The following is a 144179-nucleotide window of genomic DNA, read 5'->3' as shown; positions in this document are numbered from 1 at the left end:
GTAGTGTATAAATACCTTGAGCTACATCCTTTACAGCATAGGTACTCCCAAACTTTCTCTCAGGGGCCAAATTTACAGTGTGGTTTGTGGCCGAGGCCCGCACTGGTGGGGGCGCGTTCAGTAGGGGAGGGGGGCGCATCTAGAGCCACAAAAAAACTGTGATCATGAGGTTGAACACAGGTCCCTGCAGCGGACGCCTTTGTCCACTGAGCCACCAGACCCGGCATACACACATATCTCTATCTCTCTCTCTCTCTCTCTCTCTCTCTCTCTCTCTCTCTCTCTCTCTCTCTCTCTCTCTCTCTCTCTCTGTCTCTCTCTCTCTCTCTCTGTCTCTCTGTCTCTTCCTGTCTCTCCCTGTCTCCCTCTGTCTCTCTCACTCTGACTGTCTCACTCCCTCTCTCTCTCTGTCTCCGTCTCTCTCTCTGTCTCCCTCCCTCTCTCTCACTCTGTCTCCCTCTCTCTCCTTCCCTCTCTCTCACTCTGTCCCCCTCACTCTGTCTCCCTCTGTCGGTCTGTCTCCCTCCCTCTGTCTCCCTCTATCTGTCTCCCTCCCTCTGTCTCCCTCCCTCTGTCGCCCTTCTCCGTCTGTCTCCCTTCCTCTGTCTGTCTCCCTCTGTCTCCTTCCCTCTGTCTCTGTCCCTCTGTCTCCGTCTCTCTGTCTCCCTCCCTCTGTCTCCCTCCCTCTGTCTCCCTCCCTCAGTCTCCCCCCTCTGTCTCACTCTCTCTGGCTCCCTCCTTCTGTTTCCCTCTGTCTGTCTCACTCTGTCTACCTCTCTCTGTCTCCCTCTCTGTCTCCCTCTCTCTGTCTCCCTCTCTGTCTCCCTCTCTGTCTCCCTCTCTCTGTCTCCACCTGACTCACTCTCTCTGTCTTCCTCTGTCTCCTCTCTCTGTCTTCTCCTGTCTTTCTGTTTCTGTCTCCCTCTCTCTTCCTCTGTCTCCCTCCCTTTTCCTCCCTCTGTTACCCTCTACCTCCCTCCCTCTGTCTCCCTCTCCCTCCTCCTTCTTCCTCCCACTCCCTCTGTTTCCCTCCCTCTGTCTCCATCTGTCTGTCTCTCTCCCTCTATCTCCCTCCCTCTGTCTCCCTCTCTCTGTCACACTCTGTCTCCCTTTGTCTCCTCCCCTCTGTCTCCCTCCCTCTATCTCCCTCCCCCTGTCACCCTCCTCCCTATGTCTGTCTTCCTCTATCTGTCTCCCTCTGTCTGTCTCCCTCCCTCTGTCTGTCACCCTCTGTCACCCTCGATCGGTCACCCTCTGTATCCCTCTCTCTGTCTCCTCCCTCTGTCTCCTGCCCTCTGTCTCCCTCCCTCTGTCTCCCTCTCCCTCCATTTCTCTGTCTCGCTCTCTGTCTACCTCCCTCTGTCTCCCTCTCCTTCTTTCTCCCTCCCTCTGTCTCCCTCTCTCTCTCTGCCTCCCTCCCTTTCCCTCCCTCTGTTACCCGCTCTCTAACTCCCTCTGTCTCCCTCTCCCTCCCTCCTCTTCCCTCCATCTCCCTTTTCCTTACCTCCTTCTACCTCCCTCTCCCTATGTCTCCCTCCCTCTGTTTCCCTCTGTGTGTCTATAACAACAAAAAGAGAGGTAGGGAGTATCAAGTAATACTCTTATTCCCCGGTTATGTTTAATAAGCAAAAAAAGAGTATCTTGTGGTATCAATGAAGTCACACAAAGGAGCAATAGAAAGGGAGACGGCCTAACTCAGGACGTTTTTAGAAAGCCCTCACTCACCACATGGTGATGACATGCTTCATCATCGGGCCCCACTAAAGAGGCCGAGTGCCTCTTTAGTGTGCTTCAACGCCAGATCTACTGTGGAGCAGGTTTTATTTGTGAGTTAACCCCTACGATGATCCCTCTGTCTGTCACCATGCCTCTCCCTCTGTCTCCCTCCCTCTGTCTCCCTCTCCCTCTCCCTCCGTCTCCCTCTCCCACCTTCCCTTTCCCTACCTCCCTTTCCCTCTGTCTCCCTCTCTCTACCTTCCTCTGTCATCTCACCCTACATGTGTGGCAGCCTGGGCTGAGACAGCTTCCCGGGCACACACACACAGCCGTACCCGAGCACTTCATAGGTCTTTAAAAGACCATTTACATGTTAATGAGGATTTGTTGTATTTCACCTCTTCTTAGGCCCCTGCAGCTCCACTCTGACTATCCCTGGAATCGCTGGCCCCCACAGAGCAGAGTCTCTCAGAGTCACGCTGGTGCAACCAGCAGTGTTTGGGAACACTCATTATTATTTTTTTTTAAAACACAGGTATGATGTCTACAAGGTCTGCGGGCCGCCACGGAAGGCTTGCTGGGCCGTACTATGAGTACCCGTGCTTTACAGGATGTAGCCCAAATCAGCCCAGTCATCTAGACTATGCCTGGTTTACCCAATGCCCCTGGGAGACAGCCCTCCCTTCGGTCAGCTGTCCCCCAAACACCTATTGGGTGAAATAGGGCACATTACATACCACTGACTCCTTGTAGGTGTGGAAAAGGCCGCTTTATTGAAACAGGTGTGTTTCACATAAACATCCCCAGCCGAAGGCCACACTGAACTAAAACCACACTATATATTAAACAACTTACCTTCCTTGTCCCCCTCCCCTAATCCCGACCCCTCTATATTTACCCCTAAAACTTTACCATCATAACCAATTGTACTTCTCTGATTAACTCACTTTAAACTTCCCCTTCTGCTAGGCGTTTAACAAATTAACCTGTGCTCAACTTTCTATGGCGTAACATTTTAGCTCCTTAACTCCTGCTCTGGGCTTGTTGAGACCCTCCCTTCGGCCTACTTAGTCTATGTTACCCAAAAAAAACGTAATTTAAGGTCTGCAAACTTGTGGGCCAACCACCACCAGAAAAAGGAACCAACCTGACATTTTCTGCCCCCCTCCAAAACAAGAAAACTCACTTCTGCCTCTTCAAGGTCCTGACCAGAAACTCTCTTAACTCCAACAAATATAATAACATCCTGTGCTCCAAAAGATGCACTCCATCGTCCCTGAAAAACTCTTCGTCATAATGCAATTCAATGTGCTATATGCAGCATAAACCTTCGTCCCTACCAAATTACGCATTTCCCTATTCACCTCCCTCCTGGTTGTTTTCTATGGCTGATGGCTTGGCTCTGCCTCTCCAACATCTTCTAGGTATAAACTCTCGCCACGCTAAGAAACACCCAGAAAATTGCAGTCTCATGTCCCTCAAGTCCAGTTTCATGGATTGTGATTGCGCCCAACCTTTCTCCACCACTATATTGTGGTCTCCTACGTCAATCATCGAAATATCCAGACAAGTATTCCTAGACATAATCGTGTTGAGTTTGGGCAACAACTCTCTGCATCTCAAACTACCATTTCCCACCTGCTCAACTGTCAATGAGCTGCTGTTAAAACCCAAGATCCTACCCCAAGCACTCCTCCCTGTACCCCGATATGCCAGTTTTATGAAAGAATGTCTGACACTCCACACCGACAAGCCAGCAGGCAACGGAGCTGGAACCTAATCTGCAAAAGAACACAGTGTAAACAGATCATCTTGCTAACAGTCACCCCCTCCCCTTGGCTGCCCCTAACATACCTCTGAATACATTCTGATCACCGCCTGCCTGGCCACATTTTCTACTTCCTAGACTACCTTCTCTTACCTGCCTCAGTCACTGCCCAATACAAAAAGAATGAGTGCAAAATTTGATGGGAACCAATCTCAGCTTCGTAACTGCCTTCCTCAGTACTTCTAAAAGTTGAACAGAAGTGATCCAATCCCCTTGATGGTGTTTATAAACAACCTCGTCCACACTCTCCTCTTGCTCCCTGAGCTTCATGCCTTTTTGCCACAGGGCAAACCCCTTCTTCCTGAAACTGCAAAAGTACTGTTCCCATCAACCGCTGGCCAGTCTTTTACCTAAACAAATGGATCTCAAAACCATCCTGCCAAAAGTTAATGTGTTCCCATTTCAAACCTTGTTCACCCAGCCTTCCAAAAGCTTTGATACCCTGAATGCCCCAAAACACATACAAGTCATTAGTGTGGAAAAGAGAACAACTTCTACCTGGCAAATACATACCTCAGCCAAAATAATAATAACCCTGCAAAACACTTGCCAAGAAAGAGGCCTTCTTCTTTTGACCCCCTCTTTCCTTGCTCCCTAGCCCAACCCTCTAGCATTTTCCTACCCAGTTCCCCCGATGATAGAGAAGAACCCTACAATGATCTTCCCATGAAAGAATGCCTGCCGACTTTCTTGCAGGTCTACCTAAGAACTCTCTGGCCCCACTGAAAGCCTGCCTCAACGCCGCCGCCAGACTCCTAACCGGTTCAAGGAAATTCAACCACATCTCCCCCCACCTGAAAGCCCTGAATTGGCTTCCTCTCGAGGCCAGAATCCAACTTAAGATGGTCTGCATTACTCACAAGGCTTTATACTCTAATTCCCCTGTTTTCCTTGCCCAGAAACTCGTGATATCCGGAGGGACCAGAAACTCATGGTCTGCCAGAGACTTTCTCCTCCAACCAGCTCGTTTCAGAATAAAGAAAACTTCCAACCGGGCCTTCTCTGGGGCCTCTCCAAGAATATGGAACTCTCTCCCGCCCACCATCAGAATACTGTCAGCTTTCGCACGCTTCAAAAAGGAGACCAACATTTTCCTTATGGGCAAATTCCTTGCCTAATGACCGCATTTCAATCGAGTCTACGACCTTGCACATCCCGCCATAACGGCTTTATCCTTGACTTTCCCGGATTATACCATTTAGATTACGGTAATGCCTTGCTTACAGCTTTAAATGATGATCTGCTGACCAAGCTCCAGATTCTTCAGAATACGGCTGCAAGGCTGGTCCTCAATCTCCCTCGGAGAGCTCCATCTGCCCCGAATCTTCAAACCCTCCATTGGCTTCCAATTTGACAAAGATGCCAATTTAAAATCTTAAATCTTGTTCACAAGACAATGTACAGTGCTGGCCCAAACTACCTGAAAAACAAACTTAAATGGTACTTACCTGGTAGAACTTTAAGGTCATGCTCCAAATCGTATCTTGTTCAGCCCCGCATTCGAACCTCACGCAATGGAGGTCGTGCTTTCTCATATCTTGCCCCCTTATTATGGAATAAATTACCCGAACACATTTCTTCCACAACTGATCACAAATGTTTCCGTAAGAAACTCAAAACCTGGCTTTTCCCTAAGTAGCCTACTAGTCTCGGATTGCTGTCTGACCAACCGTTTTCATTCGCTGCTAGCGCCATGAGACCTCACGGGTGAGTTGTGCGCTATACAAGAACGTTTGACATTTGACATACCTCCCGGCCCTCTGGGCTTCCCATCCGGGAGCTGAGACTACCTACTCTCTTGTATAATAACTCTATCGGTATAATAACACTACCTGTTTTTATCCCAAAATTTATCTCGAACTTGAGACTGCCTGTTTTTTTTCCTACAATATGTACATAACCCTTGTATCCCTTTGATATCCTCCCCTCCTATGCCTCTTGTATACCTGTAAAGCGATCTGATACCCTCACGGGTCTGGTTCGCACTCTATAAAACCTTAAAATAAATAAATAAATAGTTACTCCAGAAAGTCATTTATTGGTCAGTCGTAAAATTAACTGCACCACATCCTCAACTCTGGCCCATTTATTCCAGTGGCGATAAGCTCCTGAACTCAGAAACTCACCCCAAGCCTGATAATATGCCATACGCATGGACGCTGCCAGAGACCCAACTACCAGCTGACACATCCTCTGCCACCCTGTCCGGTTACATCTGAGGTCTGTCTCTGACCACCTCCATTGCCAGCCCATGGAACCTCTCCTACTGCGAATAAGACAAAGCATCCGTATTGTCATTATTCACACCTGGTACATGCCGGGCTTTAAATAGAATGTCTTGTCACAAACATTCAAGTACAAAAACCCTCTGCAACTTGAGGACATGTGTGCCTCTTAACAATTGTATTTTAACCACTTGAACAATAGCCATACTGTCTATTCTAAAGAGTACCTTTGTGCTGCAACCGGCTCTCCACAGTGTGACCGCTACCACCAGTGGAAACAATTCAAGAAAGGCTATGCTGCGTCCCCCTTTCTTCCAATCGTCCTGCCATTTATATTCACAGCAATGTTCCTGTCAATACAGTCTAAATCCTATGCCCCCAGACAGTCTTGCCTCTCTCCCACTGTGTGCCAGATCCTCAGATTCCTGCAAGCTACTTATCCTCGTTAGCAGAACTTTACCTCAAGCAGCGGCTTACAATGAGACTTCCCCTGCCCCAAAGGATCTTCTATGCTGCTTATCACCCAAGGCCTCTTCCGAGCACTGTCCCTTGCTCCTCGTAGTACTGGGGCTGCCCCTGGGGGACACTTGCGACCCCTTACACTCACTTGCGCAACAGACGGACCCCTCGTGGCGAGCACGCCAATGCGGCAGTTGCCACCCTACTAGTGCACTCCATATCAGATACGCCTGCTGAGTGGCCACATTTCCAGCCACCAGGAGATTCAAGCTCCTGGCTTCTTTCAAGAGTCAGATCACTTCTTGAACCCTTTCGTCCTGCGTGACTCACAGGGGATGGTAAGAGATGGCAAACACCCACCTAAAGACACTGGCTAACCTTGCCCTGAATAGACCATACACCAATATAATTTTAAAATGCCTGACTATCAGGGGCGGCCACCGTATGTACCTACCACACAAAATGGTGGGTGGCAGCCCCAAAATTGCAAATATAAAATTCCTCGGGCTACATTCTTTACCTGATGTAGCTCAAACCAGCCAGTCATCTAGACTGTGCTTGGTTCTCCCAATACCCCTGGGGGACAGACCTCTTTACGGTCGACTGTCCCCCAAAGCGCTCTTTACAAACGAAAAAAAACTCATAAAAAGGAATGTGTCCTTGTGTAATGTGACTGGCGGAAAGGTCAAGCTTTCCAGTACCTTCGGGTCGAGTGTGCTCTATATAAAAACTGAAAAAACCCTCTTGTTGCTTTTCACCTGGAAGTTGTTCTGCCAGTGTCAATTTTGTTCATGGCTTTATCAGTCAAGCTAGGCACTAACCAGCAAACAGCAGGACAACGGAGCGTAATTTTTCACTTGCTAAGAAAAGGACGAGCAAAGCTAGTGCTATGTTTGGCTTTCGAGGTGATTTTTACTTTCAAGTCAAAGCCTCTCGATACAGTAGGATTCTGAAATGCCTGGATTCCCAGAAAACAAATCATCAAATCCAATTTTATGAAAATTTCAGAATTAAACATTTTCATATCATATCATTATATGTGTATTACATTGTACTATTGTACTATTTTATGGTCTCTAAACTGATTTCGGTTCAGTTACATTCGTTTGGTTCTAATGAATATTTCACATTTTTATTTCCCCTTCATTCTTCCTTTGTTTTATCTGGAAACGATATCCCCCCATGTCCCGCTCCTCCCTTACAAAGTCTACTCGGCCCAGCCTTAGCTGTCCATTGTATCATGCTTTTTCCTCCAGAACCCTACTTTTCAAAATCTATTTATTGGATTAAATTCCTGTACCACACTGTCTTCTCCTTCAACGTATTTTCACCCTCCTTCCTTGCTCTTTCTTTGCCTAAACTTGGTGGCATAAGATTTCACCGGGTCTGTAATAGAGCGTTTACAACTCTATGGCAACTTGCATGTGTGTGTGCAGCTCACCGCCTTGTGGCAAGTGATCTGCATAAAGTCCATACAGTGAAAGAAAGTACTGAAAAGTCACTTAAAAAAGCTTTGTCCAAACAGTTTGAAGACACTATAAATTAATTCCAATTATCCGCTCAGTCCACCGTGGTTAGTAAATGCTGGCCTGCCAGCTCACATGGTGCTGCGTGTGAAATCACACGGCGGCCTGTGAGTGTGAAAGGCAACCATCACACGGTGGACTGGAAATTAGTGGTGTGGGGGGTTCGTGGAATTTGGCTTTATGTAATTAGGCAACATTTCTGAAAAAATAACGCAAAATTCTGTTAAAAGCGTATCTGGAATCTTGTTCAATTTTCAGCGCGAACTGCATTCTTGCTCATAAAACTTATTCAAGTACAGACTTCTCTAACTAAAAAATTCTAAAAACCACAAGTGCCACGAACAAGAGCCACTTGCGTCCTTTCTATTCGCACTGTTCCAGTGCTCCGACAATGGGATTTTTTTAACCCAACAAACCCCAATTACATGTAGGGTAAACGCGTCATACAACTGGATTGTGACTAACAAACCTAACCTAAAATGCCAGATATTGGGCAAATTATGCCGGCATAAATGAAATTTCACAGTATAGGTTTCCAGCTCAGATGTGCCTGCTCCACAGACCTGGGCTCCGATTACAACCTCCCCCCCCCCCCCCCCCACACACACACACACACACACATGGAGAGTAGCTCCAGATGACTTCTTTCTTACTGTGGGCGATGGGCGGGGAGAGGTGATGTGACCGTTTAGAGTTTAGACAGTAGAAGAGGCCGATTGACGGCACTTTTCAGTTCCCCGCCCTTTATCCCAGTATGATCACATTGGGAAGCTATTTTAAGACTAGTAGGCCTGTGAATGTTGTAGCTAACACATAAATACATTCTGAGTCTAAACGTATAGTCTGAATGACACAAAAGTGCTTCACAGACAGTTAAACTATCCAATTTTTCAGAGGAATAGGCTGTATTATGCTCAGGGACCCTCGTGCATTTAATTTCCCATTTGTACTTTAGCTTGCACAAACACAGTGCTTCTAAAAACAGATATGAATTTGTAATAAATGGTATTACATCATATATACAGTGCATGTGATGATCTGTAGCTAAGCAGAATATCAATAACAAAATGGCACCCTCCCAGGCAATTAAAAAGAAAGAAATCAAGATAGTAATAACTTGTGAATTAAGCAACAACTGTTTTTATTTCTCTTCCTGCCACAGGTTGTGCAATTTTGTATTTCTTTAGATAACAGGTGTTGATATTACCTCATATAATGCCACTCACGTTATAGACCTTGAAATGATAAACAACTGCGTCCTTACTACCAACCGTTTTTATCGGAGCACTGACGTGAAGCTGATTTCCCTGGCGATTCTCTGTGCCACGCTTCTCAGTCGGAGCTGGTGAGAAAAGGGACCTCTGCCAGCTTGAACAAAAATCTCACCATGTGAGGAGGGGTTGGGGCCTCGTGCCGAGAAGTACCTAGGAGGCCCTTTTGCCCCCACCATGCCCCCAAGCCCAGCCCCTTACTCCTCCACCAAAAAAAGCTTGCTGAGGCTGGTGCCGATGTCCTGATGTGTTTTCACACCCCTTAATGGATGTCGACAGTTCAAAGCCTGTGTACAGTGGTTTTCAGCTCGTTTTCCCTGGCACCATGTGATATTGGCTCCTCACTGTGCAGCCTTGTGATTGAAGTCAATATGTTGTATCACACTGTGGTACTGAGTGAGTGTGGGAGCGCAGATTTAATATACAGGCGAGGAGGCTGGATAAATTTACGAACAGGTAGAGTTTTATTTTCAACAAGCTTAGGTTCAGGTAAAACAGATGTCCGGGCGTCACAATAGTCCTCTTCAGGTGATTCTTCCTCTTTAAATAGTGGGGCAGAGGGCGATGGTTCAGGCTCCTCGTCTTCGGAGTCGAAGGGTGTTCCCCGGAGGCTCATAAAAGAGGAAAGAGAAGGAGCCGTCAGAACATCAGTTACCTAAATATCAGTGGGGTAACCCGTCACCGCACCTTGGATGTGTTCAGTATTAGGCACAATTAGGGCGTGGAATCAGTGCTTATGGAAGGAAAGGGACCAGTGAGGGGGGCAAGGAATCAAGTAGGGAGCCCACGTCTTTAAAGTAATACCTTTTAAACCACAATAAACCCTACTTTAGGTAGACTCGGGTCATCTCATTTATCTTGAGCACATGAAAACAGTAACCAAATTCAGGGTTCTTTCACGGGTCGCGATTACAGCAATAGGCAGTAGTATGACCAACAGTGTAATCTGCCACCTACATTACGCTCCTCCCGCCACCCTCCGCCACCTTCCCACCTCCCTTCAATCCTCGTGGTAATCCCACACTCACCGGCCCCTGCCGCAAACTCTCCTGAGTTCGCGGCCGCTCTTCAGCGTCCTCCGGTGGAATCCACCACTCTTCACACCAGGGCTCGTCTGTTTCTTCTCCCTCGATATCTCCTCTCCTGGGCTTCTCCGCGCTAGTCTCTCCGCAGGATGTCTCCTTCTTCGCTGCTCCTTCCGACGACGTCTACCGCTCTCCAGCTTTGTGTAAATGCCCGCCCTCTTCCTCGCAGACCGCCGATTTCAATGGTCTTCCGCGTTGCCTTCCGGGGTTGTTGCCGTCCTCTTCCGGGTCCTGACTCCCAGCTCTCTGTAGGGATACGAAAAGACGGCATTGATGCGGATCGGGAGTTCCTCGTTCCGGTCTTGAGCCTGATCATGGTGTATTCCGGCCCATGGGACCGCATCGGTGAGTAAATTCCTCACAGTGAGTTAACAGGTCTGGGACCATAAATTATACAGTAGGAGATTTACAAAGAGTGCCACCACTGTGCTCTGCAGTCTCAGAAAAATGCTTGTGCCTTCTTCTGGGTGACGTGGCAGGCATATTTGTTCCCCAGCTCCATCTTTTTAGGTCTCGCCTGAGCCAGCGCATGTGCTGTCTGGCGAGACATTTGGTAGCTGCTTTAAAAGTGCTACCATGCCAGCCACCAGCTTGCTATCACGCGCACAAGCGTGCGCGACGTGCACAGCACTTTTTCCCATCGCGTGTGCACCACTCGCGTTTTTTTAATTTAATTTTTGCTCGCATACAACTCCTGGTCGCAGCCAATGCTTGCACTTTTTCCCGCGTGCTGATCACAGAGCGCGTCATCGCGATCACTTTTGCTTTCACCGTGATCGCGATCACTTTCGAGGCCGCACGGCATTACTTTTACGGCCGCGCGGCCAATGCTTGTTTCGATCTTATTAGAAAGTCTTCTGATTCACCTTATTCCCCTTCTCGTATATGTCTTACCATTCAATGATTGCCTTTTTATTTAACATTTTTTAGACCTTATTAGAAAGTCTTCTGATATACCTAATTCCCTTTCTCACATGTATCTTACCATTCAATGATTGCCTTTTTCTTTGTATTATTGTTTTTACTGCATGGCTACATATAGGATTACGTTCTACTCTTCTCTGAATACACAACACTCCACGTGTACATCTCTCTATCAGATTAGGGGTGCAGCATTGCCGTTTTTTCAATCCACTTTGTCCATGTCGTCAGTGAGCTCTGATTTATTTCTTAATGCATATCTAATGGAGAATCAGCCCGCGCTTCCCCTCTCAGCTCCTCGCCAAGCAAGTACATATTTAATTTCCAAAAGGGATGGTTTAGTAGCTGTGCAGGGAAAGGCGAATTTGCATAAGTTCCCAGGAGGGTGCCAGAAACTCTTCACGCTTTAAACAACTGCCTTTATTATTCCGTAAGTGGATGTGTTGAATTTGTATGCCTTTGTTTCCAGTTGGGCCCTGATAGGAAAGAATGAAGTAGATTTTGCCACACCCCTGCTGCGTCCTGGGGGGAATTCAATGTGGCTCGTTTGTCTTAATTGGAGAGCTACCCTTAGCACCATCTTCTCCTATGAATACATTAACAGAGCAGAACGAAAAAAACAAAGAACCTACTCTGTGCTGTTATAGGAACAAGGCGCTGGGGGACAACAACATGTTCTTAATGTTTTGTTACTCGTTTTAGTCCGTGGCGGAAGGGAATTGTGGAATCATCGAGGGCCCTAACATAAAATATAGACATCAAAAAGTAGTTGCATTGTTCTGAGAACTGAACTGGTATGTGAAGGAGATCAGGTCAAAAACACAACTTCACGTGGTCGATATATGTAATTTGCTCATCAAAATGTGTTGGTAATAAAGCATGCTTTTTGCAGAAGTTAGAACTGTTTTATCGATGATAAGAGATTTCTTTCCGAGAAGTTGGCTTAGATTTTTTTTTTTGTAAAGAGGTTGCAGTGGGCGGTAACATTTATGTATCAGAAATGTGACCAAAGTTTCAAAACCCAATATTTTAGTTTCGGAACACAAATCGCTGCATTCTTTGTTGAGGCAAACATTCACATTACAGTTTTGTCAAAACGCTCTTTTCTTTTCAAATTGGTCTTCATTGGGCTTGGGTGACTCGTTAATAACGCGAAATGTTTTCCCACCAGCAACATTAAACACGCGTAATTTAACAACACCAATAAATAAGGACATTTTGATAGTGGCTGGATTAAGAACAGGATCTGTGATTTGTGGCCACAGATGCCCGTCAACAAGGTTTTTTGGTCCTGTGCCTAGTCTGTAAATTGATGTGTGAGCATCAGCTGGCACATGAAGCACATGTCTAATCTCATGGAGTATTGAAGTGTCACTCAGCCAGAGCCGCAGGGTCAGGGATGGTGAGTGAATTAGCCAACCACACAGTGGCGTAATGCAGAATGACGGGCCCGCCAGCAGAATATGATGAGGGGCCGCAGTGTCTCCTGTATTTCACTTCGACTGAATGGGGCACCCATTGAAGGGTTTGGGCCCCCTGAATGGTTGCTCCCCTGCTGCACCGCGGGACTTGCCTTGCATCCCTGAAAGGACATGACTGGGACACATTACACTTGTGTTTTTTAAACTGCCTGCATGTTTTTCACGGGCAGACTTGCAAATCTGTCTCTATGCATGTGTTTACCTGCTCTCCCCTCCAAATCCTTCTCTCTGACATGGGACCTCTAGTTTGATAAGCCAGTGCTTTGAATGCACACCTAAGGCCAGGCTACCAGTAGATGCACTTCTATTATCTTAAAGGGGGAGGGCGCCAGTGCTTCTCATCAATGGGAGAGCGCCGGTACCTCTCAGGAGAAACCAGGGACTTTGGCATAGTCAGGACCTGCACTTGCATTTTCCATTTCAAACGCGCTTGACAGTGTTTACCTCAAATTAAATCAGTACACGATGATCACATGCCTATGTCCAGCCGGTTGACCCTGAACCTGCAATTCATGGCTCAATTCAACCAACCTGTTACCATCTTTTTACCATCTTATAAGTGGTCTCAGCAAAGCCTCATTGGGGCCGTCATACGTGTGTACCTGGACCTATCCAACAGCCTGGCCATCTACCACACCTGGCCAATAGGTCTCGCCTTTGGGAACATAATTATAAGTGTTCAGCGATGCAACAGTTGATGTTGTTGCACCAAGGATATTGTGCTGCATAACTAAATACTTATAATGTCCCAAAAGCGAGAGCTATTGGCTATGCCAATGCTTGTTTTATTTGTGTATATGTTCGTTAGTGCTAGGTCCTGTTACAGATCACCTATACAAACACGAGAGCCATGTTAAATCCTTGTTGTCCCCTTATGTGTCCTTTTTTACCATTAATATTGTGTGCCCGAAGTTTTCTAATGCTTTTGAAGCCTAAAGTTATGTATCTGAAAAGAAGACATTCATCATTTCAACAGCTGTTATTTAACTGTTTACCAGTGACAAGTACCCGAATTTACACCTTCATGTATCCCTCCGCCATGCCAGTGCAAAGTGCATGAAAACACAAAAGAGTTCATTACAGGATCAATCTTACACCTTTGTCCTGCTGTCACCTGTGATAGGTTGGTCAGGTGGACGTGTGACAACTTTTTTGGAGATCTACAGGAAAGGCTTAACAACAGGGCTGAGAGGGCAATCCGGAGGTGTGGCTTGTTTGCTGCTGAGCATGCAGTCAGAATGAAAAACAAAAATTAAAGAAGAATATGATTGTACTTTTATGCCCCACTTCCATGCTCTGTGACTGCTGCACTCTTGTGGGCCCATTGTAGTCCGTGAGTAGGAAGCAGAGGTCTATTGCTCTTAAAGGGTTTACTACAGAATGCCTGCCAGAAACCACCATTCATTCAACCTGCACCATATAGCTCCACTCGGAGTTCATTAATGGGTGATCGGTGTTGTGCTCTAGTGGCCCTGAAGGTCACTCTGGCCACATCTCATATTTAGTTACGACTCGCAGGCTTTGGTAAAACCACAACTCAGCAGTCCCTTTTCTGCACCTGCCAGCAGTGCTTTTTTAGGGCAACGCCTATCAGACAGCACAGCAGTCTGGTTGTAAAGGAGTATTGGAGACATGCTGGAAGCAGACCTAGAAATGTATTCCGCCTATTGCTTACCATTGGCTTTGTCTTTTGCAACTCACTCTTTTTTCATTTTTGTGAAGCATTTCAAAAGAATGTATGCTTTAAAGTCTCTCCTTGCATGCTTCTCCCCCCCCCATCGCTCTCCTGATGGCTTCTTCTCTCCCCCCCCCCTCCCCCATCGCTCTCTTGATGGCTTCTGCAAGGTATTTTGTGGATTCTGCTGTCACTGTTCACAGAAGCTGTTTTTTTTTTTTGCCCCGGTTTTTAGGCAGACTTATATGCATGAACGTGTATGTTTTGTTTAGAGGCAGCTTTTCACAGGGTGTGCTTCACTAGCTGCTACACTATGCCTTGCACCAGGTGTCCAGAAGTTGACATTTTGGGGCATATGTACAACAGAATGACGGAGCATGACGTTAAAGAAAACTTGCTAACACCTCGCTCCGCCATTCTGAAAACGCAGGGATGGACTGTATTTACAAAGATGGGGTGCACCCCTGCGTTTCCCCTAGCACTGGTGCTAAATTAAGCTGTCTAGTGCCAATGCATTGGGGGAAATGGTTGCTTATGTGCAGGAAGTTGTCCCTCTCTGCACACAAACAATCACAAATGGTGATTTGTAAGTGTGCTGCGTGGTGAAGCACATGTGTAAGTTGCAAATTGTCATTTTTTAATGATTGTTTATGTGCAGGAGGGAACACCAATCATTCCTGGTGATTTGCTGCTTCTATGTGTGCTGCACAATGCTGAACACATAGAAACTGCGAAATCAAGGAGAAATAAAGCATTTCTCCTCGTTTCATCATGTTAAGACCAGGTTTTCCCAGGTCTTAATTTTGGTGCTGTTCTATATTTACGCCACCCTTGTAAATGTGGGTCAGCGTCAAAAACAATGGGTGTTGCAGCAGAAAGCCCGCAGCAGCACCCATTGCCCACCCTTTTCATGCTAAGTATAGTGTGAAAGGATGCCTTATTTACAAGGCTGCGTTAAGCAGTGTTAAGTGGCTTAACACTTCCTCGCAAATAAAGCGAAGCCCCTATTGCTACGGGAACTTCATAAAAAGTGATGCTCATCTGGCGAGAGAGGCTTATAAATATGCCACTTTGTTTTCACAGGATCTGTAGGTCAATTAGCAATGAAAAGAGCATAATGTTATCTTTATAGCACACCAGCAAACATCCCTAGCCTGTTTGCTGCTTGACCAGTGGCCGAAACAGACATAAAATATATAGATTGACCAAATATTTGCTGGTAATGATATTTCATGACCTGACATGAAAGACAATACCTAAGCACATATTTTTATTTCTTTGGGAAATCTACCAGCACTTTGCAGTGATTAACAGTTCAATTTAATTATCTACTGTGATGCCTTTCTGTTGGATACTTATGTACTGTGAGCAAGCTTTCACTATGTACAACACTTTAGCATAAGTTGGATAACTCAGTTGAACTGAATATTTGCTGAGTTTTGCCCTTCTGCATTTTATACAATAATTGTATCAATGCATATGTGTTGTTTTATTACTGTTGGCTGATTTCCTAATGCACACAATGTTGCACGTGTGCTTTTTTGTAAGAAAAACATAATACAAAAGGTATTTTTCCTAGTCGGCTTTGGAACCACCATGTAAGAGAGGCCATATACTGTTTTTGTGAACGCCCATGTTCTTCTTAATGAACCTACATGCATTGGATTATTAGGAACCTTATTTAAAAAGTACATGTTGTAGGCCGCTGGCGCCTGCAGTAAACAACAGCTCAATGTCCATATCTGCCTCATGTCTCTATGCACGTTTGTTAGGTTTATTTCATTTCTGGTATTGTTAAAGTGCTTCCTTTCATTTTGAAAAGAAGCACATTAACAATACCACAAAAGTTTGATTTTATAAAAAAGCACATTATCAATACCAGAAATAAAATAAATACAATAATAAAAAAGCGAAAGCATATACAAAAGACTGTGATGGATGTAGAGTGATATGCCTCAAGCAATAAAAAAAAGAACAATTTTGAACAGAACAATTTTGTAAATGTTAAATTTGAAAAAATCATTTCAAATCACCTTTGCACTTAAGCTCCCGGCCCCTTAAATTAGAGGTTCACACACCTTGAAAAACTGCACATTGTCACTTTAATTATTTCCAAAACTACATGTTCCAGCATGCAATGGGGCAAAATGGGAAATAAGTTGAGTAGTGGAAATAAATAATGACAGAGGTCAAATGTTGCACATCCTTGATCAAGGTACGAGGAGAGGACTAAAACGCGTTGGGCAATGTAACTGTTTTTTGTGCAATAAAGTAAATTGCAGCAGTATCCCTGTGAGTGCATTTCCAATTTATTCGGAGGAGGAAACATATATATATGTTTTTGTAAATCTCTCTCTCTCTCTCTGTCCCCCTCTCTCTCTCTCTCCATATATATATATATATATATATATATATATATATTCGCTGAAAAAACCATAGGTTTCAGGAGTTATATAGTTAGGAATTAGCTTTTAAAAAACCTTTGAAATTCACTCAAAAAACTATAAGTTTTAGTGGTGTTATAGTTAGCTGGACATTTTACTCATACAAAACCATTGAAATTGCTCCTATATAGTTAGTTGTACTAACTATATTTCGCGCACCCGCAATCCACTGCTGATGATGTCACATATTAGATCATTCATGACATGGTCAGTGACATCACTGATGACATCTCAAATGACATCACTGATGACATCATCCAGTGAATGTGGTTTGCTTCGTTATTTAAATATGCATTTTATATAGCGCAATTTGCATTGAAGAATAAGTGGATATATATAAATAAATATTTGGATGGAGGATTTAGTAGCACTGTAATTGACTGTTTACTTGACCAATTTATAATGTCTCACTAAATATAGTGGATAGTGACTAAACTGTGTGAATATCTGTATCACTTTGTCAGTTGTTGTGTAAACTGATTCTACAGTTGGTTTCTAGCTATGTGAAAGTCTATATTAGTTATTGATTTGTTAACTGAGTATTTGTATGGGAGTGTGAAAGTGTGTGTGGTTCGGTGGGGGGTGTGTGACTGTCCAAAGATGTGTGAATAGTTGATTCAGTAGATATATGAAGTTAAAACTACATGTTCTAACAGTTGTTTGGGTGAGTGAATATCTTTATGGGTGTGGTGATGAGCAAATATATTTCTCAATGGTACAGGTCCAACAAACTAGAAAAATAAAAGGCAGTGTATGTGTCAGTTGTTGTATATAAATAAGTATACATAAGACACAATGATTGTGTGAGTGACTGTATGGATAACTGTATACTTGTAATAATGATTTTATAATTCACTAAATATGACTTACTATCTAAATGAATAGAAGAAGTGGTGTTTGTATAAGTGTTTTGCTAAGTAAATATGTAAGTATGATCCATTGTTTGCATAAGTGAGTAGGATGACTTCATATGTGAATAGGATGTGTGCTGTTGTTTAATGTCGATATAGATGTATAAGTATTTTTTAGAGTGTTCTATTGTTCATTGACAGCATGTATGAGTGAATCCATAGGTAAGTGATTAGATGTGTGTATACATCTATGAATCACTGAGTGGATTTTTAGATACTTGTATTGCTGTGACAATGGATTTAAATATGATACTCTGTATTTCACAAAGAGTGATGAAAAATTGTAATAGTGTATGAAAAGGTGTATGTGATTATCACGTGGATGATGTCATCAGTGATGTCATCAGTGATGTCATTTGAGATGTCATCAGTGATGTCACTGACCATGTCATGAATGATCTAATATGTGACATCATCAGCAGTGGATTGCGGGTGCGCGAAATATAGTTAGTACAACTAACTATATAGGAGCAATTTCAATGGTTTTGTATGAGTAAAATGTCCAGCTAACTATAACACCACTAAAACTTATAGGTTTTTGAGTGAATTTCAAAGGTTTTTTAAAAGCTAATTCCTAACTATATAACTCCTGAAACCTATGGTTTTTTCAGTGAATTTCAAAGGTTTTTTAAATGCTAATTCCTAACTATATAAGGCCTGAAACCTATGGTTTTTTCAGTGAATTTGCAAGGTTTTTTTAAATGCTAATTCCTAACTATATAAGGCCTGAAACCTATGGTTTTTTCAGTAAATTTCAAAAGTTTTTTAAATGCTAATTCCTAACTATATAAGGCCTGAAACCTATGTTTTTTTCAGTGAATTTGCAAGGTTTTTTTAAATGCTAATCCCTAACTATATAAGGCCTGAAACCTATGGTTTTTTCAGTGAATTTCAAAGGTTTTTTAAATGCTAATTCCTAACTATATAAGGCCTGAAACCTATGGTTTTTTCAGTGAATTCGCAAGGTTTTTTAAATGCTAATTCCTAACTATATAAGGCCTGAAACCTATGGTTTTTTCATTGAATTCGCAAGGTTTTTTAAATGCTAATTCTATTAGCGGATAACGTTTTTATATATTAAAACGTTTTTAAAATCTCAAATGCCTGCTTTGCTAACAGAGTTTTTAAGCACAGGCTCTTTTGTCTCTGGTGGCTATCTTGGGAGACTGCGTATCAGAATTTTTTTAATGAAATATAAGAGGATTTGAGAAGTCACTCAAAATGTGCCCTAATTTTTCTTTCTTCAGCACTAATCATAATTTCTATGGCAAAATAAACCCCCTCATTTTGTTCCTTTGCAAATTAAATGTTTTAAGTGTTAACACTTTATTCCAATCAAGATGACTTCAGGTGTGCCATACTTTTGTCATGAGTAAGACTGTTAGCGCTCTAGTTGTTCTTTAGAACACTCTGGGACATTCTGTCATTGGGCTATAGTTGGGCTACATCTGGCTGATATTTGGGGTACATTTGTTTTTTTTTGTCTCTGGTGGCCATCTTTGGGCTACATTGGGCTACATTGGGCTACATTGGGCTACATTTGGGCTCTAACATATATATAGCCCAATGTAGCCCAATATATGATAATTTTCGTAAAAACCACTGGAGCACATATCTTGAGACATAGCAAAGGCACATCGGGCTACCAGTCCCTACAATTTTGCCAAGTTTGGTGGAAAACCATTCAGCCGTTCGGGCTAAAAGTGAGTCCAACCGCCCTATGGAAATTAACATGGGGAAAACACGTTTTGGGACCCCCCTTTTATCTCGGCCCCCGCTTGACGAATCCCCCCCAAACTTTATGGGAAGGACCGGAGCGCACGAGGCAAAGTTAAGGAAAATTTCAGGAAGATTCCTCAACCGGCGCCAAAGTTATTCCCAATAGAATGTTGCGATTTCCCTATGGAAAACAATCCTAACTATATATACCTACTGGCTATCGCCAGTAGGTAATATATATATATATATATATATATATATATATATATATATATATATATATATATATATATATACACTGAAAAAAACATAGGGCTGTCTGTCATAGTTAGGAAATAGAATTAAAAAAAATTAGATTGTCACTGAAAAAAACAAAGGTTACAGGGACGTTGTAGTTAGGCTGACATTTCACTCATACAAAACCAGAGAAATTCAGTGGCTGCATCAGATATTCTGGGGATGATGTCATCATTGACGTCATTTGAGATGTCATGAGTGATGTCATGAGTGATGTCACTGACCATGTCATGAGTGAGGTAATATGTGAAGTCATAAGCAATGGATTGTGGGGGTGTGAGTTATAGTTGGCTCATCTAACAATAACTGCTGAATTTCTCTGGTTTTGTACGATGGACTTAACCCCTCCCCTGCAGGTGTAATTCCCCCATTGCGCGAGGGCCGGTGGGGGGGGCGGCGTCAGGGTGCTCGTGACGAGCCCAGCTTGTCATGAGTCACAGTAGAGCTGTGCTCATGACGAGCTGGGCTTGTCACGACTCCGCCCACTGATTAATTCTCCTGCCCAGGCGGGGAATCAATCGCACGTGGGCGGACGGCAGCAGTTATGACGAGCCCAGCTCGTCATGTTATGTTATGTTATGTTATGTTATTTATTCTTTTGTATAGCGCAACGGTTACTCAAAAAGAGTGTCCCGGCGCTTTAGGTAAGGAGAATCAATTCAGAGTAACATAACACAGTTAAAAAGAGTAAAAGACAAACAGACAAAAAAAGAGGGACTGCTAGGGAACCTACTGGGTAAACAGCCAAGTTTTGAGACCTCTTCTAAAATCAAGGAGAGTAGTAGCCCCCCGAAGTGGGAGCGGAAGCGAGTTCCACATCTGTGGAGCCAACAGACTGAAAGAGCGGCCGCCCAGGCGAGCTCTCTTAACACGAGGGACAGCCACCAAAAGAAGAGATTCAGACCTCAGCGAACGAGCCGGGTGGTAAAAGGCCAGTCTCTTTTGGAGATGCTTTGCTCCCACGGCATGGAGCGCCTTGTAGGCCAAAGTCATAGCCTTAAAGGCGATCCGTTTGCGGATGGGTAGCCAGTGCAGCGTCACCAATAGCCCGGTGACGCTGGTGCGTCTATTTAAACCAAAAATGGCCCTGGCCGCCGCATTCTGCGCAACTTGAAGCCGCTGCAACAGGTACTCTGGTAGGCCCAGGTAAAGAATGTTGGCATAATCCAACCTGGAGCCTATCAGAGCCTGCACAGTCAGCCTCCTGTGCTCCTCTGACAAGAGAGGCAAAAACCTCCGCAACATTTTTAAAAGGCCGAAGCAGGTGCCGGTCACCCCCAGGATCTGGGCTTTCATCGTCAGCCCCTTGTCCATCTTAACCCCCAAGTTTTTAGCCATGGGGGAAGAACCGGACGGAGGGAACATGTCGATGGGCCACCAGGCCTGCCAGCTAGGCTCCGTATCGCACCCGAAGAAGAGTACCTCAGATTTATCGGAATTGCACTTGAGGCTGTTCAGTTGGAACCATGTGAACACCGCCCCAAGGCAATTCCGGATACTCTCCCCGTCAAAGTCAGCCCCTCTCTCACAAGAGAAGAGGAGCTGGGTGTCGTCGGCATACGACACGATCCGGGCACCAAATGACTCCGCCACCGCCGCCAAAGGGGTCATAAAGATGTTAAAAAGGGTCGGGCTCAATATAGAGCCCTGAGGGACCCCGACTCCCAAAGGCGGCATCACAGCGGTGTCAGGTGATGTCCAGACCGTTTGCCGGCGGCCGGCTAGAAAAGACGAAAACCATCTGAGCACCGTCCCCCGAAGACCAATCTCAAAGAGTCTTGCGAGCAGGCCATCATGGGGGACGGTGTCAAAAGCCGCCGACAAATCCAACAACACCAGCATGACTTTGCCCCCGGTATCCAGCACCCCTTTGATGGTTTCAGAAACCTCAAGGAGCGCGGTCTCGGTGCTACGATTTGAACGGAAGCCCGACTGGGAGTCATGTAAGATCTCATGGGACTCCAAAAAATTGGAGAGCACCGACTGAACGTGCTTCTCCAAGATTTTTACAAGAGCCGGCAGCAGCGAAATTGGCCTGTAATTAGCTGGAACCTTCGGGTCAAGCCCCGGCTTTTTAAGCAGCGGGATGACCATTGCCTGCTTCCACACTGGCGGAACCACTCCCTGACTCAACGAAAGGTTGAGAAGAGGGTGCGCCAGTGGATTGACCACCTCCGCCACCACAGCTCTACTGTGACTCATGACGAGCTGGGCTCGTCATGAGCGTGGATGAGGTTAGGAGTTGTGTTGGGTTTCTTGAAGATAAAAGGAGATTAGCTCCATTGTTTCCATAGATACCCATAAACCAGTGCTTTAAATGGGCCGGTACTGAGTACCGGCACTTCCGAAATTTTGGGTCCTCAGTCCCGGCACTTCTCTGTACCACAGGAAGAGTACCGGCCCTCATCGACGGCAGGCTCAGGCTAGGAATCTCCTCCAGGGCAGGGCAGGGCAGGGCTTCCGAGCAGCTTGCAAGTAAATGAGCCGTGAAGTAGCCGCCCTTTCGCAGAGTTGCTGCTGAAGATTAGAAGCGCCGATTTCATTGTTCCCAAACTGCAGGGGTTTGAGTGGGCGCTCGTCGCACAGTGATTAACAGGGCAGGGTCTCTAGACAGACCCTGCTCTGTCAATATGTTGTGCAGCGATGAAAGTGTAAACTGGGGTGTGTTGCAAGCTGAATGAATTAGCTTTTCTTTTTTAATGGAGAAAAAAAGAAATACGTTTTTACTCAACATTGGCAAAAAAAGAGACGCAGTTAACCTGAAAAATTAGATCACATTTTATTCTCTAGACAGTTTCAGCATGTAGCCTTATCTGGAGTAGGCAAAGAACCAACAAACACAGGTTTATTTCATTAGATTCAGATTTGGATTTATGCCTTGGCATTTAGATGTTGTGTGTACAAGGTGCTAGCGAAAGGCCAAAAACAAGCTCGCTTGTTTTATTTGTAAAGATAATAAATGTGTGCCAGGGTTGCCATGTTTCTATTAGCAGGACCAAGAAGGGACAGTTTCCATTCTCCGTGCATGCATTGTTTGTTAATGTGGCAGCTGAAGATATAATTACGGAAGATGACCTTTCATGCTCTGTGCTATAGGAAGAAGGAAGAAAAGTAGAAGTACGCTTCTGCATGCACTTTGTTGAACAAGAGGCATTGTTGCATAAGCCAACCACTACTTGCTCCACGGAACATCATACCTAGAATAGATTGATAAGGAACTGGTGCAGGGGCTGGGTTAGATACATGGACCATTTGCTGGAGGGAGTGCTGAAGCATGGAGTTTTGACTTCAGGCCTGAAGACAGCCTAAGGTATATGAGGAAGCATTACCTCCTCGTCCGCCCTCCCCGTCACAGTCCTTACATACATGAGTGTCAGCTCCCCCATGCAGCCTTAGCCAAGCAAATTCAAACACTCAAATGGCTCCCATCCCTTCCATCCAGGCCACGCCCACATCCTGTGGATCATAAACTACTGACCTCTGCGCTCAGTTCATGTATCATGGATATACAGGTAAGTATTATGTTGGACAACGAAGGTCTGCTCTAGCGACCTTCTCTGTAATGCAGTTTGAGGCAGAGCATTTAAGTCCCCGCTTTAGCGGAGCTAATTGGCGGTTGGGACCATCCAGTATGTTTTTTGGCATGCCCATTGGTGGGTCGGTGTCTTAGCAACGAGTGTTGCAGGAAACAGCTGCTATTGGGGTTCGTTCTTTTTCATTGGTCCGTTTTTGCTGTAAATGGGCTATAAATGGTTCTTTCTTTTGGCCACTTCCGCAATCATGAAGGGTGGGAAGAGGATGGAGAAGTGTTCAAATATTGAGGAGGCGATTCCTATGCCTCAGGCTGCCCCTTCCTTTGCTGATGTACAAAGCGTGATTGAGGCTGCGGTTTCCGCTGCCTTTATTGATGCAGTGGTGCCTAAAAAGCACAAGCTGGATTCCCCTGATATTCCAGATCTTGGCGGTGATTCCAAGAAGGCGTTGAAGTGGAGATTTGTTCAGGGGTCTAAACTTAAAAGTGTCTTGCAACATGTGTGGGACAATTTGGCATTTCCAGAACTCTAGGTGGCCAAGGAGTCAGAGGATTTCTTTGCCAATTATCAAAGGCAGGAGACTGAGACCCTTCCGATACATGAGTTTGTCCGGAATTTGCTGGAAGGTGAATGGAGGGATTTGGACAAGCAATCCTTTCCCCAATTCCTAATGGCGAGATATTCTCTGCAGGGATTTGTAGTGGAATTTCCTGCAGTAGTGAAGGTGGATGCGCTGTTGGCTGGCTTTACTCCTCAGGGTGTGATTGTTTCTGAGGACACTGTTCCTTCTGACCAAGGGTGAGGTGGGTTGAAGGGGCTCTCAAGAGGTCCTTTGCTGCTTACAATTTTGCAAACAGATCACCTGCATATACCAGTTACATGATTCCGTCCCTGCTGAGAGACTGTTAGAGTACTTCTGAGCAGCTTCTTCAGGATGATGATCCCACTGAGTTTTTGGCTATGTTGGAGCAGCAGTTGCGCTTTCTGTCTGACCTGTCTTTTGATTCTCCGAGTGCATCTGCGGCGGCTGCTGGCGCATCCATTGCTGCACGGAGACAATTGTGGTTTAAGCCATGGATGGTGGAGTTGGCGCAAAAGTGTGTCCTCATGAAAATACCCTTCACAAGTTCCAAGCTGTTTGGGGACACTTTAGAGACCAAGATCAAGAAAACAGCGGAGGACAAACATGTGTTGGCCCCAGTCCATCAGCCTCAGAAGTGAAAATTTACTGGCTATGAACAAGCTTTTGGTCAGGCATTTCAGAACAAATTGGCCAATCAGCCGTTTTGTGGTAAGGCATGTGGCCGGGGTGTCACTTCCTTTAGAAACGCACAGCTGACCCAACGGACCTGAACAACTATCGGCCCATCTCTCTCCTCCCCTTTGCAGCTAAAGTCACAGAGAGACTCGTAAACGTCCAGCTGACCGCCTTCATCGAAGCAAACTCCATTCTGGACGCCTCCCAGTCTGGATTCCGCTGCAAACACAGCACCGAGACCACCCTCCTCGCCGCCACCGATGACATCCTCATGCTACTCGACCAGGGGCACATCGCGGCCCTCATCCTTCTAGACCGCTCCACAGCCTTCAACACCTTTTCCCACTGCACGCTCACAGCCAGACTTCATGACGCAGGATACAAGGAACCGGGCTCGACTGGATCCAGTCCTTTCTCTCCGGGAGAACCCAGAGGATAAGACTCCCTTCCTTCCTCTCCGACCCCACAAATATCAACTGCGCAGTACCCCATGCATCATCGCTCAGCCCCACACTCTTCAACATCTACCTGAACCCCCTCACAGCCATCGTCAGACAGCATGGGCTCAGCATAGTATCCTACACCGATGACACCCAGCTCATCCTCTCACTCAGGAAGAACCCCGAAGACACCAGACTCTGCTTCCATGAACGAATGAAGAACGTCGCAGCCTGGATGAAAGACAGCTGTCTGAAGAGCAACTCATAGAAGACCAAGGTTCTCATCCTCGGACCCTGCACCTCCACCAGGGTCAACACATGGTGGCGCTCCGCCCTCGGGAACCCACCCACCCCTACAGACCATGCTCGTAACCTCGGCATCATCCTCGACTTCTCCCTCTCCATGAACCGTCAGATCAATGCCGTCGCTTCCATGAGCTTCAACTGCCTGTGCATCGTCCGAAAGACCTTCAAATGGATCTCCCCCGACTGCAGAAGGACCGTCATCCATGCATTCATAACAAGCAGACTGGACTACAGCAACCCCTTATACGCCAAAATCAACAGAACTCTTCTACACAAGCTTCAAACCATTCATAACACCGCAGCGAGACTCGTACTCTGGACACTGCATCAGGAACACCTGACCCAACACCTATGAGACCTCCACTGGCTCCCCGTAGAGAAGAGGGTCACCTTCAAACTCCTCACCCACGCCTACAAATCCCTCAACAACATCAGACCCAAATACCTTAAAAGAGAGTCTCCTTCCACGTACCCAAGAGGAACCTCCGGCCCGCCAACCTCGCCCTGGCAGAGATCCCCCACATCTACAGAAACAGAGCAGGCGGGAGAGCTTTCTCCTACACCGCAGCCAAGACCTGGAATGAGCTCCCTGTGAACACCAGATGCTCCCCGACCCTGCACACGTTCAGGAATGACCTCAAGACCTGGCTGTTCCACTGACCTGGAGCTGCTTCCCCCCGCCCCCCAGCGCCTCAACACCCTCACAGGTGAGTAGCGCGCTCTACAAACTCCTGATTGATTGATTGATTAATTGATTAGTAAGTCCTGGGTCCACCAGGGAGGTTCTTATTCTGCTGGTCAAGCTAAGTCATGAATATCTTTTGGCTCTGGAGGGAGACCCGGTTGGGGGTTGCCTCAGGACATTTTGTGCTAGTTAGAGAGGATCATTGGGTCCTACATATTATCAGATGAGGTTATCGGATAGAGTATTTGCAACCTCCCTTATAAAGCTTCCGTTCCACCTCGGTTCCGGAAGTCACCAGTAAAAAAGTGGGCCCTTTTAGAAGGGGTTCAGGACCTGTTCGACAAGAGAGCCATTGTAAGAGTTCCAGTGGATTATCAGGGCAAGGGGGCTTATTATATCCTTTTCTTGGTCAGGAAGCCGAACGGGGATTACAGGCCAGTGTTGGATTTGAAAGCAGTGAATTTGTGCATTCCGCACAAGTCATTCAAGATGGTGACTCTGCAGTTGATTCTTCCATTTCTGATGGTGGGTGGATTTATTAACCCATCTGGATCTGAAAGGCGCATATTTTCATGTGCCAGTGCACTTGGCTTTACAGAGGTTTCTGAGGTTCTGTGTGGATGGAGATCATTTCCAATTTCCATTCCATTTGGACTTTCTGCTTTTCCTAGGGTTTATACCAAGTTGTTGGTTCCTTTAGTGGGCTTCTTACGTGCTCAGGGGATCCAGATGTTCCGGTACTTAGATGACTGGCTGATCCCTTCCTCTTCTTTCTCTAAGGTTCAATTGCAGATTCAGGAGGTCTGCTGGCTTTTACAGAGATGTGGATGGTTGCTGAACCTGGTGAAGTCTTATTTGATTTCGTCACAGGAACTGTTGTTCATTGGCGGGTTCTCCAACATGAGGGAAGGTGTTCCTTTCCAAGCCAAAGAGAATGGCTCTTTGGAAAGAACTGAGGTCAGTCTTTGCCTCTCCAGCGTCCATGGCGAGGCAGTGGTTGAAAGTATAGGCGTTGATGTACGCAACTGTCATGATTATTCCTTGGGCCAGATTGCATATGTACCCCTTGGTGAATTACAATCATTTAAGCTCTAGCAATGCAAATCCACAATGTTTTCGTAAGGGTAAACATTCGTTTTTTTAATTCATCAATTAATTATTCATTGATAAATACATACCCTAGCCATATATGAGAAACACTTAATTTATATTCATTTCATCAATGGTGTAATACAACGGCGCATAAGGAAAGAAAGGTGATTAAAGTGTGACATAGCATGCAAAGAGTGACATTCAGAGTGTACTTATTAAACAGTAAATCTGGGAGGGAATAAAAAAGAGAAAAAATGAGTAAACGTTTTTGGCCAGTTTTAACATTCTTATATAAACATTCCAGTAGTTTAATTTAAATTGGATTATTATTAGAACTGGAAGTCCTATACTGGTCCAATCATTAAAAAGCGTCGACGTTTCGACCGTCTGGACGCCTTAGTTGTGGGTCTAGGTCGGGTCTTCTTCAGGAAATAGAATAGAGGTGTAGCGCCACAAAAAGGTCTTTCTAAATTTGGACCTGGGATGCAGTAGTGTTGATAGAATTAATCAAATCCAAGTGCTGTCTAGAGTTGTACAGGCAGACAGGTATCCAAAGCCCCACTGTGTTGTAATGGCTTAGACGAATTACTGGGAATCACGTCCCTAAATTTAGACCTGGGATGCAGTGGTGTTGATAGAATTAATCAAATCCAAGTGCTGTCTAGAGTTGTACAGCCAGACAGGTATCGTAAGCCCCACTGTGTTGTAACGGCTTAGACGAATTACTGGGAGTCACGTCCCTCGTGCGACCTCGAGAGACAATCTTCGAACCAAGTTTTCAATCTGGCAGCAAAGAACCGCTCACGTAAACCTCCGTGATGGCGGCGACTTCTGCACTAGTCAGCTCATTTCGCCTCGAACACAGATGCCGATAGCTTGAGCAGGATTTTTCCATTCCTGTCAAAGATGTCATTGGAGGAAGGAGTGTTTGGGGTCCTGATGATGAAGTTTGGGGTTTCCGAGTTGGACCTGTTTGCGATGCTGGAGAACGCATTGAGGGACAGGTTTTGCTCTCTGAGTTAGTCGAGCAGGGTGTGGAAGACAGATGCAATGTCGTTTCCATGGTGGAAGGATTTCTGTATGCCTGTTGTAAGTCTTTTCTCAGACTGCTTTGATTCAGAGAGTGCTGATAACAATCTAGCAGGACAGAGCGTCTGTGATTGTGGCAGTACTGGGCTAGAGCAGGAGGCCGTGGTTACCTCTATTGTTGCAGTTGGCGGCGTTGCCATGTTGGAGGCTTCCCCTGGACCCATGTCCTCTGAGCTTTCCCAGTCTGTCTCAGGAGAGTCTGGTCCAGTTGCAGTTGGCGGCCTGGCTGTTGAGAGACTGAACTTGTGTCTTTGGGTTGTTCTCCGAAGGTTGCTCCCTTTATTCAGAAGTCTAGGAAACTGTCTACACTGAAATCTTATGTCCGGCATTGGGTTTCTTTTCAGAGCTGGTGTTCTCAGAAAAGTTGATCAGCTCTCAATGTTGACAAGATGAAGATTGTGGACTTTCTGAAAGATTTGGCTGTTTCCACGTTGTGTGCACAGTGGGCTCCAGTGGGGCCTTCAGGGATCCGGACTATGAGAGCATGGTTCCACTGGTGGCATGGCTTTTGAGGGGTTCTTTTCTTAAAAAGCCAGTGTTTAAGTCCTTGCCTCCTAGTTGGGTCTTACCATTGGTGTTGCAGGCTGTGCAGTCTGCTCCATTTGAGCCTCTGGAGGAGGTTCCTCTACAGTTTCTCACTATTAAGGTGATTTTCCTGGTGGCTATTACATCTGCTAGGAGGGTTGGGGAGTTGGGCTCTTTGCTGTGTTCAGAGCCATTTTTGAGGTGCAATCCGGAGAAGGTTGCTCTAAGGCACAATCCTAAATTTTGTCCTCAGGTGCCTTCCTCTTACATTGTTCAGAGGAGGTCTTGCCTCTTTTTTGTGCTAACCCTCAGACTGAGGACGAGGTTCTTCTGCACCATTTGGATGTCATGCAGGCCGTTTGTGCGTATCTGGGACGTAATCATCTTTTTCATGTCTTTTGGGTTATCTGGCCAGGGTCTGAAGCCTTTTGTGTCTACTCTCAGTTGGGTGCAGTGGGCTATTATTCCCGCTTAAGAGCCTATGGGGCGGCTGTGCCTGGGTTGGTTCAGAGTTGCTCTACCAGAGGGATGGCTGCTTTCTGGGTGAGTTTGAAGGGGGCCTCGATGGTTGATATTTGCAGAGTCGCCACTTGGAGTTCCCCACACACTTTTATGTCACATTACCGCTTGGTAGTGGGTCTTGAGGTGTCAACTTGTTTGGGTGATGCAGTGTTGAGTTCTGTTCATGATTTCTGATGTGCTGCATATTGTTTTGGAATAAATTCTGTTTCTGCACCTGTAGTGTGTGAAGCCGATTATTGCTTGAGTTTCTGCTCATGTATGTAAGAATTCTGACGGAGAGGTTGGACGAGGAGGTAATGTCTGGTTACTTATCAGTAAATTTCATTACTCCGAGTCTACGGCCAACCCTTCACAGTCCTGGTTCCCAACCCTCCCGCCATGTGTTCAGCTACATTTGTCTTGGGATTGCAGGGCTTCCGGTTCTGAAGTCAGTGGTTTATGATCAACAGTATGGAGGAGCGGCCTAGGGGGAAGGGTTGGGTTTAATTTGAGTGTTTGAATTTGCTTGGATATGGTTGTGGGGGGGAGCTGACACTCATATATGTAAGGACGGGGAGGTCGTAGACTTGGAGTAATATACTTTACCGGTAAGTAACCGGACATGCCACAACCTTGCATATTAGCATATTGTTTAATGTTTAACTTACCTAACTATACTCTTATTTATATCATTTTTGCTTAGTTATTTATAGTGCTTACAATCATTCTAAAGCACAGTATGGATTCTTTTTATAAACTTAACTTTACACGTCTTGCACTTTTGAGTAATTTTACTACATTTGGCTATTCACCATTCACAAGTATCAAGTTATTCAAGAGTGTAGACCTACATGTCCCCACTCCCTGAGTTCAGGGGTTGAGCCTAAGTTATTAGTGTAATGGTTACTGCTTACGCTTTTCCCACCAGGGCAGAGCTCTCCCTATGCTAAAGCAGAGGGAAAAGCTAATTAAGCTTAAAAATAAAAAGAGTATTATATTTTTAATTTAAATACTGATGTAGGGGGCGTGGCCAAGATGGCGGCCATATAGGACGTGCCTTGCAGTCCCTCCGGCCTCACCAAGAATTATGGCATTATTAAAGCTCACCATCTAACTGCTTTTCGGGCAGTGGGACGCGGTGCTGCCTCCAGCCCACGCCAGGCTTCACCTGAGGCAAGATCGAGCCTGGAGCTCGCTTCCGACCACATCAATTCCAGAGGGGAGCAGAGGGGTGGAGGCCTCCCAAAGCAATCGGCGGCCCGTGCAAGCTCGGGCAGCCTGAGGCAGTGTCGCGCGGGCGTCTACGCGCCCGCCGGTGTGCCCGGCCCTGGAGCATCAGAGGTGCAGCATTCCGGCCCTTTCCTGGGTGGATGGTGGCAGGCTCCGCACAGCTTTGGCAGCAGAGCGCCGGTGTACGTGGCCCAGCCTGCGGGGGGTTCACGGAGGACGGAGATGAGCTGCAGCGGCTGGCGCGGGCCCGCGGGGGCTAGGATGAACCTGGAGATCCTCGGCACCAGCTGCTAGCCCCCTGATTGCCTGAGGGAATCTCCGACACCTACGGCGGGACCCCCAGCCGCTGGGACGCCCTGAGTGGACTGGGCCTAGAAACGCGGCCTACATCTCCCGGACAGCAGAGGTAGGCCTGGAGGCCGCACTTTGTGCGTGGAGCTTGCTGAGAGGGCCGGACGACCAGAATGTGCTCACCTCTGCGGGGCCACCGCCTTTGGTCTCTACAATGGAGGGATGTGAATGAGAGGCTGCCACGGCAGGGTGCTTTTCCTGTAGACGCCGCCATCTGAGGGCCATAGAGGCTGCTGCTGGGGCTGGGCGCTGGGGGTGGCTGGCCGGCTCTCCCACAGGGCAGTGAGGTCACAGACTGGATTAAGAACTGGCCCATCTGCCTTGAACCCTCTGCATCCATCTGCTGCCCAATGCGTCCGCCTTCTCTGGGGCCAAGACCCATTACTGCACATCAGTGGATGATTGTTGATCGATTTGGCCCTCAGGCATAGAACAAGGGGCCTACCGCAAGCCCGGGAGTAGGGAGGCGAGCACCCTGAGCAGTTGCATGTGGTTTGGTGCAGCCTCATCTTCCAGGAGGCCATGTGCCGGGGTTATCACTGGGTGCCCTGGCCACAGCACTCAGCACCTGCAGTAGAGGGCTGAAGGTCCTCGTCGTAGCCCAGATGGCGAGCGCTAGACTCAAGAAAGAGCGCTCCGAAAAAGAGCGCTTAGTGAAAGAGATGTTGCTGAAGGCCCCTTTGCAGGGCGCAGCCGGGGGCGTTGATGGTGGGGCCTCCGGTTTGCAGGAGGATGCAGACGCGCCCACAACAAAGGCCTTTATGATGTCGCTTTTTGCCACCCTGAGAGATGACCTACAGGAGTTCAAAGGACAACTGGCAGCGGACCTTAAAGAGGTGAGGCATGATGTGGAGGAGATCGGAGACCGCGTAGTGACTTTAGAAGACCACGAGACGTCCTACGCCGAGGAAATAGTGATGATGCAGCAGGAGATACTGAAACTCAGGGAACAACACATCGAGCTCCAAGCGCACACGGAGGACTTGGAGAATCGGTCTCGCCGCAACAACATCCGCATTCACGGTGTAAAATCTGGGGCAGAAGGCAATGATATTAGGGAATTTACCCAGGCCCTATTTTGCCGGGTGTTGGGCCCTGAACACATGAGCGACAGCCAGACTGAAAGGGTCCACTGTGTGGGGCTGCCAGGCCGCGGATTGGCTCAGCCACCAGACATATTGGCATGCATACACGATTTTCAGCTAAAAGAGCTCATCCTGCGTAAAGCGCAGGATTTGCATCCCTTGCAGTTTAGAGGTCACCCCCCAATGCTTTTTCAGGACCTCGCGGCCATCGCAATGATCAAATGGAGGGAATTTCATCCAGTTAGCCTCCACCCAAGGGAGAAAGGGATTGCCTATGCCTGGGGTCATCCTTTCTGCATTATTTTTAAGTATGAAGGCAAGCTTAGACTGCTCAGTTCACTGGGAGAGGCCAAGGCATTCCTGGGACTGCAATCTACGGACTCCCCGGACGACCAGCACAGGCCCGCGGATAGATCCAGCACCAAGCCCAGCCTCTGGCAGACGGTTGGCGGGCGCTCTGAAACTCACAAGCTGACCACTGAGACTATGGCCATGGAAAGGGAGGCAGTCCTTGCCTCGTTAACCACCAGCACTGTACACTCATCCCCTGCTTGAATGTGAGGTGACTTTATTCCATCATGGTTTCCCTTGGCGGTGCCAGACTGCCGCCGCTCCTTGACTCTTGTATCCCAGATGGGAGTCTGCCGCCTATCCCCTCTCTGGATGGGAGCGGGCTCGCCCCTTTGGTGGACCCCGACTGTTACTGACCCTCCTCAGGTTGGACTTCCTGAGCTTGACCTGGTTTCTGTTCTGATGTTCAGGGGTTTGTTTTCTTTCTTAGGGTAGGGGGGGGTCCTCTCTCCAGTTGCATACATTTTTATACAGCTATGTCCGCATGCCTACACCCCGGGGGCTCCTCTCGAATCCTGCCTCCCAGCGCTCCTCTTGCAGCCTTAGTAGCAGCACTAGATGGTCCGTCTTTCATAGATGGAGGTCAGGGTAGTTAGCTTCAATGTTCGGGGTCTTAACAACCTCACTAAGCGGAAATCGGTCCTCTCCCTGCTTGAACACTTGGGAGGTGATGTTTGCCTCATTTAGGAAACCCACCTACTCCATAGTGACACACTCCACATGCATGGGGGTGGCTATCCTATTCTCAAAGCGTTTCAGGGGTTCAGTGGTGGGACCTATTACTAAAATCAAAGAGTGCCTCCTAGCGCTGCGTTTCCGTATGGGGCCCCCACACATGACTGTAGCTTCCATCTACTCACCATATAAACGCCCAGAGAAATTCCTGCTGGATGCCTATGCTGATGTCCTTCATACACCTGGCTCTATGGTAGTTTTGGGAGGGGAGCCTCAACTTAGTGATGGATGCTGGGCTAGACCGTTTTGGCATGCGGGGGCTCTGTCCTTGAGCAGTAGCGATTCGCTGCGTGATGCGGAGATCAGAAAGGCCTGGCGCTGCTTACACCCGACCTGTGGGATTATTCTTTCTACTCAGCTGCTCATAAGACCTATGCCCGCCTAGACCACTTCCTTGTCACCCAAGCCGCCTGGGCTTGCACCACAGATTCCACCATTGAGGCCTGCTCCCTGTCTGATCACGCACACATTAATTACCCTGACCATGCGCTTTCCCTCCGTGCAGTCTTCCCCCTAACACTGGCGCCTGCGAGACTCACTGCTCCGATCCCCGACCGTGGTGGACGACTTTAGACGTGGGCTGACCGACTACCTTACGCTTAATGATGTGGGCTCTTCATCACTGTCCTCGGTGTGGGAGGCCCTTAAATTGGTCACAAGAGGAGCCCTCATCACCAAAGCGGCTTATGAGAACAAGATCCGGCGGACCAACCGTGCTGAACTAGAAGCTAAAGTACGAGAACTGGAGGCCATCCATACACGTATCGGTGCCCCTGGAATTTGGTGTCAGTTGGAACGGAAGCGACTCCAGCTGAGGTGTCTAGATCTCGATTGGGCTGAACAAGCGGTGGCCTGACTGAAGCACAAATACTATGTGGTCTCTAATAAAGGGGGCCGCATGTTGGCCCATTGTCTCCGCAGTCAGCGCGTTGCGCAGGCTATCAAGGCGATACGGGGAGAGAGCGGGTTGGCGGCCACGGATGATGCCGGCATAGAGGCGGCATTCCGATCCTTTACGAAACCCTTTATTCTGCAGATCATTTCATTAGGACTGATCTCAGCGAGTACCTCCATGGCGTGGCGGTCACCCCACTGCTGGCTAGTGAGGCGGAGGCGCTGGAGGCCCCCATACAAATAGAGGAAGTGATCTCTGCTATTGCCCAGCTGAAGCTTCTGACGGCACCGGGCCCTGATGGCTTCAGAGCTCTCAATTATAAAACCTTTTGTGTCGACCTTGCCCAGCTGCTCACCCACCTGTTTCATTCCTGTGCGGATATGGGCTCCCTCACAGCATCCTTTTAACCTTAATGTCTTTGAAGTCCGTTGTGCTCAGGGGTCCCTGACCCCTGCCTAAATCAGTTCTAGGTGTCTCCCTCCCAGTGTCACCTTTCTCCTTTTGATACTGGGGGTCTGGATCCTTAATTACTCAGCAGGAGGTGGATCAATTTGTTTATAGCCGCAGGCCAGGCCTTTTCACCTCCCGGGCTTCTTCTCTCCCTACTCTCCAGATGCAGTGCAGCCTGGTGCTATCTCAACCCCTCCCTAGGTCAAGACCTCTCCCAGCTCCTTTCACCTCGCAGATCCAGACAGTTAATCCACATTCAGCAGAGACACACAGAAATGCTTAAAGCACAAAACTCAGCCACTTTCTAAAAGAGTGGTTTCTGAATACACAGTGACAAAACCACTTACATAGAAAGATGTGTTATGATACTGTGAGTTCATACATACTAAACTTCACCTCTCCATTTTAAACCTGTGGGAAACGAGGCTAACAAACACAATACCCAGCCTCCCCATTCTGTCCTATGGGCAGGATGGCCTTTCACCAGTGAAAAACGAAATGGAGTGTTTTTCACTGTCAGGACATAACACACATCAGTATATGTCCTGCCTTTTACTTACACTGTACCCTGCCCAGGGGTTACCCGGGACCTACCAAAGGGGTGCCCACTGTGTACGCAAAAGGGAAAGTAAGGCCTGACAAGTGGTTGACCTTGTCAGGACAACATGCTAACTTAGCAAACTGTGCGCAGGCCCTACTCTGCAAGCCTTAGTTCCCTTCTCAGCGCACCTTTGCATTACTAGCCTTGGCACACACAGTGCTCATCACTAGGGATTTTACTAAGGCAAACATACCAATCATGACCAACCAATTACCATTACACTTGGAACACTTGTACTTTGACACTGATCAGCAGAGGCAAACTACCCAAAGCATCTAAAAGCAAAGGAGGTAGAGGCAAAAAGTCTGGGGTAATCATGCCAAGATATGCTGGTATAATACAACAATTCAAGCTAAAAGTATTGTATAAAAGCCGATCACAAATTTTCCAGTCTGAAGAACGGGCCAAAAATGTCCTGCTTTTATTCAAAGAAGATGGGGGAAACAGAAAATAGTTTACGTAATGATAGGAAAATTACGGCAGTAATGGTTTGTTAAGGGTAAAAAATCAATGTTGCTTTTTTCGTTTTTCCGCCTTAGGTCCGATCCAAGGGAAAGGGGAGGATATGGGGTCACTTCAAGGAGGGAGGTTAAAAAAGAAAATGGTAATAACAGACCAAAATAGGAGCACTGTGTGAAGATGTAGGACTGAAGGTAGTAGAACTAAGTACCATAGTAGAGGAAGAAATGACAAGGAGGGTAGTAGTACCCAGATCGTGGAAGGTCAGAAGGAGATAGTTTGTCCTAATGGCTGAGAATCAGATATTGAGGATAGCCTAATGTAATATGAACAGGGGTAACAACCAAACTAAACTTAGAGCAACACTTCAGTGGCTAATGGCAAGTTAGCTCCAAGTGATTCTGCTGCAGGAGACTCATTTTAAAAAAAATTGTGCCTTCACCTAATTGGCCGAAGTTCATAATGCAGGCCTTTCTGGCCTGCGCCAATGCAGCCGTTAGATGGGTAGCAATATTACTTACCTGTTACTATCCGGGGGAAGCTCTCCAGACTATGAGCGACCCACTGGCTAGATGGGTGATAGTAAATCTTAATATCGGGGAACAGGCCTTCCATTTAGTCAGCTATTATGGCCCTATAGAAGATGAGACATCAGCTTCGGAAAAATTGGTTAACTTACAAACTCCATAACATGGGTTTATAATTATAAGAGGAGATTTTAATTTTATTCCGAATTTAGGATTCAAATCTTCTTGTAGAAATAAGTCACAAAATAAGCCACAAACCTCTAGACATTTGAGGAAAATGATCCGAGATTATACACTAGTTGATCCATGGAGAGTCCAGCATCCCATTAAGCGAATTCACTTGTTTTTTGAAAAGGCATAAATCAGCGTCTAGAATCGATCTTTTTCTGGTTTCGCATCAATGTGAAAAGAGGAAATCCTGGATTATTCCTAACCCCTTTTCAGGCCATTTGGTCCCGGTGATAGAGATTACAATAAAGACTAGCCTAGGGGAGCGACCAAAGTCGAAGCTGGATAAAACTTTGTTGACTGATGAGGGCTGGATAAAAAAAATGCAATAATTACTCGCGGATATTGCCCACAAAAATTTGGGACCAGCTCCACCCTTTCCGGTCTGGGATTCCTGCTAGGCCTTTATTAGAGGGGAGGCGATTTCATGTAAGGAAAGCATCATCAAAGAGAGAAAGGAAATGGCTAGACAACGAGTTTAGATCAGGGAAGCCAATTCCACTCCACTGTCCATTCGGAAATAACAGCATCTAGCTTAAAAAAGGCCAGAGAGAGCATTAGAGATTCTTACGAGCGCCAGGCAATAAATCAAAATACGTGTTTACAAAAGTGGTATGAGGAAAGCGGACATAGAGGCAAATTCTTGCCGTGATCTGTAAAAAAAAAACATTATAATGCCACTATTAAATCAATTTTTGAGGAGGAGAAAGGTCAAGATATGCATCAAATAGCAGAAATTGACAAGGTTTTCCTATCACATTATAATAGGCTGTACTCTGCCCCCGCACTCGCATCGTCTGAAGGGGTCAACACATTTCTTAACACAATGGAGTTGCCCACACTAACCTGTCTCCAAACAGCCCAGATTGTGGAGCCAATTTCCAAAACTGAGGTGCAGGAGGCCGTTGAATATACACCTAGTGGTAAAGCCTGTGGTAATGATGGATTACTCATCAAAATGTATAAAACTTTTATGCCACAGATAATCAAATCTACTGGTGACCTTATTTAATGCGATTTGGGAAGGTTGTCAGATACCAAAAACATTTCCTGAAGCAGTTATAGTCATTTTTATTAAAAAGGGTAAGACACCTGACAATCCTGGATCATATTGCCCTATTAGTTTATTAAATAAGGATTATTAACTATTTACTACAATGATTGCAAGTAGAATCATCCCAATAGCACAATAGCACAAAAACTAGTGCATGAGGACAAATGTGGCTTTTTTCCTGGAAGGCTCCTTACAAAAAACACAATTTTTTTAGTCCATGCGATTGATTTTTTTTCAATCAGCGATATCAAAGCGGCAACCATTATGATTGATGTAGAAAAAGCCTTTGACTGGGTTAATTAGAGTATTTTATTTACCATTTTAAAGAAATGTGAGTTTCCTTTAGGTTTTGTTGATAGGCTACAGAAAATATATGAGAGAGCTGGAGCAAAAGCCATAAATAATGCGCATGTTGCTGGCGCAGTCAAGATCCAGAGAGGTATTTGACAGGGGTGTCCGATGTCCCCTGTCTTATTTGTTCTGTTTATCGAGCCACTTGCTGCCCTGATATGCCAGAACCCCTTAATTAAGTCACCAGTGGCACCTAAACTTAAGTTGTTTGCCAACGACTTAATTCTCCATCTGGAAGCAGATTCTGTAAATATTAAACAAATCTTTGATTTAAATAGAACCTTTTCAGATCTAGGGGTATAAGATCAATAATAATAAGTCACAAATGTTATTATTCAATGGCCCTGACCAGGTTCTACCTTGGAATTCCCAGATCCAGGTTGCAAAGGCTAATCCATTTCGTTATTTGGGTTTCTCATAATTGTTCACAACTTTTCTCACTTAATTAGGTATCTACCCTTAATAAAGCTAAAAAAAATGTAACTGCCAAACTACACCACTTTCCATAATCAGGAAAATCGCTTAAAAAAATTATGATATTCCCGCTATTCATCTTTTTTTTTCCAAATGGTCTCATCAAAGTTCTTCAAAGCAGTTTTTTTGCAAATAGACAACTGCTACATAAGTTTATCTGTTCAGGGAAAAAAAACATGCACCAAGCTAAAAATACTACAATTGAATTCGGAAGAAGGTGGGTTAGGGCTCCCCCCAAAAATATTTTCAAGCCGCTTTTATGGACTTGTGTGGGCGCATAGCTTTAACACACGGCTATGGGTTTAATTTGTATCTTCAGAAAATGTTAATAGAAAATAATATCCAGCTAAAACCCTTTATTAAGATCCCCAGACTACCTAAACGCAATAGATATGACTCTGCACATAATACTACACAGGTTTACTCAAATGAAGAATGAGTTTCAATTTACACTAATCCATCCAGATATGAAGATAAGACACTGTAGGGATCTAGGGTTATTGATGGATCCGCAAACGTTAAGCATTTGGGAAACGCTAGGAGTTCACCAAATAAAAGATCTCGTGATTCAGGGGAAGCTGAAGTCCTGGGAACAAGTTAAAGGGGGCAGAACAGAAAACTTCCCAGACCTAGCATTTTCATATTCACAGATTCCAACTTGGTAAGAAAATGACAACTTCTGGACGAGCCAGTCCCCGAGGCTATTAGCATTAAATGTTAAGGAAATGATGTAGATAGCGAACTGGTATTGCATTTTGCAGCAACAATTCTACGATCAAGCAGACCCTAACACTCTTTGACTACAGGGTGTTGGATAGATGCAGCACTATGGACAGATTATAAAGCATGGTCCAAGAATTCCATACTTGGGGCAAATTTTAAACGTATGGTGTTTTTTCCCAAATGGCAGCTCTGCTACACCCCTGATAAACTCCCAAAAACTTTCCCAGCTGTGTCATCAGATTGTTTTAGATGCAACTATCTAAAAGAGGGTTGGTCTCCTATCTGTTTTACCTGTCCAAAACTGTCAGACTTTGGAGTATTCAGTGGGTTAACAGGAAATGTACGGTAAATCTAGTCCCCCGTCCTTTGATTAACCTATCTGGGATTCCCAATTTAAATCTAACAGTTCGACAAAAGCAGTTCGTTTTCATTGCTTCCTTGGTACCCAAGTCTCTGATTTTACAAAAATGGAGATTGCTGGAACCTCCCAATTTTCAAACATGGGTAGTTAAAATGAGACAAGTTAAGGAAGAACTTTATTCTCTTAGAGTAGGGGCAGCCTATAAGTTTTTACAAATCTAGGGGGAAGACTAAATGGCCCAAGAATAGCGGCGAAGATGGGGCGTAATAGAAACACATAAGCCAACCAGTGCTAATGAAGAACCAACGGTAGACATTTATTTTGCAAGGGTTATTATATAACTTCTAGGAGTATCAGAATAAATTAGACGAGATATGGAAAATGGATTTTGTGTAACTTTTTACCCCTAGGACTTTTTTTTATTTCGCTGTGACAAGGTTTTTTTTAATGTATCTATGATTTATTACTGTACATCACTATTGCTCCTGAGCTATTGATGTATTGTTTGTTTGTATCATGGATCTCTGATTATTCAGATATATTTAGTTAAAAAACAACAACCTGATTTAGCGAATCTCTGAGCTTTCTGAACCTCAAAGCTTTAGTACATCGGGACCCATAACGCTAGCCTAGGTCCCCCATTTAGATTATTGGAAAGGTTATCTTTGTTACTTTTTTCCACTGTGCGGTACACGCTCCCTCCACCAGTCCCTCAGTCCCACTTCACATATTAACACATATTTAATGGCGATTACATAACGCAGTAGCAGTTGTATTTTGTCATAGATGTGGGACTTGAAAACTCATCTGAAGATAAAAAAAAACTCCTCACTATTTCGGAAGTGTGTCATGGCTCAGTTTATGGTGCATGCATCGTCTACGGAAAACAATTGCTTAGCAACCCCATCCTGCGACAAAGCATCCAGCTCTGAGACTCGGAAAGCAGGCAGTCAGAGGAGATGGAAACAACGGGATGTCTGGCGGAGGTCTGCTTGGCGGTGTCTAGACACCGAGCATCCGTCAGACTGCGTGGGATGGGAGCCTCTAGGGATCCTGATTCACATGTGTAGGTGTGATATTTGGGGGAAGAGTGCCTGTACATATTTAGAGGAAATTACTTCTCTTTACAATGGGGCCATAGTTCCAATGGAAAGAAGCTATTGCCATGTTTAGTAATTGTAAAGTACTTTTACTTATTGAATATTAAAAATGTACAGACTACTACTTTATGTTACATGTAAGCCTCTGTCTACAGACCTAGACAGAAAGGGGGCCACACAAAAGGGTTGTATGACACTACCACGCAACCCTTAACCACGCATGGCATAACCAAGTGGTCTTTACTGTGCCTTTACAACGCATGCCTTTACAATGATTTTCGTTGTAAAGGCATGCTTGGTAAAGGTATATGTGTGGTAAAGATCTCGCCCCATACCCCACTGCCCTGAGCCCTAAAATCCAGCCCTCCTCCATTGTAATCTACCCGCCCCAGCCCTATTAACTACATGGACTCCCTACCCTGAGTCCTAAAACCCTGCCCCTCAGCTCAAAAAACGACTCTGACCCCAGCACCCCGCCCTGAGTCCTAAAAACTGCCCCCCAGCCCTTAAAACTGCCCCCAGCCCTGAAAACCACACCTTTCCTCCTGGCCTGAGCCTTAAAATTCGGCCCACTGCCCTAAAAGCAGCCTCCACCCCTAAAACCTACCCCCACTTTCCTCCGGCCCAAGCCCAACTTACCAAGTCACATCCTGGTCCTTCCTCCTAAGCTTTTGATGGGACCCTGCCCGTCAGGCCTTCCGGCCCAGAGGTGGCTTCCGCTGCTTAAGAGGGGATGGGGGCTTTCACTACGCCCCTGATACAGAGCACAGCACGCATACAGCTCAAAGATACGTTTGACTAAGCACCGTCTGCGTAAATCCTGTGCATTGCGCGAGGGTACCCGCATTGACTGATTCTCATTGGCGGGTGTAGCAGCTTCTTTCTCTGTATCATCATTATGGTTGCATTGCTAGCCCTCTTCAGCCGACTTTGACATTGAATAATTGTCACCGTCTCCATGAGGGTCTGACCCCAGGCTCCTCCCTGAGTGCTCGAGTGATGCATTTAAATTGCCTTCTTCAACTTTTTTTTATATCATGCCCTTTCTCGTGAAAAAGCCTGCATCTAAACTCTCCTCTTGGGGTCTTGATCATCACAACACCTTGTGGATGGCATTTCTCCATTAACATAATCCAGTCTCTTGGGCTCCATTGCCATCCCTCCTAAGAGCCGCTTCCTGCATCTGACTGCTTCATTCTCTCATTTTGTTGTCAGTCAGACAGGTTTTGCTCTGTTGTTTGGCAAGGCTCACTGCCTAGCACAATAAAACCTTCTTAGCAACAACATGTTCACTGAGAAATCATTACAAGGCCAACAAAAGGAAGAGTGCCCTTTCGAGCGAGGAGTTGGATTCCAGGAGCTAGATATGCAATCACCAGCTCTACTCCCACAAACAAAAGCTACTATTAAAGGGAACGCATTGCCTTCACCATCCTCCCATACAACTCTATGTAAGTGGCTTCCAATGATGGATATTGTAATGAGCCTCGCATTAGATATAGCAACGTCAAGAGAAAATATCCTTAACAATTCATTTGTCATATGATTGCAATGCTAATTGTGCCCCACTTGCTTCACACGGTCTGGGCCATAGTTACGAGGTCCTTACGCCGCCATTGCGTCACTTTTTGTGACACTGCAGTCTGCAGCAGCATAAAAATTGTGCCACACTACCTGCGCTACATTATACCTGCGTCCGGTATAATGTATGCAGGGTGGGCATTTCGGCACAGAAAAGACTCGTAGAAGTGTCGCAGTGAAATGACTGTGACACTTCTACAGTCTCACTGCGTCAAATCCTGACGCCTGCTTGATGCAGGCAGAAGGGGTGACGCAGGACTTTCCACATGGGGCCTGCCCTATGTGAAAAGACACATCTCTGGAGTTGCGTCTGTTTCCAGACACACTCCAGCACTTACCTTCTTTCACCTGTGCCGGGTCACAACATCACTTCATCTGGGTCTCTACAGACCGGAGGGCGGTGCTAAAACTCAGACAGGTGTTTTGTCTGCACCTGATGCTACATTCCCCTGTCTCTGTAGACCCACCCTGGCAGGGGGGCAGAGGCTGTGCTGCCCATGCAGCTCTGTTTGAGCTGCTGTCAATACAATGCCAGCTCTCCCCCCATGTGGAGCACACAAAGAAAGAGAGGCAGAGGCCGGCCCGGTTCTAGCGGGAGGGCTGGGTGGGCCAGGCCCACCCAAACAGGATCCTTGACACTCGCAGTGAGGGCTTGAAGGCAGGCGTGCAACGCCTTTGGGATCAAAGTGCTTCAACCCTCCCCCGTCGTATGTGTCAGCCCGGGCCGTGGGGCGCACACACACAAAGACAGTTTTAGAGATAACCGCAGCCGCACCCGAGTACTCCACAGGTCTTTACAAGACCATGTACATGTTAACGAGGCTTTGTTTATTTTTGTCACCCCTTCATCTGCATAGTGAAAGGCAACACATCCTTTCTTTGACAATGGTAACCTTTGGTAACCTTTGCCTACTGTCCTGCTGCATTGATATGTATTTTTCTATGCAGAGCAGGAGAAAAGAAGTTTGTTTATTCCTATTCACCTTTCCTGACCCCTGCAGTGGCTTATCACATCTGGCTGTGACACAAAGTTTGACTAATGGAGAAGTTAAGAGAATGTGTTACTATATTTTTTTATTTTTTAAATCTGCACAGGCCCAGCACCACACATACTTTGTGTGTGCTTCATTTAAACAGTTTTTATCATTATCATGGCCGATGCACGACTACAATAAGAATACAAAATGCCCAGACAACGCTGGTGATTAATAATCCTGCTGGAGAGCAGTCATTTGTCTGTTAGTAGTTTTCAAATGCAGATGAACTGTATTGTATGTGGATAGCTCCAGGGCTTTAAGTGGGATGGAAAAACTGGGGGTCTCTCAAAGGGGCGTGGCCAATGTAATTAAGGGCGTGGCTTAAAAGTAGTAAGTTAAAAATCTGTGTTTAGCTGTGTGTGGACCGACTTATATTTTGCTGTTTCTGTCATTGCATCCAGGTATATGATACAACAAGTAACATCGTACCTAAAAGTCAGGACTATTGGCTTTGTCAATGGTTGTTAGTTGCATAAGATAAATAACAGCAACTATGGCTTGTATACAATATTGCAAAAGCTTCCACTTAAAGTACTGGTGACATCACGACAATGTTGCTGCTCCTGAGTTTCAAAAAGAGAAGGGAAATCCAGAGAGAAAATGACTCTCTTTAAAGGATTTCCCTTCCCCCTACAATGCTCACCTGGCATGACATCATGCCGTAACTTTCCACTTGTGAGTAGTGTGAGCAGGGTACACCGATGTGCCTGCTGTCTCGAAACGGGTCTTTATCGGGCTCTGTTTTGTGCCCTGGAAATCTTTTCCGGACTGCAGTGACAGCAGACTGCTGTCACTGCAGTTCGGAAATAAACGGACTACCTGTGACCAGCGCACACAACAGAGCCCGATAGAGACCCGTTTCGAGGCCCCCTTATAAAAACTGCTGGTGCTCAGACCCAGTGAGACCTGGCCCACTTAAAGCCCTGGATAGCTCAGTGGGTTACTGCCTTTGTCACAGAGATCCTTGTGTTACTTGCAGTTCAGAAGTTACAGTCCTAACATAGAACAGTAACCAAGGAACTGTCATCAAAGAGCTGCATACAAACATGAATGGTATAGTTAGAACTTCGCTTTTTTTGTTTTGTGATATAGTTAGAACTACCCCAGTCTTTCATTATTCTAATGTTGCTAAAATGAGTATGTTTGGGCAGATATACATTTTTATCAGTAAATCTGCCCCCCCATGGAATATTCTTTAAATCCTAAGGTTGATGTTTGGGCAGATATACATTTTTATCAGTAAAGCTGACCCCCATGGAATACTCTTAAAATCCTAAGGTTGTGTTTCCCCAGACCAAACCCTCTTAAAATATCCTGCCCACCAGTATGGATGACATGTGATTCATACACCTTGTAATCCTGATTGGCTTATGTGACATTCCCTATAGACTGATTTACATACTAGTATAAATTCATTGTCTCTGTATAATGTGTGCGTTATGTAAAGTACTGACATACACTACACTGATATGAGTAGCACTATGAAACAAATGAAATGCATATGAGAGAGGGGCTACGTAAAGATAAGGGGCACTGTTGGAGCGTGGCAGTGAGGGAATCCGAGGAGGATGTAGTGGGAGGGGCTATGGAGCGATGAGGGGCACTGGTGGACGGTGGCAGTGATGGAATTCGAGGAAGGGGTCATGGGGTGGAGGGGGGAGCTAAGGAGAGATGAGGGGCACTGGTGGAGGGTGGCATTGAGGGAATCTGAGGAGGAGGTCAATAGGGGGAGGGGCTATGGGGAGATGAGGGGCACTTGTGGCATGTGGCTTTGAGGGAATCCAAGGAGGAGGTCAATAGAGGGGGCCATTGGGAGATGAGGGGCACTATTGAAAGGTGGGAGTAAAGGTATTTACGGAGAAAGAGGTTATTGGTGCAATAAAGACTTTTGCATCAGCGCTGAAGCCAACCTTTCTGTTTTTGTTTATTTAATTAGCAGTCGAGTCATAGGGGCTACTGTGGAACATACTTTAAAGTGCGTGCTAATTATATTTACTGCTATATGCAATTTTTTAAGTTTGAAGGTGATTTTACTAATGTTTTTTCCAGGAAAAATGAAAAGTGGAGCCCAATGGTGCCTGATATGGGGCTGGGGCCCAGGGTCAGCTGTGAGATAAGGTGCACTGGAGAGGAGTAGTGGATAATCAAGCCTGTAAGGGAGTGCGTTGCAGAGTCCGTGGTCAGGTGGAGGTAGTAATGAAGAGGGATTCTACCTGAAGGCTCGCACAGAGGGGGCCCGAGAAGTGTCACTTGCATGATACTCCCACCTCAGAAACCTCCTCTTCACATCAAAGGGACATTACATGGAAAAATAACTTTTTGAGAGTGATCACATTTAGAAAGAGATTTGGGAAAGAGGGCGCTTTACTGGGCCTTGTAAGACTAAGAAGAGATAAAGGAGGGCCCAGAAGCATGCCTGCCTAGACATATATGCGACAAATCGAGGCCGCAGTGGGCCACCCGAATGCACCCTTGGCCCATCCAAATAGAAATTCCTGGAATCGGGCTTGGGCAGAGGCAGTTTTTTCATGCATTTAAAACCTAGCAGTGTCTTGCCGCATCTGCGGTGGCGATAAACAATTCCATATGTATAAAAGGATTTAAGAGAACACCCTGGTTTCTGGCATAGGAGCAGACAGTCAACGTGCCTGGAGAAAGGTAGATAGAACTGGTCTGAGGGACAGCTGAAGTGGAATTACAGCAAAGTGCCTCCGTTTTGGAGGAGTGCAACATTAGGTACCAGAAGGCCACCCATTATCGGTTATCAGTGATGCAGTTAGCTTAGGCATTGTAAAATAATACAAAGGGGAGATTTTGACCCTAAGGAAGCTAATGTGATAGGAGAAAAAAGTGCGTGCCTATGAGGGACCCCAACTGGTAGGAGATGGAAGCGACCGCTCGGAGCCCCATGTCACAGAGGAGGAACGGTCTTATAGATAAAAGGAGAGCCATTGTAGAGCAAAGTCCTTGGTACCAATAGTATGGAGGGAGAAAGTAGGGTAGATTGTTCAACTCTGCAAACAGATCAAGAAGAATGAGGAAGGATTCCGGCTGATTCTGGTGAGCAGAGATAAAGCTGGTAGCATGAGAAAGTGCAATTTCACTTAAAGAAGAGTGCAGAAACCCAACTTTTAGGAGCTTATATGTTTGTTAGAGAAGAGACAGCGAGGCAGTTAAAAGCGACATATTGCAGTATCGTGGGGTAGAACGGATGATAGAGAGAAAGGAAGTGCAGGCAGTGCTTTTAGCAAAGAAATAAGAAAACCTGATATAAAAAATTGTGAGTGGGCTCCATTTAAAAGGGAATAACAGCCTTTGTTACTGGCATTACCACACTTACTACCCTTTGCACACTGTTTTAGTCACAATTTTTTTTACGGTAATACTCTGAGGAATTCGAATAAGTAAAAACACATAAATAAGAGGACTTTGGATGGACCTGTGATTTAAAGATGGGCATAAATAGCACCTGTGCCCAATTTCACATTCACTCACTCAGGGAGCGCGGTGCCGTGGTTGATGCAAATGTGATGGGGCTGTCAAAACTTCATAGCTATGCATAAACATCAGCAATGAGTTTCAAGACTTTATTTGCCCCTTCTGCTATTGGCACCAGCCACTGCCAGCCCGTTCAGTAGCAGCATCTGAGATCTTCCCTTCTCACATTGTCACGTCTACATCTTACTAGGCCCGTTTTCTTTCATAGCATGATGTTTCCATCATTATCCATCAGTGGTCTTGCCATTCACCACCACCTTGTCTGTGGTGAAGGCCTTGAACTCCCTTCATTGACGCACAGGAGGCCGCAACTCAGTTCTGAGGGCATCTCTGAGGCTCCATTTCCATTGCTGGCTTCAATCATCACTCAGAGCCCGTGTGGTCCCTTTAATGCTGCCATCTCCTCTTTATTCTCTGCAGCTTGTCGTTGCCCATGGACCAGCAGCTTCCGACCTGCAGAACGTGCCCACCAAATAAGTCCAGATCTAGACGACATTGTCTTTTTAACAACCAATCCCCCTCCCTTGTCTTGCGTTGCTGGGTGCATCCTGGCTGTGTTCCTCTTACCGCTGCTGGAGCCCGCCAGACGCCATCTTACAAGGTGTTATATGCAAACACTCCCAATCATTAAATTATAAAACTGAAACACTTTTCAATTACAAATGGAAGGATGTTTTGATATATATGACGGCATGATCACAACGCAGAGGGTCCGAGTTGTTTCCTGTTTACAATTATTTGTATTATTTTGCACATGGCATAGCAACAAGGACAGCATAACCCGCCAAGGAGCAGGTTTACTAACATTTTGCGGCGTGTTTGCTTCACAAAAGAGACACACCCCGGTGCAGAATGTTTATTTTGAATTTACTTTCTAGAGCAAAACGTGTTTGACACTAGAAAGGTTGCCTGAAAGTAATACAACATTACTTTGCATCGGCGGGTTTTCACATGCAAGGACCCATGTGTTTTTTACACAAAACCCAATATACTAATAATATTAGAAAGGGTTTTGCACTAAATAATAATGCCTCTTTCTCCCGTTTCTGACTTTGAATGTGCACCGCACTGTTCAGCCCCCATAAAATGAGGGCAACGTTTTCACGTTTTTCTAGGGATAGTATTTTGTACTGGAAGGGTAGCTTTCCAGTATAGAACCTATGCTATACATGACACAGACACCTTTGCACTATGGTGTAAACATGTGTGCATGGCGCTAGGTTCCCTGATTGCGCTTCAGCACTTAGGAGAGAGCAGGACAGTGCCATATATTAGTAGATATGGTTCTTTCCAGCTCTCTTGGTCTCACTTAGTTGCTGCACTGACTCTTGTGACATCTTTGTAAATTTGGGCCTACACATAACCAGCAGAATACAATAAAACCCAACATTATATAAGGAGCACACTAAGATTAAACAATACCACCACGTCACCAGGAAAGATTAACAAATTGGCAGCAAATGTGGAAATCTACTGCTTTTGCAGCCCTAAAGTCACATTATTGTGTATATTACTATGCTTATGTTACTTCATTTATCCAGAATGGACAGAAGGGAAATCTGCAGTAACTGGAGCCCAGCTGCTGCAGTCCATTGGGACAAGATTGGAAAGTAAAGTTTGGTATGCCTGAACTCAGAATATAAATATGCATCTTTTAGTGAGGATGATTTTTAAAATCTGTGTTTGGAAATACCACTTTTAGGAAGTAGGTATTTTCTTACTTAGCCATTCTGAGTGCCTCTGCTGGTTTGCATATTGACTGTCTGGCTTTGGAATGACAGGGGCTGGGGATGTGCATTCTGTTCAGACAGCCACTAAGGGATAGGGGTGTGGTGTGTCCTGCCTTTCGAGCCTGAGTCAGGGCTGGGCTGAATACACCTGGGCTGCATTCAGAGTAAGGGGAGGAGATTTCTTCCACACCTGAAGGAGCCTAGTCAGCCATTGACAACGCTCTCTCCACCTTCTGCCAGGCACCAAAGAGGACAGAACTGTTTTTGGCTGGGCAAAGAGCTTCTCTGCCACCGGAGGAGCAAAGGATTTTGTGCTATAAAAAGTGGGGCCCAGACTTTTAGATTACTTCTGGCATTCAAGAGGAACCTTTGTCAAGGAGACGAGCTGGAGAAACTGAAGGATAAGTGCTGCCCCTTTGCTGTGTGCTGTCTGGGATTGTCCTGCAGTGACTGTTTCTGCCAAGGAAAGGAAAAGGACGTTGCTGTGTGCTGTGTCCCCTGCTTGAGGAAGATCTCCATGGGCTTAATGTAAAGCTTGCCTCCTGTTTTGAAGTCTCAGGGATACAAAGACTTCACCCACAGCTCCCCTGACCTTCCTTGCTGTGAGTTCTGACCTACCAAGAGGTGCATGTTGCTGTTCTGGGCCTCTAGAGGTTGTTGCTGCTGTTGGGAGCTGGAAAAGTAATGCAACAACGAGAAGCGCAATGCATCTGCACCTGTTCCTGCACATCACCTAAGAAACCGACACAGCGTCTGCCCACGGCAGGAGGAATCACTGCACACTGCATCGAGTGCACCGATCTACAAAGTCCAAGATCACCGCACCGGTTCAGACTCAGGCCTTGCCGTGTGTCTGCAAGAACCAACACATCTTGGGACCGCGGCTGGAGAAACCAACATAGCGCCGTTGCCGCATCGAGAACCGATGCATCCCTGATCCCCACGTATCGCACCGGGCGCAAGGTCTACATCAATGCTGGGGCTGCAGTAAGAAACTGACGCAGCACCTCCCCTTCAGTATGAAACAGACGCATCACCTCCCTTTCAGTAAGGAACTGACGCATCACCTCCCCTGAGTGGCAGTAAGGAAGCAACGCATCATCTCCCTTGGAGTAAGGAGCGGACGCATCACCTTCCCTGCACTTAAGGAACCAACGCGTCACCTTCCTGCGGCTGTTCTTGCTTTTGATTTTTTGACGCATCCAAGGTACTTTGTGTTGAAAGTGTTGCATTTATAATTTGCTATGGGCATAACTGTTTCTACATTTTAAAAGTCATATTTTGATTACTGTATTGTGGATTTGTGTCATTTTGGGCTTAATTGTTTTAGATAAAGATTACTTATTTTTCCAAACTGGTGTGGTGTCCATTTCTATTGTTTTCACTGTGTTACTGTATGTGTGCACAAATGCTTTACACCTTACCTCTGAGATAAGCCTGTCTGCTCGTGCCAAGCTACCAAGGGGGTGTGCAGGGGTTATTTAAGAAGTGTATCCCCCTTACCCTGACTAGGAAGAAGGGTCCTTACTTGGACAATGGTTACTTGGACAATGGTGCTAACCATTGCCAACTAGAAACCCCCATTTCTAACAATTTTTATTCTGTGGGTGCAGATGATGCTAGTAAGTGGGGTCATGCAGGCTTTGAAAAAAGTGGAGCTGAGTGAAGATCCTCGTGGAACTCCGCAGATGAGGTTTACAGTGTGCGAGGTGAACGGAGCCACGCTAACAGACTGGGTGCATCCTTTCAGGAAGGAGCAGATCCAGCGAAGTGTGGGACCTTGGATGTCAACTTTGTGCAGTCGTTGGATAAGGATGGAGTGGGAGACAGTATTGAAGGCTACAGAAAGATCCATTAAGAAGAGGGCCATGGTGTGACGTCAGACCATGATCCTCTATATGTCATGAATGGCGGCGATGAGGAAAGCCTCTGTACTGTTACTGCGCCTAAATCCGGATTGAGTGGTGTCAAGGAGGTGCATATCTAGGCGTTTGTTTATCATTTTTCCCATGACTTTTGCCAGCTATAGTAGCAGAGCGATAGGCCGGTCGTTGGCTAGCTCCTTTGGGTCTGCTGAGAGTTTCTTGAGAACAGGCACTATTCAGGTGTGTTTCCAGGCATCCAGGTAAGTTGCTATGATGATTGAGTTGTTCAGGATTCACGTGAGGTTGCAATTAAGGGATCAGTCCTTTTGATGAAGATGTGGTGATGAAGATGTGGGATACGAGGGTGTTCCGGAGTGCATTGACTGTACGGTTATTGCTGTTTCATACAATAGTAGATATAATAATTTCATAATACTACAATAGTAACAAGCAGTATTCAATCTTATACAGAAGAATTCGTACAAATGTGATAAAAGAAATAAGGCAATACGTTTGAAAATATATGTTTGTTTTAAGGACATCAGAACCAGAACTCTGTGAGCATGCTTAAGACTAATATGCATGTTATGCTGGAAAAAAAACAGATACAACTTCGTTATACTTCTTCAACCAACAGCAAATATTGAATTCAACAAATGTGCGAGGGGCGAATTATGGACTCTCCATGAATCACCTATGTCAAAATAAAAAATATGGCAAATACTCCAGCAACAAACATGACATTTTACATAGTTCTAATTTCTTTCATGCAGGCTACAATCACCGTTTTTTTTTCAAAATATGAGAAGTAAATCCTATTATTTAGCTCATATTGACTGCTTGCACTGGTAAACCCATAAGTAAACATTCTGGTGAAAATCTTAGCTAAAATATCCAGCAATAAACCTGTGCGGTGTCTCTGTAAGCTCAACGCTGTTTTTTGTATTAATCCTTTCAAAATGTTCTCTTTGTTAGGGGATAAGCAGGAAAGATTACTTTATGAATGCATGTTGATATTGAAAATGCTCTTGGCACTGTTTCCTGGCAGCACATATGGTTAAACCTGGAAGAAATAGGATTTGGCTCTGAGATTATCAACACAATCAAGGCTTTGTATTTGTTCTCCGTCAAGTCAACTGAAAATGAAATGCCTCCTATTTCCATTCACTAGAGGAAACTGTCTGGGGCATCTTCTGTCTCCAGTTCTGTTCATCCAGCAAAAAAACCATTACACAGCATCTGATTTGACTAACAGGACAATTTAGACTTGAGTGATAACAGTGAGTATCAGTGTGTTTCTGCACCAGATATTAACACATACGTGTGACAGAGATTGACAAAGCCAATAGATGTGGCCTGGCGAGCTGGTGCAATGGTTACAATGTTTTATTTTTTTAAATTGCAAGCATATAGCAGATACATATGAAGATGAAAAGACAAAACTTGCTGCTACCTAAATGTGACACCCACCTGCTTGCATTACATATAGTAATTAAAAAATAAGCATGTTATAACATTTAAGTAGAACAGTGTGGATACTTCATAAAAGGTGGATGTACTTTAGAAACCCTTTTCAGTTTTAATGCACATCACAGGAAACTATCATTCTTATTGGCACAAAGCAAAAGTACTATCAGCTTTGAATTACTGTAACCTAAAGACATAGCTTAACTCACAACAATGACAAATAAAAGGAACAAGCATTTGCAATGCAATAGGTCTCGCATTAGGAAAGTTTGAGCTATTGGTCTTGTAAATGACACATTTTTTATTTATGTGTTGGTTTTGAAAACAGCGAAATTAATAGCTTTGCCATTTGCAATGCCAATACTTTTATCGTTTGCAAATGTGACACCTATAGCATTTGTAATGCAACATGTTTTGTATTTATGTGACTTAGATGTATTGATATTACAAATAACAATGGCTTTTAATTTTTCTAAATAATTAATACTTAAATAAAAGCTATTGTAATTTATAATGGCAATAGCTTAAACTTTTGTAAATAACTTTTGTGAAGATTATGTTCAGTGTATTTTATTGTGACGAAAATCCAAGAACAGAAGTGAAATATTAACACCTTTTTATGACATTTGTAATAAAGCTTGAAACATTGAGAGAAAATATTTGAACCAGTTGTTGTTGAATGGTTGCACAGATTGATGCTGTGTTGGCGCTCAGTGATGTTGTGGTGGCGACGAGTGATGCTGTGGCGTTCAGTGATGCTGTGGTGGCGCATAGTGATGTTGTGGTGCCCCTGAGTGATGCTGTGGTACCCCTGAGTGATGCTGTGGTGATGCAATAGATAGAGTGAGTGCTATAGATAGCTAGAGGGAGGGCGAAAGATAGCTAGAGGGAGGGCGATAGATGTAATGTAATGTAATGTAAAAATCACTTATATAGCGCAAAAACTGTCACCCTATGGGTATCCTGGCGCTTTTAGAAATGGTGATGGTCAGCACGTTACCAGCCCGTAATAGGCAGTGAAAGAACTAGTTTTCCATCCTAGGAAACAACCAGGTTTTCAGATTCTTTCTGAAACAGGTCCATGAACTGGCCTGTCTGATGGTCTGGGGCAGCTAGAGGGAGGGCGAAAGATAATTAGAGTGAGGGCGAAAGATAGATAGATAGAGTGAGGGCGATAGATAGATAGCGTGAGGGCGATAGGTAGATAGCGTGAGGGCGATAGATAGAGTGAGGGCGATAGATAGATGTGTGTGGTTGTGTGTGTGGTTGTGTGTGTGTGTGGTTGTGTGTGTGGTTGGGTGTGTGGTTGGGTGTGTGGTTGTGTGTGTGGTTGGGTGTGTGGTTGGGTGTGGTTGGCTGTGCGTGTGGCTGTGCGTGTGGCTGTGCGTGTGGCTGTGCGTGTGCCTGAGCGTGTGGTTGAGCGTGCGGTTGAGCGTGTGGTTGAGTGTGTGGTGAGCGTGTGTTGAGCGTGTGGTTGAGCGTGTGGTTGAGCGTGTGGTTGAGCGTGTGGTTGAGCGTGTGGTTGTGCATGTGGTTTTGCATGTAGTTGTGCGTGTAGTTGTGCGTGTAGTTATGTTTGTGTGTGGGGTTATGTTTGTGTGTGGGGTGATGTTTGTGTGTGGAGTGATGTTTGTGTGGTTGTGTATGTGTGGTTGTGTGTGTTTGTGTGGTTGTGTGTGCAGCTGTATGTGTGTGTGTGCGTGGTTGTATGTATGTGTGTGTGCGGTTACAGAAGGATGTATGTGGAAGAGAGCAGCAGATCAGCACAGCAGAAGAGAACAGGGAGTTAAAGAAGGAGGCGGGTGGAGGAGAACAGCAGATCGGTACAGGAGAAGAGAACAAAACAGGGAGCTAGCGATGGAGGCGGTGGAAGAGAGCAGCAGATCAGTACGGGAGAATAGAAGAGAACGGGGAATTAGAGAAGGAGGTGGGTGGAAGAGAGCAGCAGATCAGCACATCAAAAGAGAACAGGGAGTTAAAGGAGGAGGCGGGTGGAAGAGAGCAGCAGATCAGCACAGGAGAAGAGAACAGGGAGTTAAAGAAGGAGGTGGGCTGGAAGAGAGCAGCAGATCAGCACGGTAAAAGAGAACAGTTAGTTAAAGAAGGAGGTGGGGTGGAAGAGAGCAGCAGATTAGCACTGGAAAAGAGAAGAGAACAGGGAGTTAGAGAAGGAGGCACGGTGGAAGAGAGCAGCATATCAGCACGAGAGAAGAGAAGAGAACAAGGAGTTAGAGAAGGAGGTGGGTGGAAGAGAGGAACAGATCAGCACAGCAGAAGAGAACAGGGAGTTAAAGAAGGAGGTGGGGTGGAAGAGAGCAGCAGATCAGCACAGGAGAAGAGAATAGAACAAGGAGTTAGAGAAGGAGGTGGGTGGAAGAGAGGAACAGATCAGCACAGCAGAAGAGAACAGGGAGTTAAAGAAGGAGGTGGGGTGGAAGAGAGCAGCAGATCAGCACAGGAGAAGAGAATAGAACAGGGAGTTAGAGAAGGAGGCGGGTGGAAGAGAGCAGCAGATCAGCACGGGAGAACAGAACAGGGAGTTTTAAGTAGGACGAGGGTGGAAGAGAGTAGGAGATCAGCACAGGAGAAGAGAAGAGAACAGGGAGTTAAAGAAGGATGTGGGGTGGAAGAGAGCAGCAGATCAGCACAGGAAAAGAGAACAGGGAGTTAAAGAAGGAGGCGGGTGGAAGAGACAGAAGATTCGCACAGGAGAAAAGAACAGTGTTAAAGAAGGAGGCGGTATGGAAGAGAGCAGCAGATCAGCACAGGAGTAGAGAACAGGGAGTTAGAAAAGGAGGCGGGAGGAAGAGAACAGCAGATCAGCATGGGAGAAGAGAACAGGGAGTTAGAGAAGCAGGTGGTGGAAGGAAACAGCAGATCAGCACAGGAGAAAAGAACAGAGTTAAAGAAGGAGGCGGGTGGAAGAGAGCAGCAGATCAGCACAGGTGAAGAGAACATGGATATAAAGAAAAAGGCGGGTGGAAGAGAGCAGCAGATCAGCTTGGGAGAAGAGAACAAGGAGTTGGAGAGGGAGGTGGGTGGAAGAGAGCAGCATAACAGCGCAGCAGAAGAGAACATAGAGTTAAAGAAGGAGGCGGGTGGAAGAGAGCAGCAGATCAGCACAGGAGAAGAGAACAGGGAGTTAAAGAAGAAGGCGGGTTGGAAGAGAGCAGCAGATCAGCACAGGAGAAGAGAAGAGAACAGGGAGTTAGAGAAGGAGGCAGGGTAGGAGAGCGCAGCAGATCAGCACGAGAGAAGAGAACATGGATATAAAGAAGGAGGTGGGGTGGAAGAGAGCAGCAGTTCAGCACAGGAGAAGAGAACAGGGAGTTAAGGAAGGAAGCGGGTGGAAGAGAACAACATATTAGCACAGGAGAAGAGAACAGGGAGTTAGAGAAGGAGGCGGGGTGAAAGAGAGCAGCAGATCAGAACAGGAGAAGAGAAGCGAACAGGGAGTTAAAGAAGGAGCTGGGGTGGACGAGAGCAGCAGATCAGCACAGGAGAAGATAATAGGGAGTTAGAGAAGGGGGCGGGTGGAAGAGAGCAGATCAGCACAGGAGAACAGAACAGGGAGTTAAAGAAGGAGGCGGGTGGAAGAGAACAGCAGTTCAGCACAGGAGAAGAGAACAGGGAGTTAAGGAAGGAAGCGGGTGGAAGAGAACAACATATTAGCACAGGAGAAGAGAACAGGGAGTTAGAGAAGGAGGCGGGGTGAAAGAACAGCAGATCAGCACAGGAGAAGAGAAGCAAACAGGGAGTTAAAGAAGGAGTTGGGGTGGACGAGAGCAGCAGATCAGCACAGGAGAAGATAACAGGGAGTTACAGAAGGAGGCGGGTAGAAGAGAACAGCAGATCATCACAGGAGAAGAGACCAGGGAGTTAAAGAAGGAGGCGGCGTGGAAGAGAGCAGCAGATCCGCATGGGAGAAGAGAAGAGAAGAGGGAGTTAGAGAAGGAGGTGGGTGGAAGAGAGGGAGGGCGATAGATAGATAGAGGGAGGGCGATAGATAGAGGGAGGGCGATAGATAGAGGGAGGGCGATAGATAGAGGGAGGGCGATAGATAGAGGGAGGGCGATAGATAGAAGGAGGGCGATAGATAGAAGGAGGGCGATAGATAGAGGGAGGGCGATAGATAGAGGGAGGGCGATAGAGGGAGGGAGGGGGATAGATAGAAGGAGGGCTATTGATATAGAGGGAGGGCGATAGATAGATAGAGTGAGTGAGGGCGATAGATAGAGTGAGGGAGGGCAATAAATAGATAGAGGTAGGGCGGTAGAGTGAGTGAGGGCGGTAGAGTGGTAGAGTGAGGGCGGTAAAGTGAGGGCGGTAAAGTGAGGGCGGTAGAGTGAGGGCGGTAGAGGGAGGGTGGTAGAGTGAGGGCGGGCGGTAGAGTGAGGGCAGGCGGTAGAGGGAGGGCGGTAGAGGGAGGTCGGTAGAGGGAGGGCGGTAGAGGGAGGGCAGTAGAGTGGTGATGGTGTGTGAGAGGGTGAGGGTGTGTGAATGAGGGTGTGAATGATGGTGTGTGAGGGTGTGTGAGAGTGAGGGGGTGTGAGGGTGGGTGAGGGGGTGTGAGGGGTGTGAGGGTGTGGGGGTGTGAGTGTGTGGGGGTGTGAGTGTGCGGGGGTGTGTGTGGTGTGAGGGAGTGGGGGTGTGAGGGAGTTTGAGAGTGAGGGGATGTGAGGGTGAACGTATGTGAGGGTGAGGGTGTGTGAGGTTGAGAGGGTGTGTGGGTGAGGGTATGTGAGGGTGAGGATGAGGGGGTGAGGGGGTGAGAGGGTGAGTGAGGGTGAGGGGGTGGGAGGGTGGGTGAGGGGGGTGAGAGGTGTGTGAGGGTGAGAGGGTGTGTGAGGGTGAGGGGTGAGAGGGTGTGTGAGGGTGAGAGGGTGTGTGAGGGTGAGTGAGGGTGAGAGGGCAGGTGAGAGGGCAGGTGAGGGTGAGTGAGGGGCTGTGAGGGTGAGAGGACGGGTGAGGGTGAGTGAGGGGCTGTGAGGGTGAGAGGGGGTGTGAGAGTGAGAGGGGGTGAGAGTGAGTGAGAGTGTGAGAGAGTGTGAGTGAGGGTGTGTGAGGGTGAGGGTAAGGGTGATGGGGTGTGAGGGTGAGGGGGTGTGGGGTTGAGGGGGTGTGTGGGTGAGGGTATGTGAGGGTGAGGGTATGTGAGGGTGAGGAGGTGTGAGGTTGAGAGGGTGTGAGGTTGAGGGGGTGTGAGGTTGAGGGGGTGTGAGGGTATGTGAGGGTGAGGGGGTGTGAGGTTGAGGGGGTGTGAGGTTGAGGGGGTGTGAGGGTGAGGGGGTGTGAGGGTGAGGGGGTGTGAGGGTGAGGGGGTGTGAGGGTGGGGTGTGTGAGGGTTGTGAGGGTGAGTGAGGGTGTGTGGGTGAGTGAGGGTGTGTGAAGGTGAGGGGGCTGAGGGGGTGTGAGAGGGTGTTTGAGGGTGCTGAAGGGACGTGAAATAGCGTGTCCCATCTGTAATGTACTGGTCGGTGAAATAACGTGTTTTGCGAGTGCTGAAGGGGACCTTATAAGTGTTGAGTCACAGATATTGGCAACGTTTTTAAGGTATGTTGTAGAGCAACGTATCTGCTGTGTTCAGTACTGTAAAGTTTGTGTGCAAGTTGTGCTTAGTATAGTGACGTGAGGGCAGTGGCATGGTGTGGAATGCCATGGTGAGTTGTGATATGATGTGTAATGTTTTTAAAATTAAATAAATTTTTTTGTTGTGTGTTATTTTTCTATATTTACTGCTCAATAAAATATTAACCTATGGACGGGCTGGAACATTGTGTATGGTATTTCCACCGAAAACAAAGTGAATGCTCTTTGTTGTACTTACTGTACTGCAAATGCTGGTAAATGAAAGCCAACGTGAATATCTATTTAGCAGTGAAACTTGTATGTGTTTGCGCATTACCTTGCAATCCGCACCTTCGTTTAGCTTGCAAATCCAGTAAGGTAGGAAGGGGGCGGGAGTAAAGACAGCAGGGACAATGGGCGGGAGTGAAGAGATCACGGACAACTTTGCAAAGAGGGCACGGGCAACGGGCGGGAGTAAAGAGATCACAGACAACGGGCACTGGCGTAGCTAGGGGGGGGCGAGGGGGCGGTCCGCCCCAGGCGGCACGATTTTAAGGGCGGCAGCCGTGCAGCACTGGCCTGTAATAATTTATTTGGCCATGGGCTGAACTGACTGCGCAGAAGTCATTATGGTGACTTCTGCGCAGCCGAGTGTTAGCTGCTTTCACGTGACATGGCATCAGGACTGCAAGAGCGTGCTGAGGGGGACTGGAGTCGGTGACAGGAAGTTCACTTACTCCTGAGACAGGCAGGGCCCCAGTGCGAGCGGGCTGTAGCTGCGATTTCTTTCTGTAGTTAAAGTGGCAGCCTCTCACTGCTCGCAGGGCTGCCTGTGCCAAATTGGACACGGTGCCTAATCATGCTGCTCTGCGTCGACCGGACCTGTTTGGAGAAGAGAGGTCACATAATGTCATCAGAGAGGCGCTGCCTGGCTCACTGAGGTATTAATAAATATTTTTAAAACTAACAGCCTGAGAAACACCGAGCCTGTAGCTCTGCTCACTGCTCTCCAGGCTCATGGGTGGTGCCGCGGTGGGTTAGGCTCCGCTCCATTCCGATGATTTATTTACAGATTTCATTTAGATTTTGAATACCATTTTTGCCCTAATTTTACCTTCCAGCAACCTGCTTTTTCCTGAAGTATAAAAATCTTTAAACTTCCACCTGAACTTCACCTGGTTTGTTTCCACTCCTGGTCATTTTACCCAAGAAACTTATGAACAAAAACTTTTTACCACTAGTCTGCTTTCCGTTTTAAAAAAAATCCATTCTGGCTATTTTATTTTAGGAAGTGTATAAACTGCTGCTCCTAGCTTTTTGCACATGACCGTTTTTTAACTGCAGGTGTAAAGTATAGGATGAGAGGAGATTCCACAAGTGTGAGAGCGTTTTTGAAGAAGTGTTTTGAAGGAGTATGTGCATGGGAGAAAGCAGAAGAAGGGTGTTGTGTTGCTTTTGGCACCTGTTGAGGAGAACTGCATTTCCATTTCTGGTACTTTGCAGCAGTTTTAAGATTATTTTAAAGTTTCTCATTGCTCAAATGGGTGTATTTCTTGTATTATTGTTTCCCTCGTCTTCATTTCTTGATTTTGCTCGCAAGAAAGTGTCACTCATAGTCGTTGAATGTCACTCATAATGACATTGAAATTCTGAAAATGTCACACATAAGTAATCTGAAACCTTGGCAGCTATGCGCAATATGTTTAATTGGAGAGTTATTGGAGAGTACCAGCACTTCTCAAGAGTGACTAGTTGTTTAATTACAGAGTACCGGCACTTCTCAGAAACAAGCAGGTACTCTGGTACAGGGTGCCTGCTCTTCAATTTTTCCATTTCTAGCTTTGGAAGGCATAGGTAGGTAACATGCCTCAAGCTACTGTACATTTTTCAAGGACGAGCACAGGAAGTGATTTGTTTTTGCTTGTTTCGTCCTACGTAAGTTCTTTCACACCTAATTCCAGAGCTCAGCTTAGCAGCGGGCTGCCTGTGGAGGAGAAGTTGTGAGCTTCACCTGACTATCAGCGGCGATACTATGGGCCAGATTTATATCGGACTTGTGGCACTTTTGCGGTGCCATCGCGTCACTACTGTGACGCAGCGGGGGTGTAAACCCTGCGCCACGTTGCGACATACTTACATCGTGACGCATCTATGGAGATGCGTCACGGTGTAAGGCCCTGCGCCACATGAAACCTGACTCAGGTTTCATGTGGGCGTTTCCACGCAGGATGGGCGTTCCGTCGCAGGAACGCCCCTGAAAAGTGACTCAGTGAAACCTACAAGATTTCACTGAGTCACTTTCCCAATGCTGATGCGTCAAAACCCTGCGCCTGCTTGGAGCAGGCGTAAGGCTTGACGCTCCACGTTACAGATAGAGCAAGTTGGAATAGTGCTGGAGTTGCATGCCGCACGCAACACAACTTCAGGACTGCGCCAACTTCACGCCCTAGATGCGACACGCATCTGTTTATTCCTGTGCCATGGTGCGCCGCATTGTAAATGCGGCGCATCATGGGTGGCGCAAGGATAAACTTGCGTGTCGTATCTTTCCTGGCACATCTCTGCCGATTTGCAGAGATGCGTCAGGCAACATAAATCTGCCCCAGCGTGTTTTTCAGACCTCTTTCAGGTGCTCGCCGTCCTTTTTCCCCAGCACCCGCCAGGGGGGCGGCAATCTGAAGGGTAGCCCCGGGCGCCACAAGCTCTAGCTACGCCCCTGACAACGGGTGGGGGCGGGAGTAAATAGGGCACGGACAACGGGCGGGGGGAGGAAGTAAAGAGATCACGGACAACGGGTGGGGGCGGGAGTAAAGACAGCAGGGACAATGGGAGGGAGGCAGGAGTGAAGAGATCACGGACAACGGGTGGGGGTGGGAGTAAAGACAGCAGGGACAATGGGAGGGAGGCAGGAGTAAAGAGATCACGGACAACGGGTGGGGGGGTGGGAGTAAAGACAGCAGGGACAATGGGAGGGAGGCAGGAGTAAAGAGATCACGGACATCGGGTGGGGGGCGAGAGTAAAGACAGCAGGGACAATGGGAGGGAGGCAGGAGTAAAGAGATCACGGACAACGGGTGGGGGCGGGAGTAAAGACAGCAGGGACAATGGGCGGGGGGCGGGAGTGAAGAGATCACGGACAGGTTTGTAAAGAGGGCACGGGCAACGGGCGGGAGTAAAGAGATCACAGACAACGGGTGGGGGGCGGGAGTAAATAGGGCACAGACAACGGGTGGGGGTCAAGACTGATTTGCATAATGCTGGGTCTGAACTGAGGTGGCATGGGGAGCACAAGAACTATGGCTGTTTATGTCTCATGTGGGACCAACAGAGATGTCCTTGTGTGATACGCAATCAGCAGTGACGTACATTGTCTATACATGATAAGTGGGGATGATTGCCGGCAGATTATAAACCGCCATGAAGGTCACGCTGGGTTGATGCACACTGGGCGTGGACGTACATGATGTAGACATTGTAAGTTTGGTTATCCATGGTTTAGGAACGCTTACATTGATGTATATGTATTGTTTATAGTTAAGGAGCATAGAGGTTTATGGTTTATTAATGGTCATACCCAGGTCCAGTAGCTCAGTGGACTAATGCGTCCCCTCCAGGAGTCTGTGTTTGGGCCAATGGCCAAAGGTCCACTTAACCTTTCATCCTTACAAGATTGATAAAATGAGTACCACTGAGTTGGATAACAAACGCACCTGTTATTTAGTGCCAAGATGTCCCAGGGGATGAATGCGTGATTGATAAATGTATGATATGCTATGGTATGTTATGGCATGTTATGTCATGTAATGTTATGCTATGTTATGTTATGTCATGTTTTGTCACGTAATGTTATGATATGTTATGTTCTCATGGAGGGAGGTGGTTTATATAGACTTTAAATTAATTTCAACACTTTATATACTTTATACAATGTCAGCCTGGACGCCTGTCACTTACCTTTGTTGGTCCCGCCCATTTCAGCTGGAGGCTCAGCTCACACTCTGTATTTACTGTCTGTGCTAACATGCCATTCACACGACCTTCACATGAGCAAGGGTCCTTCCTGTCCTCTCCCTCCATCAGCACTGGCAGTGACAGTACCAGGTGCCACTGTTGTATTCGCAGCCCCGTCCCAGGGTCATGCTGCAGACCACGTGACGTGCACGGGCAACGGGCGGGGGTAAAGAGATCACGGACAACGGGTGGGGGGCGGGAGTAAATAGGGCACGGACAACGGGTGGGGTCGGTAGTAAAGACAGCAGGGACAATGGGAGGGAGGCGGGAGTAAAGAGATCACGGACAACGGGTGGGGGGCGGGAGTAAAGACAGCAGGGACAACGGGTGGGGTCGGTAGTAAAGACAGCAGGGACAATGGGAGGGAGGCGGGAGTAAAGAGATCACGGACAACGGGCGGGGGGAGGGAGTAAAGAGATCACAGACAACGGGTGGGGGGCGGGAGTAAAGACAGCAGGGACAATGGGAGGGAGGCGGGAGTGAAGAGATCACGGACAACGGGTGGGGGGCGGGAGTAAAGACAGCAGGGACAATGGGAGGGAGGCGGGAGTGAAGAGATCACGGACAACGGGCGGGGGGAGGGAGTAAATACAGCAGGGACAATGGGAGGGAGGCGGGAGTGAAGAGATCACGGACAACGGGCGGGGGGAGGGAGTAAAGACAGCAGGGACAACGGGAGGGAGGCGGGAGTGAAGAGATCACGGACAACGGGAGGGAGTAAAGAGATCACGGACAACGGGCGGGGGGCGGGAGTAAAGACAGCAGGGACAACGGGAGGGAGGCGGGAGTGAAGAGATCACGGACAACGGGCGGGGGGAGGGAGTAAAGAGATCACGGACAACGGGTGGGGGGCGGGAGTAAAGACAGCAGGGACAATGGGAGGGAGGCGGGAGTGAAGAGATCACGGACAACGGGCGGGGGAAGGGAGTAAAGACAGCAGGGTCAACGGGAGGGAGGCGGGAGTGAAGAGATCACGGACAACGGGAGGGAGTAAAGAGATCACGGACAGCGGGGGGCGGGAGTAAAGACAGCAGGGACAACGGGAGGGAGGCGGGAGTGAAGAGATCACGGACAACGGGCGGGGGGAGGGAGTAAAGAGATCACGGACAACGGGTGGGGGGCGGGAGTAAAGACAGCAGGGACAACGGGAGGGAGGCGGGAGTGAAGAGATCACAGACAACGGGTGGGGGGCGGGAGTAAAGACAGCAGGGACAATGGGAGGGAGGCGGGAGTGAAGAGATCACGGACAACGGGCGGGGTGAGGGAGTAAAGACAGCAGGGACAACGGGAGGGAGGCGGGAGTGAAGAGATCACGGACAACGGGCGGGGGGAGGGAGTAAAGACAGCAGGGACAACGGGAGGGAGGCGGGAGTGAAGAGATCACGGACAACGGGAGGGAGTAAAGAGATCACGGACAACGGGCGGGGGGCGGGAGTAAAGACAGCAGAGACAACGGGAGGGAGGCGGGAGTGAAGAGATCACGGACAACGGGTGGGGGGAGGGAGTAAAGAGATCACGGACAACGGGTGGGGGCGGGAGTAAAGACAGCAGGGACAATGGGAAGGAGGCGGGAGTGAAGAGATCACGGACAACGGGCGGGGGAGGGAGTAAAGACAGCAGGGACAACGGGAGGGAGGCGGGAGTGAAGAGATCACGGACAACGGGAGGGAGTAAAGAGATCACGGACAACGGGTGGGAGGCGGGAGTAAAGACAGCAGGGACAACGGGAGGGAGGCGGGAGTGAAGAGATCACGGACAACGGGTGGGGGGCGGGAGTAAAGACAGCAGGGACAATGGGAGGGAGGCGGGAGTGAAGAGATCACGGACAACGGGCGGGGGGAGGGAGTAAAGACAGCAGGGACAACGGGAGGGAGGCAGGAGTGAAGAGATCACGGACAACGGGTGGGGGGCGGGAGTAAAGACAGCAGGGACAATGGGAGGGAGGCGGGAGTGAAGAGATCACGGATAAAAGGGCGGGGGAGGGAGTAAAGACAGCAGGGACAACGGGAGGGAGGCGGGAGTGAAGAGATCACGGACAACGGGTGGGAGGCGGGAGTGAAGAGATCACGGACAACGGGCGGGGGGAGGGAGTAAAGACAGCAGGGACAACGGGAGGGAGGCGGGAGTGAAGAGATCACGGACAACGGGTGGGTGGGCGGGAGTAAAGACAGCAGGGACAACGGGAGGGAGGCGGGAGTGAAGAGATCACGGACAACGGGCGGGGGGAGGGAGTAAAGAGATCACGGACAAGGGGGGGAGGGAGTAAATAGGGCACGGACAACGTCGTATGGAAAACAAACGGAAGAGAAAGCACGCCTGTTCCTCTGGGAAAGGTGTTGTTGCAGCAGGCCTAGGCAAACACACCGCTCATCCACCAAGGCCTGGAAGACATTGGGGCCGAGGTGACAAGGGAAGGGGTCAGAAAAAGCACAGAGCTCCTACTGCTCCAGCAACAGGAAGGAAACAACGGACATGCACTGGTAGCCGTGGGCTGTAACGGAGCCCCTAAAAACACAACTCTAACCACCCTAAGACCCCGGCCCATCATCTCTCAGTGCCTGCCTTCCCAGTGCGGCAGTGCTGAAGGGAGCGAGCGAAGGATAATGTCGTGAGCATGCGCCTCAGCTGTACGGGCGCACACTCAGTCACGCTGTGCGTGGGTCCGTGTACCGTGAGCGTGCACATTGGACGTCTAGGAAACTCGTCATCTGCGAAGCCAGCCGGAAGATTTGCGGTGCGTGATCATGGAGAGCCCCGCCTGTTGCCAAGCCTGAGCCGCTGACACACACCTGAGGAGGAAAGACCGGCCTGGAGTGCAGCGGGGGAGTCCTGAGTCAGCCCGGTGAGTAGGGGGGACGTGTTTTTTGGTGCATCAGGCTAGCGAGACAGAGATGGGCACTTGGAGTGTATGGATGTGCGTGTGTGACTGTGTGTGTGTGTGTGCGTGTGAGCAGGTTGGGGGGGGTGCGCCTGTGTGTGTGAGCATGTGTGTGCTTGCGTGTGTGTGGTTGTGCGCGCGCGCGCGACTGAGAGAGGCATGGCTGGCAATCTGGATGTGTGCACGGCTCCAGGGGGCTAGGCATGCGCGTCCACGCTGTGAAATCGCCGCGCGTGCCCCTGTCTATGTCCCTTGAGAGCCAACTTAACAGCAATAGGTCTCGAGCGAGACCTAAAAAGGATAAAGAATGGAAAGCTTTTAGAAAGTAAAATGTTGGCCCAATTGCTCTGACACTGAAGTACACCATGATGAGAAAAAATGTCACCAAAGCGAGAGGATGTCTGAAGTGGACCGACTCATTGCCACATACTTCATGCTGTGGGTTTTGAAAAAAAAGTCTAAATGTGATTTTAACAGTCTCAGACCCATGGATAAAGATGACTGACCCAAAGTTCCCCATGTATGTATACATGTAAATCACATTTTTTAGATTACAGAAGGCCGATGAGACACCTAAAGCTGAATCTAGGTTAGACCTAAAAGCATGGTTAATATCGTGTGCAAATAGATTTTGTGTTCATTTCGTGTGCTTTAATACACCATTTTTAGATCAATCCTCAGCCAGCGCGCAAGCGCTGCTCAGGGAATGATCTGGGGTAGTTCGGTATGGGAGAGAAGCTCCGCCCACTCCCTCACCCATATTTGTCACTGGCTTGTGTCTTTGTCCTTTGTATATGCTGTCTTATGATTGCATAATAGGCTTGTTAGTCCCTACTTAATAGGACCATGTCGCCATTTGTTACCTACCATGGCTAGTGGCCCCTTTACTTCGGTTCTTACACTGTAAGCACTACATTCTTTATTGAGTTTGTCGTGATTGAGTCACGGGGACGTGCTTTGATTATTTTCAGCGCGCACAGAGCGCTTTCACTTTTCAACATGCTATTGTTTGCCAGCTGTTAGAAATGGGGGACTCTAGTTGGCAAGGGCTTACACCTTTGTCCAAGTAGGGACCCTTCTTCCTAGTCAGGATAAGGGAGTTACACTCCTAAAATAACCCCTGCTCACCTCCTTAGTAGCTTGGCACGAGCAGTCAGGCTTTTCTTAGAGGCTGTGTGTAAAGCATTTGCACATAACCAACAGTATTACAGTGTAAGCACTACAAAAGGACACCACAACTGTTTAGAAAAATATCCAATATTTTTATATACAAGACCAAAAACGATAAGAATCCACAATACAGTACTTAAAAATCTAAAGTTATCAAAATACGCTTTTAAAACAGTTCCTTTTTTTTTTTTTTTTTTTTTCTTTTTTTTTTTTTAAACCTTTATTTGCATCAATAGGATAGACAAGCATGGGCCCACAACCAATCCGGCCGGCCACAAATCAAAAATGATCAAAAATCAAAATAAGCGACACAAGGCCAGCTGGCAGGCAGGCAAACATATTTAAAACAGTGCTAAGGATAGGACAAGCAACATTAACGGCCCAATATCAGGATCAATGAGGTCCATTTTATAATAGGGGGACAAGGCTCATGACAGACTCATAGAATACGGGAAAAACCAATAAACAGAAATATACCCACGCCAAAATGGGAAGAGGAGGGGGGGGGAGGAGGACGTGAAGACACGAGTCGATCGTAGCACAAAACAAACGCAAAATATAGTAGATAAGCATACAAGTACTACCAGCATCTCATGCCCCCCACCCAATAACAAGCTAACAAAGGCAAGGGGAGCGGATAAACTGCACGATCGAAACCTACTCGCCATACGAGCCTGGGGAAAAAAAAAGGGGGGGGAGGGCAGGGGGAGGGGGGAGGGAAAGGGGGAAAAATAGGGGGGAAACAGAGGGGAGAAAACCAATAAGGGCAAGAACAGGGAAAGGGGAAAAAGAAGGAACAAAGAAGAATAAATATAAAAGGAAAAACACAATCGTGCAAGATGGGCGCCACCCCGGGCCAGGCATCCCGCGGCTAATAATACAGAAGAAAGTAGAGAGCTAGCGAGAAGAAGGGTATGGCAGTCGCGACGGAGCATCGAAACTGATAAAAGTGGCATAGCAACAGACCCCAACCCACTCATGCCAGAGAAACGAGGACAGAAGCGGCACCGCTATAAAGGGATAGAAAAGGGCCATAGAACCAAAAAAGAAACATCTAAAAAGACCCCGCCCACCCGTCCCACCCCGCACCCCTGCAGAAGGCTACGGCCTACCCTCCAAACAGCGTGCCTGTCGCCCTAATCCGAAACCCGAAATATAGTAAAGAAAGAAAGCAGAATAAGGAGACAAAAAGAAGTAGGAGAGGAAATATGAAACAAAAATAAGATGTGAGGGAGGAGCCAGAGGATATGAACAAACACACTCGGCTACGACCCTCCCCCGACCAGCAAATGAATAATTATCAAATCAGTACTATACCTTCACATACAGCAAAAACCCGCAGGGGGTGGGGGGGGAAATTTTAACGTTTCACAATGTCGAGAGTACAAGCATCAGCGCAACGGACAGGTAAACCAGCAATCTATCAGTGTTGCACAACTTACCCCCAGCCCTTCCTAATCACAAAACCATCCCAATAAAGGATAACATGGAGCGGACCACCCAGCACAGAATAATCGTAATGTTGACCAGGGTTACGGCAGTGATGTAGATTAGGGAGAGCCACCATACTAATGGAACACAATAAGTCAATGAAGCAAGTCAATTGTAGCAGTAGCGACAGGGCAAGCAAAAGCAAGCCGGAGTCCAGTTTCGCAGTTCGACAATGCAAAGGTACCCCTCCAGGACAAAAGCTCGAATCCATCGAAGCAGGAGCAAACAGCGGTCCATCATAGTCCCCAGTTGTCCGGGAAGGAGCAGATCTCCACGTCGTGTGCAAGTCCTCGAAGTCCGGGCGGTGAAGCGGAGGTTCAAAAGCCACCGGCCCATCAAGCGGCCGAAGAACAGCGGCAGCAACTCCTGGCGCAGCCGAGGGGGGCGAAGCAATGGAGGCATCAGGACGACAGGGGTGCAGGAAAGAGCGGCGACCCAAAATGGCGGCGGGCCGCATGGGGTCGGTAGAAGCACCGGGGGCCAAGACAGCGTACAAGGACATCAAGGCGTCCAGGACATCTCCGGGCGTGGGCGCACGAGCACACGCCCAGGCCTCCGCGCAATCCAGCCAGCAAGGTTCGTCGGTGCAGAGCGGATCACCCCCCACGTTGTTGGAAGCCATTTTGTGAGTTTCGCCGCCCCGCACTCCACCGTGGGCCCCCAAACAGTTCCCAAATGTAGGACTTTACAAATCTCCGGAGGTTCCCAACAACGGCCTCACCGGCACAGAGCGGGCAGGCGCTCGATGGGGGGGGGCCCCCTCCGAACCGTGGCGGGCCCCACAAGCAGGTGCTAGGCGCGGGGTCCAAGGCTGCCGGACAGAACAAAGGCGAAGGGACCTCTTCACACAGTCAGCTCCCAACACATCTCGTCCCCCTCCAGCCGCACGGTCCACAAATCGGGGCCGGTTCAGGATCGCCGGGGCATACACACAACGGCTCCCACCAGTGGCTCACTCTCGCGGCCGGGGCCGGCAATCTCAGCACCGCCGGTCGGGTCCCACAGGCGAGGTCCCGGTCTCGAGCACCCGGAGGCCCCAATCCCACCGAGGGCACAACCGCGGACCCACAGCACGCAGGAACCTCCGGACCAGACGGTGAGTAAGAGTGGGTCGTTAAATTCCAAAATCTGTAGTGAAGTATCGTCGTAGTACAGGATACATTGCAGGATATTCGAGGTTGGCCGGAGGGCCGACGGAGCCGAGCTAAAAGGCGGCCATTACGCTCTCGAGCTAGGCTCCTCCCCTTAAAACAGTTCCTTGATGTCGATAGCTCCGTTCCCCGCTATCACGGCGTCGTGAGCAAACAAATCCAAACAGTTCAGGCTGGTCCCGGCGTTGCAGACCAGATACGGTATCGCAAAGACCTGCAAACAGTACCTGTTGGAGATGCAGGGCGCGAGACCCTTGAAGTCACTCGCATTGAAGGTCGAGCTCCTTTCTGTTGGGATCAGGAGCGCTGGTGACGGCAGATGACGGGTGCTGCGGTGCAGCTGTGCGGGGTGCGGTGCCCTCAGGTCGAGGTGCGAGCAGCGGCTAGTGGCGGCTTCAGTGGCGTCGTAAGAGAGACCAGGGTCACGGTGCGAGGTGAAGGCGGGGCTCGTCATGGTGCTGGCAGGTCACGGTGCAAGCAGCGGCGTCAAGTTGCTTATCTTCTGTCCCAGCAAAAAACACACAGTCCCCAGTGCTGAGGGCAGAGGAGCTTGTAGTCTTTGCTGTTCCTGAGACTTCTAGAACAGGGGGCAAGCTCTACCTCAAGCCCTTGGATAAACTCACAAAAGTAGATTGCAGAAAGTTCAGTCCAGTCCTTTCACTGCCCAAGACAGAAGCAGCCACTGTAGGCCAACACAGCAAAACACACAGCAAAGTGGTAGTCCCTCCTCACAGCTTCTCCAGCTCTTCTTCTTGGCAGTCTTCTTGATCCAAAAGAGTTCTAAAGTTCAGGGGTCTGGGCCACAGAATTTGTATCCAAAAATCCTTTTATCCTCTAGACAGAGAGTGTCTGTGCCCAGCCAGAACCAGTTCTGCCTTCTCTGGTGTGATGTCCCGGCAGGGGGTGGAGATGGCATTGCTAGTTGCAGACCAGGCCATTTGAGGTGCAAGGAAATCTCCTCACTCTTCCCCCATCGCAGCCCTGTTCTATTCAGCCCTTTCCTGACCTACCTAGACTATCCGGAACCATCCTTGCTTCCTAGCCATCTGTTGTCCAAAACCCAGACAGGCAATCCACATTCCAGCAGAGGCACACGGGATGACTGAGCAAGAAAATACCTACTTCCTAAAAGTGGTATTTTCAAACACAGAATGTAAAAATCACCTTAACTAAAATATGCATCGTTAGATTCTGAGTTGAGGCATACTACATTTTATTTTCCCACCTAGTTCCCAGGGCCAGTTATTTTTATAAGATGTTATAAACAAACTTCCCATTCTGTCCTATGGGGAACAGGTAGCCTTGCAATAGTGAAAAATGAAATGGGCTGTAATTCACTATCAGGACATACCACACACACCAGGAAATGTCCTACCTTTCACATACACGGCACCCTGCCCACAGGAATACTTTGGGCCTACCTTAGGGGTGCCTGACATGTAAAGAAAAGGGAAGGTTAGGACTGGCCAGTGTGTGCAGGGGCTAAGTCGACATGACAGTTACAAACTGTGCACAGACTCTGCTATGGCAGGTCTGAGGTACCTTTTCCGGGCTACTCACGTGGGTGGCACGATCCGTGCTGCAGGCCCACTTGTAGAATTTAATTCCAAGGCCCTGGCACACTCAGTGCACTTTACTAGGGGCTGACAAGAAAAACAAACAGCCAATGATGGAAACACCAATCCATAGCATACTTTACCACAGGAGCACTAGCACTTTAACACTACGCCAGCAAAACCGGGAGGGCAGAAAGCAAATACTCAGGGAAAACACGCCAACAGATGCCAAGTCTAACACCATCCCTACCAAAACCTCCTTCAGGTTTGAACTGACCACACTACCGTTGCATTGTAAAGTGATGCACGCATGGCGTTGCTTGAAGACATCTGGTATTCAAGCGGAGCCATGGGAAGCCACAGGGGCATCGAGAGTGGAGCTAATGAAGGAGGGATTGGGGGGAGCAAGAGAGGGCATGGCAATGTGAGTCGAGACCAGCAGAAGGAAAGTGTTGGCTTGCTGAACAGGCGGGGGTGTGAATTATCAGCTGCAGAAGCGGAGCACGTGAAGCCTACCACACCGGAGGGTGGACCGAGACTTCGTGGCATTTACTGGATGGAGTCTCGGGCAATTATAATGTCACTTCATCGCCAGTCTCCTGCGTGCGGTCCACACTCTCCTGGACCTGCACATGCACAGGGGGGGGTCAATGCCAGTACATCACTGGAGCCGGAGCCTATCGCGAGCGGGAGAGCACGGAAGTGGCGCCGAGAGGCCGTGCAGTTTGCCTGGGACAGGATCACTCAGAGATCCCCAGGAAGGCGAGTTGCGTCCCATCCTTTTTCAGTGTCTGTGGCAGGCGGAGCATTGTCCCCGACCTCCACTCCTTTCCAGGGTCTCCCAGATGTGACTCTGTTCACTCGGAGTCCCACAGATCAGGGAACCTGGTACCCTGAGTGGGGCTTCTTGGGGACCCTGGTGCTGCCGCAGCAGCCCGGGTAGCCCTGTCCCTCTTTGGTGTCCCAGCTGTGAGTAACTCTTACCTGATGGGGGCAGCCTCAGTGTCATTGCTTGCTCTGGAGATGGCAGCTAGGGGTCCCCGGGTGCCGCTCGGGTACCCTGGTATCTGGTTTCGGGCAGCTCAGGGTCCCTGGTAATCATTAGGGGACAGCTTGGTGTCCCTGCTGACTCTGAGTCTTTTCATCCTCGGGGTCCCGGAGTTCAGCGTCCTTGGAACCTGGGGCTGGGCTCATTGGAGTCTCTATAATGTGGTATTGGACAGCTCAGGACCCCCGATACCTGCAGGGGACACTCCCGGGTCTTTGCTCCCTCCGGGGTCCTATTCCACCGGATCTGAAGTTCGGTGCCTCCTCTTCCAGATTCAGATCCTTTATGCACGCGCCTCTGCTTGTGGCTATGACGCTCTGCTGGTGAAGACTCCGGTGCTTAAGGCCAGTCTGTGAGTGTAATCACACCCCCATGTCCTTTGTGACTACAGCCCACTATCATGTCAGATCCGGAGACAAGCCCTACCCACAGCCCACAGCAGACACAAACTTAGGATGTAGTTACCAAACAGCCCATGCCAGGTGTGACATCCTCTGCTAAGTTCAGGCTTAGCCAACATTACACTGCTTTCTTATCCCTGCAGTTTCTATTTTTACAATATATGTATAGATTCTAAACCCGCAGCGACAAATTTGCTGTTTGCTAAAAAGCCTGAACCGGCCCTGTTCAATTTAAGGTACAAGGCTCCTGGTCGCCATCTCTTCTCTGCCAGTACTGCTGCCCTTCTGTTCCCAGTGGCCCCTGCTCACCCACACTTCCCTCAGGCTCTGCTCGCCCTCAGTTTCCTGAAGCTTGAGCTCACTCTCAGGTCACTGATGTTCCTACTCACCTGCATGGCCGCAAAAGATGCAGCTCATACAAGTGCCAGAGTCATATGTGCACATAGATCCTACAGGTATTTGTGAAACAGCTCTATGAGATCTATTTTTGCATATTTGATGTGCAGGACAGTATTGAGGTGCAGCATTGTGTACACTTTGTGCACAGATTATGCACATTTCTGGATTAAGATTCAATGGCAGAGTTGTGTATAGTGTACATGCAGGTGAAGGCTGAGGTACTGGTATTATGCACAACTATAAAAGCAACGAAAGAGTTGCACAGACAGCTGTGTGTACATTAGGGGCCAAGAAGAGCTCAGAATTGAGGTGCGCTGGTAGAGCTGTGGATATGTGCAGATTGAGATGTTCAGATCAAGCTTCTGTGCGCAAGGTAAATGTCGATCACTCAGAAGGCGTTCTACAGACCTGTGTGTGCTCACTGTAAATGTGTTTAAGGACTGTGGTGCTCTAACTGACCTGTGTGCACACGAGTATGTGCAAATCAGTAGGACAAAAGGGCAGAACCGTGCGTGTACAGTGCACATGCAGATCAGAAGTGTGTGCACATGGGAAGCCAGGCGAGTCCAGGCGATGAGTGGAACCAGTAGGGCACTATACACAAGATGTAGGGTTGGAAACTCACTCTAGCGCCTTAGGAACAGTCCCCAGTCCTAATCTTTTCATTAGCTTAACCCCTCCCATGCTGGTGACGGAACTGCTCCGTCACCAGCCTCAGACGCGCTGTGCTGATGACGGAGCGGTTCCGTCACGGCCCGCTCGGCGCGCCTGCGCGGCGTTGATTCCGCGCCTGCGCTGGACGTTCTGTTGAGCGGGCGGGGCCGTGACGGAACCGCTCCTTCATTAGCACAGCGCACCCGAGGCTCGTGACTGAGTGGTTCCATCACGAGCATGGGAGCGCCGTGCGCCCCCTCTCCCCCCTAGCGCTGCGGCGAATTTGCCGCCGCAGCGAAGGGGTTAAAGGTGTGTTATTACAATGACTTAAAAGGAAGCAAAGCAAGACTGCCACCCCCCACAATAAATTATGTGATCACATCAAGATTCGAATCTGTCCACAAGGACCCGAAAGGAGGTGGTCCCCCGACCAGAACCCCCTGAGTGGTCCTCAAGGCGTCCTCATGACAGGAGGCACTGTTGACAGGCTGCCCATACTATTTGTCGTGTTTTTTTCATATAATTTGACCTGTCACCCCCTTTAACCCATTATGAAAAAAGGGTTTCTAGTCCTGTCATGCACAGAAAACTGGCCTGGACGAGTTACTCACCTGGAAATCTCAAGGCTAAAAGTGAACCTGGCGCTGCTGCTGCAAATCAGAGCCAGACCTGGCACGCAGGGGAGCAGCTGCTGCACTGTTGGCACATGCTCTCCATGGGACTCCCTCCCAGACAGAGCCACTGTGGGGTGATCTGGTGCTGTACTAGAGGGACTGAGCCAGAGACGGGGCAAGTTGTACCTGGAGGCTGGCAACAGGGCTGACTTTCATCATACAAACTTTCTGGCTTCCTTCGTGCAAAAGGAATTTGATCACGGAGAGTAAATAAGTTACTTTGGAAGAACATTTGGCACATTGGTAGCAGGTGCCCCTCTTTATGCTTCACGTGTTTCAACGCCGCCTCACTCCTCGGAAGTGAACTTGTAAATTAGGGTTCAATAAGTTCTAGGCTGAACTGCGCGTCGCTTACTGAGTAGTTCCTACCAGCTGACTGCAGCATATATTGTGTACACAGGGCATTCGTCAATATTGCATCTGGTGCAGTGCTAGCGGGACCAGTGGGTGCGAGGATCTATTTCAGCCAATCAGTAGTTGAGTTATTTTTTTTAGGTCGAGCCTGAGCCACTGCGCAAGTGCTGCTCAGGTGATGATCTGTGGTAGTTCAGTACGGAAGAGTAGCCCCGCCCACTCCTGTGCTCCCATTTTCCATTGGCTTGTGTCTTTGTCCTTTGTAAATGCTGTCTTCTGATTGCTTAACAGGCTTGTTAGTCCCTCCTTAGTGCGGCCATGTCGTCATTTGTATCCTCCCATGGCTACTGGCCCCTTTACTTCGGTTCATACACTGTAATGACTATATTCTTTACTGAGTTTGTCCTGCTTGAATCACGAGGATGTGCTTTGTTTACTTTCAGTGTTATAAGGAACACTGGTCCCAGATTTCAACATAGTTAGCCAAGCAATAAATATAGACCAAAATTGAAATCTATATTAAATGTCCAGCCGGACATATTTAGTAATTTATTATATTCAAAATAGGAAAAGATTACTAGACAATTTCCAAGTGAGACACAGCCTGTGTCCGACTACCACATGAGTACAAACAAGGAAACAGTAAAATACAAGGCAAAAGCAAAAAAGTCTGGGCAATATTCACAATTAAAACAGACAATTAAGTACACTTTGTGTGATTTCATCAAATGAAAAAATGCAAATCATCAAGTGCAAGTTGTCGACGACGTTTCGATCCCCTAAGAATATGGGATCATCATCAGGACTTATACATTAATGCCTTAACTAATATAAGAATTGCCAAACATAATACATCGCATGAAATTAACAAACAACACAACAACAGATGAAAAAATAAAAGGAAAGAAGAAAAATAGTGTATATTAATATATCGTCATGTACTGGCCACAGTGTTGGTAAAACTTGTCAAAACCTGATTGATTGCATTCTAAGGTACTGGTAGTGAAGGCAGTATTAAAATTGCAGTTTTAAGAATAAACAAAAATAGGCATCAGCTCAAATAGCAACTATCTTTTCTAGCCGCCTTCTTCTACTATATTTTGGCAGACATACACTTAAATTGTATATACTTTCAAGACAAATTAATTAAGTATGAAGGTTCACTCTACCTCTGCGTGACGCGGCTGCACCTCCTACATTCGTGCATAGGGTATCAGAGTATGATCTAAAATAATTGAGCATAGAATGAAACTACTGGTATACAACGTGTAACCAAGACAATTAAATTGAAAAACAGAGGAAGTCCTGCTTACCGGTAATATACTCCACCGGATAATGATAGCAGGGGTAGGGTTAGAGATGGTCGAATTTCACCTATATTTTGCAAAATAAGGTAATGGGTCATGGTCAATTACCAGCCTATGTTTAAGACACCTCTATTCTGGTAATTATTAACAAAAACGACTTACCAGTCACGATGTTGTGTAATTATTACATCGGGTCCTGTAAGTGAGAGAGGGACTTCTTAGTAAGGGTAATTACAATCAGATCTAAAATATCATGTGAGGGACAACAGACTTGTAACGGTATGCGCTAAAAAATTATCATAAGCTTCTTACCGTCAACGCTGCTGCGCAGCTCCAAGGATCGGTAGTCTGGCGTTCCGCGAGCAATTGCTCAATAGATAACGCGGTCCTTTGAAAAATGAATGAACTACACGGGGCAATCCTCGATAGTGTCGGTGCACGGGGAAGTTATCCAGTCTGGAGCCCTAAGGCTCAGTCACATGATCTGAGTCACGTGAGCGCTAGTGTGCCACTGGTGATCTAGAGACCACGGGCGCCATTTTCGAACGGGAAAAATTTGTACCTAACAGATATTGTCCTCATTACTAACAGGGAATTACCGTTTACTAATACCTTCGTTCAAGTAAGGGATAATTTGAAACTTGTAAAATATTCAAAAAAATTCAAAAAAACGCCCATAACAATGATCAATATAATTATTGTGATGCATATCCTACCTTGAGATTAGAATGAAAGTGCCATTTCAATAAACCAGTACCTTCGTTCGAGTAAGGGATAGTTTGAAACTTGTAAAATATTCAAAAAACACCAAAAACAATGATCAATATAATTCATATCCTGCCTTGAGATTAGAGTGAAAGTGCCATATCAATAAAACGAAAGTGCCATATCAATAAAACAGAGCCTATCAAAATACCACTACTATTTTTCACAGATATATAGCTTCACACATATAAATATATATACATATGTACCTTCATAAGTGACTCAACTCTCAAGGTTTTTCTGGGTACCGTATGTTAATCCGAAACAATGATCTTGTGGGAGAAATTAGTGGTCATGAGCGGTCAAATCAGTTTATGGGACGGTTATTGGATATCAAACGATACCCTCCAGAGATTTTATAGAGATGTTATGTCCAGGAATATCACAATAATGAGGTCCAATCCTCAGTGCGATTCAGACCAGTCTGGATACTTTTAGTCCTCAGAATCCATTTTAATTCTTCTTTGTTGAGTATAGTGCCAATGTCTCCACCTCTTGGCGGGCTCTTTACTGCATCAATGATTGTCCATTTAAAATCTGTTTCGCTGTGATTCTTTGCAGAGAAGTGGTCCACAAGCGGTGCATTAGGTGTCTTGCACCGGATTCGGCTCTTATGTTGTCCAATGCGGAGGCGGGCTTTTTGTGTAGTTTGTCCTATGTATATAAGATCACACGGACATAAAATTGCATATATTACATTTGAGCTGTTGCAATTTGTAAAATGTTGTCTATGGAAAACCACATCTTGGAACACAAAATGTTTCCCCTCAATGGTGTTATCACATGCACTACACGAACCACATCTTGCATGACCTGTTAGCCGTGGGAGCCCCCACACATCTTCTAACGTATTTGCAGAGTGGACTGTTGGCAATGCTGCTCTCACTAGATGTTCTCTGATGTTTTTAGATTTTCTAAATGCAAATAGTGGACGCTCTAAATTTAGTGCCCCTACATTCAGTGTGTGCCAGTGTTTGTTAACACTTTTCTTAAGAAGATTGGAAATTGGTGAGAATGTGGTGACACATACAACACGATTTTGGATCTTTTTCTCTTTGGGCTCAAGCAAGGCTTCTCGTGGACAGTACCATGCCCTCTTGAGGGATTGTTGGATTAATTTTCTCGGATAGCCTCTTTTTAGCAATTTATCTGATAGAATCTTTGCTTCTCTGAAGTAATCCTCCTTTTGAAAACAGTTTCTTCTAAGCCGAAGAAACTGAGAGAATGGAAGCGAATCGCGCAGGGCCCTAGGGTGATTGCTTTGGTAGCTGAGCAGCGTGTTACGCTCAGTTGGCTTTCTGTGTAGAGTTGTAATGAGTCTACCTTCATTATGAAAAATTCTCAGGTCTAAGAAGGATATTTCATGTGTGCCTGTTGCTAAGGTAAACTGTAAGCCATTTGAATTATTGTTTAGCCAGTGTTGGAAATTCAGAAGGAGATCAACTGGTCCACGCCAGATTAGAAAAATACTGTCTATGTATCTCCTCCACAGTGAAATACCACTGTGGAAGGGATTCAAAGACGAAAGAATACGATGACATTCCAAGTGATCCATATAAAGGACCGCCAAGTTCGGAGCAAAAATTGCTCCCATTGCTGTCCCTCTGATTTGGCCATAGAATTGATCATCAAAAACAAAGAAATTTTTGGTAAGACAAATCTCCAATAATTGTAGAACAAATAAAGTGGGTACAGCGTGTGGACGTGGTCTAGAGTCCAGCACTTTCTCAATGACCAAAAGGGAATCCAATTGAGGAATATTTGTGTATAAGGATTCCACTTTTAAGGTACAAAGTACCTCAGATGTGGGATCATACGGAAAGTTCTCGATCAGATTGATCATACTCATACTGTCCCGTATATAACACAGAGTATCCGGTACGAAGCCTTTAAGAAAGTGGTCCACGTAGTGGCCTAATGGCTCGAGGACGGAACCACATCCCGAGACTATGGGTCTTCCAGGGGGTTTTTCGATATTCTTATGGACTTTAGGTAAAGTATATATCACCGGTGTCCTTGGTGATTCAGGGATGTGGAATTCCTATAGCCCGACGCCCAGGACATATTGTTTGGGGTCAAGGGCAACAAGTTTTAATGTGTATTTTGTCCTTGGGACAAGCAGGCCCAACCCCCTGCAGCACAGACTCTTTGGCTGCCAGTTTGCAGTACCACATTAATGATCAGGGAAGGGCACTGCCTGCAGTTAAGTTAATATGTGTGTGCATATGTTAATGCTGTTCAAACTTGTATTTATGGTTCATTAATGGAGAGCCTTTATTATTAGGCTGAGCGCTCTCAGTAAATGTAAGTTCTGACTGCACTACTGACAGTGGTTCCAGTATAAAAATGTGGACACACGGTTTCAAAGTTTAGCAATATGAGACTATGCAAAATGCTCCCAGAATGCTCTCTGATTAGATGCAAATATTTGCAGAAGCTTGAAAGCAAGAATAATGATTCTCTGCTTTAAATATAAAATGTCCCTAAAAATGAAAGTAGGAAAACATTTTTTTTGCTAAACTACTGTAAAATTTAGTGTCCATTTCTTTGCCGCATCATTTAGTAAAATGTGTTGATGCATGCTAGTATTTCCCCTAAATATTCATATTAGAAAATCAGTGTAACCAGTTTCAATAAGATTTAGGGAAACATAAAAATTAACAAGCATTGGCAAAGCCAGTCGGTCTGAAATGGTGGTCAGCTTTTTCGTTTTGGCAATGCGTGACTTGTTGTGGGTTGGGTTTTTGTAAAACTTTATTGATGTGGCAGCTGCCGGACCCTCACCATTATAACAAACAATGGCAAAAGCAAAAATTGTTTTTGGTCTCAAAAAAGCACACACTGCCACATTAGTTATTGGCACTGAACAAAACTACTTTGTGTGCCGATAAGCCCCTTATGAAAGAGCAGAATGCTGTCACTCACGTGAAGCCAGCCGATACAGAGAGAGAATTTTAATAAACACTAAAGTTCATGGTTAACACCAGACCAAATTAGGGGCCCAATTATTAAAGAAAGTTTCAAAACTGCACCCTTGGTTTATGTCCTTGCATTAAGGGCAGCTATATGGCTTTCGTGAATTCACAAGAATTTACAGCAGTAGGGCAAGAAATAGTACTCCTAGAAAATATTTGTGAACTGCATTTTAGAATGAGCAAATATGCATGTGTAGATTTGCTCATGTGAAAACCTGAGTGTTTGCAAGTTTATTTTCCCTCCAATCACTTTTTTCCCAACTCTGGAAGAAGGTTTACGTCTGCCATTGTCAGGAGTAAATTTCCAACATTTCTCAGTATTGGAAAAGATTAGGGAAGAGTTGTTGAAAACCCTTAAAACATGCAAGTTAGTAGGTTTGCACAGACTCAAAAGGACATTCCAACCGTGGAACTATTGTTTACCACTTCCTTTAGTCCCAGTATGTAGATCTGCGGAAACGTAGTAACATAAAGGGATTACTAGTATTCAAACACTACTATGGTATGAGCCCTGGCATAATCAGAGAGGCTATATAAGAGCTCTTTTATAATGAGATTGCTGCCATAATTTGTCGCCGCACAACATGGCACCAAAGGGACAAGAGGATTTTGTTACAGGACAAGTAGATTTATGAAGCAACCTGCCCCATGGACAAGTAGATATTTTAATAAATTCCACACCCCTGTGATTTAATGTTCAGGAACGGAAATTCCTTTTTGGAAAGATATCCAGAGTCCACAGCTGCAGTGGTTACTTCATGTATCAATTCCTGAATCTCCTTAGTGGGATTTTTGGGTAACTTACAGTAATGTGCACTGTTACCTAATTGTCGTAGGATCTCATCTCGGTATTTTTCCCTGTCCTGCAGCACAATTCCACCTCCCTTATCTGCTGGCTTAACAATCAATAGACTGTTGTTCTTAAGATCCGCCAGTGCCTGTCTTTCGGCCAGTGTAATGTTGTAAGGTATAAATACCCTACTATTCTCAATTTGGGCCAAATCTTTCAAGATCAATTTTTCAAAAATAATAACTTCACCGGGTATCATATTCCCAGATGGAGAAAAGGTGGAGGGGGGTTTAAAGGGTGTATTGGAAGATGAGGGGGTAGAAGGATTCAGATGGAAGAAACTCTGGAGTCTTATCTTCCTGAAAAAACGTAGGAGTTCAGTTTGAACCTCTAAGAAGTTTGGACGAATAGTAGGGACAAATGAACACCTCTTATTAAGAATAGATGTTTCATAGGGCGTCAAGGAATGTTCTGTGAGATAAAAAATCGGTAACAACGCTATCTCAGAACATATTGGTTCAGTATCTGCCATATTTGCGGCCAGGTCTTGGTTTACCATTGGTAATGTTGTCTCTGGGTGAAACGTTACCCCGGCGGGTTTGGCCACCGTTGTTGCTGTTTGCCTCTTCCCCTTTTCGGTTGTTCTGTCTGGCCTCTCTCTAAAAAAGGCGTTCTTCTTGGAGTGTTTTGTCCTTCACTGTTATCAGAATTGTCAGACGAATCTACTGAACTATCAGAAAAACCCACAATTGTTCTTTTTTTGTTAAAACGGCCCCAAGGACGTTGACTCTGTGGGCCCGTATAGGATCTATTAGAATAGAAATCTTTGGAAAGATAGGGATAAATACGTTCAAGTGAGAATTGTTGTATATCTTGTTTACTTTCAGGGCGCTTTGCGCGCTTTCACTTTCAAAGGTGCCAGGACAATTGCGACCGCTTGTTTTAAATGGGAGCGGGCACAAGTGGCTCAGTTTTTTCTGCTCGCATGCTGGGGGCATTTTACGACAGTGCTCTTTCGCATTCCAAAAAAATGCTAATGTTTGCCGCACCCACCAAAACCTCCTTCAGGTATGGACTGGCCACGCTGCAGTCGCATTGTAAGGCGAGACTCGCATGGCGCAGCTTGAAAACATCTGGTCTGGAATGACTGGGGACATTCCCATCAGTGGATCTTTGACTTGGATGGACTGCTGACTGCTCCTGTGTTCTTCACAAGGGGGAATCAGTTGGGGCAATGAGCGCAAGGCACAGTTACTGTTACAGTCTGCATGGGGAGAGCGGCTGCCCCCTGACCTCTGGTGCTGACCGATGCCCCAACCCACTCCGCCCACCGCTGCTGCTGTTCCTTTGGTTCTTCTGGCTTGCGGCAGGTATGTGTACACTGGGGCCGACAGATGATGATCCTATACAGTCCCAGGCAGTATAGTTTTTCCCATGTACGGGTGATGAAGCAGAGTTGAAGAGCATTGGGTGGCCTAGAGAGGTAGGATTCTCATCCTGGTGAACGCAACCAGGGAAGCCCACTCAGAGAGCCGGTTTGAACGCATCCCACACTTCCTCCAGCAGCAGTCCCTGTGTATTGGACATAGCTGGGTCAGTTCCTTTGAATATGGAGGTGTGTTGTTAATCTATTCTGTGATCCAGTTCCAACGCCAGAGCATGCCTACTGATCTCCTACACTTCTCTATGATCCTCCAGAGAGGGATCAGGAACCTGCGTCGGTAAAAGGCCTCTAGGCACAGCAGTGGCAGCCATTGTGTTATGGGAGCAGCACTTTTGGGTCGATCACAGGGCTGACAAGTGTTTTGACAGTGTTTCCAACTGCTGATCGATGATGTATATGGCCAGCAGTTTATATGTTTGGATTTCTTTATCTTCCTACCAAGAGCTCATGCTATAAAACATGTGGATCCAAGGTATGAATCTCGTTGCCAACAGTCAAATGAGTCTGGCAGAGAGCGTGACTAAACTACGATGTGTGAGACATGAAGTCTCAAGGTAAAGCGGTGAAAAGTAGTTCAAGTGAGTTTCTGACACTGTGGAGGCACTACAACACTCTACCCATACACACTTTTGAACTTGTAGTAATTGTTTTAAGTTCTTTTGACAAAATGCGTTTCCCCTCTGGCATGTATATATTTTTATTTATTTTTTAGAAATGCTATTACTTTATAATCTGGTTTTGACGTGATGGTTGGCAGGTCGAGGACACCCCAGAAATGTTGATCATAGCGAAATTGCATGCATGCAAACAGGCTTTAGCTTGCGTTTAAATTGTTTAAATGTGCTTAGAGAGAGTACGTGTGTTTGGATGTTTTATCCGTAATTGCAAACAATGACTTACTTCCATACCTGATTTATTTTTATTTGAAAACCCAAGTAGGACCAAGAAGCTGCTATAAGGCTGAGTCAGAGCGAATCGCAGCCAAACAGTTGGTGACAAGCTGTTTAGAGAAGGGAATCAAGTATATCCATGGAGAGTAACTGAAATAGTCTGCAATAGATTATTGTGTTATCCACCTATTCCAAATTCCCTAATACCTTGCATGTTGCTAGCATGCACGTGACATGAGTGCACACAAAGCTTGGGAGGGCTGTATTTGTATTTGCAATGCAATAGTTCTCTCATTTGCAAAAGTTTAAGCTATTGGCATTGTAAATGACAATGCCATTTATTTATCTGTTTTAAAAACAGCACATAAACAAAAGGGATTGTCATTTACAATGCCAATAGCTCAAACTCTCGGAAATGCGAGACCCATTGCATTGCAAATGCTTGTTAATTTTTGCACCTGAAATTACCAGCAGCAAAAAGATGGAATAAATCAAAATAAGCACAATATGCTGTGAGATTGTACTAGGCACTAATACAACAAGAACCGCTGAAACCAAAGATGGCAGCCGGCTAAGAGGTCCGGTCGGGAGCACCATGCTCGCTGTGGACTAAAACCACGAAATACTCTCACCTAATCTTCACATAAACCGCAAACCGCATTTGGCAAAGGAGGAACATAAATATGGACTCCGGAGCACAAAGAAAGAAAGAAAATGAAAATACTAGTTAGAGAAATTTCAGAATGCACAGCCCCTTACCTCGTAGTCCAGCAGGAGGTAACTCAGGCGGAGCCGCGGTGAAAGTCGCTCTGCACTGCGCGCTAAGTACGTACTTTGGGCTATGGGCGGCCGCATCAGAGGCGAGCAGAGGCTGCAGGAAGGCCGCCGGGAGAATCCCCTTCCTGTTCCGGGGGCAAGAGTGGTAGCGCGACCGCTGCTGCTACCAACATCGCTGTGTCAGCCGAGACACGAAGGAAGGTCACGGACAGCTCACCCTTCCAGTTCCGGGGGAGAAGGGGAAGCGCGACCACCCTTGCAGTTAAGATTTCAGCCGAGGCTGGAAGCGGAAAAACAGGAAAAGCAGGTAGACACGGGGGCACAACTGCAACGACTACATCGGCTCCAGAGGCTGTAACAGAGACTTATACTAAGGAAATTACCCCCTTACTGCCCCCGGTGAGGCTGAGGATCCTTGATGGCCCAAGAGAACGGCGGAATTCAGCGGGACTGGACTGGAGGACGACATACTCGCCTATGAACAAGGTACCTGGTGGGGGGAGGAGAAGGACTTGTTTTACTTGATTTACTTGATGGTTGCAGAGGGAGCAAGCAAACAACGGAGGGAAAGGAGGAAAAGGAGGTAAAGGCTGCAGCCACACACACACTTTGGGAGTTGAGGGGGGGTGGGGAAACTCAAATCCCCCCAATCGGTCCTAATTTAGTTAGAGCAGCGGAACCCGAACAGGGCAACAACATAAGATCAAGCTACTGCCTTAGGAACAGACAGTTCCTCAAACACAGCTCACTCCCTCCTATAAAGCAGAGTGTGGCCCCTAGAAGCACAAAAAGAAAACCCTAAGGGAACCCTAATTTAGAATCTCAAACTCTCAAAATAAAAGGCAAATCAACAAAGGGGAAAGACCTGGGGAAAGGTCAGACAGAAAAAAACAATCAGAGTGACCCCCTCACTAAGGTCCTTCTTTAAGGTACAACAACAAGTCAAAGCTCAGGGAACGCAGGGCAACCATCCTGCACTACAAGAAAAAAGCAAACTTTCAACTCTTGTAGCATTTAACCCGGACTCTACCACAAACACAAACTCCCTCCCCGGAGCTGAACATAACACCGCACCATCAGGCAATAACAGTTCAGATATGAACAAAGAGAAAGAGTCGGATACACACCCACAAGCCGAGATATCTGGAGGCTCCACTATGGCAAGATCTGCTGGATCCACAGCAGCACAAACAGTAAGCAACATGGTGGAAGAGCAACCTGCCCTAAGCCAAACAGAGAAGTTCATGGAAAAGATGCTGGGAAAAATGAGAGAGAAATTCTCAGTTTCGGAGGCCAATCAAAGCAAGATTCAGGAAGTGTGCGAGTCGCTTGACCGCAAATTAAATGCGCTAGGGGAAAGAGTGACAGTGGTGGAAGCAGAAGTAGAAGCTCCCAGCAGAAAAGTGGAGACTAACCAAAAGGAAATCAGAACATTAAGAGACAGCGACAAAAGCATGAAAGAGAAACTCGAATCGTTAGAAAACCAGGCAAGAAGAAACAATTTGAGGATCCTAAATGTTCCAGAGAACCTGGAAGGGACAGACATCAAAAAATTCATAGTGTCACTCCTTGAAGAATACTTCCCCTGGACTAAAGAGGCGGACCTGGTAGAAGACATACAGAGGGCACACCGCGACCCCTTTGGCAAAAATAAAGAGAGGAAAACACCTAGGAAAATTGTAATTAATTTTAAAACATACACCCTGAAAGAAAGAATCTTAAGTGAGGCCTTAAGGAAAGGGACTTTTAATAAAGACGACTGGTCTTTCAGAATCCGCTCAGATATGTCTAAAGCTACCCAGGACAGGCAGTGGGAATTGGGACAGCATATGCAGGAACTATAATCTCTCGGAGCTACAGTGCAGATGAAGTTCCCCGCAGCTCTGAGGATTATGTGGAGGAACAAAATGTTCAACATCAGGGACCCCACGGAGATCGAAAATTTTCTGGAGCAAATTAAGGATCAATTGCGGACCGCAACATGAAATAAGAAAGTTGAAGCATTCGAATTAGGCGAAGTATGGAGCTCGAAGAGGGCGTAGAATACAGCCCAAAAAGAAGAAGGGAGGCTTCCTTAGGGTGGGTAACGGTAAACTTCACAAAAAAAGCAAAAATACAAAACAAAAAGAGAACACGGGTGGGGAGCAAACTAGGGAAAAAAACAGAAAAAATGTCCTCACCAATGAAAACAATAGGAATCTACGGGGCCTGTAAACATGAACACATTCATGTGTTTCCAAGAGATAACATAGGAAGATGAAGACAAACTCCAAAGAATTTAGTATACTCTCTTGGAATGTCAATGGTCTTAGAACCATCAATAGAAGGAGGAGGATCCTTGAATATCTAAAGTCAATAGATAGCGAGATCATCATATTGCAGAAGACGCACCTTCTAAAATCAGAGTGGGATCAAATTATGAAAAATCTGAGCTGGGTCGATGCCTATGTATGTACTAACCAAGATTGTAATATTAAGGGCATAGCAATAATTTTCAAAACATCGCTCAAAGTCAAGATAGAATACACAGAAGTGGACAATAAAGGAAGATGGACAATAGCTAGAGTAAGAATATTTGATAATATATTTACTGTAGCAGGTTATTACGGTCCAAATATAGACGACCCAACCCCCCTTCAAAAACTCTATACACAGCTCCTATCAGATCCTAAAGTGGATAGATCCCCTCCAGGAAGACAAGCAAACCTACCAAAAATGAGGGAGTGGTTAGGACACTACACAAAAGATTTGGATCTGATGGATATGTGGAAAGAGAAAGGCGACAAAAGACAGGCCTTCACCTTTCACAATAAAAAATTAGGACACAAATCAAGAATTGACTACTTCTTAATAAACAGGGGTCTACTAGGAAATGTCAGGAGAATAGAGCACCTCCCGGCTCACCTGTCCGACCATTCAGCAGTCCAACTCACAATGCAAACGTCAAAAAACAATTCACAAACCAGATGGACTGTTGATCGCTCTATACTATTAGATCCACAGTTGATAGAAGAAATTAAGACAGAGACAGACAACCTCTTCGAGAATAATACACTTGGGACCTCGAAACAAATCAGCTGGGATACTTATAAGGCAGTAATCAGAGGGAAGTTGTTAAGCATGGGGGCATATAGATCAAAAGTTATAAAGCAAGAAATAAGAGACTTGGAGAACGATATAAAACAACTTGATATACAAATAGCAGCAGAGCATACAACAACCACTAAAGAAGAACTAGAAAAGGAAAGGCAAAAACAAAAAGAAACACTTACAGACATTCTTGAGAGTAAAGTGAGGAGGAAATGGGAAGCCAGTAAATTATCGAACCATGAATATGGAGAAGGATGCGGCAAAATGCTGGCGTGGAAAATAAGGACTGACCAAATCAGAAACAAAGTATTCAGCATTCAGCAGTATAATCAAATAGAACCAAGCTCTGATGACACAATAATAATGCAGGAGTTCACAAAATTATTTTCCAATCTATACAATGAAGAAACGAATCCTTCTGAGGAACAGCTGGGAAAATATCTAGATCACCAGCCTCTTCCATCATTATCGGAAGAAGAAAAAGAAGAACTGAATGCAGAAATCACAAATGAAGAAGTAGGAGACGTGATAAGAGGGCTAAAAAGAGGGAAAGCAGCCGGCCCGGACGCCCTACCAAATGAGCTCTACATCAATCTAAGGGAGACCTTGGTCCCACCATTAACGGAGTTACTAAACACAATCTACAAAGGACACGATAAAATCCCTGACTCCTGGAACGATGCAACTATTAGTATCATTTTAAAACCGGGGAAAAATCCAACGATCTGTGAATCGTACAGACCTATATCACTGCTGAATTGTGATTACAAAATATTTATGCAGATTATGGCAAAAAGGCTAGGAACAGTAATGACAAATCTGATCAATCCAGACAGGAAGGGCTTTGTGAAAGGCAGACAAATACAAGAAATAACACACAAACTTTTTGGCACAATAGACATAGCCATCTGTGAAAAAAAAACATTGACTATAATCACCTTTGATGCTGCCAAAGCATTTGACAGAGTCAACTGGACATTCCTGAGCGGGGCCATCAGTAAATATAATCTGGGGGAGAGCTTTCTCTGTATGGTGGAGGAAGTATACAAAAAACCGAGAGCTAAGATCTTAATTAATGGGAACCTCACCGAAAATATAGCAATCAGAAGAGGAACACGACAAGGATGCCCGCTATCGCCGCTACTTTTTAACCTCTACATTGAGCCCCTAGCAAGCAACCTCAGAAACCATCGCTCAATATCGCCCTTTAAACACCATGGATGGATCAAAAAGGTTGCTCTATATGCGGACGACCTGATGGTGTTTACAGACAACTTCCAAGACTCTATTGCAGCAATAGAAGAAACTCTAACTAACTTCGGGAAAGTGTCAGGGTATCAGACCAACCAGGCAAAGACTGAGGTTATGAGCTGGAATACGCAATTCAACAACCCATATTCCAGAGACAAGATAAAATACTTGGGGATTAACCTAGTTAAAGACTGGATAAAGTGCCCCAGATAAACCTTAACAGAATCGCTAGAGAAACTAGAAAACTACTTAAAGTATGGGGTGGCCTGCCACTAAGCTTCCAGGGAAGATCCAACTTAATAAAAATGTCCATCTTACCTAAATTTACCTACCTGTTCATCACTATACCTTTGGAATTCAAGAGGGAAGCTCTAAAGAAAATTCAGGGGGAAATAACAAGTTTCATCTGGTCGTCCAAAGGAACAAGAATAGCTTGGAGTAAACTAAGGAGAAAAAAAGAACAAGGAGGGATAGCTAGTCCTGACCTATTTGAATACTACAGAGCTTTTCACTTCAAAAACATGAGATCACTCCTGAAAAGCTGTCAACACTACCCTGAATTTCTACAAACAATGACAGGAAGAACAGATCACTTTCTATATAAATTTGGCCACTCGAAATTCTTTAAAAAGATAAAACTAAAGATTCTTAATACTGCAGTAAAATTATGGTCCCAAATAAGAAACACGCTGAACATACCATATTATAGTACCCTGGCTCCCATATGGGAATCTCCAGGCACCCCAGACTGCCTCAAGGATTGCATGCCCACCCCGTTGAAAGCAGCAGGTATTAAAGAGTGGGGCCAACTGATGACAGAGAACACCATAAACACCTGGGATCAACTGACCACAATCACTAATGCTTCGCTATCCAAATTCAAATACTACCAACTCACTAGTTGGGCAAAATCACTAACAGAAAAAAAAAGGGAAACGAAGAACAAGAGAAAGAGATGATGAATGATTCGCCCATAAAAAAAGAGATATCGTGCTGGAACTGGGCCCTAATAACAGCTGGGGAAGAAGACTTTCTGATTCCAGAAACGATCTGGAGGAAAGACCTGCCAGCGCTAGACCTAAAAAACTTATGGCGAAAATCCTTGGAGAAATGCTGGTTCACTTGCGTCGTCACTCTCACTTGTTTTTATCACCTTGTCACTAAGTGTCATTTGGGTTGTCACATGAATGCTTTCATGTACAGTGCTGCTTTACAACTGTATTCCCATATGAAAAAACGGTGAATAACAAGCCTTACACTAATGAATTGAGCCTCCTTGTTGTCCTTCATCTGTAATGCTTTTTGCATGCTTATTTTAAATTGTCTTATTTACTGATACCTATTGGGACACTGTGTTCTATACATACCACTGTAAAACCAGCCGCCTTAAAAAGAAACCACTTATTTACTATACACAGGGCCTATTGGACCCCAAAAAGACTATCCAAGTTCAAGGGAGCCAGAGTTAAGATCTGCCCTAAATGTGGAATGGAGAAGGCAAACGACATACACATGTTCCAGCAATGCCCCACCTTGACACCTTTTGGCAGGAAGTTGATAAGACTATAAGCATGGTATTGAGAAAACAACTGGATGTAAGTATAAATCTTATCATTTTTGGGATTGATAATACAAATGATATGGGTAAGCTAACGAAAAAACAGGAAAATCTATTGTTTGTATTGATTTTATTGGCAAGGAGAGAGATATGCATAAATTGGGTGAGCCCGACATCCCCAACACACGAGGAGTGGTAGAACTCGATCCTGAGAATGAACAAACTAGATAGGAAAGGAAAACCTAGTAAAAAATATAATTTCTGGGAAATATTGGAAGATCACCACCAAATTAATACCTAATTTTCTCTTGACTCCAAGTCCAATGATTACGCGTTGACAATAATTCAGACGGGAAACATTCCCGCCGAGTAGCCAGGATGGCTAGCCCCCCCCCTCAAGAATAAACAGAATTATTGATTATGGTAAAGGATCAAGGGGACTCCAACTGAAACAACTGTCAATGGGAAACTCCCCACCCAGGATGGTCTCTAAGGGGCAGTGCAGGTACAGATGTTACAGAGACGGGCTCCTGACAACTCCTTACACATCAATTCGCAGAATGAGAAAAAGAAAAAAAAAAGAACCGCTGAAACCAATAGGTCTGGTTAACGCATGTAAGGCTAAATTGTAGGAATTTATTGCTGACTACAGCTAAAATCAAGCTTTAAGGGAATCAGGCTCCCTTAACGTCTGTCGTGCATCTTTAATGTGAAGTTGTACTACACCATGTAATTAACTTTGCAGCTTCATTCTCTGTTCAAATAAAGAATTGCTAGGCTCCACAGAGCAAACTGAAGACTTTAATGAATATTCTGAACACAATATACGAATTCACAGAAGTAATCTGAGACAAAAGTCTAACTTTACTATTTTCGGTATCCACAAAGGGCATTTACGAGTAATAAAGTGATACTTTAGGTCTAAGTTTAGACCAAAAGTCTAACTTAGACCAAAAGTCTAACTTTAGTAGTAGTAAAGTTAGACTCTTGGTCTAAGTTAGAGGTTAGGACCAAAAGTCTAACTTTACAACTCGTAAATGCCCTTTGTGAATACCGAAAGTCGTAAAGTTAGACTTTCGTCTCAGATTAGTTCTGTGAATCTAGCCCACTGTAATTTTCCAAAGGCTGTTTAGCTGCCTCAGACTTAGTAACATACTATGCAATAGCTGTGTCCCCATGTGCCTAAGAATGTGGACACAGAATCCCATGTAGTGTAATAGTGAGAAAATCCTTGAATGTATTCTATGGCAAACATTTCCCTTTGCTTGGTTTCTATTGGTTAGAAGCATGAATGCCATGTACTAATGCAGTGAATGTGTGAACCTTTGTTTAAAATCCTATAAAAGAGCATACTTTTAGGCGGTAAGGAGGCGGCCTTTCTCCCATTCTAAAAGGTGAATCTCTGTCGGTTTTGTTTCTGTGTACTCTCCTCCTGAGTTTATGATTCTCTGTAATTTGGGCTCAGCATTTTAACTGAACTCTGTTTGAGTAACTGCAAATTGTGCCAGTTACTTTGAATATTTTTTGGGGTTAACCCCTACTGATTGAGGCTTTTGTGCCCGTCTTTTGTGAGGCTCTCTTGTGATTGATAGATGAGCCACAATTGAACTTTAATTACAAGGGAGCACCAAAGTGTGTATTGAGATTACACCACTCCTTGTCTGAGGAAGCTAGGGCACACATGGTAAAGCGAAGAAATGTGTGTGTTTGCGCACTGACATAAGTGAACAAAAGCATGCACAAGTTTACATTTTGGAAGTCTGCTGGGAGAGGAGTTGGCTGTGTATTACAGGGGAGTGGGCCCAGTGCTTGATTTGTAAAATAATAAGTGCCAGGACCCTGACCAGGAGGCCACTGCAGCTTGCACCAGCCATCGCCCTTGTCAAAACGACTGCTAGTCATCTCTCTCACCTGTAAGTGTGACAACCAGGTCCCCAAAGCTAAAGGAATGCCTGGAGATGCCGGTATTAGTAAATTTTGGTCCTAAGTGCGGTGTTGACAATTAAGTGTCAGTGCTGACCACCAGAAACCTGAGTGCCAGTGCTGAGCAGCGGAAACCACCGGCTCAAATTAAGCACTGAGTGGCAGGGGCTATGACGAAAGAGCGTCACCCCACTGGTTTAAGCAGTGCGAGGAAGAAGAAACCTAAAATGAAAATGACATAGTTATTTTCATTCAATCTGAGTACGGTTACGGGCAACAGCGGACGCATTGGCTGCACTCCCCTGCTCTGTTCCCTTCGTGTTTGTTTCAATAATAAATCTGGCTGAGTGTGCACAAGCTACTCCGGCACCTGCCGTCATTGTGGGCCAGCTGCAAAGCAGATAATGAACGAACCCAAACTTTGGAGTGGTGCACCACTCGATATTGAAGGTGGTTGGTCAATAAGTCATATAGTCTTGTTAAAGTTGTCTTAATCAATCCATTATTTTTATAAGTGTCCAAATACAAAAAAGCCAACCAACGCGTTTCGTTCATATACAATGAACTTCTTCAGGGCATAGAATGACGGTCCTGGGAGAGAAAATGTGAGTGTGCAGTATTGCTACGTAGGCCTCCTTAAGTGTCAGCAGGCGATGAGTCTGATAACAAACTGGCAGTAGCCCTCAGCTCTGTGTGGTAGTTATGTTCATTCAATGTTTCCTGCCTCTTTGTGGGCGGGCGGGCTGCTCTGCTCTTGGGGTAGCTCAGGTGAGGAGTGGTTTGGTCACTCTTAAGTGCAGAATGACTGTTTGGTCAGCCCTCTCGGCTGCCCAAACCAGTCATGTGCATTTTCCCCGTTCTCCATGCTAACTGCAATACAGCCTGCATGGATAACCAGTTCAGGTCCCCATTCCCTGGTTAAACGTCGAACCAAGACGCTCAAAACCAATCACAACGCTATGATTGGCCAGGGTAGGGGTGCATGGTCTCACGCCAGAGCAGGATGGCGGCACTTAGCTGAGCTCCGCTCAAGCGCGGAGCTCATTTAGCTGTTTTCAGCCTGTTTGTCTCGTGTTTGGGTGCTGCTGCATCCACTTATGGAGTTCCTGAAGGTCAGAGCAGTATTTTGAGCTGCTCTGACTCTGTTTTACATCCTGGTTGACCCGGAGCACCGGCGGCGAAATTCCTCCCCTCAGAAGCAAGCGGCCGCCATTATACAAGCCTGCGGCTCGCGCCTCATGGCCTCCTGGTGAGCTAGTACCGGCGTTTTCTTATTTAACGCTCTGCAATGTTTCTTATTCTTCTACTTTCACAGCAGTTACTTATATTTAACAAATTTGCTGTGCTTACTATGCAATTTCAGCAGAATGACTCTCTTGTTCCTGACATATAAAGGCTCCTGTTTTCTTCTTTTTTCATATGCTGTTTTCCCACAACATTTTCTACATTGACATTGCCTCATGTGTCCCATGCTGGGTCTCTGAATAGTTTATTATTTTTTTTTAATTTCTTTCAGTCTGGAAATTGGTCACAAAAGCCTATATATATTTTTTCTTCACACTTGCATTCCTCTACATACTTCGTATACAGCATAGGGGCAGGCTGAGACCGTCACTCAAGTTGATACATTGTCCTCCTCCTCACGCTACTATGGCCAGTGACAATTTAGCCTATGTTAAGTCTTCGTCTTCTGGCACGAACCCTAAGAGTGCAAAGAATGACCCCCCCCCACCCATTTTGTCATCTCACAGTCGTGTTCTTGAAACTATCCTTGGTGAGGTGAGGGGATTAAAATCTTTCATGTCCTCTACTAATGAGAAACTTCAACAAATCAAGGGCAGATGGATTAATATGGAAGCAAAGGTGTTCGATATGGAGCAACGTATAAGTGACTTGCATGAGGCTACCACCAAGATTCCTATCCTAGAGCATGAGATTCAATGACTCAAGTTGCATACTGAGGCCCTTGAAAAGCGCAACAGACAGAATAACCTCACTCTATATGGCTTACCAGAGAATTTGGAGGGTCCAGACCTCATCCTCTTCTTGAAGAAGTTCCTGCCTGAGCTCCTGGATCTTCCATTTGAGCCTCCACTGAACATTCGGCATGCACACCATCTTGGTCGCTTTCAATTTCATTCTACTAGGCCTAGAGAAATTATAATGTTATTTTTGGAATTCACAGATCTCACCTGTGTGCTAAAGGCAGCAAAAGTGAAATATCGCCTTATATGGTCTGGCTATACCATTTATCTCTCTCAGGATCTCTCTAAGGCCACCAATGCCAGAAGCAATGAACATTCTTTTGACGATCCTGTCAAACTAAAGTCCTTTCTCCAAAGTCTCTATCCAAATTCTATGGATACTTCTACCCAACGCTTCTAACTTATTTTAACTAGGTTCTATTACTTTTATATTGTTTTCTTCCTTTTTTCTATAATGTTCAATATGGCTGTTATCTCTTGTATATCTTGTGTTTCTTTCCCTCTGTCACTCTTTTTGTTATCGGTGCTGTCACGCCGCATGCTCATTTCTTCTTCTCTTCATCTTAGATCTAGATCTCTTTCCTTGATCCATCTCTTTTTCTTACTATCACTTTTTCTTCTTATGTTATTAGTTGTTCGTTCTTTTTTTCTACTCTGTATGATGAATGTTCTTCTCTTTTTTACTTGTTGTTGTTCATAATGTGTTCCATATTATTTTTTTAAATAAATGGTGTCTTTCTATTTTCAGCAGTGTTTATGCAGTGTATCACCTGTATCCATGTAATCCTCATCCCACTTCTCAATATGTGTAACATGGTCTCATGGAATGTTTGTGGCCTGGGGCATCCTGTTAAAAGACAAAATGTACTCTCTCATTTATACAGATTGAACTCACATGTTTCTTTTTTGCAGGAAACTCATTGTAATGATGTAGAATCTCTTAAATAAAAGCAACAGTCGGTAGGCCAAGTTGTTTATTGTCCAGCTTCAAGTCGTAAAGGTGATGTTGCTATTCTTTTTCATAAATCATTGCATGTACAAATTTAATCAACTCAATGTGATAGTAGTGGACATTGGGTAATGGCTAAGGTTGTCATTCATAATAGGGAAATCATTTTATTTAATACTTACAGTCCTGTCAAACCAGATCCTGATTTTTGGTTTAGCATCAAGATTTTACTATCCTCTTTTAATAACCCTAACATCATTGTTGTAGGTGATTTCAATCAATGGTTAGACCCATTTTCAGACAGACAATCTAAATGTAAATTCAATCCCGACAGATCTCACAGAGCATTTCAATCTGCCATTGCCATCCGTCCTTCATTTGATGTATGGAAAACCTGTAATCCTTACTCTTTTGAATTCACATTCTTTTCCAATGTCCATCATACTCGCTCTAGAATTTATTATATTTTGGTCAGTAAACCTTTACTTCCCTCCAACCAATCCTCCGTGATTGGTTCTATTTTTATTTCTGACCATGCTTCTGTCTTTTCTTCACGCGACCTCCCCTTGAACAATCTGAAAACTGGCCGATGGAAATGTAATAATTTTTTCTTATCCGATAATAATTTCATAACTGAAGCTAGTACTTTCATCAACAATTCTTTTTAAATTAATAAACCTTTGGACACATCTATCCCCCATACTTGGGATGCCTCCAAGGCCTCCTTCTGTGCCTTCACTATAACATACTCAGCAAGAAAGAAGAAAACCACCAAGCCCAAATATACAACTCTACTACTACAACTCAAAACACTGGAACATACTTACTTTTCATCTAAATCCTCCCTGATACTCCATGAATTAATTAAAGTCACTTCTGCTCTTAACAAACATGCCACAGCTGATGCCTGCAATATTCTTCTTAAAGTTAAATCTAAATATCACGAAGGCCAAAATAAAGCAGGCAAAATGCTGGCCAATTTTTTAAAAAACAAATCTGAATGAAAAAAAATATTCGTCCCATCCTAAATGAGCTTACTAACAAATTGGCGTCCTCTGATACAGATATTTTTATCATTTTCCAAGAATATTATCAGTTATTGTACCGCCATCCTTATCTGAAAAATTTGATTTATTATAAGCAGAGATAACTCTCCAAGAAATAACGGATGCCATCAGATCCTTAAAAAAATCTAAAGCCCCTGGTCCTAATGGCGTCTTTTCCACTTTTTCCTCCGTTTTTGACCCCTAAACTTCTCAAACTTTTTATTTCCTTCCTCACAGACTCTAAGGCATCTGGTTCCTTTATGGAAGCTCTGATTGTCCTTATTCCCAAACCCGATAAAGACCACTCTCTTTGTAAAAATGATCATCCTATTTCGTTAATTAATTATGATTGCTAGATATTTGCCAAAATCCTTGCCTCCTGTCTAGAGACTATTGTTCCATTACTCGTTAACACCAATCAATCTGGTTTGGTTAAGGGCGGACTGGCTGCTGATAATGCTAGAATGTTATCTAATGTCATTGCCTTTGGTAAAAAAAACTACCATTCTCCTATTGCTGCAGTGTCCCTCGATGACAAAAAGGTTTTTGATCGTATTAATTGGCAATTCATGTTTACTACTCTTCAATGGTATGGTTTCGGACCAAATGTTATCACTTTTGTTAAATTATTATACCTGCCCCACGTGCCAGTATTTTTGTCAATAACCATTTTTCCAAATATTTTCTCCTTTATAGAGTTACCCTAGAAGGATTTCCTCTTTCACCCTTGTTATTTGTTTTCTGTTTAGAACCTTTCTTTGAATATATCCGTGTTAATGCACTTATCTCAGGATTTGTACATAACTCTACTGAAACTAAATTGTCAGTTTATGCTGATGATATTTTGGTTTATATGTTTAATCCCCTCTCCTCCCTTCCTCCCTTTTTACACGAAATTCAGTTATACTCTAACATCTCTGGATATAAATTAAATGTCTGCAAAACTTCCACTGTTTCTAACACAATTAGTTGTTTGTTTAATGCCTTAATAACCACACTCCAGATATTACTTCTCATTTGGTCACCTCTCCATTTATCATTGTGAGGTAGACTGGATACTATTAAGATGATGATTGTTCCCCATGTCCATAATACACTGTTCATGTTACCTTTTAGGACTATTGTTTCTTATTTTTCTCAAATTAATTCTATCTGCACCAAATTTTTATGGAATAATATACATCCCGTATTGCCATAGCGAAACCTAAACGTCCAAAGAATGAGGGTTATGTTCGTTTCCCTTATTTTAAACTATATCATTCTGCATTTTTGCCTCAATTCAAGAATTTGATGATACTCCCATGCCAGGTTGGATTATATTTTAACGTTCCTTATTGAAGATTTTTCATTTGAAAATATAATTTATATGTCTAATTGCACTTTTATATCAAATAACTCTACTCCCAACAATTATTACATAATGTATTGTCTATAGGTTTTGACCCTCGCCAATGTTTTTTGACCTCTTCTATCTGGTATATTAAATGTAGGCGTAAATCGTTTTACTACAAACACTGGAAGGAGAAGGGCATTATGTTAATTTATCAGCTTGTCCAGCATAACTCTGTTATTCCCTTCTCCCAATTACAATCACAGTATAACCTACCTTATTCGTTTCTTCATGAGTACCTTTAAATATCGTCTTCTTTGCAGTCCTACTTAACAACTAATAACTTTCCTCCAACCTCTCCCTCACTTATCCCCACCACACCATTATACAACATTTCACATTACCTTATACCTAAGGCTGCTTTTATTTATAAGATGTTGTTGTCACCTATCACTGAAAGATCTAAAACTCCTAACACGTTTCTGTGGGAGGCTGATTTATCCATTTTACTTCATATCCCTTCTTGTGATACATTTTGGCTTAAGTTATTATAAACATCTAGAGCAGTTCATATTACTCAATCCTTATTTTTTCATTTACAACAGAGCTCTTATTACTCCTGAATGTATATCCAAGTTTTCACCTACCTCCTCTCCCTTATGTTTATTTATTTATTTATAAAGTTGGTCTTGCTCTGCTTTTACAGGGACTTTTATTCACCAATTATATGAATGTTTTATGTGTTGAACTTTTGGGAATCTACTTGGGGAAAATGTTTGGAAATATTTCAATGTAATATTCCATTATCAATGCAACATGTTTTCCTTGGCTCCACTTTGCCAGATTTTGACAAACTTTCTATTAAACCTATGCTATTTGATCGTTTTATTGCTATTGCATTTTAAGTGATCCTGTCCTGTTGGAAAGATACCTCTAAAATATCAACATTAATATGGTGGAATTATATATCTGATGAACACAGAATTGCCAATGTTTCTTCTCTCTGATTATCTCAAAAAATTCAATCTGGTCTTTTGCGGCTACCTTTAACTTCATATCTCTCTATACGTACACCTACATATTAACTATTATATTACTTTTTTTAAATTATTTATTTATATATTTATTTCATTTTATATACTTTTCCTTTATTCCTCTCTTTTCTCCTCTTCCTTTCCTTTATCTCTCATAATTCAATGTTATACAACATACTATATATAATTATTTATTGACCACTATTGTGCTCTTTTCTTTTTCCTAATTATTTGACCATGCTCTAGTTCTCTACATTGGCTGTTATATAATATCTGCATTGTATTTATATTATTGCTAATGGTTTTTTTTCTCTAAAACTCAAAAAAATTATTAAACAAAAGAAATAAATGATTGGTCAGGGGAACCTGGCTGGGCTTCCTGTGCCTGTCTAACAAGGAGAGCAGAGACGTGGGACCCGGCGTGGCAAGGTAAGTTTTTTAATGATATATATTCCTTTTTTTTAATTGAGCACCGTTCCCCCCTGTGCGCAACCGCACCCGCCACCCGCCACCCTCTACCCACCAACAGTGAACCTTGCCGGCCTCCACTGCATGAGTGGGCCAGGTATACTAGACTTCAACCAGTGCTGAAGTTTCCTCTACCGGTCGGACACGATTCAGCAAGGCAGAAGTAATAATTCATTATGTTCTTAGATGGTCAGTTAGTGCCTCTAAACATGTGACACAGCACGAAAAGAGTGTTATTCAGACTAGATAAGGTTGTCACTGGTGCATATTTACTGATGCAGATATATTTGTGGAGTGCAGCTAATTTTTGGTTTTGTTGCAATTTGCTGTGTATCAAGGAGAAGGTACAGCAGCTGCTGAACAATGACTACAGTGCCTCAGATGCTGGGGAGCAGAGAACAGCAGTTCCCATAAGAGGGTAATGCCTAGGGGAATGGGTATGAAGCAGGAATGGCAACAAACAGGGGGGATGCACAAAGCTGGTGTGTTAGGAGTGGTATAGGGATACACTAAGTGTTTGGGTTTAGAGGACAGTACTGTGATTGGGGGAGGGGTGTCACTCTAGGCGCCATGTTCAGAACTGTAGGCCCAGCAGGGACAGTTGCCATGGCAGAGCAACAAGAGATCACATTAGATGCGAGTGAGTGGGAGAAACAGTGCCCAGGTGTTCCCTCAGATGATGAAGTGGTTGCATCCATGCAGGCTGCTGAGTGGGTGGCACATCTTGGCATCGAGCAGAGGAGGGTGAGAATCCATCTTGGGGAGTCTGCAGCCTTCAGTCCTTCCAGGTGAGCATGAGCAGGCTCAAGAGTGGCAGTGGTGCAGAATTGTGGAGTGCGGAGGAGCCAGGGTACTGTGACCCTTAAAGAAAGGCTGAAGTGAAATCCAGACTGAGACAGATTAAAGCAATGGGACCTGAAGAGCAGCATACTAGAGAGATGACTCTGGACAGGACAGAGGAATCCTGTCCTGTAAGACGGCTGCGCATGAACATCGTACTGTAACAGCCATCTTGCAGGAGGGGATTCCCTCAAGGGACTGCAAGAGCAATCCTCTACTACAAGCTGGTCTTGAGTCAACACCATGATGGCACAACGGCCATTTTACATTACAGGTTTTCCTTTTAGCTCATATTATTTTCCAGAAAGAGAGTCAGCACTGCTATCTTCAGCACCAGACAGGGCCAGACTGGGAACCACAACCGGCCCTGGTAAAGTGCTCGCCCGCCCCCTCCCCCCTCCTCACTCGGGGGGGTTGGAGGTGCCGTCGAGCTCTTTACCGACTTTCACTTGATTGGTTGGTTGTTCTGAAGTTTAGGGGTTACTCATAATAATGGAAGTCTGTCATGTTTCAGAATGTGTTTGCAGTGTTTAAGTTCAGTTTCCCTTGTAGCTTTTTGGGTCGAGCATTCAAGACCTCTTGTATATACTTTAATATATACCTATATGTGTATGTACTTTGTGGGCTTTGGAGATCAGCCCTAGGACTTGTCTGCTTCCGCTTAGGGCCTTTTTTTCTGTTCAACTGCCTCTATTTAACTGTGTTGATAGAAAACGACCAGTAGAGGTCAGTAAAATACCAGAATTGCTTTCTGCTGAGGGACTTTCTTTTTTTAAATTTTCTGGCAACTGCCTCTATTTAACTTTCTTGATAGAAAACGACCAGCAGAGGTCAGTAAAATACCAGAATCACTTTTGCATTCTCTAGATTCCAGTCCAGAGAAATTTTCTTCCACGAGCAACCGTAGACAATAATATTTTTTTCAAATCTTGCATTTTCAGTGATATTTCCACCGAAGGCCCTGATTTTGTATTAAAAGCAGAGCCTTGGCCTATACCATTTTTCACTGAAAGGCAATGTTTCTCTCCATGTGTGCCCATTCCTGGCATGTTACGCTGTTAGGTGCTTACTTTCCCTCTATGTTAAAGAACAGTAGATGTTTCAGCACCCAGTCTAATGTGCTGCATAGCTAGATACATATTAGATCCCAAACATAGGCGAGACCAATTGCATTGCAAATGCTTGTTTTAGATAGAGATGCCTTTCACTTAGAGTGTACAATTTTCATGTACTTGAAGGATTTCAACAGACTCATGGGAGAATAAATTGACACTAGAGTAGGAAGCCTGGTTTTAGTATTTCAAAAGAAAGGAAGAATATAAATTTCAAATGGAAGAAAACTGGGTGGTCGACTAGAAAATCTCCTGATCAGACCTTCCAGAAACCATGAATGGAAAAGCAAGGATTTAGGGCTAGATATGCAAATAATTTTTTCAGAATCAGGCCATTTGCGAATTCAAAAAAGATGTTTTCTAATGTAAAAAACACAACTTGTTATTTGGTGACACATTGGCGAATCGCAATTTCGGTTTGCAACCTAATAACGATTCAGTATTTGGAAAGGGAGTGTTCTGGGCGTCCCTTCAAAATACCAATCATTGTGGTATGTACCAATGTTTTGCGACTGAAATGTGGTTGCATCACATTTGTGATTTATACTAACTCAAATTTGGTGGTTACCCATTCTCAAATGGGAAATGGTCACTTTGAGTCCCCTTCTTCTTTTAGAATGTTTACAATAATAATTTTTAAGAGCAGGCAGTGGACACACAGACCACCACCCTACTCTTAAGAAATAAAAATGAAACATTTATGTTTTTATTTTTAAATGCTTCATTTAAAAAAAAGAAAAAAATAGCATTCACAGACATTGTGGTGTGCTGACTCCAGTAGGCCACCATCCCTGTGATGGCAGCAAATCCTAGTGGGTCACAATTTGCAACCTACATCATTAATATTTATGAGGTAGGTCGAAGTGTGACCCTCTATGAATCTGTAATTTGTAAATCAACCTATTAATACATAAGTCGCTTCGCAAATGACCACACTGGTCGCAAAAATACGGGTCAAAATTGCGACAAGTATTTTGCAACCAGTAATATGTACATCTAGCCCTTAATTCTTTGCTTTATTTTTTTTACTTGTCTTACGTAACAAGTACATATCACAGTTATTTAAAAATAAATCGTATTAATGTCATATTTCACCTTCTGCCTCTCTCCTCACAAGACTAGTCTCCTCTTTGCATTTCAAGTAAACATTTATCTGCAAAACTTCTCTGGAAACAATCAAAATAATGCAGATATTGGCAAGAGATGGTCAACCAGGGATTAAACACTCCACACGAAATAACAGCAGATCATTTGAATGCAATGTTTAAAAAAAAAACTAAGGGAGTTTTGCAAGACAAGCATAGACAATGTTCAAGAGACTAGGCAAATTGCACCTGTAAATAACAGTGGTGGGGTTGGGGGGTAAGGATGTGTAATTGAAAAAAACAGAAAAAATCACTTACCTTCTCACCGCTCTGTCCCACATCATCTCTCCTCCGCCAAACAGGAAGCAGCCAGGCTCTCCTGAGCCAATCACAATGCTGCAATGCAATGTTGTGATTGTTCTGAGCGCTCTGGTTCGGCGCTCAGATGGGGTCTGGTGACCTGGACATGTTCTCCATGCAAGCTGTAATGCAGCCTGCAGGGAGAACATACTAAAGTGCGCATGACTGTTTGGCCGGCCCAAGAAGGCCAGTCAAAGCATCATGCACACTTTAGTGTGCTCACCACTCCTCCCCTGCTCCGTCAGCAGAGCAGCCTGCCCTCCCTCATGCGGCTGCAGCAGAGAAAAATAAAAATGTTATTATCATTTTATTTTTCCTTTCTTTGACTGCTGCACAGCAGCAGTGGGGCGACACTACTCTGCCTCAGCGGAGGAGCCGCCACTGGTAAAGAATTTTATTTTTTTATTTTAAGAATGTTGAGCCACTTTAGTCATAATTTGACCTAAGGTGAAAACTGAGGCTGGGGATTGGTGGTGGCAGGAATCAGAGAAGGAGGAGCGATCAGAACATTGAGCAAAAGTGAGACTGCTGATAAAACGAATGCTCCAGATCAACTATACTGGTGTAATTTCTGGACTTCGCCCAAATCAGTAAAGATGACTATGATCTAAAAGGGAGAGGGGCTGCAACGAGCTTGAAAAAGTATGTAAATGTATCTAGAACTTGGGTACTCACAAACATTTCCCAGGGGCCAGAAGCACAGTGTGTCTGAGAACCGCATTAATGACAGCATGGTGGGAGGGAGGCTTTTTGGGGGGGTTAAGGTGGGCATAGGGGAAGCAAATCACATACATGGTATTATCAGCGAGTCATGTAGTTATTTTAAGGGTTTCTTTCCATACTGGCCTCGAAATTAAGTCCCTACTCCTTGGAAAACTCATAGATTTGAAAATATTGTGTTATTCTCTATCTGCATTGCTATCCCACTACTACACCTTGGGGTAAGCCTTTCTGCTTGCTATCGCTACCTTAAGAGACCAACTGTAAAAAGGAAGTAACTTGATTATTGAATTGAATGAAATGAAATAGAATTGAACAATGTGCAACCAGAAAATCTAGGATCAATCCGGGCTTCCCCATTTGACCTAACTGTTTGATCCTAGGCAGTTGCCAAGTTTCGCTTTACCTCCTTTTTCTTCACTATGATATATATATATATAAGAGCACCTTGAAACCCTTACATGAGGTAAGGGTTAATGCTGTACAACCTCTTGTGTTTGATTTAATAAACTATTATGTTGTCCATGTATAATAGAAACCCTGACCACCCAGACGGTTCCTCGTGGCAAGTGACTTGACTCTTAGGGGTATATTTACAAGAATTGCTGCTAAACAGTTTTGATGTTGCTTAGCGGCAATTTTTTTTACCACTGACTATCGCTGAAATCTATTGCCATTTTTGCAACGTATAAGCTAATGGCGGGAAAAGTTGCCGCAAACCCTAGCGTCACGGTGATAAAAATATCGACGCTAGCGTGAAAAAAAGTGACTTCCAGCCAATTAGCAGCATGAAAATTTACGTTAGCCAGCCTGACGTTCCTGAGCGGGGAAAAAGTGCACACAAATGCCTCAAACACCCAATAAAATAAAACCTCAATGCAATATAGAGCAGCCTGGAACCAGTGCAACAGCAGACAACAACCAGCCCCCCCCCCCATAGCCCCCACCCTCTCCTAACAGACAGGATGACCAGCCAGTTTTCCAAGGAAAGAGGAAAAGGAAAACCATATTCAGTCAGGAGGAAAATGAGATTCTGATTCTGGCGGTGTCGGAGAATTAACACCAGCTCTTCCTCAGCTCCAAGGTGTCATTTGGGACCAAAAATGCCATTTGGCAGTCCATTGTCAGCAAGGTGAACATTGTAGCAGAATTCAGTGACCGATAGTAAAAAGCGCTGGCATGATGCCAAGTGCAATACTAAGCAGAAACTGGCCAGCAACCGACAGGCAGCACTGCAGACCAGAGGTAGGGGTCCAGCGCCACAGGAGCAGCTCGATGCCTTGGAGGAACAGGTGTCCACAGTCATCTGTGAGGAGTCGGTGGTTGGAGTAGAGGGACAGGATAGTGCTGAATATGACCAGCTACATCAGCAACAGGGTAAGTAACAACCAGGGACAGGGGGACGGTCATGTTTTTCCCATCCATCTACCTATGTCTCAGTGTCCACCTACACTGTGTGCAGACCAAATGCCAGTTACAGATGTACTTGTGGGTGCATTCACATGTCCCTTGGGCTGCTGATATCTTTAACAAATACATTGCAAGTCATATATTAGTGGTGTAAGGGATTTGTAAACAAGCACACATGCATAAATACAATGTCAACTGACCAGTAATGTGTCTTATAACTCTGGGGCATATTTACAATATATGAGACAGAGTGCGGCTTCAGTTTCCTTGGCATAACATAGCGCTCCGCCACTCCTGAAGTGCAGGGCTGTGCCGTATGTAGAACAATACGGCCCAGTCCCCTGTTTCACCATGCACTGATGAAAAATGTAGCTGGCCATCGCCAGCCCTCTTGCACAATGGTGCAAGAGTGTCTGCGGTTTCCCTAGGCAGCTACATGTTTTTGGAGCACTGGGTGAAATGCCATGCTGCATTGTATTGTTGCAAATACGGTTCAGACCTATGTGTCAGCAGTTGCTGAGTGTGGTGTCAAGCAAAGGAGGCTAACACTGTCACAGTCTTGTACATATGCCCCCAAGTACAGTGTGATAGTGAGCCACATTTACAAGGTGTTGCCAAGTCACATCAGGTGGGTCAACACTGCCTAGCACATATTGTGAAACACAGTTTCACACAGTAAAGTCCAAAAGAGTAATGGTCCTATTGTGATAGTGGCTTTGAAATATGCCACAGTTAAAATTAATTGCTCATCTGCTTGTCTGATGTGTGCAGGTGAATGCAGCATACATAACCACATTTCATAATGTTGGATACAACTATTTGAAGGTGACTTACCCTTGTTGTTCACATGAAAAACCACACATATCTTGCAAGCACTAAGCGCTGCTGATGGGCACATTCCATAATGATTATAAATTACATACTGAGTTGCAAGGTGCTTTCAATGTTTTCACAAGTGTTCTGCAATTTTAAGTATTGTTTACTGCCCCAGCATTGTAGGAATGGGTTCATTTTAATATCAATATGCTTGTTGTCTACTCAATGCTCATTGACCAACACATTCCACATTCCTATCATGGTAAGTGAAGGATGAATAGGGGTCTCATTCAAAATGTTGCAATAATGCACATTACTTGGCTACATGCTGCCTTTCTATTGTTCTACAAAATGCATTTATCCACATGAAAGTTTCTTAATGTGATGTTCCGTTGGCAGTAAGTCATTGCATTCATGGTCCTGGGTTTGGTGGTCAATGACACATATAGACATGTGTAGCCCATGGGTCTTAAGTAAATTAAAACGCGCTTGGAGAAAATGCATAGCTGCTGGTGTCTGTAATCATTCATCCAGTAACAAATGCATCGAAGGACTATGTACACTACAGTAGATATCATCTATGTGCTCAACTCCGTGATGTTCAACAGAGGGCTGCTGTGCAACAATGCACCAATCCTTGAAGCATGCCTCAAAGTCACAAGTCCTCCTGCTTGCATCAAGTCATCATTGTCACTGCTGTGGGAAACCAAGGGGAGGGCACGCACATCTTCACTCTGGCCCCATCCATTGTCTGTAGACACATGCTGGCTTGAACACTTTAACATTTTGCAGCACCATGTCTAATCAAAATGGGGTCTAAGGGGTATATGCAGTAAATTCACACCATTAACACAAATAATGCATCCCCTGGTGTGCTGAATGACACATGTCACCCTCTAACCAATTACAACATCTTCCTGTTGTGGCAAGCCACACAATATGCAAGTGTAGCAGCCACATTGTAAAATACTCATCAACATGGTCACATAACTGTGTGGTTAGGGGGGGCTGACCAGAACACCACGCAAGCCCTGGTGCTCCTGGATCTCTCGGCCACTTTCGATACGGTTGACCTCCACTTGCTGGTTGACCGGGTCGGAAACGCCGGTATACGGGGTCTTTCACTGAAATAGATGTCTTCTTTCCTCAGTGATCGCTTTCAAGCAGTCCGCCTCGCCAGCTTCGTTGCTGAAAAAAGAAGACTGACGTGTGGGAGTCCCACAGGGCTCATTGCTTTCTCCCCTCCTCTTTAATTTGTATTTCTTTCCCTTAATTCTGGCCCTCCAAAAGAGAGAGCTTGTTATATTTAACTATGCTGATTATCTCCAGTTAGTGTTCAATATTGACTCTTCCCCTTCATCAATGGAGAGCTTTCAGTCTACTATGATAATCATCAGCAACTGGATGAACACTAATCATCTCAAATTAAATCCCGATAAAACCGAGCTGATTCTCACTGGTGGTCCAGCGAATCCCTGGAAAAACAACTTTCGGCCACATTCACTGGGGTGCACCCCTCCTCAAGTCAGCTCGGTCAAAAGCCTGGGAATCGTGATCAGCAACAATCTCACTATGAAGGCACAGATAAACTTTGTGATCTCCGCTTGTTTTTTTCACCTTGGGAGAATTCGGAAAATAAGCAGATATTTAACCACTTAGGCCCGGATCCAAGTCATTCTTGCCCTGGTTATGTCGCATATTGATTATGCTAACTCCCTGTACACCGGTATCCCAGCCTACCAACTACGTCGGCTACAACTGGTGCAGAACCAAGCCGTCAGGCTCATTTACGGCCAACTTAAATCTCACCACGTGAAACCTTAGTTAATAAATCTACATTGGCTTCCCATGACCCAACGCTGCCTTACTAATTAGGCTGCACGATCTACAAAGCCCACTCAGATCGTGGTCCGGCCTTTATTGCTTCCAAATTACTGCGTTATGTCCCCCCCGCGATCTACGTTCTTCAAACATGAACTTGCTGACCCCTTGCCCATTCAAATGCAAAAAACATGGTGGTCTAAGATTCTCAACCTTGGCCCCCCAATTCTGGAATTCTCTCTCCCCTGAACTGTGGCTGGCCACCTCCTACACCCAATTTAGGAAATCCCTCAAAACTTGTTTTTTCATTCAGGCCTACAATTAAATTCCACAGTTACTGTACCTGCAACTGACCCAGCTTAGCGCTAAGAAACCGTTTGGTGAATGTACGCTTTGTAAATTATTTTTAACATAACATAACATTGTTTGTCCTGATCTCAGTCTCGAATACACAGAGGGATCAATGGACACATACCCATGTTAGAAGACATACCTACAAGGACTCACATCTTGCTTAGCACCTACACTCAAAACAATGCAATACAAAGGATGTCTGTGATTACCATTTGAAACATAGGTTAGGATTTAGCCACTTTGTTGAAGCTCAACCACAGAAAGGCAAAGTGTGTGTTTAAGTTCAAATTACTAACAACATGCTTCACCATCATGAAAAAATCTGGGTTGTATATGTTTCCCACTTTAAGCTTCACCCCTGCATTTGCAATTGTACCTGTGGGTATCGAAGCTATCTTGCATCAACCAAGGCACTCTTGGACCACAGGACTAGGGTGTCTGGGTAGAGAAAATGGTTATCAATGAACAGGAAGGTCTTCCTTCTTGCACACAAACAGTCCCTCATATTATTGACCTGTGACACATTTGCATTTTGCGATGCAGGGCGCGCTACGAAATTCGTTTTATTAATTACATTGTTTACTTACCTCCAATTATCCATACTCCGGTTTTTAGCATCCCCCACCCTGCCCCTCCCCCACCCCGCCTTACGCCCCACCGCAACTCCCTCCACGGGCCGCGGCTGCCCATAGACAAACACCCGACAAGATTATCACAAAAACGCAAAAAAACACAGAAAGACAACGACACAGGACTTGACAGGGACAGTATGGACAGCAGACTAGACACCAATCCCCTCTCTCACACAACAAAATTAGCAGACACCTCCAAGCACCTCCACAAATCTCAACAGACACTAACAGTGTGGATAAACGTGAAAGTGTACAGCACTCCTCCATGAAACAGGGTGCATGCTGACATCACTTCCTTGCCATTTGTGGCCCGCTTTGTGAGTCAGCGTGAAATTTTTTGCTGCAGAAGGGTTAGCGGGAATTTTCCATTGCCAACACGAGTACTTCATGAGTGAAAAAATAACGCTTACGTGAAAAGTGGCAAAAAACATTGCTGCAAAATACTATGTGATCAGCAAATGTGCCGTATCACAGGGTTTTGCATGCCTAATGAGATCATATGGCTATGGTATGTGATCTGTGTTGTATAGGTGACTTTATTTTATCTGATATGTTTTGATATCAGAAACTCAGAATTGTCAACATGCACTCCTTCGTTACATTTATGCCTATCCTTATATTCTAATGTTTGTTAATGCATGCTTCAGTGGTAGTAATACTGATTACCATAGGTTGTAAGTGTGGCTATATGTGAGACTGTTACATAACACATTGCTGTAAGGTGTGTAACACTGTAATGGCCTTGTGACACACACTAACTAGTACAACGAGCATTCAACAACTTGTATTGAAGATTAAGCATTATGATGCAAACAATGTGAATGTTGACTACAGATTCTCATTAGACTATTTGCTAAGGTGGAAGCAATGACAAGGACATTTACACTGGTTTATGCAAAAGCACTAATGTGGCTTAACACCATATGGGACATGTTATCCGTGCTACACCACTCAAATACAGTAATTGGTTGTGACATAGGTGTGGATTAGGACAGTTCAGCACAACTTTCTGAAATTTGAGGCTTGTCCAGAATGTACCTCTGGGGCTCTGTAGACTTTGAAGACTCTGTCAATTCAACAATTTAAAGCCCACAAAAGTTGACATTTAAGGTTTCTTTGTGATCGACATAGATTTACTTGTGTGCTGTGTTGTAAATCACACCTTTTGTAGATGGCACACATGGGCCGGAACATGTACTGCCATGATGGTTAGACACCACCACAAGGGTATACATATGCCAGCCCCATATATTTTTGCTACACATGCCTCATCCCTGTTTGTTAAGACAAGGTAAAGCAATATCTGAATGAATGTTACACAACACTTGGCTCAGATCTTTCCTCATAGCTTGCCACTAACAAAGTTCAATCTTGAGATGACGTGTCAATTTGTGCAACAACATGCATTCACCATTTTCTTGGCATACTCAAAGATGAATGCTATGTATTTTGTATTGTTTCACCATTCTCAAGACTACTTATCTGAGCCGTTACATATTTGCGTATAGTCTCATATGACTACATCTTCATGCCAAGTATGTTACAGCGCAAGAGCCACTCCACCACACTTTGCATCTCCCTCTTATGCTAAGTGGAGCATGTGCCTAAAGTTGATTTGAACATCGTGTCACTTTGGTTTTCTTAATGTCACTTTTTACTGGAAAAAGTTGGTCAGATTGGTTTAGACTCAGGTTATACCTGACCCTTTACATGTGATAGTATTTGGATTGTGTCCAGCATGCTTGAGCTATTTTTGGATTATGTCACACTATGAGTCAGCGACGATGTTTGAGTAGATGGAGGGTTAGGATGATGTGACACACATGTAGAATGTTGATGTGTGTTCATGTGTATTGTGTACATTCCTGGAAATATACAACCATAGGTGACATGACCATTTCATATTTGATGTTTGGTTGTATTTGTGTTCAACTGTGCTTGCAAATGTAGAGATATTTTGACTTGTGTAGTTGTGAGAAATACATGGATTACGCTCATTATGTGATCTGCATTTGAAATATTGTGGCATTCCACTTCATTGTGCTACCATGTTTTTCGTGGTACGTTTTACACAAATACATTGCCCTTTGATTCATTGTATGTTACTTGCATGATTTGGACATGCTTATTGGTATCTCTGTCACACTTCACTCATGTGTCTGTTTGTTTTTATGGGTTGTCAACATACAGCAAGTGTGCTAGGATGAGGATAGTGCCAGCCCACAACATTATTTGCCATTCCACACTCATGTTGGTGGACATGGGACATCCACACATTCTTGTCATTGCATTGTCTATTGTCCTACAGACATTGGTGCATGTCAGCTAATTGTGCACAAGGGCAGGGGAGAGCACAGTGATCCATCATATCATTGTACACAGGATGCATCCTTGTGGTTCGGACTTAACGGAGCACAGCACAGCCAGATGGTTTGTGGCACTGCTCTGCATTAATTCCTTGTAAATTTAGCCCAATGAGTTCTGGAAGATATGTATTCCTTGAGGGACAACGTGGGTTGTAAGTGAATTTCCAGTCTTCTCCCTTGGTCAAACTAGTGACATATATGTTGTTCTTGGCATTACATGATTGTGTATTGCAGTTGGTCAAGTAACAACATATGCACAATGCAATTTCCTACATGTGCATTTTAACATTGTTGACCCACATGATTGAGTAACTTGAGGTGTGTGATGTGTTCAAGTTGTACTTACCAACAAGCAGTACATTTCCATAGATGCCACACTGGAAATATCTGATGACAGATTGGCAGAAGATAAATGAATCATGGTCACTGCCTGGGTACTTGGCCACGACATTCAGGAACACACCAAGATGTTCGACTATTGCCTGCACATTCATGAAGTATGTGTGCTTACTGTTTCTTAAGATGTAGGCAGTGTCCGCAGAAGGTACAAGTTGCACATGGGAGCAGTCCATTGCCCCCAATACATGTGGAAAAACAGCAATGGCATAAAAGCCTTACTTGTTGGTGAGTTGTTCTTGTGCAGTGTTGGGAAAGTGAAGATACTGCAGCGTCAGGCTGATGATGGTATCCAGGACACTGGGGAGGAACCTAAAGAAGGATGCCTAGGAAACTCCGGCCACTACGGCGGTGGTCGGTTGGAAAGTCCCTGAGGCCAGCATGTGCAGCAAAGCAAGTAGCTTGGTCTGTGGAGGGATATTTGTGCTGCGCTGGGTTGTGCCCTGCAGCCTTGGCGCAATGTAGTTGAGGAGGCGTAGAATGGAGGACCTTTTTAGCCTGTAATGGGCTATGACCTCATCAGGCCGGAGGTGTATGAGGGTAATTCTCTGGCGGTAGACTCGCTCTCTTCGGCGGTGCTGCCTCAGTGGTGGTGGTCTTCTTGGTGCTTCAAATTGAAGTAGCAGTAGCTCCATGGCGTCGTTGAGGTTGCCAATGATGATCTAGGATTGTCTTCCTTATGTACAGGTGTAGTTTGCACCATTTTTAGACCAGATAAGTATTGCGTTAGAAAACTGCAGCTAATTTGACTGAGCAGCAGTTTTTTTTGTTTTCCAACGTACTAGGGATTCCTTGGAAATGTCGAGCTGTGTGTTTTGCTGCAGTTTTTACACAGGAACGCCTACCTTGCATCTCATTTTCAGTAAGTCATGCAAACATAAGTGGCGATGTTGAAAACTACCGTTTACGCTAGAAAATTGCCGCTAACTCGAGTTAACGGCAAATTGTAAATACAGCGATAAAAAACAAGCCGCTGTAACGTCAAAAAATTGATAATATGGAGGTATTAAGCTCCTGTAAATATGTCCCTTAGTTCAATGTTAGCATTGTTGTCAGGGTGTGGTGGGGTGCATGAATATTTATGCACTAATTTCTAAAAATGATCAGTTTTGCATAAAATACTTCTGAGTGCAAATATCTATTCTGAGTAACTGAGGCTTAACTATTCTGCATGTGAATCAAATCCACTTTTTGAATTTTGAAGAGATTTAATCTCATTTTTACATGTTTGTTGCAAGATGTTTTGAAAAATGAATGTGTTTCTAAAGGTACGTTTTTGCAGGGCACCTTATTTCTTTCATTTGTTTAATTCCTCTACCTTCAGTTAGACTGTAAATAAAATATTTTTGAATGCTTATGCTTTCTGAAGTAAACAACAGCCCAGTGCAGTCAACCAGGTGGAGGCCGCCAGTGAAGATCAGTAGGTCCGCATATGTCCCCCGGGCCATTCTTTGAGCACCACGGATCTCGAACAACCGTGAAAAGATTAACTGAAATATGAAGGAGATTTCAGGGGTCGCAAAGGTATTTATTGAGTGTAGTGTTTCTGTGCACAGTGCAGGGGATGCTATTGCCAACTGCTTCTGTACCCTGTCACGTGTTCCACTTTGAAACTAATTAAAGCCAAAACCCCACCTGGTCTTTTTATAGAAAGGTAGAGGGGGACATGAAAGTTGTGTTATAAAAATGCTTTCTTATAGGCATACCTATCGTAAAGTGAATTGATGATCCAACTATATGTCCATAAATGAATCTGCCAAACACACAGTTTTTTATGCATCTGTTGTATATATTTTGACCATATAAATTCTGCTATTAATATCCTGGCATGTAGGTCAAGAGGGTTGCATTTACAGCTGCAATTACAAAACACAGAGAGAGACAGAGATTATGTGTTTGTGTGGGGGTGCGAGAGTGTGTATGTGTGTCTGTGTGTGTGGTTGTGTGCATGTTGGGACGACTGGCTGACACTGGACAGCTTCGAATCTCAGCATTGCTGCCACTTAATTGTTGCAAGACTCAGCACTGTCTAGTGCCAACCCCTTTAAATAATGTAACAGGTTGGACTATAAATTAATTAAATGCATACTGCCAGCCGATGAGATGCCAGAACCTCAGAAGCGTTTCATTGTAAAACCCTGGTCTTGTTGCCATCATTATTATACAGACATCACTGGAAATTCAATTTAACAAACAAAACGAAATATAGAGGTCTCCCATACTTTGAGTTTGGGCTTAGACTTCCCTCACACACGGATGTATGACGGAACAACGCGTACCGTTTCAACGCATGCCTTGACAACGCGTCTTTAACAACGCAAATAAGTTGGTGCCATACAGTTTCCAGCTGTTGAAGATCATTTTATTGACCAGATGCCACCAGTGCTAAAGCTGGCCTTGAGCTGCACAGTCTGTGCAGGAAGACTTTGTGTGGTGCGTCATGAGCTCTGTGGTCAGGGCATGAGGCCGCCTCCTTGTTGACAGGTATGTTGGGATGTACAAATGACAGGACATGGACTGCTTTGCTAACCATTCAAGTGCCAGAGGAATGCGTTTTTAGCTTTTTCACTAACCTGCACACATCACCATGCGCTAAACCAAAGCAACCCTGTTGTGCAGGGGTAACATCTGGCCAGATCACAACCAAACCCTCCTTGAGTGTCACACACGTCCCACTACAATGAATTGCAGGACAGCTCTGATCCCAGTAATCAAATGCCCCCCTCATTTGTCATTCTGTCACACTGTATTTCCATTTCAGAATAACCAACAATAAGGTGTGATGAGATGTTGCAATGCAGATACATAGCATGAGCAAAGCTTAAAACCATCAAAACATGGGGAAACAGATTAATAAGTCTCCACAGGTGCTTGGACGACCCAGAGTAGCTTCTGAGAACCTGATGAAACCAGGATTGGCAAAGAAAATAGACCAGGCCTTGAAAAGTGTGAATATTTTTTTGTATGTCTTTTTTTATAAACATTTGCAATATCCAAAAATAAATTGCCAAATGTATAAAAAACTGAAACTTAAGCAGTGTCTCAGCAGCCTTGACATATCTCCCCTGATACTGAAGTGCCGTCCTTTTCAGGCGGCTAAGCACATACACGCTGGTAAAGTGCTGTCACTCACAGTGCACATCAGCAAATGGGTCAAGTTGACTGACGCACTGAGCCCATACCATGGTGGGCGGAAGTAAATCTGACTGACAGTGGGAAATGCACTATCATACATTATGAAACCTCTATTGGTTAATGCACTGCACAAGAGAGGCACAGAATTGGATTCTGGGTGCAGTGTAAAATACGGACTTGTGTATGTTTAGTGCAGTGGTTCCCAAACTTATTCAACCTGTGGCTCCCTTGACCTAATTGGCAGTTAGCCGTGGCTCCCCATCATGTCACTTTTTTTTTTACTGGTGGGAGGATGTAAGCCAGACCTTGGGAGTACTTCCAATTTTTGCCCTGAGGTTAATTGGGATGAAGCCAATGAATAAACTGTCTTGGTGTCACTTTTAGTTTCAGGTATTTCTTTCATTCCTCTGTCACATTCCTCTTCCCAGAAATAAAACACACGTGGCCCAGTCTGGGGTGATTGAACAGCGTGCAATCCTTTAATTCCAGGTACATCTTGGTATATATTTTCCACTTGCTTTCAGCAAGTGAAAATGTGAGTAGAAACACACTTTGTTTCATTGTTTTAACTCAACAATCAATAAAAATGGTAATTGTGCAGCGGTAATTAACCCAAAAATAAAATAGAAATAACCAAGCCAGACCACTCAGAATACGCTCCAAAATCATTATCCCAAGTTCAAGGGGAGCTTTTCGGAATCGGACAAAAGTGGATAAAATGTAAGCACGTCCAGTGGTTTCATAACACTACATTTTCTCTAGGTGAAATATAACTTCAGCTTTAAGAAATAGCTTCAGAGCAGTGGAAGTACTAGTTCCAGATAAATAAGTGGTGCATGTCTTATCTCACATTTCAACAGCCAGGCCAACAATCTATTCTACAAATATTCTTTTTTCCTGTAATTGGGGCCCATCTAGATATTTGTTGTAGCAAAATAATACTCGTCCTGGCGTCACCTCAGTGTGTGATTGTAGATAAGGTTTGAAAATACTCATTTTATTTGGGAGGCCTTATTCTTGCTTTGAAATAATAAGTAAATTAAACAGCTGTAAGTTTCTACTTGTGGCGTTTTACCTGTTAGCACCTGTGTCTCTTACTGGGGCAGTGGTGAGCAAATCCAGCAAAAGGGAAAATGTTGGCATTTAATAACAGCAAAGCAGAATAGACAAGCACTCACTGTTGTGACAATATATATGTCTTATATAAACCTCTCCTGAGCACATGTGATGCTGGAGATAATGACATCTTAAAAAAATAATACTCTCCGTAAATGTTGATTTAGCAAGAAGTTGCACAAGTAAGGTATCCTTCACAGCGAGGGTGAACCTTGCCCAGGCCAAGGCCTCTATAGCCTCCCATCTGCTGCCACAGGCAAGCAGTCGACACTACTAGAAATGCAACGTGCTAATGTCCTTCCCTGACACTGCCATCTTGATCCCTGACATCAGGGATAGAGGGGCCGTCCAATACGAGCCAAATCATGCGGAAAACGCAACTTTTCCCCGATCTGGATTGGGGGACGTCAGAGGCAGAACGAGTCTGCCCTTCTGGAAAGGAATGAGGGTCACACGAGGCAGCTGGGAGGAGGTGCTGTTTCTTAGAAAGGGAAGGTGTGTTTATTTCTAGCAAGTCCGACCATAAATTTACTTCAGTGGCAAACTCCTGAAATATACGGAGGAAATAAGGGGGAACTGCTTTCACTGAGGCTGGAAGGAAAAGGGTTATTATTATCACACTAATAATTTTGATATGCTTTGTGCATGGCCTTGGCTGAGGGTCAGAGTGGGTCCGGGAAACGAATCCAGGCTCCAATTGTAGCCTATGTCGAACACAGCAGCGAATTTGCCCACTGGAAATTCTGTCTGGTAATTTCAGGCGCGGACACGAACAAAGTGCATGAACAGCAGCCAGCATAATTGGGCTTGGCCGGTCACAACCTTGTCATGTTCCCCTTTTTTGCAGTTAGCAAGGAGTATTTTAGTCCGTGTGAAACCAACCTGTATAAATTGTGAAGGATCCTCAAAAGAGCTGCGCAGCAGAACACGGGCTGCAATACCGCTCGACAGGCTGCTGTGCGTAAGCGGAGGCTACCTGAAAGCACGTCAGAAGCGCGTATGGCGGCCGTGCACTCCTGGGCCAAACCAAGATTTCAGATTACTCAGGTGGCATTTGAAACTCCCCCATGTGTTGCGCCGCAGCTGGGTGTCATTTGAATACCATTCACTGTCTTGCTGCCTTAAAGCTGACTGCTGACAGGTAGCGGGAGGGGGTCTAAAGACGCATCACTTGTTAATTGCGCACCTTCTCACCATTACAATACTACATGATTAGAAGCTTCCTCAGCGCAGGCCATCTTCCCACATTGTGCGCGGCGCCCCTGGTGACACCTAACGGCGCACCGGGGTGCCGCGGCGCACAGTTTGGGAACCACTGGTTTAGTGCATCAAGGTATAAGGCTGTGACAGTAAGCACTATGACTATGCGGAATAACTGTTAGCAATCGTATGATTCGTCAACCAAACTTCAGAGCTTGTCCAGTCTACATTTATAATTTGCATTCTGGGACGTTTCGTTCAGATTTTACAATGGGATAAGATAAACAAGACTGCAAATCTCTAAATGCCAAGTAAAACATTGGTCAAGAACACGCTAGTTGTAAATGGGCCATCAAACCCTGAAGTGCTCAGAAACTAGGGATGTTTTTGCTTACAGGAAGACAAGTTTACAGAGAGCTCGCCAGCTCACTGTTCCCCGCGTGGTGCGGTAGCAAGTACTAATTGCTGCACATCGAGCACTGGGCTTGTCTCGTCAACACAGATCGCGCCTCTAGCACACAATTTTACCTGCAGCACGTTCCGCCTTTCGCCAGCTGAGTAGTCTGCTTATGGTGGTGTCTGAAGTGAAGTGCTCCCGATCGTCCCCAGCAATACTGAGCTGTCTGCGGTGATCCATCGGCACCCCTGTCCATCGGACTTTCGAGTGTTAAGGGGAGTTGCGTTAGCCTGCATGCAGCCTCCCGCCTGTAGTGTGGTAAGGCCAGGCCTACCACGTGCGTTCATGCACTATACAGACAACACGTACACCAGTATGTAATTAGCCGGAAAGACCCCGAGCGGTCTTCCGCTTGTTTATTTATACCTGGGGCGAGCCCGCCCCGAGGCTGCGTGTGCGTGCGTGCTGGGAAAGAGATACATTGTAGGTGAGAGCCCGGGTGGCTCTCTACATCCCTCCTTTATTTTAGTCTCTTTCAGCAGACACGTTTGGATACTCTTGCTCATGGAGACGAACAGGCAAAGTCCAGCAATCGTTGACTCGGCCTTGGATTGGGCCGCAAGTCATATCGATGATCCTGAGTCCGAGGTAGTTCGACAACCCCAGCCGGGGTTGTCCTCGGACCTTCTCTCGCATCTTCGACCCTTAGCTGACTCCGCCTGACCTCGGGGCCTGTTGACACTGGCCTTGGCGGAGTGACTATTTGCGGCTGAGTAAGTGCTGGACTAGGACAGTTATCTACGACCATGCTTTCCTGTTCTTCAGGTTCCGTTCTTTGACGTCTGTCAACATTGTCCAGTATCTTCCTGAAACATGAGGCATTTCTTGTCACAGATTGGCCATCTCTTTTAGCTGTAATCATAGTCCCTTGTACTCGTTCCACTGTCCACACTTCAGGCTCGAATGGAGTCCGAAACTTCCACCCAGGATGGCGATCTTTGACAACAACTGCATCCCCCTGCCGGAGGGCAGGTTCTTTGGCATGCCGGTGTACACTCGCTTTTATGTTGGTGGCCTGTCGCCGGGCTTGTATGGCCTCCGCGTCCCTTTCTCCCGGCACCCACGTGCTTGCGGTGGGGATGCCATCCCTTGGAGCTCGCTTGAATAGAACATGGGAGGGAGCACACTTTGTCGTTGAGTGAGGCGTCTGACGATAGGCTCCGAGGAAATCGTCCAGGGCGGTCTCCGGGTCTTCACCACCATCAACCGCAATCCTAAGTGCTCTGTTTAATGTCCGCATCAGCCTCTCGACTTCCCCATTAGCTTGGGGCCACAGGGGTGTGATTTTCCGATGTTTGATCCGGAGAGCCTCTAAATAGGCCTGGAACTCTCTCCCTTGAAAGGGGGGTCCGTTGTCGGACTTGATTTCTTCGGGGAGCCCCATCGTGGCGAACACTCGGTTTAAGACTTTCTTTACCTGCGGGAACGCTGTGGATGCGATGACTTCCACCACAGGGAATTTTGAAAAAGAATCGACCAGCACCAGCATGTGCCGACCGTCCGGAAAACTGCCAAAGTCAATACTGAGTTGGGCCCACGGGGCCTGGGGTGCTCCTTCCGTAAGCACGGGTGCTGGGGCAGGGTCACTGCTCGTGATCGTGCATGCATGGCATGACCGTATCATGGCTTCCACCTGGCTGTCCATCGCGGGAAACCACACCTTGCTCCTCAAACGGGCCTTGGTTTTAGCTATACCTTGGTGCCCCACATGGGCTAGGCTCAGGGCCTGTTGCTGAAGGCTTTCAGGCATGACGATGAGGTGCCCGCGCAGCACCACTCCCTCATCTCCGATGCTAAGTTCACTCCGTATTTGCCACAACTGCTGTCTGGCGTGACTCACCTCCGGCCGGAGGCACGATGCACCATCAAGAAAATGGGCCCAGCGATTTCCTTCGAGCGCTTCCTTGACTTTCACCAGGGTTTCGTCCCTCGCCGTGGCGTCGCTAATGTCTTGAAGCGACATATTCTCGGGGCATGCAGCTTGGGTGATCAGATGTACCATCTCTTCCAGCTCTTCCCCGTCTTCGGTGAGGGCCGTTGGCGGGTTGACATCCGGATGGCGCGACAAGTAGTCAGCAGGATTGTGTGCTCCAGGCCTGAACACCACCTTGAACCGATACCCCTGCAGCTGGACAGCCCATCGCTCAATGCGCGGGGGAGCAAGCCGGGACGTCCCCGCAAAGAGGGGCAACAGGGGCTTGTGGTCGGTGACCACCGTGAATTCCTGCCCGCAGAGGTAGAGGTGGAAATGCTGGCATGCCCATTTGATAGCCAACGCTTCCCTCTCAATTTGGGCATACCTGGTCTCCGTGTCGGACAGGGCCTTACTGGCATATGCAACGGGCTTCCACTCATCCGGCCCGTACTCTTGCAGCAGAACAGCCCCCAACCCGACCGGGCTGGCATCAACAATCAGTTCGGTCCGCCTCCGAGGCTGGAAGTATGCCATGGTGGTGTTGTCGAGTAGACTGGCCTTGATGGTCTGGAACGCCTTGTTTGCGGCCGCAGTCCAGTCCCACTTCTGATCGGCACGGGTGAGGGCGCGGAGGGGTTCCGCTAAGTCAGCCAGGTTCGGGATGAACCGGCCACAGTATGTGGCCATGCCCAAGAAACTTCGGACTTCGGTTTGACTCCGTGGAGTGCTGGCTGCTTTGATGGCTTCTGCCTTCTTAGGGTCAACTTTCAGGCCTTCCCTCGTAAAGACATATCCAAAGAAATCCACCGATTCCTGATAGAAGGCACATTTGGCGCGGTGGAGAGTAAGGCCGCTGTCGGCGAGCCTCTGCAGGGTCGCCCTCAAGTTGGCGTGGTGCTCCTCGAGGGTCGTTGAGTACACTAGGATGTCATCACTCAGGTTGATCACCCCTCTTAGTCCGGAGAGCACCTCGCGAATGGCGTTCTGAAAGACCTCGGCCGCAGACGAGACCCCAAAACTGAGCCGAGTGTACCGACGCAGCCCCACGTGCGTCGAAAATGTGGTGATGTACCTGCTGGCCGGCTCTAGCTCCAGCTGGTGATAGCCTGAGTTGAGGTCTAGTTTTGAAAACCATTTCGCCCCGTTGAGGTCAGCTATGATATCATCCATTGTGGGGGTGATGTGCCGTTCGCGCTTGACAGCGGTGTTGGGGAGCCTCATGTCCACGCACAGACGAATGGCCCCCGGCTGTTTTGGTTTGGGGGCGACCACCAGCGGCGAGACCCAGGGTGTCGGACCCGACACTTTCTCGATCACTCCCAACTCTTCAAGTTTGCGGAGCTCTTCCTCGACTTGAGGCCTGAGGTTGAAAGGTACTCGCCGGTGTCTGAGAGCGACGGGTTGCACAGTTGCATCAATGTGTAGCTTAAACTTTTTGCCCTTGAGCTTGCCGAGGCCCTTGAATAGTCCTGGGAACTCCTTTAACATGAAGTCTGCGTGAGCCTGATGTACTTGGTTGGCGAAAAACACCAGCCCCAGATCCTCGGCTGTGTGACAGCTCAGGAGAGTGCCCTTTTTGCCCTCAGTGATGTGGAACCTGGTCACGGTGGAGTATTCTCCATTGATCACGGTGGTTTGAATGACTCCACGAAGAGGCATGGGTTCCGTCCCGCCATAGGTGTAGATGCGTGCCGCGGACGGTGCCAGCGTTGGTTTTGGGGACATGCGCTCATACTGGTCCGAGTCCATGACGTTCACGGACGCCCCTGTGTCTATCAGCGCATTGACACTCGTCCCATCCACTGAGACGGAACACATTGGCGGCGGTCTTCTTTTCGTGGATGCCCGGCTCACGTAGGAGATGACATACACCTCATCATCTTCGTCGTCCTCGTATCTGGGCCGACGGTCTTGAGCCTCTGTGTCGGGAGGGGGTCCCTCCTGGTCAAGGGACATTTGACGGACACGCTGGGTCACAGTTCTGGCACGCGGGCCTGCTGCTCGGAACTTCCCTCCCCGGCAGACAGCAGCGAAGTGATTCATGCGCCCACACTTAAGGCACGTCTTGCCTTTGGCACCACACGTGGCTGATGAAGGGTGGTCTACACCGCAGTACCCACATTGGGTGCCTCGTGGCGGGCCACCTCGCGGCCTCGCAGGCGGGAACCGCCTGTGGATCGCATCCACTCGTTCTTCTTTGATGGCCGGGGCTCTTGCCCCCGACGGGGCGATCACCGGGGTGCGCAGCGCGACCTCCATCTCTTCCGCCCGGGCATCAGACAGTTCGTGCGACCTTGCCAGGACAAGGATCTCGTCTAGGGTGATCCCTGGTTGTCTGAGGATCAGCTTCCTCAGCATCTTAGATTTGCAGCCGACAATGATCTGGTCCCTGATTTCGTCGCGAGGGTTGGTGAAAGGACACGTGCTCGCGAGCCGTCGGAGTCGAGTGTAGTACATGTCGACCGACTCGGAGTCCAACTGCCATGCGCGCTTAAATTTGAATTTTTCAAAATCATTGTTCAGCTGAGGATCAAAGTGCGCGTTGAGGGCCGCGACAGCGGCGTCGTAGTTATCCTCGGCTCCGGTGTTCGGGAGCGATTCAAATAAGTCATAGATCTCCTGACCCCCATAGAGAATGAGGAGCGACCTTTTCACCTCACCGTCGGTCTCCCTCGTGCCCTTGAAATACAGATTGAGGCGTCCGACCCACGCCTTCCAGCGGACGGCCGCCGTAGCCGGGTCAGCGGACTCACTGAACGGTGGTATGGGTGCTGCGCCAGCGTGCTGATGCGCGTTGGGCGCGGGCGCTGGGGGTCCCGCTGGGGCACCCGCTCCAACTTGGGCTTGAGCAGCGGGCGCAGCCGGTTGCTGCTGGGGAGCTTGCTGGGGGGGCTGGCCAGCCCCGTCTTGGGCCGCTCCTGGCGCGACTATGCTCATGACGTGGCGTCACTCTGGCCTCGCAGGTGCTTTCCGGGGTGGTGGCCGCGTGAGGCGCAGGGCAGGAGCGTAGGCCGCGCTGCGTGTCGAGGCGTGGTAGGGCGTGGCGCAGGAGAGAGGCAGCAGTGGCGAGGATAAGGACCTCGGGGACCAGCCGTGGTGGCAGAATCTGTGATGCACGGCCTGAAGCGTACCCCCGTTTATTGAGCTTCCCACTTGTGCGTGCCAATGCTTGTTTAATTGCCACTGTTCATTGAGTGTCCCTTCTGTGCGTGCCAATGCTTGTTTAATTGCCACTGTTTCTTGAGCTGAGCTTCCCTCTTGTGCGTGCCAATGCTTGTCTAATTGCCACTGTTCCTTGAGTGTCCCTTCTGTGCGTGCCAATGCTTGTTTAATTCCTCCCCCTCCAATATCAGCCGACTTTCGTTCTCCCTCGAACGTCGTGAGGGCAGGAGCACTGCAGGGGGCTAAGCGCCGCGTCTAGCACGTGTCACAGCACTGGCGCCTCATGCGCGTCTTCGCCGAAGGGCGGGGGCGGACCTAGCGCGGGCTGGTCCGTGGTGCACGTTTGTCTTCTCCTTAGGCCTGCAGCCAGCAGGCGTACCTCCTCCGCAGTAACAGGCGGAGAGCGGCAGGCAGGGGCCGCGCAAGCGGGGCAGACGATCACTCACCCGCAGGATCCGCAGCAGGCCGCACGTTGGCTCTGTCCCCCTCCTCGAGTCCCGCCAGCTGAAGGCGCTCCCTCACGGGAGACGCGTGGGCGGGTCTCAAGCGCGCGGGAGGCCGGGATAGTCGAGCGGCATGCACCGCAGCTTGAAGCGGGCGTCGGGCAGGCAACCCGGGGCCCCAGGCACACGTGGATACCGGAAACACCGGCCTCGTCGCCAATGTAGTGTGGTAAGGCCAGGCCTACCACGTGCGTTCATGCACTATACAGACAACACGTACACCAGTATGTAATTAGCCGGAAAGACCCCGAGCGGTCTTCCGCTTGTTTATTTATACCTGGGGCGAGCCCGCCCCGAGGCTGCGTGTGCGTGCGTGCTGGGAAAGAGATACATTGTAGGTGAGAGCCCGGGTGGCTCTCTACACCGCCCGTCGCAGTCAACCTTGCAGAAGTTCATTCTGCGTGCGACGCTCCTATTCTAGGTGGTGGCGTGGCGCGCGTGCGTGCGTGCGCTGCAAGCTGCAGGCAGCAGTTGCGTACTTTGAACAGGCCGCGCGCCTAGCACTGGCGGCCGGCTACGGCGGCCTTTATAATTTATTTGGGGACACTACTATAAAATAGTGAAGTAGTGTCCCCAAATAAATTATAAAGGCCGCCGCAACCGGCTGCCAGTCCCTCGCGGCCGCCGCCCCCAAAATGGTGCCACCTGGGGCGGTCCGCCCCCCTCGCCTCCCCTAGCTACACCAGTGCTGTAGGGAGATACGGGGGCCTGAAGGTTCCAGTAAGTAACTCTCCATGAGTTAGTGGCATCTCAGGTTAAGTTTGCCACATGGCAATCTTGGAATTATCAGGTCCCTTTTCTCAAGTTTTTTTCTGATTCCGTGGAATATAACCCGTCTATTTACCATCTGCTCCCAGCAGGTGGTAACAAAAGTAGGAGGTAAATGGTAGTGGCAGGGCCACAGTGGGTTGCATTGCAGGGGCCATTGAGTGGAGACAGTGGTGGGTGGCAGGCCAGACTCTAGGGTTGCTCGGGGGAGCATTGAATGGTCTCCTAGCTGCTCATGGTGGCGGGGAGGTTGGGACTCTCCTGAACCTCTGCTCACAGTGGGCCCATTACTCAAGCGGTTTTAATGTGGGTATTTCTTGCATCCAGTAACACCTGGCCCAGTGTTCGAGTGCCTGGACATCATAGACGTCAATTCACCAAGGTGCCAGGGCTAGAGACATCACACGCCATTTGGCCTTTTCTTTCGTCCACACTCAAATGCTTACATATACACACACACACACACACACACTCTCACATAAATATTCACTCACCCATAAGTGGGCATACAACAACATTTAAAAATATATTTTTCTAAGCAGGCTGATAGGGTCATATTCCAGCTACTTGAACTCCATTTTTTTACACTACGGGTAAATATTATTATTATTCACTATTTCTCTAATAAACAAAATTGTCAGAAACCAGGAAATTGGAGCCCCAACTGACTTCCATTAGGACAAGCTGCCCTTGTGTTCCTGCCACTGATTTTGCCACATCTGAAGCCAGGGGACACAAAGGAAGTGCCAGCGGTTGCAAGGGATAAGCCAGGGGTCGCAGCTGCAACCCCTGACAACCCATAAATGACACCAGGCTGGTGAGCCTGGGTTCAGGAACAGAGGGTCACTTGGAATTGGCCAGAGTAGTGTAGCCTGGATACCACTCAGACTAAATGATAATCAGGGCAGTCATATTAGCGCATCTACTGACTTTTTGATGCACTTGCTCATTTACGCACCTCAAACAGGGACAGAATTGCACGCTGGTGAAGATAGGATTCTTGGGTGTAACTTTAAATCTGTTTTTTTTAAAACCTGCATTCCTTGGTACACCTTCAACTAAAACAAGATTCAGAATAAAAAGTGCATTGATATGCAGATTTAATGGACTCTTCACAAAGGGCTGTATTATGCTGAATGTTCCATTTAGATAAGAGGTATATCATTGAAAACTTTTCTTGAGAATATCCTTTAAACGCAAAAAAGACTGACAGCTGCTTCGACCTCTTGCTTTGGTGAAACTTAAAAATGATATGCCATTCTTTGTTGGTTGAAATCTTTATTCGATATGCAAGATATCTTGAAAGCATACATACATATAAAAACAGCATTTCAAAGACAGTAAATAGATATGTCAACATTATAATACTAAGATAATAAAATAGGATATAGCCCTAAATAAATTAGCTAAAAAGTGAAATTAAATTGAAATTGACAGTCTCTTGCAGCGAATCAACCATGAGCGTTTTAAAAATTTGGAAACACCGCAAACAATTAGAGGGGCGGTATCAGTCAATAAAATACGTAGTGCAACCAGATGCCTACGTGTTCCCAAGCGTCTAAAAAGAGGTTTAAGCCAATACCGCCTAGGATTAATATAGTCCGGGCACTCAAAAAAAATGTGTGCTACCGTTTCTGGCCTAGATTGACAAAGGGCACAGAAGGGCGATAGATGAGCACCGGATTTCCATTTTGAGACAAAGGCCCCGATCAGGAGGGTGCCTACCCTGAACTTAAAGTACTGGGCCCTATCAACTGGCAAGGTGAATAAGTCCAGGTAGGGTTCGTATGCTACCACATCTTTTATTTCCAAAAATGCTGAATTCATAATACAGTGGTTTTGGTTCCTGATAAGTTTGCCAGAGACCCAGTCCCAATAAAGTTTTTTGAGGTCAGCCTTTGGTGGAGCAGATTTTGTAGTCCAACAGTCCCCCAGGCCCAGCTCTCCCAGAAGATTTTCGGTGTCCCTCAGCCACTTGATCTTGGCCCAGCCTCCCGTGCTCATTACCTCTGCCAAGCCGTTGGCATAAGGTTTTAACTCCGGGACCCTCCATATACGGGACCAAAGAAGCAATGGTCGAAGGCGAGCCTGATCTTTAATACTCTTGCAGCCCACATCCAAGAGTACCGGGACTGTCGGGGTGCTCGAGGGGAAGGCTAGGAGGTCCTTCAAAAACGTGTTCTCAGCCTTGGATAGGGACTCTAGATTACAGTGGCCCCACAGCTCGGCCCCGTACAATGCTGAGGTTATGCCTCTGGCCTTGTAAATCTCGATAGCAGGTCTCACAAAGTGTCTGGGTGATGCTCGAAATTCCCTAAGCAGAGCGCCCCCTACCTTTTTGTGGTTCAGGACCATCTTGTCAATGTGGGAGGACCAATTCATATTGTCAGTTATACGCAGCACCAGGTAATCAAATTCGGAAACTTTCTCCAGGGGGACGGTGTTCAAAACAGGCGGGCGTCCTATTCTCCTTGGAGGGTTCAAAATCAAATATTTAGTTTTATCCACGTTGATTACCAGACCTCTGGATAGACAAAAGTCCTGGAAGCGGGTCAATCATTTCTGTAGTCCCTGGGGAGTTTTTGAAATAAGCAGAGTATCATCTGCAAACAGCAGAGTAGGGATCCGTACTCCCCCCAGACAGGGTGCGTCCGCTGGTTCTTGCTGCAGATGCTCAACAACACCATTGACGTAAAGCGAAAAGAGTGTTGGAGCTAACACGCAACCCTGTCTGACGCCCCTACAGACCGAGATCCTGTCCGTTGTTTCCCCATTTTTCCCCCAACGGACCTGGGCATAGTTACTAGTGTGAAGTTTAATGAGTAGGGACAGAATATAGGGGGGCAGCCCAAGACCCTGAAGTACCCTCCAAAGTTCCTCCCTAGGGACCAGGTCAAAGGCAGTCTTCAGGTCAATAAAGGCCAAGTAAAGACTGCCCTTGCCTAGTTCCACGACCTTCCAGTTTAGGAGTGCTAGCCTGAAGACCTGCTCAATGGTGCCCGTTCCAGAACGGAAACCAGCCTGGAAATCAGATAGCACTCTGTTCTCGTCCACCCAATGGAGAATCCTTCCCAAAATTGCCTTTCCTGCCACCTTTTGCGTGGAGTCGATCAGGCTAATTGGCCTGTAATTCCCTGGGGTATCTCTGGGACCCTTTTTATAAATAGGGACGACCACCGCCCCCCTCCATGAGTCAGGAACTGGGCCACCCTTCATAATATCGTTTAGAAGTGCAGCGATTACAATGGCCCAGTCAGATGGGTATGCACGAAAAAGATCTCCTGGAAGCCCATCCGGGCCTGCTGCTTTCCGCGGTACCACCCACTTGATAACCTCCTCTACCTCCCGTGCCGTAAAAAGATTGAGATTAACGTCCCCTACCGAAATGGTGAAAGAGGCTGGGTCATTTAGGGGGCCTTCTACCGGAGCGTATAAGGCCCCAAAGTGTTTTGACCAATTCTGGGGAGGGATGTTACATGTCCTCAGGGTCTCGTCGGGTCTGTTTCGGGAACCCACCAGATTCCAGAACCCTCTTGCATCCTTACTTTTGCTGGCAGCCAGTAGGTTCGCCCAGATCTTTTCCTCCCATTCCTTTTTGGCAATTTGGAGGGTCCTGGAGTAAGCCTTTCTGGCCTCCCTGATCTTAATTTGCGATTTAGATTTGACTGCCTCTACCAGTCTAGTCTTCATCGCCCTACATGTACGGGTATACCATCCCTTAACTTTTATTTGCCTTTCTTTGGTCCCTAATCTTCTTGGGTGAGCAGTAAACAGATTAGATAGGACCTTGGTAAGGTCACTAAAAACCCCACAAACCGCCCCGTCCCTCCTGTAGTGGTCCCCAAGTTAAGTTGTGCTAGGGCTAGGAGATGAGTTATTGCTGCGACCTTCTCCTCAGAGAGGGCGTGTTTCGTCCACCTTATCCGCCTCCCACAAAGTGCTACTTGCGACTCGCCCAGATCTGCTGTGAAGGAGGGAGCCAAGCCTCCCCTTCCGGCTGTCCACCAGGATACTAGAGTGAGGGAAAGTAAGTTGTGATCACTCTCTACTGAGGGGACCACAACCATATCCCTCACCGAGTTCCACAGACACACATCAAGGAAGATGTAGTCAATTCTTGATGTGTGATTGGGCCTATTGTAAGTGTGCCCCCCCCCCCTTGTCCGACTCTGTCCTCCCATTTAGGGCCCTCAGGTTGAACTACATACTGAGGGTATACACCTGCAGGGCCACCTCAGTCCACCTCTTGATGGGGGCTATTTCTAAAGCGGGAATCCCCCTCCTGGCATCCTCCTCATCCTGATCCTGGGTGACGTCCGAGCCTAAGGGCTCGAATGTACAGTTGATATCACCAGCAACCAGGGTGCAAGCCTTGTAAGGGGTTGATCTTAAGAGGCCCTCCAGAATTGCAATTGTTGGGGACTGCCTTCCCCCCTTAGTACCTCGTGCATAAATATTGTAAATGTTTAAAATAGCGCGACCCCTGGAGTCCTTCAGAGTAATATTAAGGAGGTCCAGACATACCGTCTGTTGCTCCACTATCCTACAATTCAGTGAGGCAGCAACCCAGATGAGGAGGCCACCAGAAGGGCGTCACCTCCCTGATTCTGAGCATACTGCTGGGATAGAATAGGCCAAATAGCCCACCTTATGATTGGGCTCCGTGCTCCATGTCTCCTGGAAAATGCATATGGAATGCTCATCCACCGATGCATTCCAGTCGGGCAATGACAGCTTCCTTGAAATTCCGGCTACGTTCCAGCTGAGGACCCTAAAGGATGGGTCCGTCACAGCTGGGACGCTACCAGGTACAAGGTCATGACAGGGGGCCACCTCTTGAAGCTCCACCGGTGTTCCACATGCACCTGCGGTATCTTGGGTCTCTACCCTTACCCCTACATCTAGTAATGTAGAATGGATTTTAGTTGGGATGGGGATAAGGACTGTACTATGGTAGAGGGTGAAGACTCTCTCAACTCACCCTCTGCTGTCCCACCCTTGCCCTCAAGTCAATGTCCCCTGGAGCCCCAGGTCATCTCCGGCCATCCGGCTTGGGGATAGAATTGAGGCGCCTCAGAGTATCGTGGGCCTCCACCAGGGCCAAAGCAAGACTCCCCAGTGACAGGCCTAAAACGTTTGGCTACCGGCCTAGGGTAAAAATAAGTCAAATCCACTACTCTAACACCAGGGCCGCTCACCTCTTGATTTTGACCACAAATTATCTTCGCCACTCTGTTGTCCTGGAAATTGATAATAATACAGTCTCCCTCCAATCGCTTTTTGCCCTGTCCCACCCAACCTACCCTACGGACACTGAGGATTAATCCATCCACACCCATTGGAAGTGGTTTGTTTGTTTTTAACCAGTGGAGACTCTTATTTTTTAGGGCCTGGTGGGTCTCAAGCTGATTAGCCTTCAGTGGTGGGACGTTGACAAGCACTATAACATAGGGATGGCAATCAGGGGGGAGATTAACCGGAGGGCTCCGAGTGGTGGCCTTTGGGGGAGCAACTACAGTAGCGTCAGATGCCAAGTTGCATCTGTCGACCTTAGCTGGAGGTGCTGCCCCGACCCCCTTGACATTGACACTCGGCTGTGCAGTTTGGTTGCTCTTAACCAAACTCGCACCTGCCGTTGTCTTTACCTGAGGTGTTTTCTTAAGTTGATTTTTAGAGACCACGGGGGGCTTTGTTATTGTATGGGAAGTATGAGGGGCAGGACCTGGCTTAGAAGTGGAAGTGACCGGGGGGACTAGAGATGGGTCCCTGCAAGGTGTTACATCAGGGAGAATGGTTAACATTGGAACAACCTGCGCTGGGGCAGGGACTGCAGGCAATCCTTTTCCCATGTTCCTACCCGCAAAATCCTCACTTGCTCTAGACTGGTGTTTAATAAGAGTCTTAAGTGAGAAAAAGTTATCAAGGGTGGATTGTTCGAATGTATCTACTCTCGCCCCCAAACCCTTGAGTTGATCCATCAGCGGGACCAATAGGCTTTTAATCAGGTCCGTAATTATTTTGAGGGAATCGGGTTCTAGGGGGATAGCTACCCTATCATGGGCATTGGAATGTACAAGCGGATTATCTGAAGTTGTTCCCACAACAGGAGGCTCCCCTGCCCTACCATTAGTCATTTGAGCTAGGCCTTTTTCAGGTTTTGACCCAAAACCCCTTTGCCCTTGCTTTCTTGCACGCTTGTGGAATGTGGTGTGACTACCTTTGCGTGAGCTCATTACCCTTTTCCTTTTCGCCTGCTTTGTAGTGCCTTGAAACTGGGTGAGCGGTCGTATATCCGTAGGAGGGGCCTGTTGTAGCGGTGGGGAAGTCTGGCCAATGGCCGGGCACGGTGAAGCTTGAGAAATTGTTTCCCCCGCCGCCTCGATACCAACCACCGCTGGCAATAGATCAGCAAGATTTTCTATTCTGTCTATACTTGCTCCTATTGCCGACAGCCGAGGCTGCACTGGGGCATCTAAGGGGTGAAGAGATGGAACCCGTCCAGAAGTTGGGGACAGGGCCTGGGCCACAGCACCAAGGGAGGAGCGTCTAGCTGGTAAGTAGACCTCCGAGAGGCGACGTTCGGTCATCACGATCTCCTTCTCAATGACCGCTGCTACTCTAGTTATGAAACGGTCCATAGTTCCTATATTAGAACTCCCAGCTGCTCCACCCTCTCCTGAGCAATTTCCCGGAGCGGGTAGACATGGTAGGATATGCTCCCTCTGCCACAGTCGCGCAACCTACCAAGTCCACAAGCGAAATGTTAGGGGCGTGGCCCTGCCCAGCCTCTGTCAGCCCCTGACTGCCACAGACTGCCCGCCCTTTGCTCGGGCTTCGCTTGGCATCCCGCTCGCATCCCGCTGAGCGTCCGAGGTGATGGTTAAGTGAGGGGCGTTGCAGGCGTGGTGGGCGTGTCTTGCTGGGGGCGCGGCCGTGCACACCTGTGCAGCGCAGGGACTCCTGGTCTTCCGAGTCCCTGCTGGCGCGCTCCCTCCGCAGCCTCCGGTAATTCCTCCCAGGCGACCAGTCGACTCCTCCTGCCCCTCGCCTCTCACCACGAAGCGGCACCCGCGAAGCGGGTGCGGCGAGCAGTGGCGGTGGCAGTGGCAGGAACACAAGGAACACAGTGACAGTGGCGGGAAGTGGCGGACCCCTCACGGGCAAGGGCAGGCTGATGCAGCAGCTCCAAAGCTCCCAGGTAGGGTGTAGCGTTTTGGCGTTCCCGCCGATGCAGGGGAGCACACGCCTTTTTGAGTTTGGTCAGGCGCGGTGGGCGTGTCTTGCTGGGGGCGCGGCCGTGCACACCTGTGCAGCGCAGGGACTCATGGTCTTCCGAGTCCCTTGAATGGTCTCCTAGCTACTCATGGTGGCGGGGAGGTTGGGACTCTCCTGAACCTCTGCTCACAGTTGGCCCATAACTCAAGCGGTTTTAATGTGGGTATTTCTTGCATCCAGTAACACCTGGCTCAGTGTTCAAGTGCCTGGACATCATAGACGTCAATTCACCAAAGTGCCAGGGCTAGAGACATCACACGCCATTTGGCCTTTTCTTTCATCCACACTCAAATGCTTACATATACACACACACACACACACACTCTCACATAAATATTCACTCACCCATAAGTGGGCATACAACAACATTTAAAAATATATTTTTCTAAGCAGGCTGATAGGGTCACAGCTACTTGAACTCCATTTTTTTACACTACGGGTAAATATTATTATTATTCACTATTTCTGTAATAAACAAAATTGTCAGAAACCAGGAAATCGGAGCCCCAACTGACTTCCATTAGGACAAGCTGCCCTTGTGCTCCTGCCACTGATTTTGCCACATCTGAAGCCAGGGGACGCAAAGGAAGTGCCAGCGGTTGCAAGGGGTAAGCCAGGGGTCGCAGCTGCCACCCCTGACAACCCATAAATGACACCAGGCTGGTGAGCCTGGGTTCAGGAACAGAGGGTCACTTGGAATTGGCCAGAGTAGTGTAGCCTGGATAGCACTCAGACTAAATGATAATCAGGGCTGTCATATTAGCGCATCTACTGACTTTTTGATGCACTTGCTCATTTGCGCACCTCAAACAGGGACAGAATTGCACGCTGGTGAAGATAGGATTCGTGGGTGTAACTTTAAATCTGGTTTTTTTTTTAAACCTGCATTCCTTGGTACACCTTCAACTAAAACAAGATTCAGAATAAAAAGTGCATTGCTATGCAGATTTAATGGACTCTTCACAAAGGGCTGTATTATGCTGAATGTTCCATTTAGATAAGAGGTATATCATTGAAAACTTTTCTTGAGAATATCCTTTAAACGCAAAAAAGACTGACAGCTGCTTCGACCTCTTGCTTTGGTGAAACTTAAAAATGATATGCCATTCTTCAGAAAGTGTTTTTTTTTATGAATCATTTCCACTAGTTTGATTCTTTTGTTGATCTTAGATAATAAAGTCAGCTTATTCTGTTTGAAATTCTGAACAGGGAAGATGAAACCACTCCAGCGAAGTACAATCCTCGTTCAGTATGAGAAGACATTCAAGCTTTGATAGTGCTGCTTATAACCATGCTCCCTCAGTCCGAAGCGAGATTCAAAGGGACTCAAGGCGCTGGGGGTGGGGGGCTGCTGGTCCATTGAAGGTGCTCTCGTTCCGTCGGAGAGCCAGCACTTGAGGTCCTTCCTCAATTGAGGCAGTGACAGTGAGTGCCTGAGGTGGTGAGACCTACCTCATCTGGTATTTATTAAGGAGATAAATACCTCCTATTCTAATTTTTCACATTGAAAATGAGGCACAACATTCAGAAATGGCATTTAACACTCACAATTCCACATGTCTTGCTTTTTTTCCTGAACTTTTTCCCCTTATACATTTCTGGAATTATGATCTGACGAAATTTGTCAAGCTAACTTTGCAGCTGTACATTCCTTAGCACAAACATTCCAATCCCTGGGCAAACAGAATAATTCTCCTCCGTTCTCAAAATCAGTGCCTTAGAACTTTGGATCCAAATTTTACTAATCGTCCATTAGCAGTCCTTCAGCAAACCAACAATATAATTTTTTTCAGTGATGGTTCGCCACATTACAGCTCCTAGTGAAAGCATTGTGACAGAATTTTGGAATAGGGTATCCTGCAGGTGCTTTTTGGAAAAAGAGTTGTATTTGTGACTGCCACTGAGTCTGAGGAAATAGCCTTGCCATAGAAGGGCACCCTTCCAGAAATTCAGACAAGATCATTAAGCATTTAATCCTATTTATGGGTACACAGAGTTTAGTGAGTCATTGCTCTTAATAATTTCACTATTATTCTCTAAATCAATTTTTCGACTGGATTTCTCATTTCATTATGCAATATGCACTTTTAAGATTATTCATATGTTTACACAAACCTAGGTGCCCTGGAGATAGATACATTTACAGGTCTTCCAGTTCTACAATTCAACCCTCCTGTGACTGTCTATAGTGAATCTTGTTGTCAGGGTATGCAACGTGGCTTTACATCTGGACTTACTGGTCATTGTTTTGACAGCTTCACATTCATTTAGTTTGATAACGATAAATTACTCTTGCACTTCCTGTCTACTCAAGGTCATCTATGCAGTTGTAAAGGTGCTGGCTGGTATAGCTGCATTGTTGCTTGTATCTTGCCTGTTAAATTTATGGTGGGCATTGTAGGTATTGCTGTTTCGGTTCAACTTGCAGCTAGCACTGGTGACTTGGCAGACTTTTATTATTGCTTGCACAGCTTTGGGGGGCGGGTACGGAGATGAATGCTCAATATAGATTGCTGGGAACTCCCAGTTTAACATAGTTTCATTGTTTGCAGTACCCAGGTTTATGGGCCATTGCAGCCGCATGTGTTGTGCCAAAATCTGTGTAGTCATGTTGGGGTGTGTATTTACTGTATCAGGTTTTCAGGTTTGAGGCACCAGGGAGTCTGCAGTAATCATGGGTGGGGCCTCTCACTTTTTTAGCCAGGCTTGACATATTTTTCCATCTGCTACACTCATGTAAAGAACACAAAAAGTAACAAACAATTATGCATAGGGAAGGGATTTGGCCTCCCCCTTCAGGCTCTGCTTGCATCAAGTGCCATTATATTTAGATCAACCCAGATGAAAGTGTAAATGGAGCAGAGTAATGTGGCAGCCCTCTTCATCCATTTCATTGCTGGATGTGTGATTCACATTTTGGAACAACCCATAGGGAAACCATGTAGGGGTTAGATTGCAAATCACCTTGAGTGATGGCATGTTGCCTCTTTATGTTGAGTTGGCATAGGCAAGGAGGTATCTGGAGGCAACGTAGTCTATCTCCAGCCACCACCATAATGTACCAAACACACCAGCCCTGTAGGAAGCTATTGTGTGCTATGCTTATGGTGAAAGCTGGAAATAACAATGTGGTGGACTCCACATTGGGAAGTAGACAATATCATTCTTATTAGCATTCCGCCTGGGGGCAGATTCTGAGAGGATCTCTTATACTGAGCACCTCCTGGACTGCAAAGACTTTACCACTGTCAGGCTCAAGAAGATAAGGAAAATAAGGCAGTTAACCTCCACATCCATAGAGAAAAACGATGATGAGGGAAAAATAAAATGTTTGTTTTGCTCCGGCCACCTCTGAGCCAGCAGGTGGAACAGAGAGCTCAGTACTGCAATACCTTGGTAGTGAAGCACACTTTGCATCACTCTGCCAGAAGTTTAGGAGTCAGTACAACAGTGTTCATCAGCATCTTCAGCATTTAAAAGAAGAAGAAAACGGCAGTAAGGGATACTTAAGAGCTGCACCACCTCGCTATACACAGAAAGTAGATCTCCTCATGAATTAAGTTGCCCACCTCCTTAGTCCACTGCCAAAGGACCCAGCAATTATAGAACAGTACAAAATGCCTCTCGCAACACAAATATTTCAAGCCATTAGTGCACGAAACATCAATCAATCCGGACTCTTCAGGGATTTCAACAAATGATCCTTTAATAGCTTCTTGGACCACTGGTAGGGTAAAGTGGTGGAATATTACAGCCAACGCGTTTCGCCCCAAATGGGGCTTCCTCAGGGCAAGTTTCACAACGCACTAATTTTTATACCGATCACTGCAGTCCCAGGATCATACTATCTCAACACTTTTAAAAAACTGTAAGGCAGCAATCCATTGGGTATGGATATCCACAAGGAAACACTTTCAATAGGTCTCCCAATTATGCAAGAAGGTTCACTGTCTCTTAAAACACGTCGCAAGTTCGTCAAAATGTAAAATATATTCCAAGAATCCAAATGTTGCTCAGGTCACTATGATGGGTGACTCTCGGAAGAGCATACTCCACACTCGTTACTGCATATCAGCGTCTCTGCCTGTCAGCTTCCCAAAAGACCACGGTCTTGTCGGAAGCTGACAGGCAGAAATGCTGACATGCAGTGAACCTTGCACATGATCAAAAAAGTTGCACTGTGTGAGTGACCGATAACAAGAGGCATGGGCCACAGTTAGTTGATGAGCCTGAGCCTGGGGGGATGGCCTAAATAATTTGGGTGCAGCCTGCAGGCCAGGTGATTTCCCCCTTCCATTCTGGCCAGGAACATTATGAACTGCCTGGACCTTGGATATTGGCGTATTTTACGCCGCAGTGCTCACTTAGGGGTCTATTAGGATGGCAGGCGGATCGCCACCATCCGTCTGACGGTGGCGATCCGCCCTCCATTTTCCACCACCCGCTTACCATTTCCCCCCACCAAATTACGATGGTGGTGGGAACCCCGGCGGATGGAAAGACCGTCCGCCAGTTTTCTGCCAGTCAGACAGGCGACTGGGCAGAAAAGAGGTTAAATATGGTGGCGGTGTCTGCAAGACACCGCCATCCATATTAGGATGGGCAGCAGTGCAGGAGTTTCCATGGCGGAGCCTCCGCCATGGAAATCCAGGCAGAGTTCTCTTTCGAAGGCCCGTTACGGGCCCCCAGGGGTTGGGGGTGCACTTGGGGGGCAAATGCACAACATGCATATATTGCATTGTGGCGGGTGCTGCTTACAGCACCGCCCGTTACAATGCAATATATGTGGGATGCCACCGACACTGTGGTGGTGGAATCCTAATTCCCATGGCAGGACCGCCGCACCTATGGCGGTCGGTCCCTTTTCCCGATGCGGTGGCGGGTGGACACAGTCCACCATCGTAATAGGCCCCTAAGTTTCTAATGAGTGCCGCAGTAGGAGAAGAAGGTGGGCTGTGGCTGCAAGCCATTTCAAAGACCTTGCCTTATAGCAGCGCACTAGGCGCAGGAAAGAGGAGAGTCTCCTGCGGAAGCAGCTGGCCTAGGTGCTGGTGCAACTTGCATGTTGTCTGTCACTCCCTTCCAAGTATCCTGTTGCCTTAACACTCTGTGGTTAGTGAATTGGAGTCAAATTACTTCATCCTCTCTTATGCCACTGGCCACAATGGACGACAATTTATTTGTGGCTAGTGGAAAGGTGTCTGAGCGGAGTTGAGCTTAAGTAGGACTGGAATCAATTCACAGTACGCCTTATGTTACATGAGTGATTTTGCTACTATCTTCTTTTTGAAAAAGCCAGTTCAACTGTTTAGTTGTGTTACTTTTAATTTATATATATTTCACATTTTATTGTACACACTATGACAGCTAAAAAGCTAAGTATTGGGCGAATATTCTCTACAAGGTGCTGCCAAAAGACTAAATCAAAATCACTTGCTTTATTTGCAGGCAAAGAACTGGAAGAGGCTGTTAATATACCAGACACTATGGGGCATATTATCAAGCACAGCGTTAAGATTATCGCCGCATTGGCGGAAGAAAACTGCTGCTAAAGCGGCGATAATGGGCTTGATAACATGCCCTGGAGAATTCCAATAGAAGCCCATGTTGACACCAGAACATGGGCTTCTATTGGAACTCTCAAGGGCATATTATCAAGCCCAATATCGCCGCTTTAGTAGCAGTTTTCTGCCGCTAAAGTGGCGATAATTTTAACTCCGTTTCTTGATAATATGCCCCTATGTTTCTTCTCCTCTCCAGGGAAAATAAAAGAGGAACTCTGCTCCTCGAGGCACGCAGGGAACATGATTTAAACAGTCTTAATGGGAGATTAGAGAGTGATATTCCAGCTAATCTAACTCATGTCACAGAAATATTAACTATGATAATTGGTGATGCCCCAAAAGTAAGCTCCTATTCTTTAGGCACACGCATTTATGCAGTTTATATTGTCATGCTAGACCTGACTCCTAAAGTTCTTCAGAGACATCTTGATACCCTGGCATCATAATCATGCGCTCAGTTCCTGAAGGTAAATATAAATACAACTAAGGTTATGAGGTTTTGTCCAAAGGGATTTCAGATAAAGGCAAAGTATAAGTGGTCTCATAATAATTCTGCCATAGAAGTAGTTAAATCTTACCCTTTTCTTGGAAGAATTATGTCGACAAACTTCGCTGACAGCAAACATATTGCACACAGGATGAAGGCATAGAGATTATCCCAATAGGGATGTTATTAAACTAACTAATTTCTAAAATTACTTTCAGGACAAATTTCCTTCCACATTATTGTCAGTGTATTTCTTTAACCATGTATGCTGTCTTTTCGCAAAAAAATCAGAGGAAAAAGTAGTGATGTAGGCCAACTAAAAATACCTTTGATGGTTTGGTCAAGTTGGCACTTTTTGCTGGTTCACATTGTGAATTATATAAATTATAATATATAGTGCATAAGGAAATGGCTTTCACATTCATTTTAGACCTACCCCCTTTTGGCTAACCCTTTAATTGAGCAAATTACACAATGTGTAAATTAACTTAGGGTAAAGAAGATGCATCATCTCATTTATTTCCCCAACAATAGCTATTTTCTCCTTAAAATGACACTCTTCACTCATGAATATTTCCACTGAATTGGTAACATTTGCAGCACTTGCTAAACAACTTACAATAAGTCAATTTGGGAAAATAGTAGGTGCTCAGAAAAAGTTTAGCAAGTCATTCCTTAGGCATTGTGGATATCCTACTGTCACTACATTGTGGGTTTGCATCTAATTTGGACTGCCTGTCTCTTGCCATTCCGCATACCCCTCAGGACGCCCACTTTAGAACCTGATTACTCCAGCCTCTTATATGCACTACATACGCAGGGGTGTAACTTCAGGGGGGTGTTTGCGGTGTGACACCCCCGCATAAATGCATTCTTGGCCCGGTAGTTGGTTCGGGGGCTCTGAGTCGAGTAAGCTAAGTCTGTTTCGGTTTTTCTCTTTCAGTGCAAGAATTAAAGACAAAACAGTGACCTCTGATATTAAAAGCTTAAAAGAGATACAGAAATAAACATCTGGTGTCTGAATCTCAAAATGTGAAACCAGAAAACCTGGATTCAATACTGGCTTACCTGCTTGTCCAAATTGTGTGATCCTAGATAAACATTGTATTTCATAGAGTCTCCTCTTACTTTTTTCACATATGAGAGCACTTTTAAATACTTGAATTGGCAATGTGCGCTGTGCAAACACCTCTTATGATTGATTTAATAGACTATAATGTTGCTTTATCTACATTAAGTATCTAGGCCATGTTAAGGGTTTACATGACTACTGACTTGCCTCTTAGTTTATTTACTACTGCATTGTCGTTGGGGGGCAAGCTATTAATGTTTTTTAGTTCATCTTTAAAAACGATCATGTTTCATAAATGTCTGTCTATGCAGTGATATAATCTGATGTACTTAAGTGAAATGCTACCACTTCTTAAAAAATACATTTGTTTGACTTGTTATGAGACTGTGTCATATGTTTACATTATGTTTGTTGCACAGTATAAATGGCAAACTTTTTCATGGCTTGGCTCGTTCACAAACTCTTGGAGCCAAGCCAGACCTTGGCCTCAGCTTTGGATCGGCTCTCCTTATTAATTTGCTGGGGTGCTCACCTATACTTGCAGCTCAGGCGTAGTGCATGTGGCTGTCAGTTATTTCATAAAATGATTTGTAAATGGCAAGGACTGTAAACACGGAGTTCTGTCTACTTTCACCATTTTTACAACCGTACCATCAAGGGTTCTCATAGCAGAGACTATGAACAGTGCAGTTATTCTCATTTTTCTCATATCACAGAGGGATTTTAAATTGCTCCTGTGTGAAGTGGAAATGTAATTATTTATGTCCTGTTTTAGAAAGGGAACCTACACCTTTGTATAACTTGCACTTTAGTAAGTTTACTACTTTTTGGCTACTCACAAAATCCAAGTGTAAATTTTCTCCAAAAGTGTAACTGTTATTTTTTTTGCAGTTATAATAAACAAGTGTAAATTATGAATAGCATTTTGTGGTAAGTTTGTGGTACTATTGTAGTACAACAAAACATACTAAAAATGCAGATTGTGAATAGTCTCTAGGCCCTTCAATTTGAAGGGGACATGTATTTTACACTTTTGTGGTAAATTCACCCTTGGATTTTGTGAGTAGCCAAAAAGTAGTAAACTTACTCAAAAGTATAAATTACTTAACATGCAAGTTACCTTTGTGAATCAGGCCCATTTAGTGGCTGGTTTACCCCCCCCCCCCAACCCCCACCCAAAAAAAGTAAAGCTGCAGTCCTTGAAGTACTCCTTGAATGGGTGCAAAATTACTATTTTGTAGAATTCACGAACAATGTCAGTAGCAAGTTTGAAAAGCTTTGCCAGTCTCACGTGTCCAGGCATACTACAGGCAATCAATCACCCAATAAGATGATAGGGTGAATGCTTGCAAATAGTCACACCAGTGGCAATCACTCAGGGTAGTGTTCCAATCCATCAGTACTAAATAACCCTGTTCCTCATGGAAACAGAACCTTGATCATCTCACCCCTCCACCGTGGAGGTCACTGCTTTTTTATTTGGGAAATTTGAGATTGACAGCCGCCAATGTCACTGACTAGGCTACGACCCTGTACATATGCATATTAAGCACAGTTAGATAGCACCAATGCACAGTTTGGTAATTGTTGTACCCAGTATACTTCTCTACACTTTCAGTTTTTCCAGGAGATTATATTTAGGAAATACCAGGCTAGCCTACCTCACATAAGCAGGATGTTCAGTATTTAATCAGAAAAACTCCACAGGTGTAGATAGTTCGTGAGTTTTAATCCTAGGTCTACTTTTTATTAGTGATACAGAAATCAAATGGTATCATGGACGTTATAATTGATTAATTAAAAGTGAGAAAAATGTAAATCTCGAAGATGGCTGATCAGTGAGCTTAAACTTTGAGTTCACATGTATAAATGTCAGGAGACTGCAGATCGGTATCAACATTAAGGTTGAAATGTACTTCCATTTTTATCACTGGCCCGAAGTATTAAGAGAATGTCGGGATCATTCTCAGAACGGCCACTTTGCTAATAGTCTATGACTTCAACAGAAAGTGTCTGCTTCCTGCAGATTCCCCACAATGCATGTAAAATCTTTACCTCGCGAATAACCTAGGATCAGGGCTTGAAGTGGGATGAAAAAACTGGGGGGTCCCTCAAAGGAGCGTGGCCAATGTAATTAAGGGCATGGCTTAAAACACATAAGTTAAAAGTCTGTGCTTCGCATAGTGAGCCTCCCCACTTGTATGTTGCTGTTTCTGTCACTGCATCCAGATATATGATACAACAAGTTACATCATACCTACAAGTCGGGACTATTGGCTTTGTCAATGGTTTTTAGTTGCATAAGATAAATAGGCAGCAACTACGGCTTCTATATAATAGTGAAAAAGCTTCCACTTAAAGCCCTGGTGACACCACAACAATGTTGCTGCTCCCAAGTTTCAAAAAAGAGAATGGAAATCCAGAGAGAAAATGACTCTCTTTACAGGATTTCCCTTCCCTTACAATGCTCACCTGGCATAACTTCTCCACTGGTGTCACTGCAATCCGGAAACAAACAGACCGCCTGTGCCAGGGCACAAAACAGAGCCCAAGAGAGATCCGTTTCGAGGCCTCCTTTGAAAAACTGCTGGTGCTCAGCACCGGTGAGACCCAGCCCACTTAAAGTCCCGCCTAGGATGCCAGGACTTCCAACGCCTCGTCAGGGGTAGTAAGCACTATATGAATATAATTACAATTAAACACAATCACAGGTATACACCTGTTTGTACCTGTTTCAAGACAGCTGTCCATTGCATGTCTGCTGTAAATGGCCCACTGTTCTTAGGGTGACCAACCGTCTGTAAATTTCACGGACTGTCCGTTATTTTAGTATGATGTCACAAGGCGTCCATAATTTGATATCACCAGACATCATACTAAAATTGAAATGGGACATTTCAGTAAGGTGTGCTGTTTCCCCTACGAGAGGCCGAGAGTGAAAAGTTTTCACTCAGGGCCTCTCGCACTTAACTTTCAAACTGTAGAGGCTGCCTGCAGCGGCCCCTGGCGACAAGATGGCTGACGACAAGGGTCCTACAGAAAAAGCTGAAAGATCTGGCTTTTCTGAAAGATAAGTTGGAAGGATTGCAGCGTCGGGTGCAGGAGGAGGTGCAAGCTGGCGTGACCCAGGAAGGCTCATTGCTACGTTCTCCATTTCTGAAGGGCTTCCTTGCGGGGTATGTGGTGGCCTAGCCCCAAACCTCAGCTGTCCCAGGTTTTGCTATTTGTGGCTGTTGCTATGCAGCTCAGAACTATGCTGTTCCAAACATCAAGCAAACTATCCGTGATTACCTTAGCTCTTTCAAGAAAGGGCGGCCAGACGAGCAAAACACCCCAGATATTGAGCACTCATGCTGCTAACCTTAAAAAATGTGCACAATGAAATATGTGCACACCTTCTGAATGAGATAATTGTATGCTGTTTTATTGTTGACTCTGAAAGGTGTCTGACAACTCAGCCGGTCTGCTCACACACTACGAATATTAGGAGACTTAGTTTGGGGGTATATACTGGAAATAAGGAGCCTTTTTATTTCCTTTTATGACCTGGACTCTTAAGATATAGTTGTACTATTTTATTAGTTGATGTATAAAGAAAAAGTTGGCTTTATTTCAGCAGAAATCTCTCAGAAATAGAAAGGGTACATTACTTCAACTGGTTTCCAAAGGACAAGTTGTTGATGATGCTTTTTCTTAAATTCTAAAGTATCTCTGAATTGCAAAGCAGATGAATGTGGGTCTGCTTCAGCCAGGATTGTACTCTGCTTCTCAATGCTACGAGGTCTTTGCTGCAGTGTTTTCGTTTGGGAACATAACTTCTGTCGCCTAGTTTCTTGAGAATATGGGGGCATATTAGCAAGGAACCTCGTTAAAATTATCGCTGTTTTATATAATGGGCTTGATAATACGCGTTATAGAATTCCTATAGAATCCCAGGTTAGATGTGCACGACATCTAACCTGGGATTCTGTAGGAATTCTATAACGCATATTAGCAAGCCCATTATCGCCATTTTATCGACAGTTTCCTGCCGATAAAACGGCGTTAATTTTAACGAGGATCCTTGCTAATATGCCCCATGGTTCTGTAAGAGGCTGCAAATAAGAAACCCTCCTGCTCTATACTCAGCAAGTGGTTTGGTGCCTTTACTTTATTGTAGCATTGAAGTTTTGGGTCGAATTTTAAGGTCTTCAGTTTGAAGTCTTTAAGATTTAGGAGTCTTTAAGATTTAGGACGGACTGTATTAAGTTTGGCCCAGAATTAACACAACTATCTGCATGCTTACCAAACAAAGTATATTATTCAACAGGTCTAAATTTGGTATAAAATGTGCTGTTCCTTTCTTGCTCTGCCTAATAAATTATGTAGAGAACTAGATAGTGACAGCATGTGGTGTGCCTTCTCCTGCATTGGACTAAGGCAAGGCATTCCGCTTTTGTCTTGGCACCATGCTCGAGAAAAAAAATAACTAACAGCGTTTTCACTGTACAGTTAAAAGTAAGATTTCAACATAGAAATAAAAAAATATTATTTAATGTTTATTGTTACATTAGCACAAATCTTGATTGCAGAAAGGGCCTGATGTCACTTTGCAAAGCTGCGCGCATTCTGAAAAACTGTGGAGCCCACGATTGTCTCAACCTTATATAAACTTATTTTGACTTGTATTTATTTTGGTTATCTATTTACTTACTTATATATTATTGTGCCACCTCCTCTGATATGTCTGTAAAACATATGTTTTGTCCCACATTTTTGTCCATAATTGTGACCTTCTGTCCTGAATTTTTGGCCTGAATGTTGACCCTTTGTCCTGAATTTTTACACTGACATTCCTGAATTTGCACCCATGCCAGTTGGTCACCCTCACTGTGCTTGTGATGCTTCAGCCCACAGTGTGTGCCCCAGAAACATTTCTTACTTGTTGAGTGGATTAACTCATTAATGCACACAAATGTAAGATGACGCTCTCTTTTTTAAGACAAAAAGAAGCCGCTCCAGAATGGCCTGGATAATGGATGTAACTATAAATCAACCCCATCGTTTCCCTGCTCTATCCTTCTTCATTCATTTATACGCATTTTAGCTGAGAAATGTGTCGGAAAGAGTCATACGGCTGCCGATTCTAATGCAATTAAGCGTCGTTGCCCGCAGCAGGCGGGCATTATTGCTCGTTAATGGCTGAAGGCACTGGCGCCTAATGTGAAAGAGGAAAGGCGATTAACATATATTATGGTCTGACAGCTTGTGGGCAATAAGGCTATTAGCCCCTGCCTCTCCCCTATAACCCAATACATTCTTCATGTAAAGTCACTCTTCTTGTCCCTGCTCCTGACTTTTCAGACTTTTATTGCAGGCAAACAGAGGCATGTAATACGCGCATTAGGCCAACATCAGTATATGAGAACGTGCTCATTTGCATTTTTCTATTTATTCCATTAGATTAGAATGAGATTACCTGTATCTTTGAGTGAGAATGACCCATGTGTGGAATAGTGCTGAAAAAATATGGGTGTCTTCTGCTGGGCTAAAATATTGAAATTTAAAATGCATGAAGGCTTCCATTATGCACTGGGTCTTTATTGCCACTTAGCCAGTAGCAATACTATAAATCATAGCCACAATGTCATAAACTGCTGAAATCATAAAAGCAGGCAGAATAAATGTAAAATCTGGCTTGGGGGGCTCTGCCTTCTAGTTTTGCTTTCCGACCAGCAGATATGCGCACTGTCCTTGCAGCATATCTAATCCTATTTATTTCAACAATTTTATTTAGTTTCTGACTTTTTATCAACCTTTTCATTTGCCCTTCCTTTTGTGTACCTGTGTGGTGTCATTCATGTCCTCTTTGGCACACCTCACCGTTTCACCACTCCTTCAGGCCTTTCGTCTCCCCTTTGGCATGCCCTTAGTGTGGCACTATAATATCTAGCCAGAGGGTGTGGTGGGGTTTCGAGAGTATTTCCTTATGACAACACATCTCCCTTCGGTCAGTCACTACATTAGGAGCTTTGCGACGTGCCCACCAGGAGCGGCCTTAGGCATGTGCAAGCTGTGCACCTGCACAGGGCCGCCAAACCCCAGGGGCCGCCACGCCAATATATATCCTTACTATAATAATCCTCTGGATGGATGGATACATATTTGCGTGATGGACCCTGGCAGGGATTTCGTGGCCTCCGGCTCTGTTCCACTTCCAAACACCCTGACCCCCCCCCCCCCCCTTCACTGGCCTCCGCGCCTGCGTTCCTCCGGGGGGGGGGGCCCTACCTACGCTCCCTGCCCAGGGCCGCCATGAGCCTAGAGCCGCCCCTGTGCCCACAGTTTTTCTGAGCTGTATTTTGTCCTCCATCGCAGTTTGAACATGATCTCACCAAGCGGTGCACCCTTTCCATCAAAGCATTCGCAGGGACGCAGATAAAGCAGTGCAATTATGGACAATTCATGAATCATTAAGGAATTCTTTTATTTCTGAGAGACAAATTGAACCCCATTATTTATCACAATTGTTTTGGGAAGGCCTTCCCAAGCAAAAACATCTCCTAAAAACTCCAAAACATTCCTTGTGGTGACTGAACTCACACAACTAGCTGTGAGCCATTCAGCAGTATAGTCCCCAATAGCAAAACAAATCGCTCAGAAGGGAGCAACAGTTCAATCAGACCAACAATGTGTAAACCAAGTTTGCTCCAAGGTTTATTTGGTAGCTCAACAGGAGACATTTGGGTTGTCCGAATAGATCTGGATTTATCACTACCTGCACATTGCAAACAGTCTCTCTCAGTTTCCTCAGATTGTTTGTCTAAACCTGGCCACTATTATTGCTCTCTCTCCTTGGCCTTGGTAAGATTTCTCCCCAAATGGCCATCATGGTTACGATGTTTTTTTTAAACTATCTTTTATTGGTCGTAAATGCACATAACATAGCATACAGTGTACAGCAAAACATAGCATACAGTGTAGTCAGCAGTGCTTTAAATGGAATAACATAAGTGCAGGTACTCACCAAAAGGAGCAGTGGGCGGAGTGTAGGGTGGGCACAAGGGCGGTGCTAAGGCGGAACAAGGAGCGGGGTTCGCTTTTTGACCGTGCCAAGGTTGTATGCACACAATCTGCATGCATTGTTAGAATGTGGTATGTATGTGTCCATTAGTTATCTCACAAATAACTATATATATGGCACTTACTAATAAGTGTTTATTACTATCCAAACTATCCTTTTTTTTAGCAACGTTAAAATAAGAAAAGATCGAGGAAAAAAAGCAAGTTCTAAATATATGCCTTCTTGTTTGCAGTAATGTCCTTGCTGCAGGTTCATAACTCACTACGCTATAATACCTATAATACAGGGATGTTAACCTTTCACTTGAAGGTAACACAAGGCTCTACGCAACAAAAACAGTAATTAACTAAGCTATCTACATAAAACAACTAATCTGTGATTTACATGTTGCATGATGTGCTTTCCAGCAGACACATTGATCCTCTATGCACTTTAAATAGTGTTCATCCGCTACTCGCGCTATGATTCAGGTGCTATTTCTGTTCTGTTTTTTTTTTACAATATGACGCCGTGAACGCTGGACACGTCACTACACTTTTTTTTACCTTCCCCCGCCCTCCGCCATCTTGTTTCTTTTCCCCTCCACCTCTTGCTATCCTGTTTCTTCTACCCACTGCCACTCCTTTCATGTTTCTTCTGGATGCTTCTTAAAGCTTATTTTTAACTGTCCCATTACAAGACCTAATGGCTTACTTCTTTCTCCCAATTCAGTTTATTTGTTTTTTTGCCAACTCAACAACCCCTTTATCTTCGCTGTTAAACCCTTGCACACTCCAATTTCCTTTAGGGTGGTAGGCAGATTTACCTACTCCTGCTCATGTACTGTTCGAAGGTTTCAGCTTTAAATTGCCTCCACTGTCACTATTATGACTTTCAGTAAGCCTTCCTTTTTGAATACAGCAACCACAAAGTTCACCTCAGCAAATATTTCCCATTTGCTTCGATTTTGTAATCTGTCCATAAAAGAAGTACTTTTTAAAAGGAACCACTCCCGCCTGCAAACGGTTTGAAATAAAGTTTGTAATGTGAAGCATTCCAAAGAAATGAGGACAGTTTATGTATCAAACCTCAAGGTCTGACTACTAATGAAGCAATTGCATAATAGATTTTCCGATAATCTAACTAAAACGCATTTATTTTATCAACTGCCTAAGGATGACATGCTGCTTCAGCCTGCCTTAAATCGAACCGGTGGCCCACAGCCCACTAAGCCATCTGTATAGTACACAAATCTCTCCTGAAACATTTGCAAACCTGAGTTAGGGCCAGAGCTGACAACCTCTGTATTGGGGAACCAGGTGCCAATCTCCAACTTTTTCATTGGACTTACAGTCTGTCCAAGGTCGATAAAATAGGAATCGGTGAGTTTGATAACAAGATCCCTTCTTATTTACACATGCAAGAAGGCAATTTAGATGCGTGGCAACGGTAAAATTATTAGCAAATGTTCTTTTGTTACGTCCTGAACAGGGCCTCCCACCGCCACCCATTAGATTTTACAGCCCCCTCTCAGCCCCACTGTGAAAGATCAATGATATGCTAATCACTCTTGTAGAAAAAGTGCCAGTACTCAAGGGGAGAAAATGAAAAAGTGCTGGTACTCAGTACCGGTGAGTACTGCCCTACGTAAAGCACTGGTAGTCAGAAAAAATCACAGTAATTAAGTAGCGCTCCCCACCCCTTCTGTATGTCCCCACTCTCTTTCGTGCAGGCTAGTCTCCCATCTTTCGCCTTGGTGATCCCAATCTCTTACCCCAACCAAGGAGGATGATGCTTTCATGTTGACTCTTCGTCAGGTCCTGAAATCTTCTGCAACTCATAAATCTCTAACTTGAAACACCAACCTTTCCGCTTCCATACACATATTCATTCCCTCTTTCCATCATGTGACAGTTGCGATCTGTGCCCCTCCCCACAGTCTGGCCACATCTATCTTGGCCACCATAAACCCCAACATGCAAAATCCCAAGGGTGTTCTCAGTATCTCCAGGCCAGAACCACCTCCTGCTCTCTGATTACTCCCCTCCAGTATTTACCAAGTTTGGGGTATCCACATATGTTTTGTATGAAGGTCCCCACTTCAACAACACCTGTGAAACAATTAGTTACCCGCCCTTCTCATCTTAAAAAAATGTACTTTGATTATAATGTACTCTGTGCAATATTTTGAGTTACACTTATTATAGCCTTGCCCTGGTGGCCACTTCCTGGACTGCATCAGGGCTTTCTCCCAATCTATGTCTTCCATATCCCCGAACTCTTTCTCCCATCCGGCTCTCAAGTTTAGTAGACCATCCTGGGTGTGATTTATAAGTTTGCATTAGAGTTGTGACACTGGTCTCTGGTTTAGCTCCCCCTGTAGCACCCAAGCCTCTATGTGTGTATGATCTGGGATGACTGACTCAATTGTCTGCTCCCTCCGGAGGGCTGGGTGTAGTTGTATATATTTGTATCTTTGGTAGGATGCTAGCGG

This window comes from Lissotriton helveticus, chromosome 4_1 (assembly GCF_964261635.1).
Source record: "Lissotriton helveticus chromosome 4_1, aLisHel1.1, whole genome shotgun sequence".
In the NCBI taxonomy this organism is placed as follows: domain Eukaryota; kingdom Metazoa; phylum Chordata; class Amphibia; order Caudata; family Salamandridae; genus Lissotriton; species Lissotriton helveticus.
Note: the sequence above shows the minus strand (reverse complement) of the source record.